Source organism: Pholis gunnellus (assembly GCF_910591455.1).
Source record: "Pholis gunnellus genome assembly, chromosome: 17".
NCBI lineage: Eukaryota > Metazoa > Chordata > Actinopteri > Perciformes > Pholidae > Pholis > Pholis gunnellus.
Window position 1 is genome coordinate 19,929,582 of NC_136544.1, and position 109,777 is coordinate 20,039,358.

Consider the following 109,777-nt stretch of genomic DNA (forward strand, 5'->3'; position numbering starts at 1 on the left):
CAAGGCGTCACGCCAGATTGAGCACCTATCCGTCGACCTTATGTGCGGCCCGGCACTCTGTTCGTTACGGTGGTAGAGTGCGGCCATTCATCAAGCCCACGCGACTCCTTAAATGAGGACGTATTGGCAGGCGCCCAAGCAGCACGAGGCGGGATGAGGGCTTCACGTCGGCTGCAACCCGAGAGGTGACATCTTCTCCGGTTTTTAATAAGGGAGAAGGAGCACGGAGGCTAAAAAACACAAAGTCGGTAAATGGTTGTTTGCAGAAATTGGCCTCCGCTGCAGTGTTGCAATGCTGCACGCTGAATGCATTTTAATTATATTGAGTCGACGTAGAGATACAAATGATACACAAGGACATGTAGAAATGTCATAGGCTGCCTGTTGAAATATGATAACAAGACATCTCTTCTCTATAAATCAATAACGTTTGCCTGTTATCAATTATAATTCTTTTTTTGCTAAGGATGCAGTATAGTGGCAGTCAGTACGTTATCGCCTGGGCCACATGATGAGAGATGGGACGAGCTCACGGATTAATTTATAACAAAAGAGTCAACAAAGGAAAGAGGATTGTTTGTCACCTCGTGCAGCACAGGGTCTAAATGATATTTGTTGAGATACAAACGTAGATGGATTACCTCTGTTCCCTGAGCAGTAAATTAAAATGCAGCATATTCACCTCAGCAGGCGCCTCCTCCTGCTGCAAGAAGGGTTTTTTTTGCTCTCTTTTCATTTATTTGCTTATTTATTTTCCTTCAAGCGGGCAGCAGGATGGAATAATAAATCGTTGTCTTTGGTGGTTGGTTAAGACTCATTAAAAATCTCTATAAAGCGCCAGAGCCAACCGAGACTGTGTTGCCGTGTGAATAGCCTGCTAAATAAATATTGTGCCTCGGCCATATTTTCTTTCAGGGATTTACATTAATAAGATAGCGGGTGTTGCAGTAATCAGCTAATGGCGAGCTCGGCCATGGAGGGCTAATAGCGTCGAGGTTGTGTTGCAATTAGCTGGCGATTGCAGGCGACAGCTGAGACATCGGAGGAGGAGCGTCGAGAGGCCATAATAAGAAACAATTTCCCAGGATTATTTAGTTTTCAATCTGTTTTCCCCAATTTGTAAGCAAAATGCAGCCACATGATAGTATTTGCAAATAGTACATCTGTGATTTCTGACATCTAGATATCTCCACATAAATAACTTTATCACGTTAGCAACAAGAAAACCGAGAGTCCTTCCTTTGCTCGTTTAGCAAATCTACATTCTCTGTGAAGGCAGCTCCCTCGTGGAATGCTCTGCCACCACTCATACGCGCACAAAACACGTACAAAACATTCAAACATAGCCTTGAGGAATGGCTTGTTGCCAATCAGGTATGCAAGCATTGACGTACTGTCTGTCCTGCCTGCTCGTTTCGCCTATATGTGCATTTGTCTTGTTCAGTGTTGGTATTGTTGTCATGTGTTTCAGGGTTATACTGTATATGTGCTTGTACTGTAGGAGTGTGTTTGTTCTGTCTGACGCATGCTGCAGCCTGTTATGTCTGCTCTACTCTAGTGTCGTACACTTTTCTTTTGCTGTGTATTGGTTTTGTCGATACTATTGCTGTCAGTTTGTCTAAGAATTTTAATTCCGTTGCCATTTGATATTTTGTTATTTCAGGCTGCCTTGAAACATCTGGCCGGGGGCTGCAGGTGGAAATGAGCCTCTCTGGCTCACTTACAGTTCTACTGTTGATTGGTGGGCATTGTTCCTGCAAAATAAATAAATAAATAAACAAACAAACAAAGACTGAACACCAAGTGCTCTATGATCTCCAGTTTGTGCAGTTTTGCGTATTTAGCCGTGAAGAAAAGGCTGTTCATCTCCAGCCCTGTCACATAACTCCAGCCCATCCAGCTCTTTTAATTCAGGAGTTAAACAAAGAGCCCGTCTGTGAGCAGAGGACCTGACCTCCATTCAAAGGGACATCATGTAAGCCCTTGCAATAGAACAGTGTGTATAAATAGCAGCCTCCCGGTCCTCCGAACTCATCTCACTTTGCTGCGTTTCTCCAACATTTAGAGTGATGGAGAAAAAGAAGAATCGACGCAGACCTGACCACATACCCCCGATGTTTAATGCACTGAATTGATGTTCAGATGCCAGTTGATCGGGTCAGTGGCCACCACTCAGCTCAGTCTTTTTCAAATCATCTTCACATGCAACAAAACTGCATCGTCAATTACATGTTTGAGGGAAACATCTCCCAGATATTTTTCGGCCGATCACAAATAAGTTTGTAATCATAGTCTGCAGAGGTCGGAGGCGGTTGGGGTGAACGGACGGGTCAACACAGGACTCAACCAGAGACTGCTGTTCGGGTCTCGTGTGAAACCAACATTTTTTAATTTATGTCTGTAACTTAAAGAGCGTAACTTATTTAAACCAAACCGTAAAGTGCGTTTTTGTTTTGTTTTGATTTAGTACGTATCACAAGTTTAAAACTGCCACCGTAATCCCAAAGAAAAGAAGTTTCCCATCGAAACGTAAGTGAGAATGCAGTTGAGTTGTACGGGAACGTAGTTTTGTAGAAGACGCGGCCGCGCTACTAGCTGTGAAGCCTTTGCAGAAATACCTCAAACACGTGAACCTACCGGACGTGTGAACGTGTCGGGATACGTTCCTGTCTTCAGAAATGTACTGATGTCACCGTCACAAAGAAAATATCAGATAATCTTATTTCAAAGTAATTCATAATGGCATCACGGGACTGTGGACGGCTTAAAGTTAGTCCACAACTGTGATTCAGAATCAATTATCTCTACAATTATTGGATGGATTACCATGAAGTTTAGTCCAGACAGTCGTGGTCCCCAGAGGATGAATTCTTGGACTTTTTGGTGATCCTCTGACTTTTCCTTTCACACCATCGGGTTGATAGTTTAGTTTGTATTAATGCAGATTAACCGGGGGAAAAGCACAGATTCATTAAAAAAACTAAACAAAACATGAGCAAGAAAGAAATAAGAATGCTTCTGTTTCCGTGGGATTTTCTTCCTTTTTGTCATTCAAAGATGTCTGCTACTTCCTGTCAGCAGGGAGGGAAACTGATTCCCATCCACTCAAACCTTCAACGTGGCTTTAAGAGACCTTTAAGAGACCTTTAAGACCTGACCTCCTCAGACCCCACATTAATGCTGATCGTGAAGATTGCTTAAAAACCTTTGTGGGTACATGGTCACGCTTTCAATTGAGTCATTAAATACAATGAATACATAAGAAGGTCTTAATGACAGTCTGAGCCAACAGAGTTATAGATTATACAAATGTAGAACCTGAGCATCTGCGTCACTTCGGCTCTGATTCTGTGATCTTTGTTCCCGGACGGAAATTGAGGGCAAGACAGTCATTTAACGCCAGGTCCGGGAGGGAATTACATGCATTAGCTTTGCATATATACATGATTAAATCTTGAATACACTTTTGTAATGTTTTCGTTTGCATTATGTATTTTGACGTGATACAGCTCGATAGTGAGAGTTGAGCAGCAGAGGTTTTGACTGCTCTGCTCCAGGTGATGAGGAGACACAGCAGGGTTAGGACCCACTGAGCTGAGCTTTGGCCTCTCCTGGAGAGCCGTCGAGGAACATTCAAAAGACTTTTGTTTTGTTTCCGTTGCTCGTTTCTCGACTGTGTATCGTTGTTTGTCTGCAGCCTCTCTGTATCTCCAGAGGGCCACACCGAGGTGGCAGAGGTACAAGCTGCATTAAAAGACCGAGAGAGACGTTTCCTCTCCTTCCCCCAGCCCCTTTATGGTGGATTAATGATTTATTGCTCTGGCTTCTCGCTCTTCTCATCTTACTTGGAGGGGGGCAGTTTAACAAGCGCGCTCATTTTCTCCTCCCGGCCTTCAGATAGTCCCTCACTCACAGAGAAATGTGCCACGGTGCCACTGTGTGCAGCACAGCTGTGACCCAGTTCAGAGACTTTATTTCACCAGAACAGCCTCAGCGGGGAGCAGAGAGATCCAGCAAGAAAAACCAAACCCGACGGGCACGGCTCGCTCTGCAAGCTGCTCCCAAACCTCCGTCCTGCTCCATATCGCTGGGCCATGGAAACAGCATGCTGATGCACACCTTGGGTGGACACAATAATGAAAACACTTCATGAAAAAGGACTTTGAAGTAACTTAATTGCACCGTAATGATACTCCATGATTTGGAGACGTAATGTTTTCTTATGCAAACTTCAGCATCAAGACTTTTCATACCTGTCTTCTAGCAGCAGGTTGCAACAGCGTCAAAATCCAAAAGTTTCCTCAATTCAGTGTTCTAGAAACAGCCATGAGAGATTTCAACTTGTGACCACTGTACTCGTTTGTCCATGCAGTTCAGTCTGTACTCCTATTATATATTATACACTCCATCGTTTCCAGAGCTGCAGTCTGGGATCTGGTCTTACTTGTATCAAGCTCAGTTGTTCATCACCTGTTTTTAAAGTCGAGATTAATGTAAAGTGAAATTCGAACACGTCTCTGGTCGTATTATACAACTATTTAACAAAATATGCAATTGTTTATTTTACAAAAATGTATTTCTTTGTATTTTTATGTCAAAATCCAATAATTTCTCTTCCTGTAAAACAAAATATGAAGTGTGCTTATGTAAGCTAGTACCAGCCAGTTTAATATGACATCCATCCATCAATCACTCGACAAGGGAGGTGTGTGTGTGTGTGTGTGTGTGTCTGTGTGTGTGTGTGTGTGTGTGTGTGTGTGTGTGTGTGTGTGTGTGTGTGTGTGTGTAACCACAGTCTTCTGTAGCTTCGTATCAGGCTACACTCTCAGCTCGCCCATTTCTAGCGGTCCAACCAAATGCAAAGGATTTGATTGAAATCGCTCAAATATTCAGTTTCTCTGGGACTTTAATGTCAATATGACTCGTATCAATGTGCCTCAAAACCTCGTTAAGTCGGCAAATGCTACTGATTTGGGGCAGGTAGCGCCACCATGTGGTCATTTAGAAAGCACTGTTTTATATCGGAACTCCTGAACAAGCAGAGAAGAAAACTTAAAGATTCTTCAGTCAAAATCATGTATCTCATCATAAAGGAATTGTTCTGCTCTGATTGGCTTGTGAGAGTGCATTTTTCATGTTATGTCCCCTTTAAATATTTTAAATATAATGTATATCTTATTTTGAATGCAAGAAACTCATTGAAACACATTTTGAACGTGATCTCTGACTCCTCGCGAGCTTACCTATATTTATAAGACATTTTACTTTTAATTTTTTTATGTTTACTACTCGGGAGAAAACTTCTCAAGAGTGCAGCCAGACTTCAGCAGCCATTGTATTAAAGCTGCAGTAACCTTCAGGATGGTCTCGGTGATTACGGGTGCTTTGGTGCTGCACCAACATCACAGCCGTCCCAGGGAAGAACATCCTCCCGGGTACTTTAGCTGGAGGCAATAACAAAACTCATCAATACAGTTTGAGTTTACACCACTTATTTGCCTGTCAGGCGCTCATAGAAGAAAAAGTATATATATATATATATATATATATATATATATATATATATATATATATATATATATATATATATATATATCTGTCTCGCCTTCGTCAAACGTGACATATTCACATAGAACTCTGCATGCGTGCCACTTATATTCCTGTCCGTCACCCCATCACTTGAATTACATGTAAGAGGCGGCAATCATCCGCAGAGCGACAGGCGTCTCTTCAAAAGATAATGAGACCGGAATAAAAACGACATGACCTTTACACGAATGCTTGAATAAAACAATATCTCTTTCTATTTTCATGCATGATCCACTCTGGTACAATAAACATCAATACTATTCCCGTCTACCCATTTATAACTTGACCAAACATTTTAAAATGCTGGAGGTGGACTTCATGGCGCCAGCAGATAGCCATCATAATCCTTCATATCATATGATCTAAATCAATTAGTTTTTACTTCTTTTTTAAAGCAGTATCCCGGGTATTCACTCTCTCACTCTCTCTTCAGGCATTCACATCACTTCTGATCTGCAGTGTCTTTGAAACAGCTGTGAAATGGCATTTTGTTAACTCGTTTTATTCACAGCTTTGTCTGTTCAACCTGCACAGCAACCTTCAGTCTTTTACGGAGAGAAATCACCAACGATCCAGTGAGCGCAACACACACGGCTAGAAGTGGCATCAGTCATCCAGTCTGTATTTAACCGTCTGATCTAAAGCTGTGGTTTCCAACCTGCATACATGGAAGCAGTGATGTAGTTTACCACAGTAAGATAATCAATAGAATCATGAATGATGTGAACGCTAGCACAAGTAAAATGACTGTTTTTGTCAGTGTAGTCTTGTGGCTTTGAAGACGGTGATATAGCGGCTGTGGACCGGAGCAGCAGTTCAGCTGGGTTTTAAAAAAAACATTCTGATCATCAGTGTTGGTTGCTGACAAATATAATGCTGATATCAGTGATGAAACCACGATGTTATCAAGAAAAATCTGTTGGAACTCATGGGAAAGGGTATTAATAGAACCCCCATTTCAAGGATGTTTTGCATGTTATGTCTGCGCTTTTTGCGTGTCTTTAACGCCCCGTTTTCATTCACAACTCTTCATTCATGGACGCGCGGTCGCAGTTTTAAACACGGTTGATGTTGTGAACTCAAACAAAAGGAAAACATCCTGGTGAAACGACATGCGATAGATGTGTATCAATGACACACAGAATGAAATTGGCGCATTATTCAACTGAGAAAACATGTTTAAAAGAAATGTGAGTTTTCCTTTAATGATGAAGAAGCATGGTGTTAGTCCACCCGGACGGTGAGCTCAGCTGAACCGTGCTGACAGACCTGCTTATGTGACTGTCACACGCAGAGAAGCCCACCCGGGAACGATGCCGTTGGCGTGGGATGTCCCGCTCAGGTTTCTTGTTCAATCACTGCTCTCGGCTGCCGGCGGTGTCGCCTGTGGCATTTTGATTGAATGTTTTCTATTCACACACAGAAGCTCCCTTTAATGGCCCTTTTCATGTGACAGTGATCTATATGCAGGTAATTACAATGGGCTATGATGGATAGCGCTGTCCGGTTTACCATGATTATCCTGAGATTAAACATGTTTCAGAAATCCCAAATGTCATAAACTATTACAAGGTCAGGGGAGGAGCTGGTTCTGTGGCTCTTTACATTGTAATGTATATGAAATATGACTGTGGCGCTAAACATGAGTATATGAATTTCTCTTTAATGTAAAATATTTAGAATATCGTTTTTAAGAAATGCTCCAACTGCCACGACATCTGACGGTATGTAAACTCGTGTGCCTCGTTTGTGATGACTGCATGTCTCAGCAGGGCTGTCACGCTGCAGAGTGTGAAAGCACACACGTTTGATGTTTAGACCGACAGGTTTCACGGGCCTGTCTGAGTGACTGAAGACTGCCAGAGCGCCCGACGGATGCTTTACAGGCGAGATGAGGAAGCCGGCGAGTCTTCTGTCAGTCTCTGCCAAGGAAACAAAATTGAGAAAAATGGACGAAGTATTGCAAAACTGTCATTTTCTATTATACTCTTGTTGGCTGTGTGTTGTTGTGTTTTAACCGAAGTTCCTTTTGGACCCTCAAGAGGCATTCATCTTTGTCATAGTGAGAAACAATCTCTTCTAATTTGACCTGCCTTGTTAAATAAAGGTTATGTGGAAAATAAAAACTGTAATATAAGTTGCTCAAGGTTGTTCTCTGAAAGCTTGGCTGGGCCTGCGCCAGAGAGTTTCCTGAAGTAAGAGGACATCTCGCCCGAAAGACAAGGCCTTAAAGTCTAATTGGTCTGATTAGAGGGACTCCTAAGCCAGCACTTCTGATTAAGTGGAGTGATGGAGGTGATAAAGGCCGACTGGCAGGTGGGGCTGGACCGTTAAGTGGGCAAAATGAAGCAGGATCTCCAGCCAGCCAGGTGTGAACTTTGTCTTATATTTCATCCTCCGTGAGCAGTGAGATGGGACCGTGTCAGCCATCATCTTCTACCGGCGCCGGCTCCGTGCGTCTTCCTGCTGCAGCCATTCATAGACTGACACATGCTCAAAAGTGTGAACAAAAGAACGAAAGGGCAGAGGAACATTTCTGCTTCGAGAGTTTTCACATTTTCGTCCTCAGCCGACGTTTTAAATCGTCTCGTTCTTTTTCATTCCTTTACGTGTTTTTATGCTACTGGACCCCAAAACATTCTCCCTGCACCTTCTGCAATATGCACAATTCAATATTTGTACTTATATTTATATGATAAGCAAATTAGATTTCATTTTCCTCTGGCGAAAGTTGAAATTTGGTTTAAAAACAATAACTGGGGAGAGGAGAAAGCCAGGACGCCCGTGTAGCTCTGCAGGGCGTGAGCTGTAACTCAGTTAACAAAGCTCACAGAGAGAAGTAGCTCTTCCTGTTTCTGTCGTGTGCTCGGTAGCTTTGACAGATGTGTGTCCCAGCGGGTTCAAAGTTCACTCACTTTTACAAGTCTCAACACTCGGCACTAAACACTAACTATGAATAAATAGAAGTGGACGTGCACGTTGGGCGAACACATTGGGCATTTCTTTATTTTTTGCCAAAAGCTCATGTCTGAGCAGTGTCAACCTTGCAGCGTCATTGATAAGGAATTAGGTTGTTTGCGCCGGGTAAGGAGGAGACATCGCATGCCTGGAAAAGAAAATATTATTCTCTGTTAATGCTAATCCTCACTGCATAAAAATGGATTCATCAGTGTGGACGAGTGGGAGTCGCAGCAGTCGATGCCACAACGAACATGTTGTAAAATCACAAATAAAAAGGACGTTCTCTCATCAAACCACCTCTTTTTGCATCGGTGTCAGTATCAGTAATGTTATAAAATACATGCATTGGAATTTAATGAATCAGCATTACCACTTAAACTTAGAGGAGAACTAGCAAATTTTCATTTTTGGGCAAAAAAAATTGTTTTATTTCTTGTCATTACTGCAATGCATAGAGCGAGTGCACCATCGAACAAAAAAGTGCAAACAAGCAAAGTTCGTGGTCTTGATCCGGCAGCATGTGTGTCCTTCTCAGCTGAGGTTTCTATACCAGATAGAGACTCAACTCATTACACTCAGATGAGGAGTTCACGTACCCGCTCAGGTTTGTCCGTGATGGACTAAACGTTCTGTATTAACGACCAACTGGTCGCTTGGTCAGTCGACTTGAAGTCTCTTTCTAACGCACCGGGTAGTTGTGAATTTAAACTGAAACACTTCCTTAGGTTTAGTTTCTAAAAAACATCATGGTGGGGCATCACTTACGTAAAATAACTCAACGACACTTTTTTTTTTACATGAACACCGGTCTCCTGGTTGAAAGTCCTGTGTTTGTTTGACACGACAGTCCGTCCGCCTCATACAGACCCTGAAGGTTTCCTTGTGCGTATTTTGACGAACTGGGAGTGAGTGATCTGAGGTCGCGGGTATGAGACTCACACTTCACTACTCGCCTGCATCTAGACGCTCATTGTGGCGAGACGATATCGCAGAAACCCAGCTACACAGCTCCACTGTTTTTGCAGCCTGGATACAAAACCTCTGAATGATCTGGTTTGGACTGAGCATCGGCCCTTCTTCTCTCTTTTTACAAACACTGTCCCCTAACCATGTGAGGAGGAAGAAGGCTTAAGAGATTCCTGTGCTCATAATACACGTCAAGTCCTTATTGCCTCTAGGTTATTAAAAGTAAAAGTTATATTGACATTTCAATCACTCGCCTTATTGCTTTCTCCACCGTGACAGCGAACGCTCGGATCTTGGAATACTTTCTTCGGACTTCTGTTTCGGTTTCAAAGCTTCCGTTGCCAGAGTTTCCAAAGGTCATCCATAGCCTTTCTGGTGTTTGACTTTGCTTTGCATAATTAGGTTTTTATGGTACCTTATAGGATTTACAGGATTTTCCATTTCCTATTTCCTCTGCAACGCACATCCAAGTGAAAGATGATAGTTTCATTGGAAATCTGTCTTTTTTTGTGCATGTTTACGAAACCTTCAGCATCTATTCCGTCCTTAATAAAGCACCGGTTCCTCTCAGTCTCTGCCCGGTGACAGTTTCCAAAGCTGTGACATTTATTTCCAAATGGTAATTGATTCAGAGGAAGCTGTTAGTATGCAGCTACAATTTAACAAGTGTCCTCTTGGGGTTTGGGGGAGGGATCAAACCCGGGGAAAGGAGAGACGGGGTTTATTTCGTTTTTGTTTGTTGTTGCTTTCTGTGTTTTAGGTAGCCCCCCCCCCCCCCCTCCCCCTCCCCATTCTTGCATTCTTGAGATAGGAGAAAAGATTGGAAGAAAAGAGGTGGCTTGTTTTCCACGTTTTGCTTCCTTGCTTCCCCCCCACACACACACAGCTTGTGCAGTGGGATGCTGCCGAGGCCATTATTGATTGGAAGCCACTGACAGAATGGACTTTGTCACAGGCAGTGCTCTCCACTCGGGCTGCAGGCTGTGTTTACTGGTGCGTCCTACCTGCGAGGTCCGGGCACCAACACCAGAGCGGACGACAACAACAATAACAACAGACAACAACATGAGGGACCGACAGGCAGCAGTAATCCTCCCCAGATACTCTCAGGCCCGGCTTGACAGAAAATAATGGCATCGCATCCAGCGTGCCGACCGCGTGAAGGCCTGCAGGAAAAAAAACATTGCCGGGGTTGTCACTCATGATTAGTGCTCGTGAGGACCGGCCACGGACCGTTACAATTATGACACACTTAAGGAGAACAAATGAAGCGATGATCGGCCACATATGGGGCGACCGTGTTCACTGGGTTGAGAGGGTCGTCCGGTAACCGCAAGGTTGGTCAAATGCAGAGAACAAATGTCCCCACTGGACTTGGGTTATGCTCTTAGATGCTTGTTTAAAAAAGGAGATGTAGTTCTCTTGAATACCGATGTTGAAGACACTTATTGTAAGTCGCTTTGGATAAAGGCGTCTGCTAAATGACTGTAATGTAATGTAATAAGGGATTTCAAATAAAAAAAATGTAATAAATAAAAACACTGTGACCCCCTAGCTGCTGCCATCAGGGGTTCATTGTGTGTCCTCACGGTGCATTTTTCCCTTCGGCAGTCGCTCACGCCGATGACGGTAATCACTTATCGTGAAAGCCGCTTTTAAGAAAACACGGAAAAAAGAGAGCAATGGCTGCGCCCAAGGATCGCTCCGTTCATTACAGCGATCCAAGGCTTCTCTGGAACACAAACAATCGCCCCGGCATGCAATTTTGAAGTTGGGGCCGGAGCAGGAGGTGAAATGAGTTTAGCACCACAATCTTAGACTAAACAAGACAAATGCACTCTTTTCTACAGTTTACACCCTTTAATCTAGCCCCCCCCCCCCCCCCCCCCACCCCAGATCATTAGAGTTGCCCAAGTGATGAAAAGGAGGAAATCAACAAGGATGCACGATCATGACAAGAAGTCTCTCCTTCACTGCAATAACCAGACTTTTTTGCTGTTATTTGATTTGACGTGTAGAGCAGAAATGTATCAGTGTGCTGCAGTGTCCCTCTAAACGAGTGTTCACTCTTTAAACAGCACTTCACCAACTCTGACAGCCAGATGTCTTCTCATAAATACACCACAAAACACCTGCGACGGGTGTGATGCACACACACACAAACACACACACAGTCCTCGGCTTCTGTTTTTATATTTACTTTTCAATCATTGATCTCCTCTGAGAAAATCTCAGCAATCTTTTTCCTCCTACCTCCTACCTATGTTCAGCTTTTATGCAACATCTCAAAAACAGACATTTAGACAAACAAAGGTGCAAACAGTTTTAATTTCCCCCGGCCCTCCTTTGCATTCTGAAGGAATTCATTACGCATTCTTTAAGGTGAGACTCATCCAGTCACTCAGGTCCAAATTAGGAGTGTATTTTTTAATTCCCTTCTATGCATCACAGAGCAGTGAGGTGTGTCAGACAGAACATAGGGTTCGACCGGTCTCTCTGGCCGCTCGGAGTTTGATGGAGAGAGTTTTCTTCTTATTTATCCGGTCTGAAGGCTGCTCCTGATCCCCTCAGACTGAACATCGTTAGAGATGTTCATTAAAACGTGGAGCTTTTATTCCTTTAATTAGGTTTGTCCACATCATAACAAAAGCATTAACCCACACACTGCAGGAAGTATTACAAGTACTGTGAAACTGAAAGGAGAATAAATCTATTGAAGATTAGACCCTTGTCATTTTGGTCAATGTGGTTATTTAGAATAAAGAATGCCCAATCTTAAAAATAACCCATAATGCATTGCACAATACGTGAGTAAAAAAACGTATGTATCACTCTGCAATGATCAAATGATCAGTGATATTTGTTTCATGGAACACTTCTGAAGTGGGATGGGTTTAAAAAGGCTTAAAAAATGCTCATCATTGCCAAAACGCTAAATCTTACCAAGTACAATTGTCTAATTACTCGTCAACATATCTAGTTACACTTAATATGAAACTCAATCGCCTAACAAGCATCATTTCAGTGAGATAAAGGAACTTGTTTTTCGACAATGCATCATGTTAAAATGTGAAAAAAATAATACTTTTGACAATTATAGGCTTATTATGGAAGGTGGAGTGGAAAGTCGGCCATCATGAGGGGGGGCAATTTTGTTTAAAAATGAGGGAAAAGGCGGACATTTTCGGAAAGTTTACCCTGTAAGACATTCATAGTGTTGCACTTGATTGTTCACACAAAGTTAAAGGAAAAGAAGTATGTTTTCAACGTACAATAAGTTTGTTACAAAACTGGCATTAGCTAAAGTTATTTCTATGTACTGTAATGAATCAAACACATGGCTCATGTTCATGTTCATATAGCATGTAGCTGCATTCAAGACTAGCAAGACAACTTCTCAAATTCACATATCCATCTGAGTGAGGAGCAGTCTCCATGAAAAAAAGGCAACAAATCTGAGTTTTACCTCATTTACATAATATTTGCTAAATAATTCATCAGACCATCATCTCTGCCATATGGGAATAAAAGTTGTGGTGACAGGTGAGTTGGTAGAGTTGAACGAGCTCAGTCAGAGTGCACTGGCACCCTGTTATCACTTTACATTTCATCTATTAACTGCAATATTTTGTTCTGCCTCAAGAGAGTCTTGTATTTAATAAATAACATTTTGCAAGTAAAATTGTCAATCAAAACCTTTTTTTCTCTCTCACAGCTGAATAAAAAGCTGTAACTCTTGAATATTTCATGGAGGAAGCATCACTGACATACAAATGTTTACACGGACCCTTTTTATGGAACCTCAAAGTGTAGAAAATATATTATGAAATAAATAAACATGTGGATAAATTGTGAATAGATGAACCAAAAATGTGTGAAACAATTGAACTAATTGAAACTCAAATCAATAGTGTTACGATGCGTCAGTTGAGTTATTGAAAATTCATAATGCCACTTGACTAATTTTATGTCTGGTGTTGTCCCAGCCCTCTTACCTTTCAGCCAATCACACGCCCTCATGACTGCTACCAAATTTAGCCAGTTAGCTCCCGTTAGCTAGTGCTAACTACATTGCTAACGTTGCTTTGAATGTACCAACTAGAGGCTGCTGCCGTAAATAAACACAGTACACAAACTCAGTTACTAAACTTGTTTAACTTTTAATCCTTAGCTTAACAATGCTACTGATGCTACCTACCTAACGTTAGCTGGCTAACTAGCTAGGCTAGTTTGTGAGTCTGTATTATTAGCATCAGCATCAGAGTGTAGCCAGTATTAGCAGGGTTAGCTAGCTCATTTTGGCTGGACTACAGAGAAAGAACATCATTAGAACCAAAACATGGGTAACTTTTAATTAACAACCTAATGTTAGCTGCTGCTGTCAATTCACTTTTTTAGCAACATTTACTTAATGATTTGTGTCACTCTGACCTTGATTTAGCTGAACACATTTCCGACTCCGACACAGCTTTTAATCATTTTTTACACAACTTTTCACAGCATATTCAATAAACTCAACATTAAAACACGTTTCTATCCGGTTCTCCATAACATATTGTAAGAGATGCAGCTTTGAAGACAGACAAGATCATCAATCATCTGACTGACTGGCAGAATTTCAAGCATCAACGGAATAACTGTCTAAAACTTATTATAAAAGCCAAATCTCATTTTTGCAAATAACTCATTGGAGTTTTGGAAAATTATCAAAACTCTGCCTCGAATATCAAACAATTCATGTGGGTGAAGGTTTTGATCATCATTTCATTTCTTCTGGCAATAAATTCACCAAACTGTTCATTACGACTACCTTCAGTGCTGGCTCACCATCTGCTGCTTCTTTACCAAATGTTTTCCACTCTGGCAATATTTTTTTCTTGATGAATTTACAGTCAACAAAACTAAGTTGGAGACAATTAATTAAGAGCACATGTTTTGCATTTTTAACGTATCATTTGCATCAGGAAAAATCTGAAAATCTGGAAGTCTACACAGGTTATACCGTCACGGTTTGGGTTTTTTTGTGTATTCATTTTTCTGTCATTACATGCTTTGAGAATTGTTATATCAGGAGACTTTTTTGTTTAATTTCTTGTTCCATGATTTATTTGGTATTAACTCTTTTGCACTCCATACCTTTTATGTTCCCAACTTTACCTCTCACTTAACATCCTCTTTATCCGTTGCTCATACCTTCAACAACACTACGCTTTATATGCTGATAACCTAAAGATCGTGGCTATGTCGGCTATGTCTTCAGGCCTGTGTGCTTGATGTAAAGTTAAGATTTAAATGGTACCACTTACAGTCAACGGGCCCAGTATGGAGCGTCAGACACCTACAAGGTCGATATGAGCAGCGTGGCCCCTTTAGGGATGCACATTCGTACCAAAATGGTGTTAAGATTCACTTTGCATCGAGTGTTGAGCTTTTGAAACACGTCGAGACTGCCTGGCTCATTAACAGAGGCGGCGGAGCGGACCCTTGAACAGGGCCGGTGTCAGAGGAGAGCAATTCCCCTCTGCACCAGAACTGGGGCAGACATTTTGGTTGGTGCTCTGAGCTAAGCCAAATCAAGACCCACATAAAATCCCTGATTGAAAGACAAAATATAGACCGACTAGATACTAGAGAGAGAATGTGGGGCAAATATCTGTGATGCTAATCAACCTGACAATTACAAGGCGAGTGCTTTCAAGAGCCTTCCCACAGCGAGTGTAAAGTGCTGTATTACTTTGCCTGTGTCATTGTTTTGTGCTGTTGGCGTGGAAAGCCACCGCCGAGCTCGAGATCTCTTAGCGTCATTCATTATTTCATTCTTCTGTCGAAATACAGTCTCATTATTCTCCAGCCAATGTCGACCCCGTCGTTACCTGTCAGTGCTTTTTTGCTGAGGCCAGCTTTGTGCACTCAGAGCTGTTAAACGCTAATGGACAATCGCTCTTCCCTTTGTGCTCAACATGCTATCTGATGTGCCATTTTGACTGGCAGAGGAATGGAGGGGCCAATTTGCAAATGCTGACTTCCAGAGCATCCAGTGTGGAAAGACATTCATCAAAAGCGTTGTGCCCTTTTTCATGTCTCCTTGTCATATTATCTGTGCAGCGCTGTCAGGGGCGTCGTGGAGTTGATCACACTTTATTTCTAAGGCCCGCTCGAGTAGGTCGCATGACTGGTGTAAAGTACGGCTGGGCAATTAAAGTCCACTTCCTCTTCTGTCTGGGATGTGAAATTACCAGCGAGAGATAAAGAACAAGTCGAGAAGGAAAAGTATAAATCCGCCCAGGATTCATTATTGGAATGACTTTTGAATCCACCTGTAATAATGAAAAGCGACCCAGTGGCCTCGTATGTTTCCGCAAACCAAGGATACGTTGAAGGACGACGTTTCTGAACCAAAACGAGGTTTCATGTCAGCCTCGTATCACGGTCGCAGAAACGCACAATGTCGCACGGTTAATGTTGTGAAACGACCGGTCAGGTTTCCTCAACAAAACGACGCTGTTAAGTTCAGAAATATCATGGTTCGTGTTCAAATAGTAACAAAACAATGGAACATAATGTACATAGTCACACCTGAACTGCATCTTTTTGGCACAACATTACGTTACAAAACGAAAGTGAGGATTAGACAAAGGAAAGACATCGGTGTTTGGGCTAAAAAATAGCCACACAGTTTAGGAAAAACACCACTAATGTCAGGTTAAGGTAACACAACCACACTTTGAGACACACGGTGTCAAACACCGATCTTGTGTTTGAAAGTCCTGTGTTCGTTGGACCCGTCCACCTTCCCTCCCTCCCATAATAAGTTGTCTTTTTGTTATTCTGTTCATCAAGTGGTATACCGGTTTTATTTTCTCATATAATATTAATGTTTCATATACAACAGCCCTCCGTGCAGGGAATCCATTGAGAGGGGACCAATTATTAACAGCGTATCCTTCTGAGTCATGGTTTTAACTTTTGTAATGCAACAACTCTTTAACGAGGAGTGTACATTTAAAAATGTAAACCTCCAAAACGACAGTATCTCTGACCGTTGCATTGTCCCGTGGATGCGTTTCATTCGTTAGTCCACCAAGAAAAAGGAGCACAGTTGACTTTCTATTGTTCTCATCCTGAGAGACACCAAAAATAAAGACGTTTTGTGTCCCTGTACTCGAAACCAATAGATTGCCTTTTGTGATTATTTCACAACTTGCCATGATAGAATGCAGATACTTGTACTATCATGTGTTTTCATGACATACTCGAATCTAAAATCCTTCCTACGTCTACAGTATTTTATCTACAGACATATTAGATATGAAAAAAAACAACAACTGCATGGAGCGGATTTCCTTTTTTTCTTCTTCCCTAATTTATTCATCATCTGTATGATTGATCGTTGTCGTCACTGCTGTCGTCAAGATTGTCGCCATTATCATCACCATCCTCATTGTCAGCCATCATCGCTAGTAAGATGCAGAATGATACTCTTTTTCTGAGCTTCTCACCACATCTCGTTCGCAAATGAAACCGGCCCATCTGTCATCGCGGTGTGGACCTTCAGTCATGTGATAACAGGTGGTCGTTAAAGGGGATCGAACACGGTCCTTGCCTTCAGATGTAATATCTATCTTTGAAGCAACAGGACACTCCTTTACAGACAACCCGCTTGAGGAAAAGCCAGTATGAACGTGTGCTGTGAATCTTAACATTATTCAGAATCATTGTGAAGATAGTAAAGCTTCCAAAAAACGCTTCGGAACACTTTTTCAGACCTTTTTTGGGGGGAAAAGTGTCTGAAACGATGCACAAGACATCAAGAACATGCCCAATGCTGGAAAGGTACAGCCATAAAAAAAACATGAAGTCTTGTATAAAAATCATGTAGCTTCAACAAGGAGCTGAAACAAGATGAAATGGAATATATTTGATACTTTCAGACAGCGGGGAAAAAGATGGTTTTAACGCCTGTAAAGCTACTGAAGGGGAAACTTTATGTACTCCAGTATATGATAAGGTGTCAAGCAGTGATGTCATTTCTTCTTTCAGCCGATCACATGCTCTCTGCCTCTTGCTCAACAGTTGTCATTGGGCTACTTTTTACGTAAATGTGTAGGTCAAAATTGTTTTGGGCTACATGTGATTATCTTTACATTCATCAGTAAAGATGAATGTAAAGATAACTTCAATGTAGTTAAATGTTACAGAGCACAGTGCGTATAATCACCTTGCCCTCTGGGGCGACATGAAACCCCTCTGCCATAAAAGTAATAACAGCAGACGTTGGTCAAACTGCATTCACCTTGATCAAATAGCACTCCGGCCGGCTAAGACAAATAAATCTTGGCAGTGGTTTTTAGTCTGGACACCAGATGGATGAGCTTTGACACGCCGGATACTAACTGAGTGAATGAGGACGGCGGAGTTGAGGCAATGACAGCAAAGTATTTGAAAGTCAATTTGATATGGTTTCCTTTCGCTGTCAAATTACCTGCCTGGGATGTTTTAATGTGGTCATTTTCACCATCTGGTACAACCAGATTTACCAGATTCAAACACATTTGTGAATACGATTAAACCTCCATCCAAAAATACTGGACCTTAATAATAACTGTGTCTCTCTTCTCCTTGTAATGCCTTTGTGGAGATGAAGATGGTTGATGTTGGATGAAACAAGAAGACGTGTCCGATTCTCAGTCTTTGGAGGAACGTGAAGGATAAAGGCTTGTTTTTGGTCAGATGTTTGAATTCTGCAATCAAACGCGAGATTTTGAGAATCAAGTGGAAGTTAAAGAATGAAGTTAAAGAACATTTTAGGTGTATGTCAGAATTCTGAAAATAAAATCTAAGGGTCAATAACATTTTACATACTTTTCTGAGACTAGAACTTTAGAGGATATTTGTATGTTAAAGTAAAATTCTGTTGGTAAAATGGGTTCATTACAGTTGATAATATTAAAGTCAAATTTCAGATCAAAGTCAGAATAAAGTCATGATTCACAGAGTTAAAGGTCCAGTGTAACATTTAGTGTGATCTATTGGCTGAAATGGAATATAATATTATTAATTATGATAATTAAAAATGATAATTATTATAATCATCTAAAAATAAGAGTCATGTTACGGTTATCCTAATGAGCTGTTTCAATCTACAGAGGGAGCCGGTCCTCTAAACAGAAGCCGCCGTATTTCTACAGTAGCCCAGAACGGACAAACCAAACACTGGCTCTAGATTGGGCCAATTCGAGTTTTTGAAATTTGACATTTGTAAATAAATGTTTCTATAAACATAAACTGTAAAAACAAGTCAATAGTAAAGGTGCTAAATTCGAAAGTCAGAGCATATTGCCTCCACATGGCTCTCAACATGGCGACGGCTGAAGAGTACACTTTAGCATTATCAGCTCTTTAAATACACAACAGCTATTTGCTGCTATAATAATGCTCTGGATATTGTGTAGAGAATCTTTAAAGTCAAATTTCAGGAAAAAACTAATTTCTGACAAAAGTCTGAATTTTGTGTTTTATATAACAACTTATAGCTCTTTACATACATCCAGTAATAACTCATTTTACTTTATTAAAAGTCAGAATGACAAAATTCCCATTTGGCATCAGACCTTTTTGAAGCAACTCAATCCTTTCCCCCTCCCCCTCAGCACTTGCATGCATGGCATTTGATTTATAATTCTAAAGTAAACCAGCTCGGGCAGGTTTTCACATTTCCCTGAACACACACACACACACACACACACACACACACACACACACACACACACACACACACACACACACCAGAGGACGTGATTGGTGACTTGTGAGTGGATCCAGCTTGTGTGCGCACTGATGCGTAAATGTACACCAACAGCAGCGCCTCGCCTCTTGCAGACAACTTCTACACTGTTATCTTTCTGTTTCTTTTTTTTTCTTCCTCCTCCGCGAGTTATCGAGCGAAGCATATGACCAAAAACAGGGGGAGGGAGGGGGGAGAGATGAGAAATGATGCCGATTGACAATTAACTGAGGTACCTGAATTGGTGACGTGTGTGGAAGGGTGACGAGAGAGAAAGAGAGAGAGAGAGAGGGAGGCGGGCCGGAGAGGAGAGAGAGGTCTTACCTCTTGTCTTGCTGAGGCTCTTTGATTCAGTGGCAGTGGCTGAGACAACCCCGTTACCGGCCACCGTTTACCCGGTAAGTACTGCTCATCTTCTGTCTTTTTTTTACGAGTTCATTTATTCTCAAACGAAAGAAATATAGAAGTTAAAGCTCCGTTTCCACAAGTCGGATAAAATAAAGTTCATGCGTAATATAGAGGCGAATGAGGCAAAGAAGAACGCTGCACGGTGGCATTTTTCCTTCTTGTGCCATTAAGGAACACGACTTGTGTCTGTTCTCGAGTTAAATAACCCGTGTTTGTGTTTGAAGAGAAATGAAAATCACAAAAAGATCGAACCTTTTTTACTTTTTGATGCTGAAGCGCTCCAAACATCCAAATGGAAACTTGGGCGCTGTCCGTGGTGCTGAAAGTGTTCGCAGGTCTAAAAATATCTAGTTTCACCCCAATTATCGATCCCAATCCGTCTTTCAAACCTGCGTATTGATAAGGTTTCTCAGGGATACTTGGCCATGACATGAAGTCATTTATTACCGACTAAATCCCTCTGTACATGCCTCTCTTCTCCACAGCGTAACTACGAGCTTCAATCATACGCATGGTGAAGGTTTCCGTGGAGGACATCGCGTCTTCATCTCGTCTCTGCAGACGAAATTAAAAAAAGCTGAACTTTTATAAGAAAACCCGATTCACGCTGGACGACAGCAAAGTCAGAAGATGCTTTGCGTGTCCGATGAGCGCAACATCTGCCAGTCAAAGTCCGTCAGTGAGAGCTTGGCACACAAAAAGGAGTAGCCTACCTGCGATGAAGAAACCCGCAAGAAGCTCCACGCGGTAAGAAGTGGAAGAGAGACACTGAGAGGGAAAGATCAGACGGAAGAGCGTGGCGGCCAAAGAACAAACACCAGCGCGTCCTCAAATGATGGGGATAAAGCATCTTCTGCTTCTTTTGATTTACTTAGACCCGCTGAATGTCCTGTGCGCCGCCGCCACCACCAACAAAAAGAGCAAAAACCCGCCGAGGAGGAACCCAAAGGTGAAGGAGGTCAACGGCAGCACCACCGCGGTCCCGCTGGCCGTTGCCGTCCCGGGGAAGATCACCCAGGTCCAGGCTCCCACGGTCCAGCACGACACCTGCCTGGGCTACTACGACGTGAGCGGGCAGTACGACAAGGAGTTCAGCTGCAACAACACCGACCACCGCTTCTGTTGCGGCAGCTGCTTCCTGCGCTTCTGCTGCGCGGACCGGGGAAAGCGGCTGGAGCAGAAGAGCTGCACCAACTACAACACACCGGACTGGATCAAGACCCAGCCGCCGTCGCCGGCGCCGACAGGTGACACGTACGACCCGGAACTGGACCAGACCAACACCACGGTGTACATCACCTGCGGGGTCGTGGCGCTCGTCATCGCCATTGGGATTTCTGTTAAAGTTGCCTATGATAAAGCCACAAAGCCCCCTCAGGAAATGAACGTGCACAGGTAAGTCTGTCCTTGTTTTTTTTTTCATAGATGATGAAAAATATGAAAAAGCATGACAACATGTCTATAGAGCATAGATTTCTGTATGTGAGCCTTAAAGGGACAGTTAGTATAGTTCCTACATGAAACTCACAACAAGGTTTGTGGAACCGGCTTATGATTTCTGGAAAGAGACATTGCTGTTGAGTTTTTCAAATACATATCTTTCAAGCCGAGTGTTAAGTAGTCCCATCATATTGAAGAGAAGGCAGACATCTATACGGCTGATATCTCCAACCAACTCAAAAGATTGATGAATAGCACTGCAGGTAAGAGCGAACATGCATCTATGATTATGGGGTGGACTCTGCCTTTAACGGGGATAAACCCACCTTGTATTCCTGGATCTTTGTGTGAAGTGGTCACTGCATTGCTTCTCATTTTAGCAAGAAAACATATTGAATTGATCTTCAGTTTTCCCAAAGTCAGACTGAACCGTAGAGAAATACTGTCACGTGACGCTGCAGGTGTTAAGCTAAACTCATTTTTCTGTGTAGAATTCTGACCGACACGACTCATCTGACTTACAGCGGCCTACTTAACTCGCAGGCTCAATATCACGAGATCAAACAAGCCCACGACCTTTAACACAGTGCCATTACACTCCTCCCGAGAGCTTCCCGTTCACAAAAAAAAGAAATCAAGATTTTATAGCTTTCTGTGGTACACATGCCATTCTGTGTCAATCTCAGGAGGGGGAGCGGCTGGTGTTCGGCGTCCGTTCAACCCCAGAGGGATAAAAGTAAATGCCACTGAAAGCCATTATGATCATGTTCATCCTGATGGGAGTGGTCTCTTCTACAATGACTGTATGTTTAAATCCTCAAGGCACCAGCAGTGCTCACTGAATTGCTCGATGAGCGTTAAGGCAACCCACATACCCATCCTATGGCAATATATATTATATATATATATATAAAAATATATATATATATATATATATCATAGAGCCTCGTCGGTTTTGAATGAAGTCTGTCTCAATAGATTTACACTAAATCTCCTCTGTGGCCCCAAAAAACAGATTTTGTGAAGCTTAGTTATATATCTGTCAAGTTATTGACAGTAACATATGCAAACAACTCCATAACTGATTTATGATCAGAATGTGGCTCCATTCTGATTGGTGCGCAGAAGTACGTGACATCATCCTTTTCCCACTGATCCCCACCCACTTTAAACTTAATGAACATAATGCATTAGGGGCCTTTAAAAGTGGACGAATCCTGTAACTACAGTCAGAACGATTCGACGATTAATTGGTCGCCAGAACATTTTTTTCAAAAACCATTTCGATGATTGATTAGTTGTCATTCTTTAACTCAAAAGGCCACACATCTGACCGTCCTCTCAAAAATGAAGACTTGATGCTTTTCCTTGTGTTTTTTTATTGTAAACTGAATATCTTTGTGTTTTTAGACGGCTGACCGGACAAAACAAGCAATTTAGAGATGTCAGCGTGAGCTGTGTAGGCGTCCTTTATGTGCAGCTTTCTTATAGACCAGGTGATTAAATCAATAATAAAAGAATAATCATTGGTTGCAGCTCAACTAGTTCAACGTCTGGCATAGACTTAAGGTTATAGTGTATTTTGTGGAAAAGGTTTTTAAACTCTGGTTTCCTCCCACAGTTCATTCAGTCTCTCTATGGCATAACAAGCTTTATACATGTCCAGGCTGCCTTTTATGTGATGCATGCTGGGATACTCTCCAGCCCCACTGAAGCAGGTGTTGAAAATCTATTAAAAAAAAAGGATAAATGGGTTTTTAATTGAGGTTGGATCTGACTACAATTGCATGTTTTCCACCCACTGATTTAGAAAAAAAAAAAAATCACTGAGTCATCGCTCTTATCCAAGAGTCACTTGAGTCACCTGCCATTAAGCAGAGGCCATTCTGGACGGAGCAGAGGAGGACGTATTGCGTTGACTGAACAATATGATATATATAAATATATATCATATATAATTAAGCATTGTTATATGAAACTTTGACACCTGCTGCTTTGAAAATGTCAAAGAGGATTACTCAGCTTTCTGAGAAACACAGTGAGAAGTTATTTTTGATAAAAAATAAATCAAAATTCCATCCCTGTCAACACAAAGGAGCTCTGTCATAGATTAAATTCAAGCTCCACTGATTGCTCTAAGTGTCGTCTGAAACGTTGGCACAGTCGGCTTTTTAATATCCAGATGGACTCGTGAGACTTTACAATACAGTATTTCATTTAAAACAACAAAAAAAGAACAAAACAAAGCTCATGACGCAGCACTTTTTCCATCTCTGCTCGGAGAAAACAAAGAGATGGTGAAGTTTGTGTCTCCGTACTGTGCTTCCATCCTCGCCGCGGGGCGTACTTTCAAGTGGATCTGCTTAATGCCACCACTCCAGTGTGAGCAGGAGCCATGAGAGTGGAGAGAGAGAGGTCGATTAAATGAGGAGGCATGGCTTGCTGGGTGCTCAATGGTGTTATTTTGTATTTTTTATGATTTGTTTATTTTCACCGACCATTTGGCACAGAGCTGCTGTCGTAATGATGTCTGCTGGAATAGAGCTCGGAGGCTGGCAGCAGACATTCACGACGACAGCCGTGACCAAAAAGAAGTAGTGGAACATGGGATTAGCTATATATTTGGCTCGGGCCTGCTGCTGAAAAGTGGATGCTTCTCTAATGCCGTTTCGTCTCTTACCTCTGCGACTGAAGGAGGACTGTGAGCAGAATACTGAGCTGTTGGCAGACCTTTGCCGTATGGTCTGTGACCTTCACCGAAACACAATAAATGCAGAGTGAGAGCTAAAGCCAGTGGTTTGAACAGGCTGTATTGATCACATTCTGCAGGCTAAACCGAGAGGCAATGCATGCCGGCGAGGTGGTGAGAATGAAAGACTGAGAAACTGAGTTGAAAGGAAAGACGACTGAATGGGAAAAAAAATAGCTGCAGGTGACTGAAAGTTCAATGCAAAAGGGACAGAAAAGCTCAACGTCTGTATGAGAAGTCTGTATGACTTTAGCTCAGATTGCAGAGCGATGGCGAAGATACGTTCTAGACGTCATTACATAGTTTGTCCACAAGAGAACGATGACATTTGTGTTTGTGCTTTTGAGTGGATGGATCACTCTGTTGGCCTCATCGTAAAATGACGATGCTGGTGGTCTTCTGTATTTGGGTACGATAAACAAATCCCACGGAAAGAACAAAACCAACAATGTGTGAGTGTGTCTCTCCCTCAGACTCAATCCCATAGGTTCCTACTGGAGATCTAAAGCGTTACAATTTGATTTTATGTTTAGCTTTTTCCTGAAATAATTAGGCACTGTTGTTTTTAGCTTAAACAAACAGGAAGAACAAGCGTTGTATGTGGCATTGAGTCAAAGGAACATGTCACCCAGTGCAACGGTGATGCTCATCGATACGTTTTTAATAGTGTTTGCACAACAATGGAGCTCTATGGCACCGAGGAAGAAGATGCATCCGACTTTGGAAACACTCAATACCTGTTAGAAGGGTCAACTCATTGCTGGCTTTGGTCTTTGTTGATAATGTGAAAACTGTTTCAGGTACTTTAGCACCGTTCTGTCCTTTAGCTCTCAGAGGACAGAACGTTATGTTGTCACAGCAGACTTCAGTTTCTCTGTAAATCAGTTCCATTGTGGCGTTCCCCAGGGGCCCGTTCTTGGCCCACTGCTGTTTTCAGCTTACATGCTTTTCGACAAAATCGGTTTTAGGATAAAAATGTGTAAAAACAGACAAAGATTGGCTGTATTGTTGACAGACGTTTTGAACTCCCGAATATCGATATTAGTATAAACCCCCAAAATGCAGTATTGACCATGCAGGCTCTGTTGGGATTATTAACAGTCACGGCGTGTCTGACAAATATGTCTGCAGTTTCCATGCAACTTGAAAACAATCAAAAGTGTCTTTTACTCTTTTGGTTTTGTTTCCCTGGCAAAATGTTTCTCATTAAAACACTCAAAGTCCGGCCTGTTCTGCAAACTGTTGTAGCTCCTGCTGCACACGACATAGCAGCCAACTGGGACAGTGCAAAATCAGGTCGCCTCTGTCTGCGAAAAAGAAAACGGCTAAAGTGTTCTCATCCTGGATGGGAAACGCTATTAATATACTTTATACCTCCCAAAGTCACCGAGTTATAGAAAAGTGGAATATGTGGTTGCTTTAGGTTGACATTGACACACTTAAATGGTCCTTTCATTTCCTTTTTAAGGAGAAACGCGGAGCCGGCGCTCCGTCTCACAGGCTGACACTCTTCCACCAAAAGTTGGAAATGGTGTTGGTGATATATTGCTTTTATTTCGTGACTTCAAAGAAGAGACACTGACTTCTAACTCCTCGTGTATATGTGCCTTGAGCTCGAGTCCGGCGAGCATAATAGCACCGGTCTGTACCTTGTGTTCAGCGCTATTGAAAATCTAACTCCCTTGTGGCTCTGGGTGTAATTAGGATTTCCTCTCTGCCTTGTCCCCCCGTACCTCTATGATTCAAATTGGAGCTGCAGCTAAATAAATTAGGAAGACCTTCAGGGGGATGACGAGGAGAAAAAGGAAAAAAAAAAGAAAAATGTTGGTAATTGCTCTTTTCTCATTTGTGTGATTTCTTTGCAGAGCCCTGGCAGACATTCTGAGGCAACAGGGACCAGTTCCAATATCTCAGTATGAACATGAAAACATTGCAGCGATTGATGGATCACCCAAAGACGAGACGCCGGTCAGAACCTCGAAGAACCATTACACGCCCGTTCACACCAAGGCATCAAACCACGGTGGGTGACACTGCTCTGCTTTTACACAGATCAATAGCTCCGACTCTGAGCTTCTTCCAGGCCAAATGATTTCTCTTATAGCTTCCACTACATGTCCATTTAAAAAGAATCCAGCTTTATGTTATTATGATGGGAAAGCTTAAGTATCGTAAAGAAAGACCCCGTTCGCTTTCCCTAATCTGCCACAACATTCTTTGATTGACACCCACTGAAATAGATGGACCTTGAATCTTAAGCTTTTCTGCCTCAATCTTCCTAAAGACGAAACACATAAGGAAACATACAGAGAATTAAATGCAAGGCCCTGGCTCCTTACGCTGCGGTTCCCATAAGCCTACTCAGCATTGGCTCAAAATTTGAGATGCAAATTATCATCTTCTCGCGGGAGACGCAAGCTTTTTGTCCGGAGATAATTCTGTCGTGCGACGCCGTTCCTCCTACTTTCATCCGGTCGGTCTCCAGATCCCTGCTCCAGGGATCAGCTCGTTAGCTAAGTGCCCTAGTATGGTGTCCCAGATTCAACAGTGTTGTGTTTCACTCTGGTGTCACGCTGCCTCCACCCTCCTCTCCACCGTCGCCGCCGCCACCACCACATGTGTCAGAAGAGACTGTACTCAACTGCAGGACGTGAGCAACGTTCCTGCAGCATTTTGAATATGTTCTTGTTCTACCAAAGACAAGTTGATTACTCCACGTTTGGTCACCGATCCGGTTTTAAATAATCTTCTGTTTGTATTATGTCTGCGATATTTAAAGTGTCATCTTTTTTATATAAATCAGGTCTGCTTCTCCGCTGAAAACCGCTGATGATTTTGAGAGTTTGCTTTTCAGCATTGTAACCAAACCCTTGAGTTTATTTTTAACAAACCACGATGTATTCATCAAGGTGAAAGGTCCGCTTTGCCCGAATCCATCACTCTGTCATACAATAGCAATTTAGCCTTCAATATACAGTATTAATGGGATTTATTAAGAAAGTCCAGGAATCGAGAAAGTCCCTGTTTGTTTGCAATAAACCGAAGAAGTAAAAGAAGAGTCGGTAGCAGAGAAGGAAACCCACCAAGGCTGAACATACAAAAGGAGCCACCATGAATGGATTATCCCAGACCTCCTGGTCCACCGATCACTTTAAGTCGGTGTTAATTTAAGTAATTGCAAATTTGTTTGATAATCCTGCATGCACCACTAAAGCACGTTATGAATTAAGATGATATGCAACACCTGCGGTAATACTTGCTGTAAAGGTCCCATCGTGTAGGTGAGTTTTGGGGTCGAAATGATTTTGAAAGCTGACACTGAGATGAAACTGTGCGTCTTAGTAAAAACATTGTGCTCAATCATCATATTCTACAGACTTAAGGAAACATCCTTGTTGGGTATAGATCAACGCAAAAATGATACGTCAATGCTCTTCAATGAAAATGAGAATAATGCCATAAATCATTCAATATCGCAGCTGCAAAATCAGTCACCATTGGGTATTTTTCAAGATCATTCAACCCGAGTCAGCATTTCTGGGAAAGGCAAATGCAGAAACATCAAAGCATTGAATGTTGAATCTAAATTCCATCCCCTCCGAATCATCCTCATCAAACCTTGTACTAAAGACATTTATTGCATTTCTCTGTCCAGTGTTGATTTACTGATACTGGCTCGTGTTTCTGAAGCGCTGTGTTATTTCTATCAGCAGTCTAAACTTCATATCTGAGCAGATATACAGAGACCAACGGGCTTTATTATTCAAACGTTTCACGTGGCCATTTAGATTTTTGTTAATAGTACATTGACCGTCTCGAATCGTATTCATTAAACGTGATGTATTGCTCATTGTAGGCTCCAGTGCCTTGAGCGTAAGCACATATCTGTGATTCACAAAGCCACGCGTTGTTTAGTATGAAGCGCCCACAGAAAAGATGTCTTGATGGTCCGACCTGTGTCATATCGGGCCCGCTGCTGTCTGCTGTGTGAGCGGGACGTGACACTGTGTTCGGCTGAGTGCTTTTGAAGGGAGGGGTGTCCGAGCAGAGATGGAGGCACTCCGGGGAAGACGTGACTCAGATTTATGACAAATTCACGACAGCGATGTGAATTTAAAACAGAAGATGGCTCCGTTGTTTTTTCAGTGTGGAAATGATCAAAGCTCATTATATTTTCATGGCGGATTGTGGATGTTGTTAAAGCCGTTGTTTTAGTAGATTTTAGTGTTACTACTGACATTCTCCAGGATGAACTCTTGAGCGCCAGAACATCCCGTCACCACTAAAGTGCAGTATGCAAATGTCAATACGCACTTGTAATCAGGTATGAAATATGTAAATCTGACTGCAAACATTAGTCAGTTTAACATGTTGTCAAGTTCTCACTTCTTTAAATGGCCGTTTGAGGGTTAAATATTGGGTTTAGGGTTAAAGTTAGACTCCAGTTTAAGGTTGTCAAAGCAACAATTATAAGGAGTTACAATATGCAGATGATGTGTCTGTTTATTGTAAAAGCAGAATATAAATGAGGCAGAAAGTCAGACTTTTTGTTTAAATGCATACTTTATTGTACAGTATCACAGCTTGATTTATACCTTTTTATTTGGTTTTCAGCTACATACATGACACGCTGCTGGCCACACTTAGTTTCCAGCACTGATTTATGGAGCTGGGCAAGTCTCTCCATTTATCACATCACTGCCCTACAAATACTTCAGAATAAAAGCCTTGTGTTAAATATTCAAAGGATTCTGTCCACATACAAATGGTAGACGGCTTCTGTTTGTCAAACGAAACTGTAAGTGATGAAATTAGTATTTTGTCTTTGACATATTCTACCGATGAAGACATTACAATTGCAATAATGTTGATGGTACGATGTCAATATTCTGTTAAAAGATCATGTTCAGTGGACTTTGTAGTACGGACTTGTTGTAACTGAAGACATGAAGGTTAATTCAAGATTTCACACCTTCAGTATTTACTTTCCCTTTTGAGGTTTTCAATGAATAGAAAGGTTCGGTAAGTAAAAGGGTTAAAAAGAAACACATTTCCAATCAATATTGCATGTTCAACCCATTTGTGAGTTCACCACACTGGAAACAGCGGAACGAGTTCTCCTTTCATGATGTTTCCCACTGAGTTGAGAAAATGTTTAATTCTACACATCTGGTTTCTAAGAAGTCCTTCTGAGGGAGGCCAGCAGCTCCAGAGACTCTGAGGTCTGAAACATCTCCTGAGTGAAGAGGATGATGGAGGGTTTGTTTTTAAGTAGCAGCATTAAGGAGGATAAATAATTGCTGTTGTCAGAAGTTGGCGTCCTGTATAGTGTGTAACTTATTCCCTCTTTTAAATCCTTATTACTGCTTTTATTTGCCCTCAGTGATAAAAAGGTGTCCTTAAAATAATAATTCAACAAAGACACTTTTATGGCATTTCCTCCAAATAGGAAAGTATTAACCTAGAGGGGGGGGGGGAGAATAAAGAGACGCTAATGACAATGCAATGGTGGATATCTGAAAACATCAGCGATATATGATGTGAACTTCTCCCGCTCGATGTTCCAGAAGAGTTATTACACCGAGACAAGATGCTGAGGAAGTCTGTGTCTGGATGGTACTTCAGGACTGTCCTTGAGTGGGCATTAGCACTTCAATGTCCCAGAGTTCTGTTCTCTCTTTTTGTTTTCTGCTCTAAAGTTTCTATGGTGCTGTAAAAAAAAAAAAAAAAATAGGCGACAAACGTCTTCCACACTTTGCAGACAGAGAATGGACTCATCTCCGGAGGACGCTCACAGCAGACGGGTTCATTTGGGGTTTTAAAACCCTGCAGAAGTTTGACTTCTGACACGAGACAAACTTCAGAATGATATTTGGAAAGAATGTCGTCGTGTTGCTGATGATAGTGAGTCCGGGTGCCTCAGTCTTCCTGTAAAGTCACGATTACAGACAAGTTATTAGGAGTTTATTAAAAGGTAGAAAAGTCGCTGTTTGAAATGTACCTCGGTTTTGGGGTCTCAGCAGAGACAATAATAATAATTAAACTAATAAAGTCATTTCTTTATGGACTTGGCTTCATACATGGATGCAGTTTTATATTGAAACAGGAAAGTAACTTCCCCAAGTAGGAAGACCACTTCGTCTCAAATATTATTGCTACTTTAGCATTAAAGAGAACAGTTTTACATTCTGTACAGGAGGATGCATTGCAAACATTTCTTCCCGTTGGTCGGAGCCAGGCTTGTTTTTTTTGAAAACCTATTCGTGATTTGTCAAAAACAAAATATGTGTAATTGGAAACGTAATTTCACAATGCAGTTTGGTTGTACGGACTGGATTTGTGCAAAAACAAATGATTTCAACAGTCTGGATGTTTTATACAACCATTCCGTCTTCCAATGAACACGAGGAAATGTGGTTGACAGCTGAGTTAGCAGACCTTAAGTTAACAGTAAAGTGATTGAGGATTAACCCACGTTACATGACCCCCTTTGACATGAACTGGTGTGCAGAAATGTGCACACTTGAGTCACTCATTTGAAAACTGTTAATTTTCCTCTAAAGGCCAAGTCAAATGTCAAAAAAGTGAAATTTACAAACTTGTAAATTTCACTTTTATCCAGAGATTTGAGTTTTTATCTCTGAAATAAAACACTTCGCCCTTCATTTATAAATGTGTGATGAAAACTTTAATAGAATGGTTAATTCCCCAACAGAAAAGGTTAGATCTGTCCTCATTATGCCGTGTCGATAAGGCAATTTTGTGGAACATTTCCGGAGATAATAAGGGGCTATAGTATAGGTTTGTATTATAGGTTTGTACTGCCACATGGGAGCAATTCATATATCACAGGCAGCGTCTCCAGCTTCCTGATTTCAGCTCCGCGGTGTCTCCTTGGAGCATATAGAGGTTATGAATCATCGGCATTTCCCCCTGGGAGACATCAGACACATGTATACACTACTGTATCATCGGCATAGACACAACAGTGTGCGGTTAAAAAATCACAAGATGCAGGGAAATATACGTTTATTCTTTTTCTTCTCATATTTGCAGGATTTCTTCCGAGGTCCCACATTAACACAGCGTGCGTCAGTAAACCAGTTAATATTCTTCCTCTGGGTTTGATGAAAAGAAACAAAACGAGCCGCGGCGCTCGGGCTCAAGTGCCAAACCTCGGTGTGATGAAGACCGGGCCTAAAGGTCCCCAGGTGTTTCTTTTCATTATGATAATTTGAAATGCTGTTCGATATCGGCTTCCCGAGGCCCAAAGGTCTGAGTGATGTTATTGGCTTTGAAGTGGTTCTCTTGGAGAAAGAGGCATTTAACTGTTCACCAGTTAATGTGGGGAGGGAGCGAGGATAGAGAGGGGAGGTTTGATAAACTACGTTTTTTTTGTCTGTATGTTTTCTGTTCTTTTTTGCTGTTTTCGTCGACACTACATTCTTTTATTTCTCCTCAAGACTTGTCTGGGATTGACAGGACAATTGAAAGTTGTCGGGGTGCTGGCAGGCACCTCGTCTTGCTGCTTTGTGTTCAGGCCAGACTCTCAATTACAGCACTGGTGCGAAGGAGAGTTAACAGTGATGTGGTACAAATTGCATTACGGAGTGGTCTTTTAACACAGGGGAAATCCAACAAGGGTGTATACCTGAGGTGTGTGCTATCCTCGGAGGAGGGTAAACATTAATCCCTTCTAAAATCAAGGTTATCCAACTCCCATCATCGTGCCTCTAAGAAGCCAAAAGCATTGCAGTTTCATTTTTCAATTAAATGTAATATTTCACTCAGTGTGGAGAAAGCCCCGAGCCCTGCAGCCTCCATCTTTAAGCAATATTGACAAGCTGGTGATCCGTCCCTAGAGTTGGTTTCATCAGTTATGCCATTTTAGCCCCGTTTAGTATTCCTGTCATCTACGGCTAGTCTGTTGTAAAATGGCAGATATTTCTGGGGAAATTGAATAGAGACACTCGTCAGCATTGAGACCCACGAAACGGCCCACGATCGATGGATCTGCTCGTGGGAACGACGTGCTGTGAAATCCATCTCATCACGACACAGTCGCTACAGTGAAACATTGGCATTGTACGTGTCTGCAAACCAAAGTACGCTTCATATAAAAGATTTCTGCACATTTGCATCAACGTTATAGTGTTTTAACAGCTTGTGGTGCATTAGCCATTCTTAAGCGTTGACCCACCGTTAAAGCGGCGCATGTCACAGCATTTTAAACTCAGTGACTGGATGTGTCTGATGTGCTGAAATGCACCTTGGGAGTTGTATTCAACATCTGGGAGTAAAACGGCCCACAACAGAGAAAATTCAAAGAATTTCAAAGCTTTCTGATGAACTAGCGCCGACATGTTTCTACTCCGTTGCTAGCTCGTTAGCTTTTAGCTCGCTAGCTAAAGTAGGTCAGTATCCAGCCCCTGCTGTTATTCTAGCAACACCTATTTCACAAGGATGGATTTCACTGCACCACATTCTGACGTGACCTTTGGGCAAAGAGAACACCAAGCCCCACTTTTTGCTGAAATATTAAATTTCCCACAATTGTTTATCCCACCAGGGCACTATGGGAAAGAGAACCTGCGCGGCGGAGGCCAAGACATGCACAACTTCATCTCTTCTGGGTTCGTGACACTCGGACGAGGCCACTTGAAAGGTAAAGTCCGTCCTCATTAAGTGGTTTTCTCTCTTCACGGGATCCTGAAGTTCAGAATAACAATCATTTCGCTCACAGAGCCACTGTGACATGCTGTCGTTCTCTTTCTGCCAAATAATAAAAGTGACTGTGACTTTTGTTTCGGCTCAGCGGAAGTTGGACATGACAATACATAATGGCTTGAAGTGACATCTTGCAAAAGTCCACACAAACATTTATTATCTGTGATTAAATCCACACTTCCACTGACAAACTAACACTTCCCGCCAGTGTGAACGCAGCATGGCACAGTAGTAGATTTCCCCGGCTATTGTCCTCCTTTGGAGTTTTAATGAATCCGAAGCAGTGTTGGAGCGAGGATGAGCTGTAAACAAGCGGCCCGTTGTTGTTGTGTTTGTTTGTTTTTTACAGCGCAGCACTCTATAGACGAGTCGGGGCAGATGTCCTGGCAGGGCGATATGGACATCCCTCTCTCCTACGGTACGTTCCACAAATGTTCCTCTTTCTGCCGGAGAACCGGCTCTCTGTTCACACCCGATAGGAAAAGTCACTCACACTTCAACACACACACACAGCGACCAGCCGAGTGCCCTTGGCTGATAAGCACAGAGCAGTCATTTGGTGCCAGAAGTCGTAATATATATTTTTTTATTTTTTCCTGTTGGTGGTTTTGTGAGCCAAAATGTTTCCGCTGGTGGTTGTTTGAATGAATGCCATACAGTTTATCTACATGGCTGTTATGAAGTAACCGTGTTAACCTTGACAGCTGATAAACTCTTCTTAGGTGTCTGCAAGGTAAGTGAATGTTTGATTTAAACACTCAACTTGAAGCACTTAGCTTGCCAGCATTTATTCATTTGTGGTGGTTTTGCTCTGTATCAACAACAGTATCAACTTGATGTATATTTCCTTGATGATATTTGAGCTTAAATCGTGTCTGCTCAGCCCCGTGTGACCGGGCAGTGCATGGTGTACCGTCTGTTGTAGGAGTCGTCACGGTTTGAAATCATTTTATTAAATCTGAATACATGAGCCGATTTATCCAAATGCTGGAGGTCCTGATTCACAGCTATTGGCTGTATATAGGAAGTGGACATAGTCAATGTGATGTCACCCATCGGTTTGTGGACTTCTGGTTTAGAAGCCTGGAGTTCTGCATTTCGGCTGTTGCCATCTTGGTTTTTGGGTGCCGCCATCTTGTTTTTTTGCAACCAGAAGAGACATGCAAGGGTGGAGCTAAGTACAACCGAACTCTAACAAGACATGTCTAGGCGGGCAAAGTGTTACGATTAACTTTCATGAAGTGAAAACGCACTGTGAAAGGGTTCAAGTCGATTAAACGAAAACACAGACAACTCCCACAACACCGTGGTAATGACCTGTCAATCACTGTGTAGCCCCGCCCCTAAAGCATCCCCTGCTTTATGGTCTGTGTGACTCTAAATGGACCATCATTTACTAAATGAACATCATGCTGTATTGAAGAAGACTTGAAACTAGAGATTGAGACCATAAACTCATGTTTACAATGTTTACTGAGGTAATAAATCAAGAGAGAAGTAGAGTCATTTTCTCATAGACTTCTATACAACCAGAGGAGTCGCCCCCTGGTGGACATTAGAGAGAATGCAGGTTTAAGACCCTTAAAACTGAAGGCTGCTGTCTGATCCCAACTCATACACTGATGAGCTTGTATTATCGTTATAATATGAATTAATGTTTTCAACAACATAAATGATCAGGACACGTTTTGATTCTTCACACACTTCATAAACCCGCCATCCACCTGCAATTGAAGTGATAAAAACAAATCTTTCTGACTGGTTTTGACTTCTCTCGGGTCTCTTATTGGTAAAAATAGATGCTTGTCATGTTTGTGTAGCTCCTCCATGGGTCTGTTTCAGATCAGGTCCAATAGTTTCTAAAGTTAATGTACTGTTGCGGCTGTAAGTGAAATATATATCCAGAGAATGCTGTGCCAAAAAGTGTTTCTCCTCAAGAGGAGTATTTTATTGAGCCGATGATTGTAACCCGACAGCTTTATTTTAGAGTCTCTGTGATTTACAGCGGCGATCGCTGCGAGGAGAAGTTTTGCAGTCGGAATGGGTTTGCTAGATCACAAAATATGTCTGGTGTTGCTGAAAAGGTAAAAAGCCTTTCTTCAACTTGCTCCGTGAGTTTTTATCCATCATGTAACTTCAGTAGTTTTACAGAAGCATCTCAAACTGACCAAACTCAGCTCTTCTTAAGATTCTCCGAAGCCTCTACTCCCCAACGTTTAGTTGCATTGACTCGTGTGTCGGCTTTGTTGCTATATTCTATATATTCTATAACCTTCTAACACACACAAACTGCATATGTCCACCTCAAGACACCAAATAAGTGTGTTCTTCATTAATTATTTGATGAAGACTTCTGAAAAATCTGCTTAAATTTGGATGAAATGAAAAGATTTTGACTCTAAGATTTATTTTGCTATTTTTCAATGTGATTGAAAGTTTATAACCAGTTTAATTGAGGACCAAACAAAACAAAACCATGCATCAAGAAGAGGAGGATGCATAATTAACTTTGTTTAATTACCTATTTCTCAAGCTGTTAAGTGGCCCTTTGAGACCGTTATTAGGCAAATCTGAGGACACCTATCTTCCTAAAAATACCCGCTTTGCTGATGATGAATTGACTGACATTTGCTGCTGGTGACATGTTAAAATGACTCAACCATGAAGATAAATGACTATCACACGCTGAAGAAAGGCAAAACTGTATTTCATCCCCCTGCACACAACATTTAAACTGAAAAAAACCCAGAAATACAGACAGAAACTCTTCTCGTACTCGCCGGATTAATCTCAAGAATTAAAATAAACAGAATTCCCCATTTTCAAAAGCAGCAAGGAAGACCAGTCGATGACTCGGCTGTGGTGAGATTTGGGTCACAACGCGTATCTTCGTGAGGACTGAATGGTGTTCAAACGGCCTCGAGCAAAGACAAATATTTCAAAAAGGCGCCCGAGGCAGCGACCCTCTTCCTCTGACTGTGCCCGTCAGCCTCTCGCTGCACCTATTAAGGGACACGCTTTAGCGGCCCGATGGAGACGGCTGTCACTTCAAAGCGGAGGTCCTGTTGGCCTCCGTCGTACGTGTCTTAGTTTAACAGCTGGCCCCCACACACACACACACACACACACACACACACACACCTCCTGTTAGGGTGGAAGCAGACTGACAGATGTGCACCGTGTCACCGCTGACTGAATCCAACGCTGCTGTACAGACGCCTCGCGTCTCCTGTGGATAACGTCTATATCTGCACAGGTCGTGTGACTCACCTGCACTCTCTCCAGGTCCGTCGCTCTGCTTTTATGTGAAGAGCAGGAAACTGGTTTAACTGCTGGATGATTGATTAAATGTCTTTCAGTACTAGACTAGTATTAGTACTTTGTTCCTTCTTTACTTATTTTTTTCTCTTCTGCTCTCCTGTTCTTCCTTCATTCCTTTCAAAATATTTCCCACTGACGACATTTATCTGACGGCCGACGACTTCTATTTCAGGCCGTTCCTTCTTTCTTGTTCCATCTTTCTTTGCTTCCTCCCCTCTTTCATTCATTTACTTCCTACCATCCTTTCCTTCCTTCGCGTCCTCTCCTTTCTTTGCTTCATCACCTTCTTGCACGGTTCCTTCTTTTTTTTCCTTACACACTTTCCTTATTTCGGCTATACATTCCATCCTTTTTCCTTCCTTCCTTACTCTCTATCTTCCCTTCATTTCATCCTTGATCCCTACTGGGGTTTTTTTTTTTACAGCAAAACCAGATTAAACTGTGAATAAATCAGCACTTTAATTTGGTGCAGAAGTGCATTTTACGTCTGACATTTGTTGATTAAATATTAGAATTCATGACCTGGATTTGTAAAAGGGTATTTCCATATTGTGGCACATGTACTTACATAAAAAGCTTTGAGTAGCAGCTTGTTCTGTCTGCTCCTATTTGCATTTCAGAGGTTCGGGCGCTTTAGACAAACAAAACGTTTGCAATAGTTCCTTTTAAAATCCAGTTTTCGAAGACAAAGCACGTCTGAGCGCGAGCGGCTCTGACCTCAAACTCAACTGCGTGTGTAACATTTCGTTGTTTGCGTGGGAGCGTCGTAGTGAAAGAGGAAAGAGCACAAACAGTACTGATTCAAACGCACGTCAGGAGGTAACAAGCCGCTAAGCAAAGCTCCAAGTAATGTCATTAATATTCATGCATCCGTGAGATAACACACGACACTGCGAGCTTTGCAAACACCGCTGTTCCACCTGCTACAGTGTGTGAGGCCTTGGCAGAGAATATATACGTCTGATACCGGTGAGTGTTGGGGGGACGGCGGTGCGTTCGCCGGCCCCGGCTGTCCCTCCATGTTTTCCCTGTGATGGATTGTCTGTCGTGACGCTCTGGACCACAGCGATGTATTCTGAAGGCGAGCGGCTGTCTCGCAGGAGACCTTCAAACGGAATGAGACTCCTAAAGCTGAATGAGAAAACTGATCCAAAGCGGCTTGAGATGCTTGAGATTCATATCTCGCCGACTGATTTGGGGAAGAAAGGAAGAACACAAACCTCTGCATGTTAAGCATCTTTTACCCGGGACCGAGATTTTATCCTTGAGGTCAACCAAGAGGTTTTAGAAACAGAGCCAAACCCTCATATGAACTTACAGGAACTAGTTTTTAAAAAGCATGTTTTACAGATAGACGATAAGAAGTGGACGTTTTCATAAGTCTCTGGTGTCGACCTGTCAATCACTGTAGCCCCGCCCAAAAACATCCCCTGCTTTATGGTCTGTGTGACTCTAAATGGACCATCATGTACTAAATGAACATCATGCTGTATTGAAGAAGACTTGAAACTAGAGATTGAGACCATAAACTCATGTTTACAATGTTTACTGAGGTAATAAATCAAGAGAGAAGTAGAGTCATTTTCTCATAGACTTCTATACGACCAGAGGAGTCGCCCCCTGGTGGACATTAGAGAGAATGCAGCTTTAAGACATGAAGCGTTGGCTTCACTCGGCAGGACCGAAGTTTGCTGGTTGGTATTACACCATTCCAGTCAACACGGTGACTGGAATGCATGTCTTTTTTTTATAAATGCTTAATTTAGAGAGAACTTACTTAACTTAACCTAACTAAGGGGCGAAGTGGAGAGCAGGGCCGTCCTGCAATCAGAGGATCTGCGGTTCGATCCCCGGCTCTGGCTCCGCTATAGTTGCATGTCCATGTGTCCTTGAGCAAGACACTTAACCCCAACAAATTAAAATCTAAAAACCTTAAAAAGGTGTTCAGACATAACGCAGAGGAAAGCCAACCCTCACATTTGAGAAGTTGATATTGTGATTTAGTTGATTAAGGAAAAGATTTTTTAACGTCCGAGGTTACACGATCCCGTTGTGTGCATTTAGCGAACATCTTCCCAGATAAGTTGTGCACAAACATCCTCAAGGCGTATTCATCTCCCCCTCGCCTTCTCCGCCTGTGGCATCCACTGATGTGCATCCTGCTTAATTACTTTTTCACGAGTTGCTCCCTGTTTTCGTCCTGAAGGAATTGGTTCCCCCCCCCCCCCTCATCCCAAATCACTTAAGGTGACCTTGCCTTTTTTGGGACGCGTTGCTGCAGTGCTCCCACCTCCCCGCGCTGTAATCCCTGCAGGCCGACAGTGCGTCTGTTCACGGCTGCGTAGCTGAGCGCGAGTGCAAATGGAGGGAGAGTCACTTATACGTCCTCATACGTCCTCCCGTCTTTAAAGCCAGTGGCTCTGAGCTCGAGCAGGGGGTAACTGAAAACTTTCAACTTGGAGGGTCGCAGATCGATAAACCAATGCAATGCGACGTCATCAGAACGCTGCACACTCATGTTTACCGACCAGACCGTGGCGCTTTCCATCGATTCAAAGACATCGAACAGCAGTGAATCAAGCCTTTTTCTCTGGATCGAGAGCTCGCTCACTGCTGCTGCACTCTAAAGTTTCAGCTTCATCACATGTGTGCCGACGCAGAAGCGTCTGGATACGCTAACGCGAGGCTCACTTCCTGTTGATAAGATGTAACTATTTCCAATATCTGTTCACGGTTCTTTCATTGTCTTGCTCAAATTGTAGTTAGTGTTTTGGTCTTTCTGTTGATGGGGTTGGCTGTGGCTCAGGAGGTAGATAGACACACTTTATTTCAGACTCAGGGTCCAGTAGAGCATGTAGTGCACTAATCTCTGGGTTTAAAGTTCGATCCCTGGCTCCTGGGCTGGACACCGATCCTTCAGAATCCCGATGGATGAGCAACCTGCCATCAGTGTGTGTGAAAAGGTTACAGACCATTTGTGATGTCTGTTAAGTATAGAAAAGCTCTAATAATGTGAGATTTTTTTGCTTGATTAAAAGCCGCTGAATGAGCACTGAGCACAGCTCAGGAGAAACAAGTCTTCAAGCCTCTCGATTCCAGGACAGGAAGTTGTGTGCGAACACTGCAGCTATCGGAGGACTTCTACAGTTGTGTGGAACTTGGCTGAATGAACGTAGACGAACTCGGCGACGCTGAGACCAAACCGGCTCATGAAGTCAGGAGATTGTTAGAGCGGTGTCCTATTTAACAGCCCATTGTCCTGAGTAAAAACATTGCTGTTCCTGTTCACATTACTGCTGCACCACATAAAACACCAAAGAAAAAGCAGCTTTGTGTCTCGAGTCGATCAAAGCGTCCACACATGGCTCTGAGACTCGAGGCGTCAGACTGAGTGAACCAGCAGTGAAAGCTTTTCCCCCTCAGCCTGCTGTCACCGAACTGTGAACTTTTCATCCCGGTGATCCGTGTGACAGGTGGAAGCTCGTCACGGCCCACGCTGGGCCCGGTGTGAAGCCAGACTCACATAAATCTAGTAAAAGCTGCGCATTTTGGCCAAACGGCATCACTTTCGACTCTCGGAGTGCAGAAAGATTTTCTCTCTAAAAATGCTGAAAAACAAGCAGGAGAGACTGAAATTGTCACATTCGTTCCTGAAGATTTAAGAGAAAAGGTGACTTCAAAGTTAAATGAACCACTTTTTGTGCCTCTGTACAAAGAAATCAATGTATATTTATTCCAAACACTACTTGGTGGATTTGCATAAAGTTTTTGGGCAATCATGGGATGACATTTACATAAAAGAAGCCATTAGAAGCTTTGGTCTCTAAACTAGCAGCATTGCCCCAAACCTCGCCAACATTTATCCAGAAACCGCTTAAACAGTGAATTAAGTTTCCTCTGACAAACAACTTCATGAATAAATGCATCCGTTCTTTTAAGTAATGAAATACAGGCCACAGTCATTCTCAGTGAATCAGGAATCAGAAGGTCGTGTTGATGCAGGACTTATCGATACTCCTGAAGAGCATCCTATATATTAATATGAATATTTGTACAAAAATAAATGTCAAAATATATGAAAGATTACATTTACAAAGAATGAGAATGATGTTCAGTCTTCTGGCAGCTGTTCTAGTCTCAGTTTTAAATAAATAGTCACATTTAAGTTACTTTTGTCCCACATGTAAAGTTTTAGTTGACGACTGAAAACGTTGTGGTCAAGATTTAGTCAACGAAAAGTTAATTACATTTTAGTCAAGTCTCCTAATCTTGTCAGCTATTTCTTACATAAGTCTTAGTCCGATGTGTCAAATGCTCTTTTTCATCAAGCCAAAACAATAATTTTGTCATTTGAATCAAACTTATTTCCATCAGATGTTATCTTATTACCTTCTGAAACAGGTTGAGTGATTAATTTATTCATTTTAGTCTTTATAACAGTAAGTGTTCAATGACATCTGTGCCGTATCAGGACATCAACACCTCTTTCTTCCACTTGTAAACACCTGTGCACACCTGCACAGGTGTTTTCAGTTGTTGTGGCTGATTGGAGGTCTTTTGGTTCACAAATAGTGGAAACAGCTGTGAGGGTGAACCGCCACTTTGCTTAAAAACACAACATTTACTGTACAGCAGCATGCTTTAAACATGGACATATCATCTCGTTGGGCTTCCACTTAAAATGTATATTCATATACTGAGAGACAAAGAAAAGTGTTTGTATAAACACAAGAACTGAGACAAACGAGGTTAAACACCTAAAAAAAGTTGGATTTCAACCACTTACATTATTTCCATCTATTTTTGAAGCTGATCACCTACAATCATTGTGGACACATTGATATGTTTTATGCTTTATCTATCAGAGGTTGAACATACATTAGTTTTTAGTTTGATATAAATAAAAAGTTCAACCCGATCTGTGAAAATCCATGAAAACGCAAACCCCTCGCTCTGTCGCCGGGCAGTTTCCAGGCAGCATCGAGCCTCTGATTGGTCTTTATCAGGTCATTTGAAGTCAGCGCAGCGTTCGCCCGGAGTGGGTAATTTCCGCTTCCCTTTTCAATGAGCGTGATTCGGAGCAGCGGGGAGACCGTCCTCTCGCGGCGCACGGATCCGCGGCCGCCAAATGCACAATATGAATTGATTCCTCTCCTTATCTCGCCTGTCCATTAAATAGGAGGCTAATGAACCTGATTGGGTTGGTTAGATGAAACTCACACTCTTGAGAATCCCACAAGCCTTCGTACCACACGGCCGAGAGTGAACACTGAGATTCATACATCGCGTCGTGACACAAACACACACACACACACACACGCACACACACACTTAACACCTCTTCTGATCCAGCCGCTCCTCATGCATTATGTAGTGCGTGTTTGTACACTGAAATCACATCTGAAGAGCTGACCGGACGGAACGTCAACCGGCGCTATCGCACATTAAAGCACCACTAGCCCTCACCAAACATTCTTTATCTCAAATTGGAAATAAATATCTCGTCCTCCTTCCATTTTCCTATCAAGGCTACCACATATAGTATCCCTATATATATATATATGTTTGTGTCAGGCATTTCAGAATACATTAGCATATTCCAGTGAATTCAAATATCAGCTTCGGTTGTTGGGGAATGTGATTTGAATCTTCGTAGAATGTGTATTTTCGAGATCACTCGTCGGTCTGGACGGTAGAGAAGCAAATTCATCGCGAAAGCATTTATTTAACATCCAAATGTTTGTATTTTGCACAAGCGGGTTGGTGTGGAGGAAAGGAAGCACGAAGGAGAACTGTTTGTGAGAGGGCGAGAGATGTTATGAACTGGCAGACCACAGGCTGGATGCAGAAGTGGACGTAGTGTTGACGTCACTCATCGGTTCATGGAAACCGTTTTGAGGACTCAAGTTGTTTTTTTGGAGCCAGAAGAGACCAGATAAGAGAGAATGCACTTATTAATTAAAAATCCATGCCTCCAGTTTGCCTCTAAATCTATTACGACTGTGATATTATATCTATACATCAATAAGCATTAGTTCACCTGCTCACCTCAGACAGTGTGAACGAGTCAGCCTCCACTTTCACATCCTTCCCTCTGAAGCCTGCGAGGCTGCGCCACCGTGAAACGCTATTAGCCGTATAACAAAACTTCCAAATTGAATGCGGCGGCGGCGGTGAGAAAGCCCTACACGACACGTGGAATCCTGTTAGGAGGCAGATTAGCTTTATCTGCGCCGCACCTGTCGACATCTATTATGAGAGGAGGGCGAGGACAGAGGCAGAGTCGGACACGGAAGTGCGTCCGTCAGCACAGTCGCCACAACCAAATACCAATACTTTAAAAGAGGACGGCTTGTATTGGTATGCAAAGGATTAGGTCCGATACAGTAAGCAGAGCGAGCCTGAGGCAGCGTTGTTTTATCACAGGGGAAAGGATTCTTTCTTTACAATGAGGACGGATTGCATTCAAACCACAAAGCTGCCAGGAGGAGAGAATAATTCCCGAAAAGAAGCTGACACCCAAGGACGAAAAGAAAAGAAAAGAAAAGAAAAGAAAAGAAAAGAAAAGAAAAGAAAAGGCCTTGGAGTGGCGAGAAGAGGCTGAGTGTTAATGGCTGCGTTGTGAAGGACAATCTCCTCATTTGGAAAACAAAGGAGAGCTCAATATCAGAACGCTTAGAGTCGCCTCGACGCAGAAGCATTTGATTCAGAGCAAATAAAAATAAAAAAAGTACAATATATATATATATATATATATATATATATAATTAGTTTTAGGAATGAAGGAACTGCTCACATCGTAAACCATTGCAATTGGCGACTTGTCACGTCTGTTATTTTGCGAAAACTCATAATTCAATAATTTCCAGTTTCCAAAAATCCACCATGTTGAAATCCAGAAGCAGCAACATACGAAAAACATTTGTGTAGTGACAGCGAGCTCCACCAATCAGAATCCTTGCTGTTTAAGGATTGTGAGTAGAAGAGTACTTCTCCATGACACTGTGAGTAAAACATGTAGGTTGATATCATACCGAGTTCTACGTAACACATACCGTCGTTTTACAATCTCATATCTCACGGTGACGACATTATGGCCGATAATCCAAATTCAGAATATGAATGGGATTTTCCCCTCGAGCTGTAGTTGACAAAATGTAACTTTTGTCGACTCTACACACACAAGGATAATGTTCTTATCTGGAGTGCCCTTACATCTGTAATCAGAACACACACTCCACATACTCGCACCACACAAAGAGCTCGGTGAAGACACAATGAGCTCATCAGAGAGACACAAACAAATCAGCGCCCAGTTGGGCAGAGATGTGATTTCTGTTCCACATCAAACCTCCCACTCCTCTCCACACAGCGCTGCTGCTGCCGCCGCCGCTGCTCGAGTGTCAAATTGCGAGCGGCGGCGAGCTCTCACTCCGGGCACAAGCGGCTGGTAATTGCGGGTAGAACGGCATCAGAAATTCCAAATTGCGACTCATCTGCAGGTCGGCGACACCGCCGGAGTCTCTCCCTCTAAATCCTTCGTTTAGTCACTGCCTCTGAATGTTTTCTGTGAATGGGAGAAGCCGAGCGCTCCAAACACCAGCCCGCCGCCCACCAGCTTCCTGTGACCCTTTGGGCTGACCTACAATCGCTGGAGTGATGCATCCCACACACACACACACACACACACACAAACCAGGCCTCATTCATAAGTCTTAACTCTTTAAAACGGAGCCCTCTCCTGCACCGCTAAAACATTCTGCATCTGTACAGCAGCACGCTGCGACAATAAGATCATTGATTTGCAGGCTCCACTGTGTGAATCTGTGGTGTAAGACACAGGTGTAAGAGCTCTGATTAGCACCTTCCCGTGTGTGTAGTCTTGGTAAAGCACCCAGCATGCACTGCCCTGCCTGACGGAGTGGCAAAGAGAGGCGAGCTGGTTGAATTGTGAGGTTTGGATATTCTTCTTTTTTTTGCACGCTGTAATGTGAAACATCTATCAGAGATGTTTCAACAAGCAGTGTGGCCACTTTTCTTCAGCGCTCATTAAGAGTCGACACCAGCTGAGTGCCTGCAGGAATGCATGATGGTTCATTATAATATTTACCCATTTTGCTCTCATTCATCACCGGGTATAATGTGGTTTGCAGAGCGCCATCAGCATTATTATAAGTGCGCGCCGCAGAGCAACTCTTGTGCCTCACGGTATTAAAAAAGGTTGTGGATGGGTAGCTGGCTTCTTTCTGGATTTCCTCTGGGTGCTTTCGTTTCCTTCCATAGGTGAGACTACATTCTGCTCATCACCCAAATGCATACATGCATGGGATTGGCTCCAATGTATAGACATGTAGATAATCAGTATAGACGGCAGAGGTTTAGAGGCCATCTCTGCATTTTTTTTCCCTCCTAGTTAGCAATAAAAAAAGGTTTGCAGATCAGAAGGTCACACTTGGAGTCTCAGGTCGTAGGCGTGCGGTAAAGAAGGTCGAAAGACGGAACGTTTATCATGCAAATCTTTTTTTTTTATTAGCTATTTTCACAAAAAGCTAGGCTTGTTAGCCGCGGTACAGTTAGGTTTAGGTTATGGAAGGTCGCTGTCAGGGTTCCAACAGGAAGTGATGCCCACACACAACTCCACTTTATGCCTCGCTACGATATTTCAGTATTTTTTTAATCGTCATGTTAGCAGCTAATCAGTGTCGGTAGCTAAACAGGTAGATTAGGGTCCGACCGGTCTCTATTTTACATTCGGCCTCCTTTCTCTCTCTTCTTTTGAGTACGAGTGATATGACGCAATGCAGACAGTGATTGCACTCGAAGTCCAAATGCATTTCAAAAGAGAAACTGGAAAACTCTGATTGTGCTCGTTCAAAGATGTCATTTCTTGCACTTTTCATAATGTTTTTTTGTGCCACATCCTGCCAGAGCACACGCTGCTACTACAAATCTGTGGCTCGTCAGGTTTGATGAGACTGAAGGGTCAGTATTGAGAAAAGGGCCGATGGGTTGATAGATATTGAGTTGAGGTTCTAGTGCTTCGTCACAGACCTTATAGAATATACCAGCAACCAGCCTCTGCCCGATGATAGAATGTCGAAGTAGTCTGACCTGAATATAAATTAAATCAAATTCAAAGCTCAAACAAGAACTAATCTGAATCTAAGTTAACTAGTGAAGAGTGGGACAGTATAAAAACGTGTGTTTGCATACAATGTTGCTGTGTTTAACTTAATAAAATGCACTTGTGATCCTTCTACAAAAAAAAAAAAAAAGGTGTCGAGTTAATTTAATCAGTCGTTGTAAGTCAGCGCCTCACCGACACACCTGCGGATGATTGCCTAATCAGAGGGTGACGCCGCTCCTGTGGCGTCTGCAGAAAAATACGACAGCGTATGAAAATCAAAATGGCAAACCGAGGCCAGAGTATTGACTTGTTTTCAGGGTTTGGGAGTGCTGCCATTCCAGTTTGTGTTTTAACACGTCTGAAATGTTCATATTGCAAGTTAGTGGGAGACTCAGCCGGAGTCCAGGGGAGGTTTTATAGATTTTATGTGGAGCTGGACTTTATTTCTTTCTTTATTTGCATTCAAGACAACGTCCGACTGATATGATCTGTCAATTAACTCAACTCTTTGGTGAATTCAGATTAATTGTTCAATCTTCCGTTGAACAAGATGGAAAAGAGATGTCTCTACGGAGCAGTAATGATGCATGCGGCCCGTCTCGTCTCTGCCTTATCGCCGTGATGTGAGCTTTAATATGCTGCAGAGCTGTGGCCCTATCAGATCAGATCTGGCTCCGGGCGATTGGAGCCTTTCATGGGTGGAGGGGGGGATGGAGGCGAGGAGGAGAAATAAAGGAGCGGCACCAGCTCGAGGGGCATCATATTCTTCCCATTTCTCTCCGGTTCCAGACAACAGGCTCCGGCGAAATGACTGTGGGTGCCGCCAACTGTGAAATTAATTGAACTTGTGATCCGCGGGGTACAGACCAGCATCCGGCCCCGAGGAGGTGAGTGTGTGCATCCGCGCTTACATTCGCTCGTGACAGAGGAACAGCAGAGCCCAGAGGCGCCGACTGGATCCGTGGTCAGTTTCCTCGACAAGATGTGTCCGGACGCGGCCGGGCGCCGCTCGACTTGTGGGACATTGCAGCAGAGTGTGCGAGACGTGCTGTCATGCTGCCGGCTCTTGTTAGAGGGCATTATTTTTGAAAAGATCCATCTTGTCAAGCTGATAGTCATTCTAGCGATAATGATGCAGTGTTCCGGAAAGGTTTGGTGGCCAGAGATTAAGGCCGGTCCGCCAAAATCCAGAGAGGGATTAAAAGGATTATGTCATTATTTTTCGATTTGGTACTTCAGGCCGTCATTTCTATCCGTAATGATACAATTGCAATTCAATGATGGCAAGAAACAGGAGCAATTAGACCAACGAGATCTCATGGGAAGGCGTTTAAATAGCACGCCAGTTTTAAAAGGACATTTGGCATCATGTCTTTGAATTTTAAGCTTTTTGCGTGCCAATTACGGCTCATTCTCGTTTCCATCTCACCACACATGGATGCACGGTTGTATTTTTGTGATTAGCGACGTGAATTCAAAACAAAACTACTTGGTAGGGGCCAGGTAAAAGATCATGGTTTTGGATTAAAATAAGGGTGTTTGTTATGTAAATGAAGTTGACTTTTGGTTTGTTTTACCCACCGGTCCTTAAACTACGTCACCTGACTTGCGGTGCACTTGCTCTAATCAAGAAATATGTAGCGACAACTAGGGAAAGGATTTAAGAAATTATACAGTTAGAAACCGTAAATGGAGATTACTATAGCGACACTGTAAAGACTACAGTATATTACTGGCAGGTTAGCTACAGGATTAACACGGAGCATCATACGCACCTGATGAAACACCGTTAACCTCACATTCTACTGGAGAATATCGTAACAAAATTAACGGTAATATACTGTTGAATTAAATTACGGAATAGACTCGAAAATAACAGTCGGATGATGGAGACCAGCCGTCAGTTTCAGATGTGCTCATTTATTGTTTTACCCCACAAAAAAACATTTAAATAATCTAGAAACTGAACTGTCGTTGACTTTTTTTATGAACCCAAAATAAAAAGTTCTCTTTCATCCTTTAAACCAGTAACTCATATTCCTCACGTGTGGTCTGTGTTAGTTTTTACGACCGCAGGATGCCTCGAAGCAAAGTGCTGAAACAGAATTGGCTTCGGAAGATTATTTTTGTAACTTACGTCTGAAACAGACAATCCATCACATCACACCAACTGTAACTGGCCAAGTGTGCCGAGGTGTGGAATTATGGGAGGGTATTAACTTCTCTCTCTCTCTCGAGCTCTCTTTTGTAATCCTGCACACGACGCCGGGATGGGCTTCGTGGACTCGACGAACGGGCCCGGTACGAACATGTTTGCCTTCATACAAGTCTGGAGCACGCTAAAGGCCTCTTCGCAGGCAGGTTTAACCTCAGATTACTGCTGAGTCATCGTGGGTTATTTTAATGAAGACGTTTAAAGAAACACCTCCAGGCAGACGAGTGCACTGGCAGCAGCTGAAAGCACCTGCAGACACCAGACCAGTCTCCACACATTCACAGTCAACGTAGTGGAGATCATTGCTACTCCTGGGAGCGCTCACTTGCATTAAAGCGTACTACTTTCTTGCTCATTATGTTGAGGTAGTGTTCTTTTTACTCCTCTAATTCCACCAAGTGATGAACCTTTTGTGATCCCCACTCAGCTCATACCAGCAGCCTCGGGGCCAGAGCCGTGTGCCGGTATTCTCACTAACGAGGACGAACACCGGTGGAGGGAATGAATCTCGTTGAACTTACTTCAGCGCTCCAGAGTCGAGAAATAGCAAATACTAAGGTCACTTTTTTTCCTATTTAAGCGTAATTTAATTTGTCAAAGAGGGTAAAGGAACTGTGACAAATATGCATTTTAAAACAACATCTGCCTTCATGCTCCACACTGAGTCTATCTGATGAAATGTAATCAATAGGGAGTAAACGAATCAATTACTTTTCTCTCATTTTTCCTTTTGGCCTGTGACCAGAGGCAGAGCCGAAACAGACCGGAGGCTCTCAGAGTGAGGAGAGTAGGCCATCTCTATCTGCTTTAAAGCAGATCGTGTCCCTGAAGTTTCCCAGCTATGCGCTCCCCGGCCCCGTGGATACAACGCTATCTGCGCTGCCCCAAATTAGATAAGTATCCCTCCAGCTCTCATCCAGGTCACATCGCACCGCAGAGTGCAGCGGGGCTTCCAAGTCTCTGCTGCTGCTCAGGTGCAGGAATCGCTGCGTACGTGACAAAGAGCCTTTTGGTCGAAGTGTTTCAGGTCAGCTCCGTTACACAAGATCTCAGTCCACTGGCTTGTTCACAAATGTCTTGAATTAAGTCTGGCTAGATGTTCACCTCTGATGGGATGAAGGTTTCATCCCATCCCCCAGCATCTGCAATACAATTTAGCTTTTTCTTCAATTTTGCAAAGCTGAAAACCATCTGAACACTGAAGCTTTTAAAACGTCCAGAATCAGTATCGTGTGAAACCAGGTCAAAGTAAAGCCAAGTCTCAAGTCCTTGAAGAAAGTCACAAATCATGTCTATTGAAGTCAGAGAAGTCCTGTCTTACAAAGTCCAAATCAAGTCTCAAATCCTTGGAAACAAGTCACACGTCTTGTCCAGACAAGTCTCAAGTTATGTCCAACAAAGTCAGAAGTAGGTTCCAATCAAGTCAAAGGTCCTTTTCAAAGAACAAATCAAGTCTCAAGTCTAACAAAGCCAAAGTTCTCGAGGACAAGTCACAAGCCATGTCCAATCGAGTCTCAAGTCCTTGAGGAGGACCAGTCGCATGTCCAAGTCAAGTCCATAAATGACACATTTGAACATTTTGCTTGTAAAGCTTTGCAAACATTGTCCATTCTAAACGTATGCTTAATATATATATATATATATATATATATATATATAAAATACAAGCTGAGTCCCTGAAGACCTTCGCGCTGACTCAAGTCTGACTCGTCCGCTCTGCAGCTCAGAAATCCCCGCGATCGAAAAGCAGAACGCATCTCGAGTATTTTTCCAAAACATTGTCAAAACCCTCAGCATGACGTTCATTTATTTATAGAAGTCAAAGTATCTCGATATTTAATTAGAACTCTTTGTCGTTCAGATATCACAACCTTTTAAAAAAAACAGCCTCCTTTGATACAAAGCGTAATGGCTGCCTGCTCCTCTTAATCAATTAGACGCGTAAGCTTTTAAGCTCATTCCTCTTGATATCTGTGATATGCATAATAATTACCTCATTACTGGAGGCGTCGCGCATTGTGTTGGGGAGATTGGATGCAAACAGTTTGTTTTTTTAAATATTATTTTTAATTTATTCTTCAGAGGAGGCTGAGGAGGAAAATAAACAAATGGTGAGAGCAGAGAAACCAGATGCAACGCTGAAGTCATTCCAGGCTCGAGCACACGTCCGACCATGTGTGGCATCTGTGCCGTCTGCACCACGGTCGACTGCAAAGGTGTATGAAAAGTCATCTTTTTCTCCTCCATATAAAACATGTCACTGACAAAGCCAGCTGCCAAAGGGAAGAGAAAGGATGACCTTTGTTCAATGGAGATCAGGCCTTGGACGTGTTCTCTTTCAACTGGACCCGTTTCCAGAGACGTCAGAGAGAGACCTTGTTTCGGTGGAAGGTTTATCTGGTAAAAAGGACAATATTCCCGTTTTAGATTTGGTGAGTGAATGGCTCTCTGTCCTGAGCAGAGCCGTCAACAGAGCAGGCTTTAATTTTATTCTTTTTCTCAGAAATACATCCACATTTCAGCACAATGATTCAAAGAAAAGAATATGAGTAGTTTCATTACACAATGAGCTCCCTGTGTCATGAAATAATTACTTATGAAATCTATAGAGAGGGGGGGGGGGGGCCTCGCATTCAGAGGCATTTCGTAGATAAATAATTCATGATTTTTGTTATTTTTCTCATGCCAACAGACCGTCTGAATGTCAAACAGGGGTGTGAAAAGCACTGAGAACAGAGTGGATGGGAAGAAGAAAAATAACTCTGCTCTTTATTCAGTCCAGTATTCTGTCATCATGAAGAGACTTCAGTCCCTTAAAAACACATTTTCACCGACACGGTAACGTCCTGGATGTATTTGATTACATTGATGTTGTAATGTTGTGTCTCACTGGAGAAACACGGATTATTTAGATTGAATTTAAGAGCAACACACATTGTAACGTCAACTGCTTTCATGTGATCCAACCCAGCCTTCAGTACCAGCAGGTGGTCTCATAACGAGGACCAGCTCAGGTGTTTGAGCACGTTTATTTATACGACCCAATAAAGCCTTCAGCCCCAGAGGGTTCGTGACAACTGCTGTCATTTGACTCCTTGATACAAACATTCATCACGTCAAAGATTCTCTGGACGTCGAGTAGAGATTCAAATTACAATGCAGCGAAACAGAAAGGCATCACAGGGCTCTATGGATACTCAACAGAAATACACACATGTATTCCACAAAGAAGTGCAGAAGGAAGAGAAGTGGGAGCTTCTCTATGTTCCCCCGGCTAAATATCCTCTTATTGGCACATTAACGAGACCTCTCAAAGGACTTTATGTTATGTTTTATTTTAGTTTTTTTATGTCTCCCTGGGTCAATATGTTGAAATCACCAACGGCTTCCAGCCTTCTGATGCGATACTCCTCGAAAAATACGCCCTCAATATTGCTGCCAAAGACGGTTCTTCTTGTGCGTTAATATGTCCACGAAGGCTGAATGGATTCTCACCGTTCTAACTGCATTTGAAGGGTCCGTGGCCCTTCGTTCGCTTGCTATTTGAACAGTGAGGATAGCGCGTCGTCAATCTCTTACAATAGTAGTTTGTAAATGTGGAATATTTGTAATTTTGTACAGGGTCCTCTTTAGATGCAGCACGTTTGAAGATTCTCTCCTCCGGCTTGTGACCCGGAAATCCATCTCAGACGTCCGTATTTTAGTCACGTCTCAGTCCCGTTCGATACGTCTTTACCTTTTCTCTGCATAACTCGAGGCACAAAACCAGCTGCTCACATATTTATGGAACTATAAATTGTCATCACGCATTTTCTGCACGTTTTAGAAAGAAACCACATTATTAGTGCGGGACAACACGATCAATCCTGAAACCATTTCTGACAGATTTCTGATGTTTTTGGCTGTGAAACTTTTTAATCTGTCCAGCAGCACATGACATCAGTCACATTATTCCACAGCATGAATTACATCTTATCTCCTGCAGGACTTTCTCAGGTTTTGTAAATGTCTTCGATGTCGTGGGAACTGTTTTGTTTTCGTCACGACTTGAGTTCTGCACAGAGCATCGGGTTCAAAGCCTGAGCGTGAGTCTACACTTCTGATACGTTAACCATGTCTTCCCACCACTGTGACCTCTTGTCGTTGGTAAAGACTCTAAATGTCCCGAGGACCTGAACGCAGCAGAAGTCCCGACGGGCTCGACTGCTGAGCACAGATGCTGTTTCCCTCTCTGTGACTCATCGGGGATCCTTGTTCGCTTAAAAAACAAAACAAGTCATAAACACGAGTTCCACCTGCTCGTTGTGCTGCAGCCAGACAGGTTGGAGGCAGATGAACACACAGACAATACATTAACCTCAAGTTGTGGGGGGGGTACTGAAGCATGACGTGAAGTCGGACTATTGCCAACTTTTCCCTGCTGACCTCAAATTACTGGAATATTCGTTGTGCTGCTGTTGAATGTTGAGGGCTGAAAACAAAAGTGTTTTTTAAAAAATCTATTGAAAAGCGAGGATATTTTTCATGTTTTGAAGATAAGATTCTTGGACTCGACAGACGAAGATGTTTTTATTTATTTGTTCTTTACATTTGGGGTTAGATTATAAGTGTTTGGAACAAGTTTTGGAAGACTTTTCGTTCCAAAAAGAGCTTTTAAGCCGAAAGCTTTTACAGACTAGAAGCCTCCGAGTCGCTCTTATCGTCCTCATTTCATCCCGTGGAGTAAAACATTATTGTTTCCAGTAAAGCAATAAATTAGATTATTAGAAAAGTGTCACAATAATGCATTGAGGGTTTGATTCTCAGCATCTTTAAAGTGTGATTACTTTCTGCAGCTGAATTACAAAAAGCTTCTCTCCAGGAGAGGTTTTGTTCCCAGCAGCCACATGAACACAAGATTCTGCTCTTAACTGCTGCACCCGGATGTATTTGTGGTTATTACACTCAATCCATCTTGTTTTCTTCTTTTCTGTAGTTGTAGTGAAGCATCTACAATGTTTGCTTGTTTCTTTAGGTTTAAGATTGAAGCCTCATCTTAAATTACAGTAACTGAGGGAACAATAGTATATCACTTTCTGTAAAAAAGTACCTCAAAACTGTACAGTACTTGTGTAAATGTACTTTGTTACTTTCCACAAAGTTTCATCCATGTTAAAGTGTTTATTTCTCACTACCGTAGTCTGGGTTTTGTGTTTCTTTGTAGCTGTTTTATGTCTTTTTTTGTGTCTCTTTGTGGTTGTTTTATATCTTTTTTTTCATTGTTTTGTGTGTTGTCGTAGTTGTTTTTCCTTTTTTCTGGGTTTTGTGTTTCTTTGTAGTTGTTTTATGTATATTTTAGTCTTATATTGTCATTTATTGGTTGTTTGTGTCCCTTGGCGGTCTCTTTGCATCTCTTCCTGGTTGGCACGTGTCTCTTCGGGTGATATTTTGCAGGTGAAGGCCGTGGGGGGGGGGGGGGGGGGGGCCCCTCGCACTCTTGGCCCCTGATGCCGGTGCCGGGCGTCCCGTTTTTAGTAATCCGGCCATGATCTCGCCAGATTTCAATGAAGTGTAAATCATCACTCTTTGTGATCACAGTATTTCTCAATACTTGAGTCGTAAAACACACGCGTCACTCCGGGAGATTTAGTCTTTTTGTAGGAGACGTGTTTTCACGGAGGGAAATGCAATTAGCCGAGCAGTCAGCGGGGATCTCGAATGAAAAGACATTTTTTTGATGAGTTCATTAGATTTCGGGGGGAAAGCACCGCGGCATCGGGAGGAACCCTTCGACAAACAACCGGCGTACATGCAGCTCGACAAAACCAAACTGGCTTTGAGTGATTAAAATGTATTGGAAGAGGGATTAGAGAAGGTCAACAGATGCTCCGCTGGCTTTTACAAGATCTGCCACACACTTTGTTTTAAGAGACTCACGCGTCAGCGGCTGTCAGACAGAAACATGTCCTCAGCCTTTAATTGGCTTTTACTGTTTGAGGATAAAACCTCTGCTGCTGTAATGTCACTATTCATTCATATTTAGTCTGCAAATGACTTTGATGTCATTGCGTCACGGTTAAAATGAGTTGTGCTGTTGCACTGGCAATATATTTCAGCTATTGTGGCAATTAAAGTGTCACAGAAAGAAGCTTGAGGACACAGAGAGGCAGTGCGATGCAGATCAGATCTGAGGGAGACGAAGGAAATGAAACTCAGTCTGACGGGCGACGTATTTAACACTTGACCTCCTTGACATTAAGGAGAGTGAGCACAGAGGTGCGTCTCTGCTTTGCCGGCCTTTACACTGACTGTGTTCATTTCAGAAAATTACATGATCCTTGCTCGGGATTCATGGCCTACTTACTGCTCTAATATTAACGCTGTCGAGATCAGGTATTGAATTAATAACTCACACTGATTACATTGCTGCTCTCCGCTTCCTCCTATATTAGATGTTTTCTTTTCCAGCATCATATAAGATTGTTTCCAAACAAAGAGTCTCGTTCAACACTATAAACTTCTAACTAGTTCTAGTTGAAATATCTTTAATTCATTACACGGAAACTAAGCTAAGAGAAAACGGTTTTCAATACAAAAATTAGGATTTTAAATGAAAAGGTTTTCAATCTAAGACTTGAATGTTTTGTAATAGCAAAATGTTTACAGTGTGACATCACAACCTGTTTTTACTCCTTAACTCAAACTTAATCTATGTCGTCTGATACCGACATAGGACCATCATTTACTAAATGAACATCGTGCTGTATTGAAGAAGACTTGAAACTAGAGATTGAGACCATAAACTCATGTTTACAATGTTTACTGAGGTAATAAATCAAGAGAGAAGTAGAGTCATTTTCTCATAGACTTCTATACAACCAGAGGAGTCGCCCCCTGGTGGTCATTAAACTAACTCCTCCCTAACTAACTCTTGCTCAGAGCACCATCTAGTGGGCTGCAGTGGTTCTGTCTATTATTATTATTTTTAATTCTAAATTTCCGTCAAATTTAAAGACGGGTGTTTGGTTTAAATATCTACACGTTAATCCCGACGTCATCCGCTAGAAACCAGCGCGTGTTTCAACACTTCGCTAACGTTCCCTCGGATGCGACGACATAAAATGAAATCGATTTTTTTAAATGGAAAAAGTCAAAATCAAAAGACAACCCTGCGTCAGTACAAGTGGGGAAATATGACCCTGAATATATTAAATATGGATTCAGATTTTATTTTTTGGCATTATAGCTGATGGAGGCGTAACACATTCTGAGTACGCAGCTCTCAAACCTCACGAAGAGAAAGGTTGGCATACCGGGGGTGGTGATGCGGTAACCATGGCAACACGGCTTTTTGTAAACAGAGTGGCCTGAAGGGAGGTCAGATATGATGTACACACACGTGTGTGTGTGGACATAAGCCTCGTAATACTTCCCCGTGCATGTTAATGTCCGGGCCGCCCGGCTGGAGACGCCCGAGCGGCCCCGAGGCGTTCTCCTTCAGTCTGTCAGATCCTCACGAAGGAGAATAAACAGAAACACGGCGGGGAGGTGAGGACGGTGCCCTCAACACTGCTGGAGAAATATAAATCCTTCACGGTCAGATAGTTTTAGGTGGTTTGGTGGCTGGATATACCTGGTCAAGGGGAGGGGGGGGGGGGGAAGAAATCAAAGCTTGAAGTGTGAATCGCTGAGCAAGCTGTTGTCCTCTTGAGGAGAGTCCAGCTGGCTGAAGCGTTCTCATTACATCTGGGTTAAAGGGGCATTAAATGATCATGACTTTTAAGACCCAAGTACATTTGATTCAGTACAGCTCTGAATCGAGCACTTGGTGGCCAGGCTGGTGATAAATGACCCAATCTGACCCAATCTGAGCTGATCCGTATCTGGATGATAAAACTGGCCCCAAACCTGGTCTGAGTGCTGCTGGCTGGAGCTGCTTTTTGGAGCCTGAAGTGACCCGAGGTCTGCGTCCTCAATGACGGCATTGGCCCACCTCCTTACACATGTCTGCGCTCTGGCAGCGGTGCATCGTCAGCATTACGTGATGCAAAACTAATTACAAAATTGAAGGTCAGTTTTAGAGGATAGACATGCCAAAGATGTCATCTTCCCAAACGTGCACTTTAGCGGAGATCGCAATGTTTCTGAATAAAACAAAATGTCAGGCTGCATGTCGGGCAAATGGTTTTTAAAATGTTGCATGAGACGTCTAGAATAGCTGTGGGCTATAATCCTTTTTTGGCCTCTATTTGTTTTTTTAAATTTGGGGAACTGGCACCTTTTTAAAAGTATGCCGAATTAGCCATTAGCGGTTCCTGTTTGCAGCGTCCTTATGGATGTACAGACTGCTGTCACCAGATTGCTTTTATATTGAGGAAAAGTCAAAAGAACGGCTGATTCTCAGGGAAGTTCAGGAGCTGGAGGGACGTTCTCCTCACTCGGAGAACCGAGGTTACAATGTAACCAAACGTCCTCTAAATTTAACGACAATTTACCGGGGAACATAACGAGCAAATCAAGAGTTTAAGAAGTTAATTGAAGACGGAGCTAATAGACATAAACATCATTTGTTTTCCACTGGCTGAACAAGGCTGCGGGTTTTGGCAGCGATTCAGTAGCCGGGCGAGAACAATTCCATTTAAAGTCTCCAGTTAGTTGAATTGATTCCACGTTAAGCTCGCTCACCAGAGACAATCAGCACAAACAGGAAAGGAGGAGATTGCGTCTGTAAAAATATTTAGCTCATTCATGCCTCACAATGAACTTAAAGTTCAGCGATTACTAAGAACTGAATGGCTCCAATGATGTTTTTTTGTTGTCGTATTCTTTTCTCAAGCTTTGCATTTTTATCATAAAAATAATATTGCGTCAAACAGAAGAGCATTAAGGTGAAGTGATGGAGAATAGCTGGCGTTGCATTGTATAATGCGGACCATTACAGGAGCCGCAGAGACTATCATGACTCACATTAGATTAGACCGGGCTTCTCTCATTGTCCCCAGGGCCACATTCATCTTGTGGCAGTCACCAAATATTGACTGTAATGGTGACAAATGTGGTCTGCATAGTACAACACTTTATAGCTTATATTGTGCTCTCCTGTATAAGGCCAGTTCATTACTGGAATTCATTATATGTGCAGGACAGACTGGGGGTGATGCCGCGAGAATTGAAAGGCACCAATTTACTTTTAACAATATGCAAGGCTCCCCTAATCCCTCGTCGTAGACCTCATCAGTGGAACGGATGGCCGCGAATATGCAGGCCATGAATCTTTAACCACCGCCGCTCCGTTTCGGGTTGTTTTTAAAAACACCCCAGTTGTAGAAGTTGCTTTCGCTGGCAGTGCTGAAATTCAAAGTGTTCAACGCTCCGGAGTCCAGAGTGCGGCGGCTGATCAATCCTGATCAACGTCGCAGGCCCTCGCCACGCCTGTTTGACATTTTATTACCAGAAGCCTTTAGTTAGCGGGGATCCCGCGGTGTCACGTGTTGGTTTATGTAACTCGTGGACGGGGTTCGTCGTGCAGCGTGCTACACCCCGAGCCTGGTGTGCTGGCCTAGTTAAAGGGGTATTTTAAGAGTTCCCACACGGGTACATTTGCCCTCGTCTCCTTCTCCAGTTCAGCCTTTTTTCCTTCTAAAGCATCATTTTTAGTGTCGGAGAGGATGAGAGGAGCAGCCCGAGACAATTGTTACACCGTTGTCCTGTTGCAGAATGACAACTCTCATCCATCTTTTGGCTCATATCGTTGTTAAAACAGCAGGAATTGTACTTTCACTGGATTACATTGGTGATGTCGTCCAACAGCACCAGAGCAGCCAAGTCTATGCGCGACCTTTACGTTTGGGTTTTTAAATTCTCATTTACCTGAGCGATGCAGTAAATTAATTGTTATGGGAGGAGAATCACTTCTTATTATAGAACTCATATTAAAACGGACAAAGTGCTTCACAATGAAAGATAAAAATGAGCATCATGGCATTACTCTGCAAATGATGAGGTAAAATGCCAAAAGCGTAATAGATTAAAAGTATATTACAATTAAGCCCAGAATTGCCAATAAGACATTTACTTGACTGCGCTCGTTTGACAATCGTAATTGAAATGGCTGGAAGCACATCTGGACTCTGACCGTTTAGACTGAACCATATCACACGGAGAGAACTGTGGCTCCACATGGTCTGAAGCCAACTGTGGTCCAAAGCCACGAGGAGACCACCTGCTGGCTGCTCATTCTTTATTCTTTTTTATAGGTTTAGGGGACATTTCATGCGTTTCATGCAAGGACAACTCAGTGACGTTCGGCGCCAAAAGCACCGAGGCACCTTTTTAGCATCTGTATGAGACACGCAGGGCTTTGGACTAACTCCAATGTAAACCCATCAACGTCTTTATTAGACGATCAGAGCGACTGACTGAGGAGGTGGAGTTGGACGGACGGGTCAAACAAACACAGGACTTTCACTCAGGAGGCCGCTGGTCGACGTTGACTCATTTTATCTTACTTTACTTACGTACCAACAAGGAACTTTTATTTTCTGTTGATTCTGTCGTGTCTCTGAGCACCAGAGTCTCTTTTAGAAAACCTCATTTTCCTGCAGCGGGGTCTGACAGTCTGCTCCTCTCAGTGCTGGTTCTGGTTCTCCCGTGCCCGAAGTTTCTGGTGAACCTGCATGATTTCATCTGGTTTCATCAGAATCCGACCCGGTGGCTCCGATGACGAGCGTCAAGAATAACTCTATAGAAACAGACCATCTTCTCTCTGATGGTCTCGTTTACCGATAGAGGTCTTATAGAGGATCAGGACTAAACTGAGACTGGTTCAGAACCAGTTAAATGTTCCTCACAGTAGCTTGAACTAACTCCAGAGGGGAACCTAGAGCGTCACGGTTTGAAGCGACCGAGCGTCGATATTCAACGAGTTGAGAGTGAGAAACGTTTCCGACTTGGAGGCTTAGAGGAGACCTCGTGGCTCACATCCTGTAGATCTGGTTTACGCTGTTCTCTGGAACAACTGTGTCTGTGATTATGTGAAGTTGTGTTTGAAGACTTTATGAATAGGCACACAAACAGCATCCGTGTAAAAAGTGCTACATTCAGTTGTGCGGAGGAGAGCAGCGACGCATTGATTTAATGACGCGACCCAGCGGCGGCTCGCAGTGAATGTTTTCAGCGATTTTTATCTTCTGATGTGATTCAGATGAATGCAATTTCAATAACGCTCCCATCAAACAGCACCGGAGTCATTTTAATGACTTTTGGAGACATTTAATTAGGAGGATATTATTTGAAAGAGTCTTTTCCCGCTGCGTCCTGTTATTTCTGCTTCTCTCTGTGACCCGATGTAACGACGTATATACGCTACTTTTTTTGGTTTTTGTTCCAGTCTGGCTTCATTCACCGCGCTGGAGATGAATGATGCATTTGAAATGTTTGTGGTGGATTGTTTTAATCTGCCGCGGTGACGACAGGGTTCTGACCGTGTCAGCAGTAAAGGAGGTACAGTTCACAGACTCCTCATCAGCGTTTCTGGGGAGGTTGGTGGAGACCTTTTTTTGTAATTACATTTTAAATCTCCTTTCAATTATTTGAAGAGCTTCGATCTTGATGATTTGTCAACCAGATAATTTTAAAAGTTAATCTATGACCTCCATCAACCTCTACAATACTAATTACAACAGAGCAAACGGATGTGAATATTTTACCAGCGTGGAAGACTGAAAGATCCAAAAAATATTAAACTATGAACTTATAATATTTTTTACAATAAATTAAATAAAAATATATGAATTTAAGTTTTAATATTTGTTTGCGACATGAGATCATTCCTCACCTGAACACCACAAGTGCAACTTTACTAGTTTATCTGCAACTTGAGCGCGACAGTCATTTGTGGACACTTCTACCGTTTTACAATCTGCCTTCTTTGAATGTATACTTTTGGTGATATAGTTTATCTTTATAGCTGAAATAAAGCCCCGTGCTGCTCACTCATACAGCGCATGCCCTTCATCACGGAGCAGCCCGAAATTGCAAACCGTTGGCGGGGATTCATTAGGAACAGAGACACTTATTTACGGTCTATATATTTTGTTCTGTGAAGCAGCTCATTGGTGCCTCCTGTCCAGTGAGCTCATCTTCAGATTGCTCTCTGCAATCCTCGAAAAAAAAAAGCTCCTGTTTCGACATCACGTTTCCCGTGTCGGGAGCAACAGCAGACGCCAGACAGCCGCTCGCATCGCTACATGGATTCCAATCATGCAGTGCCCACTAGGATTTCATCTCCAAGCAGTCGTGACCCCCGCGAACCCGCAGACAGATGTGTCTGGCACCCAAAATGAGCAGACACGGCGGGAGGTGGGAAAACGCGCCGGCTCTGAGGGCTTGTTAGTGCATCACTCCGTCTTGTGCGAAGTGCCTGGATGTTGTTTGCTCCAGCAGATCGCAGAGGTGTGTTTTTTTTAGGTTTTTTTCTACACTCCCTTGCACACCGATTCCTCCGGCATTTTCATCTCCCACTTTTGGCTCAGGCTCAGCTTTTATTTAGTTTTCATCTATCAGATCCCAAGAAGTGCAATTTCCTGGGGGTTTTTTCTTCAATATATATATATATATATATATATATATATATATATATATATATAAAGTGCTGTCTGTGTGACCGACCACAGTGCATCAGCCACGGGGCTCATATTCGCAGTAGATCCACTGCAAAATCTTGCTTCGGTTAATGTAAAATCTCTCACATTGAATAATGTATTGTAGGTAAAAAAAAAAGCGAACATGAGAAGTGATGCAGCCTCTTCCTGGGTCCAATTAAAAGTGAGCTGTTTGGTTACAGGGGGAGGAGAGAGTGAGAGACATGAAAGCAAACATCCAAATGTGACCGGTGGAGGCTGACTGTCAGCAGGAGTCTTCAAGAGGAGCAGGAACTTCATTCCCTCCACCGCGTGACACACAACGCATCTCTGAACCAATCAATCCCGCAAATTGTGGTTTGATTTCTCCTCTTCAACCCCGACGGTAAATGAACGCCCCGAGGTCTCCCAGTGTTCATCATCTACATATAGAGGAGTGCGGAGCACAAGGAGCTGTTTCATTCTCTCTTCTGTGATTCCTGCAGGACGCCTGATCCCGTGCAGCGAGAGCTGCAGCTATCAGGAGGTGTTGTTTTGGGCTTTTCAGGGCTGAAACGATGCCATTGAATCCACACATCAGGTGCTTAAACAGGAGAAAGAAAGCAGCTTTTTTCTCTGAGGCGAGAGGAGTGGAGGTAGCAGGAGTTGCTAATGGTGTTACAAATGTCATCACAGCAGGAGGTGCAAATGTTGCTCCAGGAAAAACTAGCCTTCACAGGGAGGTTTTGGTGTGCGATCGATTGCACAACGTTGCAGCCGCTAAAAATGGAAATGGAATAGAGACGAGTTGAAGGGAGCCACAGTTTGGGGTTTCATGTATTTATCTACTTTTAAGGAACAAATAGAATCAGTCTGCATCATGAAATGGTTCCATCTGAAGTAAATACGTCGAGTTTTAAGGGAGAACTGATCAGTTTATCAACCGAACATGTCATTTGGATTATCTATTAATATAAAATCATTCATCGACAAACAACACGAAACATTTATTTCTCTGGGCCTTACAACTTTTAACTAGTTGCTGATTTTCCTTTTATATATTTGTGAATTAAATATCTTTGAGTTTGTACAAAACATATTTATATAAAGATATTGAATAATAATCGTTGGGTATGAACGCTGACTCCTGACCTTGACAATGGTTTGAATGCGTATTCGTTAATGAGAAGAATGAAAGAAAGACGCGGCTACTCATCCAAAATGAGACGTAGCTTCTTAAAACATCTGGTTATTCATAAACTAAGATCTGATCTTTGAGAAGAGGTTTTTGTTTCCCTCTTCATCATCATCATCATCACCTCTTTGATGTTGCTTAGGTCAGAAAATATCTTAGTTTTTTGTGCATCCGTCCTCTGCTCGTCGCCTGTTTCTCGCTCTCTTTGTTTGGCAGTGAGGGATTTCTCCGTATGACAGACCACCTATTCCACCTTATCTCTGCACCGACCTCTCCTTTTGTTCACACCAGACGGCTCTTCAAAAAGCTCCCACACAAAAGCCCGACAATCATTTTCACTGTTTCATACACATTCTCCTTCAGTCCTCTTTGATCTGCAGCCTCTCACCTGCTCCTTATCTCCTCTTGTTTCCTTTGAATCAGAAAGCTTTAGATGCGACAGGAAGCAGTGATTCAGATTTTGGTGGGAAAGTTTTTTTTATTCTTTATGTATTCAGGAATGTCCACAAAACATTTTCTCACTTGCTGTGACCGAAATCCTTTTCTTCCTGTCGTGGTAATCTGATCGCACATCAGTTCTTTGCCGGCAGGCTACGGGAAACAACATCAGATCATTTATTTCATATCTTCAACACACACCTGCCGTAAGTCAATATCATGTTTCAAGCAGAAGATTGTGTTTTGAGAAAAAAGACGACGGAAAGAAGCGCTTTTTGATTATTTGAATCGACCGATAATTAGTGGTCAGTCCTGCAGGACCGTGATGGGGGACGAGAGTACATAGAGACCTCCCTGACAGACAGGTCAATTAACTCTCTTCCTACTCAGACCGCTGCATAGCTTCCTGTCACTATGAAGGTAGTTATTCTTACCTTTAGTAGCGGGAACATTACTGGTTAGAAGGCATGAAGGTCCTTGTGTAACGGCATCGTAATGAGAGCCACCTTTTATATGTGGCTGTCCAATCAGTGTTGGTGGTAAAGGTGCTCATTAGAGGTCATTAATTCCTCAGTGTGTAACCATGTTGACAGAGAAAGCTGAGTTCTCCTGCTCGTGGAGCCGTGCCGGTGGTACGTTTACCCAGGATGCATTGCACGTGAGCTTCCGATGCGTCCCCACCGGACATATCCTCTTGCACTGGATGATGCAGCCGCAGCCTCAACCTCTCTCTGCTGCATTCACTTCTGTCGGTGCATTTGGAAATGTAGCTAGTTTTTGCAATACAAGAGGAGAGAATGAGGAAGTTCTGTTTTTGAGCTGGCATCTCGAGCCCGGCTGCCCCGAGGGAGAGACTACGAATCCCAGCCGAAACTAGCAGCTTGTAGTTTTTCCTTTTTATCCGACTACGTCTCTGTCACATAGTGACGCTGCCGGAGCGACTGTGGCGAAGTGGAGAGCAGGACCGCCCTTCAATCAGAGGATCAGGCGGTTCGATCCCCGGCTCAGGCTCCACTAGTTGCATGTTGATGGGTCCTTGAGCAAGAAACTTAACCCCAAAATTGCTCCTGTAGCTGTGCATACGGTGTAGAATTGTGATAGAATCTGAATTGTTTGTCGCTTTGGATAAAAGCATCTGCTAAAGTAAAGTAATGTAACGTAATGAAGAACGACGGATTTTGCAGCTGCTAAGTTGTCTTTCTCGGTCGGACATCTTTAGAACAAAACATGCTCGTACATTTACGAAGTTTATCAGAACTTTATTGATTAAATACTTCACAGTAAGACATGCAGTTGGTTAACGGAGACTTATTGCTGAAGAGTCCATGTTTTTAAAACGGTATAAATAGACCGTCTTCCATCGCACATTTCTGTGATTATGCTTATAGGGGGGGGGCTTGATACACTGTAGGTCCGCTGAGCTCAGCGACAGCGTCTTTTGTTTTTCAGATGTTTATTCCTAAGTCATGCCGCTGCAGTCACGATTTCAGCTTTGTTTTAAAACCTTCAAATATTTATTTCTTTAAGTCGTGCAATCCTGTCACATCTTTGAGAACAATCCGGGTCGACGCTGACGTTTGTCCCCGTGAGACATGCAGCATCAGGGAAAGTGTGTCGGGGTTATTCCAGCGTGTCAAAGGAGACGCGAAGGCTCAGCGTGACCCCCGCGGTCAAAACCTCCAACCACGCACCTTTTCGGCCAACTCTTTGCACCTGCAGCCCAACCGGCAAGCTGCGGGCACGTCGCAGGTTCAAAGAGAACCCGGAGGCTCTTTGGGCTGGAAGCCAACGTTTTTAATAAGCAGCACGACTGTGTACCTGTTGAGGCGCAAACCTGACTGGAGGGCATGTTTTGACACGAGGCTACACAATGTTCTTAAGATCCTCACCCGGGGGCTTCAGGCACGGCCGATTAGAAATTAAAAAAGCACAGCGGGGTAGACGGAACAAACAACTTGATTGTATTCTGAATTTCTGAATACACAATGAAGACATTGTTGTTGTTGTTTCGTCTTGACATTTGCAAAAGTCCCACTGCGCTCAGATTTTAACGAGTGCCAGCGTTGTCACCGGAGTAGTTCATTTGAGATTCTTATGAGGGCGGTGGATATTGTGGATGACAGCATCTAATCAATTAGATCCGTTCCTGCTACTGTGAGAAACAGATCTTACTCTGTGTCTTTATGAAGCAGTATTAATCTTAAGTCTCCTAACAAACACCATTAGGCGTCTCAACACGGAGCGCCTCTCAGTGTTCAAGCCATCGTTAATTAGCGTCATCATCCCCCGATTGTTTACTCGTGGCGAATGATCATTTAATTAGGTAACTTCAGATGGAGGATCCAAATATTATGGATGGATCATAACGAGATCAGTAGCAAGCGGCTCCTGCAGCGGCTTAAAGGAAGCTTAACTCCGTAGGACAAGTATCAATCACATTTATATGTAAATAGATGTAATTATCTGTTCTAATCATCACACATTACTCATGAGGCAGAAGGGAGAGAAGGGGGCTCGTTGCTTTGATTCTGTGAAAGTGGCAGAAGTGTGAAGGAGACAAAGCCACTCAAAGACGTTCAGCGCTGAGCCAAGAAATGTTCCAAACAGGCTGTAAAATAACACCCACTTATTAGAAATCCTCCTGAGAAAAAGAGTCACTAAATGGAGAGACACTGATGCCGCTTATTTCTTCTTTTTCCTCGAGGAACACCAAGGTTAGTCTGTCGTTTTTTTTAAATAAGAAAGTAATCAATCGGCAGAGAAAGTCTCCTGCTAGGATTTCATGAGTCACAGACTGATATTGTGTTTCCAGTATTTTTCCCACTCATGTAACCAATCTTCATGCGCTGCAAACACGTCGCCTCATTGAGTCTTTGCATCGTAATGTGAGGCCTTTTATTTTTTTTTAAAGGTGCAGTGATTTGGTTTTGGCGGCATTTAGTGGCGAGGTTGCAGATTGCAACCAACTGAAATTCCTCCCGTGTGTCAAACATGTAGAGAACTACGATGGCCGACGCTAGGACGTGAAAATATGTCCGTATCTATAGCCAGTGTTGTTGTGTCCCTTCAGGGCTACGGTAGAAACATGGCGGCCAGCTCCGTGACGAGGACGAAAACACAATGATGTTTAGTAGCAGCTGATTAAACCTACGTGTTGATGATTTCTGCCAATGCTTTCCCGTAATGCTACACACTTTCACTTGTTAAAGACAAAAAAATATATAAAAAAGGTACAAAGTACAACGTTTAAATGAGTTGATTTCTGTTGGAAACGATTTGAAATATTCTTACATCAATGAAATTATAAGACTCAATTATCACAAGTCAAAAGGTCACAAGTCTACCCAACAAACCTGGCAGAAAACTTTCTCCATAAGTTTTAAATGCTGCTCCAAACTGCCAGGAATGAAAGGCTGGCGGGCGGAAATTAAAACTATTTTTATTTTGTTGACCTAAAACGAAGGATTCTTCTTACGGCTGCTGCACCGGCACAAATGAGACAAAAGGAAACGCGTTATTCTCAAAGCAGATTGTGTTACTCCTTTGCTATTTTCATCTATTTAAATGTGGTAACATGCAGACATTTGGCACAAAAAATGGACTCCTTCCCATGCAAATGAGCCTCACTGCAAAAAGCCAGTCCAACTCCCAAACGATGAGCGCTGTCACACTCGGTGACAGCGAGATTATTAGTGTCTTCAGAGAGTCGGTGGGAACTGAAGCCGGGAGAGAAGACGTCGTCATGCTCCGCTAAAGTTCATTTAGTTTGTGGATTCAGTGGCAGGATGCAAAAAAAAGTTGAAAAATGAATGAATAAAGCTCCCCTGTCTAATTAATAGAAAAATAAGCTTATTAAACCAACAAATAAACTAATTAATTCTTCCCCCTGCAAGAATCTTCTGGCCGTGTTTGCGCCGTGATATCATCAGTGCAATATCTTCTGTGAATAAGACCTTGAGACGGGGCAGTTAGCGAGTCCCCGCAAGTGCTTAACTGGAGGATCAAATCTCCCCCAGGCCACTAAAACGCACAAAAATACAAAAGGAACATGAGCTGGTGGCTCCAGCGCTGGATAAAAATGGGAGATTTTTCAGTGCGTATTTAAAAAAAGACATCCTGGCTTTCTCTCTCTCCTCCTTCTGTGGCCGGCAGCTCAAGAGTTTGTCTGCAGGAATCTGAAGTCACAAGGTCAGCCTGAAGGGGGGAGGAGGAGAGGGAGGACTGTGCCTCCTTTTGACAGGAATAAAAAAACATGTCAGGAGAGCATGCTGCACTCAGGGAGCAGCGACACACAATCCCCAATCAATAAAGTAGAAACGAAGATCCTCGGCCTCGAGGGGCCCTCGAGTGGGAAGTCGTCGTGCCGAGCCGCCGGCTCTCTGTTCTCTCTGGGAGAGGAGGGACGTCTGTCTGAACCGCACAGACACTCACTGATCTGTCAGAATTATAGAAGAGGGACTGAAAGGACGGCACAGAAATGGTCGACGACAGACTCTCAAGTAGGAGCCGCCTCCTCCTCGCTCCTCCGGGCTCTGGAGGGTTTCACATCGGAAACACAAGTGTTCTTCGCTCACTTGTTCAGGGTGACTTTCCAGTTCACTCCCGAGTAGTTCACGGCGCGTGACGGCGCGATCGCGTCTGATCAAAAAGCGTGAACTCAAAAATTCGTCGCGTCTCGTCTGAAACGCTCCCGTAGATTGAAGTGAGAGATGTAAACGTTTAGATTTAGCATTCCGTATACAGTCGGTTACATGCCGGCAAGCAGCCGCTTCATAATTGCAAAAGTCATTAAAAAGATCTCCGTTGAAATATTCCAGTTTGTGTCTTCACAAAGTCTGCCTTCATTGAATCATTTCATCAGTTGCTTTGTGCCAAAACTACAAACGTAATCACGGTGAAAACATGGAGCGTAATTATGGAAATTCATTTTTTCTTTTAAAAACCTGATAAGAAAGTCTTCACTCAATGACTTCTGACATATATGATTGTCTTGTGTTTGTGTCAGGAGCTCCACTCTGTGGATGTTCTCTCAGTACAGATGCCAGCGGACACTAAGCTATACGGTCTCCATTACTTCAAGAAGCACTGAAACGTTGGCTGTTTTTTATGTCACGTAGTTTCAATGAGGTGGGACATTTTGTTCAGTGTTTTGCAGCCAAAAGTATGCGGACACTCAAAAAATACAGTTTGTTTTACTTCCACATGAATTCATCTGCAGGTTGAAGGTTGAAGGCTCTGTTTTAACAGAACATTCTGAACATCAAAGACTTCTACGCACCAATTTATGACGGAAATGTCTTCCTGCATTATATCCCGTTATATTTTGAAGTCTCCTGCAGATCAACTTCTCATTTTCATGTTGCTGAGGCCACACACACACACACACACACACACACACACACACACACACACACACACACACACACACAAGTAGCCACGGCTCACTTTCAACTCCTCTTTTTGTTTTGATTAAATATGCATGTGGCAGCTATTCACGTCAATACATTCATTTTAATTAATTTATAAACCCCCGGACTTTAACAGGTCATGTTTACGCAATAATGTCTGTAATTTAGTTTCTGCACATTTGAAACATTTCACACACACACCGAGTTCTTTTGAGAAGTCGAGGATATGACGTCGTTATTGGCGTAGTTTTTATATATTTTTCAAGATCATAATATTTCAAGAATAAAGATGTATTTTAATAAGAACAATCGTAATATTCTGAAGATAAATGTTGAAATAATTAGAGAATAAAATCACAATTTAATGAGAAAAAAGTCATATTCTGAGAGGAAAAGTCCTAATATTAAGATTATAAATTTGAATCATTTAATGGGAATAAAGTCTTAATATTTTGAGTAATGAATATATAGATATCACTGAACCGTTGCATGAGAATAAAGAAAAAATGGACAAATGCAGACAAACCTCAACATGAATGCTGTTCCAGTTCATCGTGAGGTGTTTGATGGGGTTGATGTCAAGTTGTTACTGGTAAAACTATTCACCCGTTCATGTTGTAGCATGAGCATCCATACTTTCGGCCATATGTTGTTGTTGTTTTCATGTTTTAGAATGTGCAGCTTTTTCTCTCCAGACCAGACATCTCTCCAGCATCAGCCGTCAACGTGGATCCTTCAGTTTTTTTAAATTTTTTTCCGGGCCTCTTACTTCACGGAGTCCCCTGTTCCACAGCGAGGATAACGGCAGCTTTGTATGATGTTACTTCTGACATATCGGAGAAGACATCAGATAAATCTGTGCTTATCCTTGTTAGTAATTCACAGACTCCCCCCGAGACGCCGTCGGTCCAGCTCTGTGAGGGTGAGACCCGACGCTTCCTGTTTTCCACGGCTGATACAGTGCAGTGAGACAGGCAGTCGCTGTCTGTGTCACATGCTGCAGCTCGTGAGACGGAAAATGAGCCGATTCGTCGTCTGCAAAGGATGACACCGGGAAAAACAGAAGCCTCGTCTTCAGAAGATGATTTCAGAAAGTTCATTTCTAGACGGAATTAAGATTCATTCAAGTGCAAAATGCTGTTTTCATTGAGGACAAGAAGGCAGATGTGGTGTCCACAAGATACCGACGTGTCGTTAAAGACGAGTAGAATAAAGCATCCACTGCATGCATGACATACATTTACTTCTCTTCTGGTTTTGCTTGAGCAGTGGAGCTCCGTCATCAACAGTATCCACAAACAACACAAATCCACTGAGGTTTTTTATGCAGAAATTGAAAATCTGCATTAAGCATCAGTGGAAATGCCAAATAATTCTGTAAACCAAGAGGAGACTGTAACCTTCCTCACATCAAACAAACAGAAATGCAGTGTTGAATTTACATTCTGTACATCGTTGTTATTTGTGCGTCCCGTCGCGTCGTCTTCCTCTGCAACGGTCGGATGGAGCCACAGACTGATTGACTCCTCACGCTCTCATCATGGCAGCTGGTGGGAGTGCAGTGACTCACATGCTCTATTGCAGATTATCTGGAAATTTAGCTCAACTTGCTTTAGAAACCTGGCTGTAGATTGAAAGTTTGTGTCCAACTTCACTCTCTAATGCTGATAATCACACAGTTACCGTTTGTTTCATTTCATTCATTCAGACATTAAAGACAAGTCTGTTTCTGTCAACTCACAACCACCCTTACAGCTGCAAACATCTCATCAGTACTCGTCTCTTTGTGGCCAGTTTTCACATGTTATTCTGCCTGAGAGAGGTCAATAATACAACATTACTAAAAAAAAAAAAAAAACAGCGATATCTCAGGAACGCCCGGAGGGAATTTATTCAAATTTGACACAAACTTTGACGGGGGATGGACCCAAACACAGGCAGCAGAAGGTTTACCAACTGTGACTGGAATAAAGAAAACGTGCAGAACAAAACTTACATGGCAGGTTAGTCCAGAAACGGGCAAAAAGACGAACTAACCGGATCAGGTAAAAAAAAGACTATAAATACACAAGTAACTAATCAGATAACAAGACACATGAGCAGACTCGAGGGCAGGCTGGAAGAAACACAAGGGGGTCTTTCTCATTTCCTGATGTTGTGCCTCCTCGCTCGTCCGACTTGTGTCCTTGAAATTGGTCTCAGCGCTCCATCTTGATGGACATCCTAATTCCTAAAATGCATCGCGTGGCTCTAGGAGGCCTGCTGGAGGAGCTATGAGCGAGGAAATAAGAGGCCTGACACACGGCTGTAATGATCTCAAACCCGACTGGACACTATGTAACAGTTCCTTCTTGTATTGTATGAATTGTATGACAATGGTCGGCTGTGCCACGCACCATATTTAATTGACGTCACTTTAATAAAGCGACGGTCCGAGGGAGAGGATTTCTCATTTGTTAAAGGGCCTGTTGCCTCGACTCCTCTCGTCTCTTCCTCGCCTCCTCCGCTCGCACCTCGTACGGGCGGGACTAAGACGCGAGGCGAGGAAAGGAGTCAAGGAGGCACAAAATCAGGAATTGGAGAAAGATCCACGGGAACAGAAGCAAGGCTTCAGATGTAAAGGTTAAAGTCCTGAGAAGTTGGAAGGTGAACTCTCTCTCTCTCTCTCTTCGCGCACACATAATATGCACAAGGGCAAAACGAGGTGATCCATCCCAGCAGGTCCACATGGCGCTTCACCCTCTGCCAGCATAAAGACAGAGCGATGGGGGCTTTCTCTCTCTCTCTCTCTCTCCCCGGAGCCTGCGTCTGTCCATCAGCTTCCCCCCAGAGCGAGCCGTTTAAAATGGATCTGGGTCACAGCGGGATCCCCCCTCTGTCCACCCGCTGGAACCTGGAAGCGTTCGACTCATTTGTGACAAGAGCCGCCGGCGTTACTACGGCCAAATCCATGTGACACGCTCCACTCGGCAGTGAGAGCTGCTGCATTATGTATTAAATCTACGTTCTCCTCCTCTACACACCTCTGCACAGCGCCGAGCTCTGTTCGGACACGTCTACGCCTCAGTGTGAATGATGAAACCGATGTCTCGAGGAGGAGGAATCACATTTGCTCCACTTTTCTCGGGACAGTTGTGGCTTTTTACTGCGGCAGCACTCTGGAAAGAAAACGAGGGACTCGTTACATGCAGTGTGGTGACAGTGTTTCGCTCATTATTGGCATTATTTAAAGACGGCTGGCAACATTCTTATTGCACTTGGATATTTAAAACTGACAAAAGACTTCAATAATTATTGTCAACAAATCCCGTGAGAAGACCAAACACCATTGTTGTCGAAGAACAATTAAAAACACATCAGTGAAGCCGCAGTGTTGTTCCTTCATCCCCATGAACACACACACACTGTAGTTAATTTTAACTTAATCCCACACACACACACACACGTTCTGCTGCCACTAATACTCACTACAAATGTGGATTAATCGAGTCAGCGTATCATATCTTAAAGCTACAGCATACGATGTTATTCTGACCACAGTTGGCTTCAAACTTGGTGGCAAATAGTTGACAAAGTTTCTGTGCACGAAGCCAGGTCCACAGAGATATAGTTTCCTCTGGTTGCTGCATGTCAAACCACCAAATAACGGTGAAAATACCCCCAAGAAAACACTCTCCAATCTGTGAAAAATACATGTTTTTCCAGCTCTGAAATTGCCTGGCCTGCACAGAGTCCTGAGCTCAACCCCGACCAACACCTCTGATGAGCTGTGAGCTGGACCCGATCACCCGACATCAGTGCTGGACCTCACTGACGCTCTCTTGGCTGAATGGGAGCAAATCCCTGCAGCCCGGTTCAAACATCTGGTGGAAAACAATGAAACCAACAAAGCAGCAGATTAACACCTTTTTTGTTTTTGGAAGGGCACGTTCAATAATGTCTGTTTCTTTCCATATCTACACCGTTTAAATGTCACGTATTTGTAGAAAAGTGCAAATGGAGAGTGACACACAACGGGAAGAGACTCCATCCGTTGGGGCTGTTGCAGCAGTCTGCAGCTTATTGCAGCAGCGGTGGACTCAAGTTCATTGAATAACTGAGTCATTTCTGGTGGAAGACGTCTGAACAAATCACATTGTGGTGCCAGTGACTTTAGGTTCCAACCCTGTTATTGTCTTTCGTTGTACGTCTCCTGTCTCGGCGGTTATAATCCTGATCCTTTGCCGTTTTAGTTTGCATTTTCAAAACACCCCCAACCTCGGAGATAAACGTCGTCTGAAAAACTGCAGCAAGATGCCTAAAAAAAAAAAAGCAGAAATAACTGCGTCTGCTATGAATGTGTTCCATCCGACTGCTTTTGTGTCTTGTGATTGTTCACTTCATCCATCGGCTGCTGGGACCAGACTTTACCGTGAAATTGGTCCCTCCCTCGCAAACAAAATAACATAATGTGTGCTCAGTTTTCGAGGCAGAGTTGCTGCACAATAGCAGCAATAACAGTCAGACGCCTCACATAAAGGGGATAATTGGATCACACACGTGTAAAAGCCTCGGCCGGAGATTATCTAAAAATCCTTGCAGGGGTGATAAACTTTTGAACCTTGGTTAAACACTCGCTGTACATTTTACTGTGTGGAATTTATGTGTCCAGTTTCTCAGCTGTGGAAAAAAAAATAGAAAAGAAAAGGAGTTTCTGCAATTACACAGATAGTAAAAGGTTGTTATTTATTTGGTGCAAAAAAACTGCTTTCATTTCATAGCAGAGTAATTTAGCTGAGCTTTCTTTAGCCGCTATAATTGGTCCCTTGATCAAACCTGTGTGATTGGAGAGCACAGCTGCTGGGAGAACGGACCAAAAGCCTTGTTTTATAATCATGGTACACAGCTACTTAAATCCATTTAACCCAAGTCTTTACATTCCTCCCGTTTCCTAAACTGAATATCAATTTCAGTCGAGATTAGCACAAACGCCACATTAAACACTGTAAGATGTATCTTTACACTGGCTTTAGATCTCAGCAAAAGTCAAATAACATACGTCAGAAATGTCACGTCCACCCGCCGGGGGGAAGCTTTATCATTGAAACACAGGCACTGATCTTTAACACAAGCAGAACACAAGCCCCCTGCAGTCAGTTGAAAGCTTTCTAAAGAGCTCATATGTGCAGGTTTAAGCTATCAGAGACGTGTTTTTATCATCTTTACCTCTCTCATAGGATGATAAATGATCATATTTAAATGCAAATAAGGCACAACTATCACATATCCGTGTTTTGTTTGCTCCGCTGTTCAGAAACACAAAGAGTAATTGAATAAAGGCAATATTTTCCCTCTCTGAAATTATTCAAACTCCCATAGCTGGCTCAGTGATGGAGGTCTCGGATGATGTTGCTTTGTTCTTTAACCACTCCAACAACACGTAACGATATCAGCGCAGCGTCAAATGACTCACTTACAGCCAAAGATGGATCACCATGAGGAGCAGCTGCCTCCGTGTTACCGGATAAAGAGGCTGTGATCAATCATTTGGGGGCGAAGCAGCAGCGGTACTCTGTGGATTCTGTCAAATGAAGAAACACTCGCAGTCCCATAACTGAGCCGTGACGGTTTACCACTCACTCGAGACGCTCTCAACAAATCAAAGCGCTCATATCTGGGGGGGGGGGGGGGAGCAAACACTGACCGAACATGGACGGAAAAGCCGACTGGCGCTCTGTCGAACGGGAGGGCAACATTTGTCAGACTGCTTGTTGACTAGATTCTTACTTAAAAAGGGTTCTATACAGACCCAGAGAAGGTCTTTTCATCATGGCATAAACGCACTTAATGCACCACCCAGCAACTGTGGCTCACGTCTCCGCTAATCCACGTCGACGTGTCCTCGACCGAGACACTTGACCCCAAATGGCTCCCGTCGGCCGTGCCATCGGTGTTTGAATGGGTGTGAATGACATGCGTGGTTAGAGACTGTTGACTGTTTCCTTGAATGAATTAAACCTCGGTCACATTGCTTTCCTTTCTCTCTCCTCATATTGCTGTCAGCTTCTACGACCCACAAACATGGATATATATATATATATATATATATATATATATATATATGAACGGTGGGCCGAGCTGGTCGCCCAAAGTCTCATTTAATTAATTTTCTTTTAAAATGCCTCCGACTGCAGGAAGATTCAAACATTTCTCTTCGTTTCACAGAAGAGAAAAGAGTGATTTGATGTAAAAACACTGATAATTTCTTTTTACATCACTTTGGCAAATAAAAAGAGATACATGAACGATTAACACAGGATTACAAGTGGGACTTGACATTGATGTTGGCTGAACGTCTCGTCTGCCTGGCTGAGTTGAAGAGGCTACGACGACTATTAGTTTAACACACTTCACTACTTTTTGACCTTCAGAGTTCCTGCATTAGATTGTAGTCGACACTGTGAAGCATCTACAGACTGCAGACATGAGGTTAAACAAGCAAAGGTATACTGCAGGATTGTAAGGGGCCTTTCTCATGTTCCAGTTTGTACATCCTCGATTCCTTTCCTCGCAAAACAAGGAGGTGAGGAAGAGGCGCAAGGAAAGAGGAGTCGAGGCAACAAGCCTCTCTTTTACATCACAGGTGGCCTCCTTACTCCTTGAGATGCATTTCTTTCGAAAATGGGACGTCCTTTAAGATGAAGCGCTAAAGTCTTTTATTCTGCAGACACATGATACGCTACCACAAGAGGTCAAGAAGGAGAATATATATATTTTCTTAAGTTGCTTGAACTGACCCTTAAACATCAACCATAGTGTGATGAAACGTCTGATTTTCTTCTTGTCACCTGAACCTCGCGTTCTGAAATGAAGTGTTGACTCTCTTGTTCTTCTTACAATAGGAAACCATCACCATGAGTATCAGCACAGCCACCTGGACCTGACCGCGCTCACACCTAAACTGGGTAAGAACACACAGTGAAGCAGTACGCTCGTTAGCTGGAGAGGCGACTTAAACATGTCACTGAAACCTGAAATAACAACGATAAATGTGGGAGGCATGCAGAAAAGTAAAGGATAAAAACCTCACCGTGCTGCAGCTTTTAAAGTAAAGTTCAAGGCTGCTCTTACTTTAAGTGGTGGTGATTGACCCGACTTGACTTTCCCCAAATGATCTGCCTCATTATCCGTCTCAAAAATAAAAGTGAGCCAAACAGTTCTTGTGATTGACTTTTTTTTTTTCAATTTCAAGGACAAAAGTATATCTTTCACGGGGAAATTAAAATCTGAGGAGCTGATAAAGAAGTCCTCGAGGTGGGGGGGGGGGGGGGAGGGAATGAAAAGCTAAACGTGTTTGATAAGCAAAGGATCTTCTGCGCGATTTGCTGCAGTTATTGAAAACTCAATTACTGTTATTGCATCCCATCTATTTCTCTAAATGTGATTTTCTGTGAAGGGAGATCAGCCTTTAGTCTGGAGTTAGTGCTCCCGCATCTAAACGGGCGATGAGATGAAACACTGTGGAATAAAAGAGGGAATCTGGCCTGACTTCTTATATATATATTTAAAAAGATCTTCCTCTATGATATTCTAAAAACCGCAGAGGCCGCAGTGTCGTTGAGTTCCCCCCCGTTAATGGTCCACATTCTGCACGCGCTCGTCTGCCTCTTAAACAGCACGGACCCTTTTTCACAGAGAAAATGGGTTTCAAAAGCACTTACAGCACCAAATAAAACTCTTCAAACAGCGCTTTTGAAGTCTATTTAGCTCCTGATGAGGGGATAGTAGCTGATGTGCATAATTCCACACTTTGCATAGTTCTGGACTTTGTGTTATTAACCCCACGTGGCAACGTTCTTGCAATATGGTGCTTTGAACCTCCGGCGCGGGAGGTTTGGTTGAAACATTCTGTGCAGAGTTGATTGTTATTGATCCTTTCTTTCTCACTTGGATTCGTTAGCCCACAGACAAATGAGACACGGTAAGTCATACACATACACACGGTGTTTATGTGTAGTTTTTTATTCCACATATATCATGCAGAGATCAAACATTCTTAACCTGCACACTGGGGGTCTTTTTTCTTTTGAGTGCTTGTGTGTATATATATTTTTTTTGTTGCTGTCACAACAATTCACGCTGCAGCATTACAGTCCATGACCTTTTAGTCCGATGTCAAAACTCTTCTTCACACATTATTTTTTACTCTTTCACTCCACCTAACCGGCTCTGTCTTCCCTACAAACCCCACGCTCAGTGGATGTCTCCCCTCTGCACCATATGTTCCTCGGTGTTGTGTGTGTGTCCCTGTCCTCCTTTCTGCAGTATAGTCACCCTAGTCCTATTTTTAAATCCAGCACCAGAGTCCCGTCCACACCCGCTGCGCCTCCTGACCCACGATGACTGGGCGTCTCAAATAGTGAAGCCGCGGGAGCTCCGCGCAGTGCAGGGATCACTGACGTCCAAACAGAACTGGTATAAAGCACAACGAGCCGACATTGAGCTGCTTAGACGCAGTTAACGGATGTAGTTTCCAGCTCAGAATGTGTGACGGCAAAGATTAGTAGATTTTATTGATGCTACAACTCGGCCACATTCAGTGAACAATAACCCTGAAATGCTCAAAGGACAAAAATCAAGGGGTTTAGTTTTCCTCGCTAGAAGAAACACTATAGAGTTTCTAAAATGTGGGAATATAGAAAATTCACAATTGACCCTTCGTTAAGTCCCGCCCCTTAAAACGAAGGCCAATCACAGCGTAGCATCGGTCATCTCCGACCGTCTGACGACTAACATTAATCACGCAAAAACTAATCCGACCACGAATGTAACGCTGATGCTAAAGTTAGCTGTTGTGGCTAGCCCTGTCGCGCGACCAACATGTAATCTCAGCTACATTACCACCTTCGTCTGAAGACATATTTTGTCTTTTATTTGGTTGAGTTGGTCATCGTGGTGTTTGTTCCACATTATTGGTTGTTGAAAAGGCGACTGCCCATTGTTCGGAAGGCACATTACAAAGTACCTGGCTAAATATTATGCAGAATGACTGCGGTGTTTTATGACATGATATTTGGGCAGTATAGCTTTTCTCTACTCTTAATAGTTTTTCCTCTGTGGAAAAATGTTTAGCATTTATTATTACGGTTGTGCAGGAATTCATAAAAGAAATGTTTTCCAAAATTTCCAAATTTCTGAGCAAATCTTTCAGATGAAAATCCAAATTTGGTGTGAAACTCCTTCAAGGTAGGGAGGAACAAAGGACAGCATCCGCAGCACAGTAACAGAAATAAACCAAGATTCCCTTATTTTTTAAGTATTTAAATGAGTCATAGAACATAATGTACAGTCAACCAGCGTCTATTGTGTCAGTGCATTGTTTGTACCAAATAAACACAATAGTGCAAGAAAGTTCTCATAAAGTGAAACAAAACTTCACGATATGAAGTTGGCTCCCGACCTGCAGCCGTAGCTTTAATAACTCAACGCTCTGTTACTGATTCTGGAGCAAATGGGTCGAAAATCGAAGCCGTTGTTTCCCAAAAAAGCCAAAAGCCCTCCGGCACGAGTCTCTCCCAATCCACACTTCTTTCCCCTACATCACACCTCGCTCTCGGCCTCCCCTTTCCTCTCCTCCAGTAGAGAACTCCCATGTGTGTGACCCATCTCTCTGACTGACTGTGCTCTGACTGCACCGCACCGCTTCCTCCCCCCTGTCCCCCCTCCCCCCCTGTAGAGAGACCCCAGCGGATGAACAACATCCTGACCTCGGCCACGGAGCCCTACGACCTGTCCCTGTCCAGATCCTTCCAGAACCTCAGCCATCTGCCGCCCTCCTACGAGCTGGCCCTAACGTCTGACTTAAGTAAATACTCCTCCTCTCTACACAGATTAAGTAGGTGGTCCTTCATTCGTCCTTCGTCGCATTGTTTTTGCCTGATGCACACACAAAAAAAAAAGAGAGAGAGACGGGGAATGACGTCACCTTCATGCCCCTGCGCATTAAAGGGTCGCCACATTCTCCGTGTCTGGCCTGATGAAAAACATCTGAATGTCCATTACAGAGACATGCATCATGATAAGCATCTCCAGATGTTTGGCGGCTCGTCATGCAGATCATCTTCTCACCTTTTTATGGAAATGAACTTCTTAAAATGCATGACGGCGCGCCGGAGCCTCCACTCTCATTCCCATCGACTCATCTATCGGCCCATCGACTGCCATCTAATTGCCGTGTAATTTGGCTCCATCTGCAGCCCATGTCATGTTGCTAATGTCTCCTAATGACATATTAACAGCCGAATAGCTTCTATTCGCCAACAAGATGGCGCTTTAATGTTTCAGCGATGCTACAGTTCATTATCTTCGCTGTGACATTTTCGGCTGGATGATGACGCGGATGCAGCGTCGGAGCATGCCCAGTGTTCTGCACATTGGTTGCATGTTGTTGATCTAGATTTTCTTATTACCGACTCATCTTTGATCAAACCAGGGAGTCTGTTGAGATACATTTCCTCTTTCACACTGTTTTCAATGTGGCGTATTGACTGATAGGTTGGACTTTTTCCAATTCAAGTTGATGGTGATCAGTGATGAAAATAACTAACGTTTGGTTTGAAAGCCGTCAAATGAACTTTGGGGATTCAGAAACTTTTGCATGTTTTTTTTTCTGGTTTGTTAAAAAGTGAGTGAAACGTAGCGAACACAGTAACTGTCAAACGTAAATATTGTAGAATATTTGTATGAAGTATCTCATTTTTGTCATGCTCCTTTTGCGCAGAATGTGGTTTAGAAGGTTGTAAATTAGTTTATTTGGGGCATTTAGGATTCAATTTAAAATGATATGTGAAGTTTGTAGATCGGTATCAGATGCAGTCGGCCTGATGTCCTGTTGTATGCCGGTTAACTTCAGTATAATGGAGTTAAACATGTAATGCAGATCGTGTAACTCATTTATTTAATCTGAATGTTCTCTTAGATGATACTGAGGTTTATAAAAAGCAGAATTGTGGGTGTATTTATCTCTTCTGCTTCAAACTGATGCAGAGCTCTAGAGGGTTTCACAAACGTGGTTCAAAACGAGCCTTTTAAAGCACCGGGCACAAACATATTTCATAAACTACTATTTTTAGTTGACTACTCGCACTTCAGATCCTCCGCTGGAGACCTCGTATTTCTCATGCGTCCACGTTTTTGAGATGACGTTGCGTTTGCGGCTGAACTCGTCTCTTCTCACAGCTTTTTACCTTCAGACTTCTTTTTTAAAACTCTCACGTAAACAGACGTCGAATACGTGCCGCTGAAGGTGCCGTCATTTGTCAGGCGTTTGGACTCCAGCACGACCGTGGAAACACGCTGCATGCTTTCTGGTGTGTTGTGTCGTGAGTTATCACATCCAACTGATTTGTTGACAGAAAATCTTTTCCCAAAAAAAAAACACATTTCCGTTTTCGCCTCAAGAAGCCGTTCTGTGTTTACGGTGATTCGTCAGTGAAAAACCCTGCAGGGTTTTTTTTCACAGCGTACGTTTTCCTTCAAAGCGTGATTTGCAGGAATGAATTCGATGCATAGCAGATTTTCAAATTGCTCCGCAGTTGAACGTAGCACGCGTGAATGCACCATTCACTGTCCTTGAATCCTACGAGACGTTACAGGCTGAAAGAAAGCCATTTAAATGTGTCTTTGGTTGTGCGATAGAAAAACATGCTTCGGTGCAATCTCCCCTCAGCGCGTTCAACATTCGTCTTTTATACGTTTGCCTTCTCTCTCTCTCTCTCTCTCTTTCCCCCTTATCAACTCTGGGCTTTGCTCTTATCTCGTTGGAGCCTTGTACACACACAGAAAAACCACAGAGATGAATCAACGCTGAACTACAAAGAAGCTTTTCGAATTTTGAGACAGGAGCCCTGCAGAATTTGTCAAACGAGCAAGCGAAGTCGTCCCTTGAACAAAGCACTTCCACTGGGGAAAAGAAAAAATGTGTGGGGGGGGGGGTTAAGCATGAGTGAAGTCTTTGGAAACAGGCCTAAAAGCAATATAATTAGTTAATATTTTAATTAAACCATCTAGGGAGATGGTGATGGCTAAATTAAATTAGTGTGGTTTGTTTCAAACTATGTGTGTGTGTGTGTGTGTGTGTGTGTGTGTGTGTGTGTGTGTGTGTGTGTGTGTGTGTGTGTGCCTGCTCTTCCATCCCGCCCGTCCTTCAGCGATGTCAACGAGGCTGCGATCGAGGACGTTGCTCTGAAGCAACGCGCTTCATCTCCTCCAAGGAGGCTGCACAAAATCTTGCCCGTCTCCGTCGTCTTTCATCTTAATCACCCTAAAAGGGATTAAAACACCTTTTTACCAACAAACAAGCCACCTTTAATCCTCCCAAAAAGAAAAACAATTAAATGAAATTGATGCGTTTTCCCCCTTTTTTTTATTTCGCCGCTTGAAACCTCTCTAAAGATCACTTTATAATTGATGTTCCACCAGTTTCACGAGTGTTCGTGCATTACATGATTACAGTCTTCTGTGATCAATAGCTGACACATAAATATACTGTTTATATTGAATGTAATCTAGCAGAGTGGGAGCTGGGGTTTAATTAGCCACCGTGAGCCGTTTCCTGTGTTTGCAGCACCGCCTCACGCTCGGGACCTTTTGGGCCTCTCGCAATCATGTTAATTGTAAAGTGCTGCATTTTATCGGCGCCACAGATGAGATGGAGCATTATGCGTCGCCCCTCCTAAATCTTTTCAGTCACTTAAAGTGTAAACGGTGTAACATGTGTACACTCGTAAAAAGAGCTGGTCTTAAATCAAGTGGCGGAAAAAGGCAGTTATAGAGGAAGTGTGTTTGGAGCTGTGTCTCTTCGAGGGAGCAGAAAAAAGCTTTTTGTCCTCAAATAGTGGCCGAAGTCCTTATTTAGAGAGGCCTGATTTCTCCTGATTGAATTCGATTGATTGATTTTTTTGCTTTCGTGTCATGCATACAACATGCCGAACCCTCGTGGGTTTATAAGACTCCAGATATACGTAGAGCTGCAGTGGTCAAACATTTCATTCATTTACCAAATGACATGTTATTTCACCGCTTGGCCTTGAACTAAATATTCTTCTCTTCTCTCCGAGGCTCGGCAAATAAAATCTGCTACAGCAAAAGGTTCCTTTCATGAACTCGACTTTTTTATAATCATCCAGACAAAAAGAAATCAACATAATTGGAGGTCATCCCTTATGTCCTCGTAGATAGGACAGCGAACGGCTAATGGTTGTGTTCCAGTGCACATTGTTTAAGTTATACTTCACATTAAGTTCTGCACTGTACTTATTCTTTATGAGAATACACCTTTTGTTTACATCATATATAAGTTTAATTTATTTGAGTACATAAAATCACCACTGCCTCTGTGTTGACAAAGTAAATGTAGAAAATGGTACGTTTACACATCAGCTCTGATTCTAACAAACAGTCACGTCCTACTCACCACAACACTGATCAGTGACGCTTCAAACTGTGACACTCTATGTTGTCCTTGCATGCAGTTCCTTTTCAAAATAAACTTCCATGTTCACAGGAAACGTACAGTTTCATCACTTTAGGTTTATTTACACAACGAAACTCTTAAAAGATTGCAGATTGGGTTCAAAAACGTTTCTCATGTAGAATAATTATGTTACAGAAGTTATTTAATAAAACTTAAGGTTTAAATAACGTTACATTTTAGTTTCATACGGGACATGAACAGACAGTCCTGTGTCTGTTTGACCCCTCCATCCTCCGCTCCCCCGACGCAGACTTTCTTGCTCTTTATACTACATCAGCTGCTCTGACGGTCTAATAATGACGTGGAGTCGTACAGATGTACGGCCCCATACAGATGCTAAAGGGAGTCTCGGTTTGTTGAGTTTCTCCGTTTAAAAGAAATGCCTTTTCATTCACTAATTATTTCCAGGTGCTTCTGTTTTGCGGTTGCTGGAAAGTTGCCATTAAGGGCAGCGAACGCTATTAGCACAGAATTCTTTACATTAAAAGTTTTCCAGGAAATCAATAAGCATATTCCCTCCTGTTCCTGGTCAACTTTCTACATATTTTTGGTCCTTTTTTGACCTGAAACAGAACACAACTTAAGCGTTGATCAGCACACGATCCACCCTCTAAACGTTTGTTTGGGAAATATATCAGAATATGGAAGCGACAGTATTTCAGTTATAAAGAGTCAGAGCTGCAGGCGACCAGTGTGACGTGACCCACCTCCCGGTTGTTTGATTTGTTTGTTTCTTCTTATCTGAGTCTTGTTTTTTTATTTGAGATGTTAGGTGTCTTTCCGTATCATAGCAGGACATGATACAGTACATTCCTACCACGTCAACATTTGAGTGTATAATCGCCACCGATCTCTCCCACTGACTGGCGTTTGACCTATCGACGGCGCTATGGGCCACGGCGTCTCGATTGTCTGTATACTTGTAGCCTCTGGTTGAGTTTCGTTGACATTTTCTGCCATAATGTCACATCTAAACCGAGCCCTCGGGGGACAAACGCTGGAGCACATCGCCACGGCACAAAAAATGGGCCTTCTTCATTAGGAATGCACAGAGCAGTGGACATGAAACCCCTCATGGACGGACAATAAGGTGACCTTCTGCATCCAGACACGACATCTCTCCCAGAGAGCCAAGCATCCGTGACGCGGCGCGCACCTAAAAACCATCCATTCGACCTCTGTGTTCTGCAATAATTAACTACTGCAGAGGTAACAACCCCTCAGCCGCAACAGTTCATCACAGAGCTTCTGTGGTAGCGTCCCCCTGTGTGCTAGCGCTGCCAAAAAAGCAGGTAGATAAAAGTCTGCTGAGAGCTGATTGCCGCCTGTGGTTAATACAGCCGTAAATGACTTAACAATTAGGAGTGGAGCCCAGTGGAGAGACCGACCTGCTTTCTGGCAGAGGAAATAAACAACTGGTTGACCGTTGAGGCACAACATGAAGTGTTGAGTCCTCTTGACGCTGAAGGACAACTACACAGATGAGAGTCTGCTGCTGTTCGGTTTTTTTTTCAGAGATAACTATAACGAGAACTATTCAAAACAGTTTGAATCACCTCATCCCCTGCAACAGCAGCCAGAAAGTGCAGCACAGATATAACGGGAACCTGTCAAATATTTCCTCCCTTATGCTTTTCAATCCCTCGTGGCCCTTGTGGTCCGAAGGGCCCGTTTCACTAAAGGGATTTGTGAGCACTGCTTACGAGCAGATTTCAAATTGTGGCGGTGTCATAAATTATGGGAGCTTGTTAATTGCAGTTAGCTTTTGCAAGTCCTGCGGGGCTCTTGCATGCTTATGCATGGGTTGCAATAATTATTAGAGTGCCCACGATACCAGTATTGTAAATGCCTCCGATGCAGCCTAAACTGTTAGATCAGTCTATGCGGCAATCTTTGAACACGTTATCATATCATTTTAGCAGCTCATTTACGCTACACAGGAACAACACGTGTCACTCGCTACTCGATCCGTACATCCTGCCTGATCGGTTCTGCACATGTGCAAACTCTTACTACACACCAGTGGTTAAACAATCTTTTGCACTCGTATTTTTTCCTTGATAGTGCTGGAGAAGAGCTAGTTAATGTTAGCTGTTAGCTCCATTCTTCACTGTGCTGCCCACCGGCTGCTAACAGCTAACGTATACGGAGGTTGCATTCTGATGCGTTCAAGCTTCGTTCCGTAAAGATTTGTATTGGGGTGAAGGTAAATCATTCCTTTATCATACATATTCAAAACTAATATACATGTATTTGGTTTTAACACACTGGTATGGTATCAGTACTCCACATCAGCCGATCAGGAAGGAAAAAATGGTATCTCTAATAATAATGTGTTGATTTTTGAAATGTGTCAAAAATATGCAGGAGAGGGAATTATCTCCATGCTGCAAATTGCAACTTGCATGTTGTGAAAGTTGAAATGGGCCCCAGGTGCTGTTTCATGACTCAAATATGTTGTGGTCTTAATGCCCCACTATGACAAAAAGACTTCCCCAAGTGTGTACTATACTAAAAAGTATAGATTTGTCTGGAATGCAGCAGGGTTGTGAGTGTTCTTGGACGGCCTTCTAGGAAATGTAGGACTCAGTAGAGTAGTCCACGAGTGTATTTAGTCATATTAAGGCCGTCAATCTTGATACGGCAGTCGTCTCCCTCTGATAACCTTTGTCTTCTTGCTCCTCAGGTGATAAGGATGTAGATGAGTACTACATGAGGAAGCATCACCATCCTGACTTTGGCGGCCGTGGTCCGACCCACATGGTGAAGCTGAATGCAGATCCCCAGCAGCATCAGCAGCATCAGCACCAGCAGCATCAGCAGCAGCATCAGCAGCAGCATCAGCAGCAGCGGCAGCGTCCCCGCCGAGTCCAGAGGGCCATGTCCCAGGACCACGTCCTGTCCCCTCCCAGGACGCCACGCCGCGGGGACTACGGCTTGTCTTCGTACGGCGTCATGGCGGCTGCCGCGTACAGCAGCAGCCGCCACCTCTCGGAGGAGCAGCTGCTGTCGGCGGACCGCCTCCACTCCCAGGATCCCCTGCTGTCCCCGGCGATGAGGCGCGACAAGTTTCGGGAGAAGGCGATGGCGCGGGCGATGTCGCACGCCGACATGCTGATGCCCGTCACGCCGGTCATGGACCGCCACAAGATGACCAAGATGCACTCTCAACCCACTGCCTCTAACGACTCCTACAACACGCTGACGGTCAACCACCAAGCGCCCACGTCTAAGAGGCAGGCGTTTGCCTCCCGACGAACACACACGGTGGACCACCTACAGTACATTCCCGGCCATCACCACACATACCGCACTGCCAGTAAGAACGAGGTAACTGTTTAACTGCCGAGTGGTTGGCTGAAGGATTCCTGAGACACACCAAGGACGTCAAGGGAAATCTCCTGAGCAGATATACGTTCTGTCTTCGTATGACAACAACCTCCTACATTAAAAAAAATGTCCTGCTTTTTAGCACAAGCTTCCTGTGTCATCCAGAATCGACCCCGGCAAAGACTTCTCTCTCTTAGAGCATCATAAGGGCTTTGCTCGTTGACACAAAGACGGATCCTTCATGTCACACGTTTGACAGCCTGAAGAAAATATTTTTTAAACTCGACATGGGACTGGCAGGGAATTGTATCAACTTTATAAATATATAAATATATTATATTTACTATTTGTATTTTCAGTCCTTGTTATAGCTTTAGAGATTGACTGATGTAAGCACTTCAAAGAGGTGCCCCTTAAAATTGCCCCATTTCAGCGATGAAGTGGATTTGTGGGTTAAAAAGCACAATTAATGAATTCCCTTTGGTTTATTTTACTCTTCTTCTTTGGTAAATAGCCAGAACATATCAGCTTATTAGTAAAAACAGAGATTACTTCTGTTGCATACAATAGAAGATTGTAAATAGGCTAAATTAGCGGCATTAAAACAAGAAAAACTGGCCTTTTTTGATAATATCGTTTTGTTTTCTCCCACCTGGAATCTATCCTGGATTCCCAATTAATAATTTTCTCATTTTAGATAAGGCAAAAATCGACTATTTCCACAGATGTCTGCAAAATATGTGGATGTTATATGTATATGGGGAGTATTTTTTTCTGTTTTACCTCTGCTTGTAGCAGAATAGAGTAGGAGTAGAACGGACATTAAGACGTTTTCCGAGGTAATTTGTCAAGTGCAAAGGAAAATGGTGATTGTTGTTACACGTATCCGTGAAGTGTTGCTCGCCGGGAAGAGAGCGGACGAAGCTCTGGAGACAGATGGCTGGCTAGTTAGCTAGTTAGCTCGTCCTTCTCCAGAGCACCGGAGAGAGAGAGGCAGAGGGAACATTGGACCCAGCGCTTGCTGCTTGGCACCAATCCGCTGTTGGGCTCATTTTCTATTATGTGTAAAGTGTAGCATTAAAGCATGGTGGAATTAGCATGCTAGCTAACTAGCCAGCTTAGAGTTAGCTTAATTTCACCATGCTTTAATGCTACCCTGGTTACAGAAAATAAGCTGATCAAATTTGCCAATCATCTGGAGATAGATATGTGCTTTCCTACTCTGTGACAAGAGTGTGTGGATGAAGCATTAAGTTGTAAAATTGTACGCATTTATTCTATAAGCTTTGTTACTTTACTTCTTACTGTAAAACATCACCTCAGTGAGACCGCGACTTCCCTTAAGTCGGTTTAGTTTATACAGAAGTGGTTAGCAATGGCAATGATACACATAAAAATGGCCGCCGCCCAATCCTGCTACGTTTGTTTTGCATGGGAATGTCTGTTCTACTCTATTCTATTTCTATGGAAACAACCTTTTACCACTGCCGACTGGCAGCTTCAGTCTGCAAACATAACTCCACATGTGAAATTAGAGCCCAAAAATTGATGAATTTCTGTTCACACATTTCCTTTACTTCATCATCCATGAGGATGTCACGCCCACTCTTCTCGGTTTGTGATTGGCCAGCTGCTTCCATCTCTACAGATCAGGTACCCGTTATGTCGGAGCTCATAGCTCGTAGTTTTGACGCTGTGTTGACTGAAACAATCAAAAGGACGTCATAAACACTAGTCAGTCAAGCATTAATTAAAACTGTGAACTGTTCGTCCAGATGTTTTCATTAAAGCAATGCCTTATTGTATGGAATCTCATGTGCTCTTAATTGAACAATCATGCTTTTATCGCTTGTCTTGTTGTCTTAGCTTTTTGTTCAATATTATGGATTATAGTTTACCAGCAGAACCAGCAGTAAAAGCCCTGGACAGTGATGGATGATGCAGTACATATACCTCAAAAACACTAAATTCAATTAAAGGACTCTCAAACTTTAAGAGGAAAACAATCAATACGTACTAGAGGGTATTTCTATTCGAAATGTGTCACATTAATCACATTAACTGAATCAGCTTTGTTGTAGGTTTATGGTGCTTTTTGTTTTCAGCAGTTTGGTCAGTTCAGGTCGGATTAGGGCCTCTGGTCTGTTTAAAATGACTAATACCTGAGTGGATCCAAATGGACTCTCTATCGGCTCTGATCCAACGGTGGCTCATGATCACTGCAGGAGAATAACTTTTATTTTTAACGCCGATGGATTGTGTGAGGTGCATGAAAGAGTATCATGCGACTGTTTAGACAGACAAAAGTACGTCTATAAATCCACATGGATTCCACCATGGTGGAATTATAACTTCCTGGTCGGTCACGTAAAGCCATTGGGCCCAAAAACATTCATACACATACAAGACATCTGTAAATCAGTGGATACATTTTTTGGAAGTAAATAATTTTCCTGATACAAACGCTTGAATAGGTCCTAAAATTTGTAAAATTAACAAATAGCTGAATCCAGAGTTACTCTCCCTTCGAGAACAAGACTAAACCGTGGGCTGGGAGGTGGGGCTAAAGGAAATTCTAGTGAGCGTGCTCTATGGGCCCGATAATGTGGAAGATCAGGACAATTTTATTACTGGAAGTTAAACTTTTTTTGCTTAATGCGCCACTGAACAACTTTTATAGCAATGAACGTGGCCACGCCTCCAATGCTGTATCTGTATACGTCTGCTGCGTTGATTCTTTCGCTAGAATTAGCAACAGTTGGAGCAAGTGCTGCTAGCTACTTTTATCGGAAAATAATTATCAACACTGGGCTGGATTTTCAGCTGGATAATGTTTAAAATCTAGCTTAAGTTTCACCAATGTTACCTACCCAAGCTTTTAAGTCCCAAATCAAGATGGTGAGTCCAGAATGCGGACCCATGAAGACCTCTACTAAAGAGTCCAAAGGCCTTGACAATATGCTTGTTTTTTTACCCTCAAACTGTTTGACAATAAACAATCTTTCAGTATGAAAATCTTTGTATTTCCTAGACTTGCACTGTCCATTCCCTAAAATGTCAAGAACAATTATGAAATCCTTAGAGATCAACATTCATCAGATGAAAACCTTAATGTACCAGTAAAACAACAGGAACATTGTTGATCAGATATTTAAGTTGTACGCTACTGTATATAAAGAATACGATGTATGTCTCATTACACATAAATCCATGGGTATGTTGCAATGGGTCTCGTTGCACATTTTTTCTTCATCTGTCTATGTTGTGTTTTTAATAATCGATGACCTTGTAGGGATGTGGAAAGTTGGCCAAATGAATTACACAAATTCATTTTCTTTAATTTATCGTAACTTTGATGTGCTGATTTCCTTTCTTTTTATGCCAGGACTGTATGAAATGATGTCAATTAGAGATTGTTTTTTTCCCCCCAAATTACTGTCTTTGTACATATAATGTGTGATTTGTTTTTTGGAGGTAATGAAGTTCATTTGATAGCTATCGGTGAGAGAGGGTGTTATTTCTTCAGTAGACTGCTTCAGAGGGATATCTGTACCCTTCCACCTCGCTCAACTAATCTAATCAAACTTCTTGTCACTTAATTAATAATGATGTCATCCCAAGAGCCTTTTTATCTATGTGCAATATTTGCTCGTCGTGCAGCATAACTATAGCCACTTCTAAAATGTTGTGAGGTTCATTCGCTGCCATAAAGGCGTTGTTGTCCTTTTTCCATTTAGAGCTGTTGTCTTTAATAGTCAAAGAGGAGGTTTGTTTTGTAATAGACCCAAATGTGGTGTGAATGAAACAGGTGTCTGTGTAATTGCACAAATAACTGGAAGGTTAAAGGCTTCAAAACAACAAAATACGACTGTTCTTGTGCATTTTCTGTTTGTTTACAAACTATTAAAGCACATCATGTGTGTTGTATACATCGATTTAATCCCTGACATATTCATGGTTAGTGGCATCACACAGGACTTCCCCACATTGTGTGAAAAATAATGCAGATGTAAAAATGTTACGGTCCAGTTTTGAGTCATAAATCCTGGAGGTGAGCTGGTATTTTTACTGTCGGCTCTGTCGACCAAATTAATTACATTTCGGACGGGAGTTTGGTTAAAAGTTTTAAAGTGAGGACATTTCTCCAGTAAGACGAAACAGGCTAGAGCTATTAGTATTCAAGCCCTTGCACAATGATGATTCTACTGTTGACTGAACTTGATTCTTTTTGTACTTTTAAATAATCTAAATTAGCTGTCAGCACTATAGAGAGCTAAAGTTATGGCTTTCTGTTCCACCAGCTTAGGAAACTCACTGCAGAATTAGAACTTCTTTCATTTATATAAGACAATTCTACATCCACTGCAGCAGTAAATAAAACCGTTATGATTTTAACAAAGTTAAACAACGATTACCTTGTGAGTACAGAAACAACTTGCACCAAAAGGCTGTATTCTTTTAGTTATTAGAGCTGTTATGAGAGTAACCAGACCTTAGCATTGAAAGCAAATCACATCCATACACGGTTAGTAATATACAGTAGTTAAAAAAAAGAATAATACATATACCATTTTTTGTTTTTAACGCACTGGTATCGGATCGTTATCGGTAAGGATAAAATGTTATCGGAACATTTATAGTTTCTACAATTGTCAATAGGATTTTGAATGAGGATTTCCTACCTCTGGAACAGAACGTTGACGTTTGTTTATCTAGGTTATCTCTAATTTGTTCATTATACTTAACATTTAACATTTGTTTTGTTGGTGTTGTAACTCCTTTAGCTTATGTACGTTTATCCATAAAGGTAAGACTTGGGTGCCCAGTCATTCTTACTCTTCCTGTTGCTTTGCCTCCTCCATCACAGGGTTGTTTTTGCATTTCATCAAAGAGAGCACAGATCTTCAACAGTTCAACGGCGGTGCAACCGTAAACGTAATTGAATGTGGCACTTGAGAAGTGATGCTTTTCAGTTCTCACACTATCAAAAGACTAACGGAGTTAAAGCAATCTCAGGACGTGATTGAACAACCATTTACTTAGAGGCGGTCTTTGTAAGGTTTTATCTCCAATCCCTTTATCTTGTAGTAGGTTAAAAGACGTGGTCAAAAGGCGACTTCTATTTTCTTTTGCGTTGTTGTTCACGACACACAGCTCCATCTGTGATCATTATGTCCAAGAATGCAAGTTGATACTAGTGACCTTGTGGACAAAGTCTTTCCCCCCCCAAGTGTCTTTGGAGACAAAGCTGTTTGTAGAGAACAACTTTCTAGACCGATAAAAACTGATATGTGTTTGACATTGTGCACAATCAATAAAGACACAATGGAACTGCTCCCAAAGGATGCATCATCCGTGTAGTGAATATTGAGACTTACCTACCATTTTTGAGATTGTTGTTTTGTTTTTAATTTAATTTTCTTGATTGCTTTGTGTTGTTGTTTTATTTTAGGGGGGCGGTTATGTGCGTTCGGAGAGGATTTTATTTTGCATGTTTCACATGCAAACCTTAACCTTCGAAGAAAACCCAAGAGAATAGCCAGGAAACATGTTTAAAAACTTCTGAACAGGCTTCTGCTGCGTACCTTGGTTAGTGGAAAAAATAATGATAAAAAAAGTCACCGACGCATGCAAAAAACACAAGAATATTTTTCAAAACTGCGCAAAAACAAACACTAGAAAGACAGTAGTTAAGTGTCCGTTGGGAGCCATCTATTGCTTGGCTCCAGTTATTGCTGCTTACAGTGTTGTCTGGGGTCGTTCCCATTCGTTGCACGTTTGGAACGTGTGCAACGAACGGGAACGCACAGCTGTAAAAATGAACTGAAATCAATAACCGCGGGCTGTAAAGCCCCCCTGCTGCTACACAGAATGCCGTTCGCTAACTTAGTTACAGTTTATTAATATTGGAGTGTGTCCAAATTGCACCAAATCCGACATAGCACTCTATGGGATCCCCATTAAAACACCCACCAAGTGTGACGTAGATCGGGCAGATGGTCCTCAAGGTATGCGAAGGACACACAGACAGACAGACATCCCTTGTTTTATCATTAGATATCCCAACCTCCTTTTCGCCTCACAAGCTAAAAACTTTTCTTGTACTTCTGGTCACTGACACCATCAACAAAAAAGCATTGAGACTCCTATTTCATCTATGACACATGTAATATTACCCACTGTTCCCCATCACATCCTGGGCCGTCTGAAACCTCCTTGAAATTCATAGAGGACTGAGCGGCCAATGCATTTCCCACAATACGAGACCAAAAAAAAAAATGTATGGTTGCAACAGTGCACAGAGACAAATGGGCATTTAGCAAATGGAGGTTGTTTCAATTTCCTTCAACACCCGTCCATTTGCATTTAGATGGAAAAAAAAGGAGCAAGGTTATTTGGACAAATGTGGCCCAAATGGAGGAGCAACGGTCAAATGTTTGGCCATTAAAGAATTTAGTCATTGTACTTATCATGTGAATTATGTCACTCTGCTGCTTCAATGATCCTGAGTATCAGAAACGACTATTCTTTATCTATTACTATCCAAAAAGGTGCTCTTGTGTGTATTATAACATGCGCTCTTATTATCAGTATTTTAACCATCAGAGGGGTTCGTCTGTGCCTCTTGGAAAAATACTGTCTATTCAAACTAAATGCCACTGCTAACAATGAAAAATATCCACATTTGTCCATAAATCTTCCCGTTCAGTCATTGTGTGTTACTGAAGTCTTGCTCTGATGGGATGACCTTTCCATTTTGTATGGAAGAAAACACATGCAGAGCTCAGGGATGAAGTCTGAACTTTACGCCTTTATTTCACGTTAGTCTATTATTCTTGAAATTTGTTGGCCGAGTTGACTGGCAGAGTGAAGGATTAAAAAAAAAAAAAATAGGCTGCAGTTTACCTTATATATCACTGCCGACCTGATCCGATCAGAAGCGGCAAAACGGCGAGGGATAAGTTCTGCTCCGAGAGATTGATGTGCCAAACAAAGGACAGTGGGACCGGAGGAAGCCAGGTGGAACAGAGCCGGTTCAACACAAACAAACAGTCTGACCAACGGGATGAAGCTGCATGAACCAATATTGTTACGTTAAAGTTACTACAATGAACTTTTAACTGGTTATGAAACAATCTAAATGTCATACTGATGCCACTCTTTAATCAAGACTGGCTATTTCTTTATAGTTATATAGATAAAACTATTTGAGACTTTTAAGGATCACCAGAACCTGCGTCAGCTCAGACTCCAGCAGGGCCCAGACTCCGATCTGGCTTCTCGCCTCGCTGATTGTCCAGTCCACGCTGGTCCAGATTGGACCAGCCAAAGACAAGGTGGTGGTTGGGAGGATCTTTCACACGGTCCTGAACATTGACTTTGGTGGAAAGTTCCACTGCGTATGCCGGCGGCTGGCAAACGGAGCAAAGCTGCATCAGAGCAGCAGGGTCCGTCTGCAGCTGAAGGACCAGGAGCTCACCGCCTGCTTCCTGGGAGCCACCACAGACTCCACGCTGCTGGAGACCCAGGTCGTATTGCTGGGCCCACAGAAGGGAAGGGAGGCACGGGAGAGCTAGGACCAGGACTGAGAGGGGAAGACTGTCAGAGGCCTGCTGCAGTAAAGTGAGAGGTTTTCTAAAGGGACTCTGGTCCTTGTGAAACAGTACCACTTTCGTCCACAAGGTCCGCCAAAATCAACACAATGTTAAATGTTACTCAAAATTTTAAAGTTCCTATTTTCAAATTTGTGTCAATATGCTAATTTCAATACTCTCTTTCAATCACACAAAATTGATAATGGCCGACTTTTGTTTGATTTTAGAGAATGGTCCCAAGAGACTTATTTTCAAGTCTACATGTGATACAATGTAGCGTCCCCTAGTGGCTGAATGGAAGGCACTAGGGGACGGGTGAGGGTATGTTATGAGATCCGATGTGGACATATGCTGCACATTTCGTGATGATATTCCAAATGTTTTTTTAAGTTGTGTGTATTGATGCACAAAGCCCCGCCCCATGAAGCTTATTGGTCCATATCTTTTAAAAGCAATGCAATATCAACAAGTTTTTGATGACATTGATCCAATAATGACACACCAAAAATTTGGTAGCAATCGGATCCAGCGTATAGGAGGAGTTTGCAAAAGTGTGTTTTTCACAAAATTAAAAATGGCGGAAAAGTTGGAGAGGCGGAGTTAAGGGGTCTAATTTACTTTTTTGTTGAGCAGATGGAACTGAACATGTGTGTGTCAATCGGACATATGGGGTGAGGGGTGTGGCCTTGCAAAGTTAAAATTAACTCTAGGAGGCGCTATAGAGACATTTTTTCATACCCAAATGCGACACCCCTAAAATATCAAATGTTTCACCAGTCCTGATATGTATGCCACAATTGGTGAGTTTTTGAGCATGATAAAGCTCCCAAAAAGCCAATTAACTTGGTAGAAGAAGAAGAAACGCTACAGTTTCAACAGGGCCTATGCTGGCCGACGTCGGTGCTCGGGCCCGAACAATGCATGATATGCTACTGTAAACTGATCCCAGGAATGTAAAATAAAAAGTGTCTAGTACCTCTACCTATACTATGGACTGAAAAGTAGAACATTGTCTGCATTAAAAGGGAAATTTTCAAATAATAAATGTACTTGTTTACTCTCCACTGCTGATCAAACACCTGGGCAGAAATAGAAACCATTAACTGAGTTGCAATTAAACCAAACAGCATCCAACCCGAGCAGAAATTGACCAGCTCCTGTTAGTTATGGTCCACAGCTCGAGCTCCTCGCCTCCGGGGAGAGAAAACCAGTGGATGTGTGCATCATGTAAATGCAGGGAGTTAATAGTACGTAAACAGCGGGGCATTCACTGGTGACCGTGCATGCCACCCGGGAGTGTGATGATGAATGCAGCTAACATGCCGAGGCAGCTCTCTACGCAAACACATGCACACACATACGTGGTGCTCACAGGCGGCTGGTATCGACCGACCCCCCCCCGACACACCGCTTCACCACTGCTTAAATGAGAGCAGTCAATAGCAGAGCTGTCTGTGAGACGGCCCCGAGTGTCTCTGCAGTGGAATGGATAGTTGTTGAATGAGGAAGGAAAGATTTGTCAAAACTACAGCCTAAAGAGGAAAAATCCACAAAAATCGATGTCTTTTCAGACAATCTGAATGTCCGTTTTTTTGGGGGGAGATTGTTTTTCGAACTTTATATGAGTGTTTTAAATGGAAGACATTGACCTTCTTGATCGAGTTTGTTTCAGGTAATAGATTTCTTTATCACTGGCAAAAGGAAAATATCTAAACCATTTCTCCAGAATAAATCAGACGTGTTCTTTTGACATTGAGAAATCAGTCTCCTCCCCAATATCGATTGTAAAAAGTGGAAATTGTAGTATGGCTTTATTTCTTTTCTTGTTGTCTGTCTTGATGATCCAGATCTGTACTTCATTCCAACTGGAAACATTGAACTCATCATCTCCAAAGGGATTTCTTACCAGTGAATCGTCCACCAGATGCTGGAGGTTTGGGACTATGAATACTTTCAATTTGTACTCCTTATGAAATGGCTGATTGCAGAGGCCGTGTCCTCACATTAACAGTGAGCTCTCTCCTTATTTTTATAACCCAGATCTTTTACAAATGAAGATGTTAATGACTATGAAGACGCTACCTGCAGGTGTGATCCATGACTTGGACATGATTTGAGCGGTTTCCTAATGAGGCTTGGCAAAGCACGTTTTCCCCCCGAATGTGCTCGGGCTTCATCAGCTCGGTGGGTTTTACCCAGCGAGGGAAGTTACCGGCCCGCTGAGCCAACAAAGCCTCGGGGACGAGGACTCTGACCGCAAAGTAATGATGATGATTAGCGGCATAGTTGCAATCACAACAATTATGGGATTCATCATAAAATCCCTCCTCAAATATCAAGAAAATATCCTCAACAGGGAACACTGCATTCAGAAAGTAGCGTGTTTACTCCACACTAGGTTTTATATTAAAACGTCCACTTTTGGTAAACTCAACTGAATGCTCTTCTTCATCTCCAGAAGACATGAAACATGGCGTATACCAGACCGTTGTTAGTGTCCCAATGTGTTGTTGATTTATTTAGAAGTTACGTTAGTGATGTTTGTGACGTGTTTTCCATTCATTTGTTACGTTGTTGGTGTTTCACTTAGATAACGTACTTATTTTAAGCATAAAAACAGCTGAAGACCATGTGATATGATAGAAAGCTGCCCAAATGGACCTTGAGGTGAGATTTTTATGTAAAATATAGTTAACTATGCTACATTATGACATTGAACACAACTCTCCGCTTTGTTTCTATATAAAGTCCTATTTCTACGTGCTCCACATCCGGAGAAAACATTCTTCAATTATAGCCAGAGCCTCCTGCCAGACTGATGAATTAATATCCCGCCTACTTCGTCTTATTGACAAGCACCTTCATTAATCACAGAAGATGCACACAATTCAGTCTCCATCTGCTGCCAAGATAACAATGGCAGTGGTTTGTTAAATTCTCCACACACCGGTTTCTCACTCCTCTCTTGTCATTCTCCACCTCCTTCCTTCCTTCCTTCCTCTCTTCACCTTGAGTTTTTTTTTATTATTTATTATTATTTTCATCTTCCGGTCAATGTCACTTTGAGTTTTTTTTTCATTATCTCTCCCCAGTCTGGACTTGAAGTCATGAAGCCGAGCAGAGATCCCAGACTTCAGACGAGTCCGGGCCACAGAGCGGATCAATGTGCAGCACGCCAGAGATCAGGCCCCTCTCCAGAGGCTGAGACCGACTCGTATATATAACTCATATGTCCATTTGATCAAATGCCAGCAGAATATATAAATATATATATAGCAATCTGAGCGAACACCTTGTGACAAAATGAAAGAGCTCAGGGGTTTATCAACTGCTCACAGTTTACTGGCTGTAAAAACATGAGCTCTATGTTGAACAGACAACCTGCCTCTCAGTTTAAACCAGCAACTTGTTGAATTTTCACTCAAACTTTTCCGATGACGGATTGCTGCAAAAGTTGTGAGGTGAAATATAACAGAATAAAAGTTGGTCACGACTTATTATCACCAAATCTGCAGCTCGTTAGTTTGGATTTTACAGCATTACTGTTCGGTTCCGTGTCAGCGCTTAAAACACAGATTCCAGACGCAGCAGGCAGCTGTTTTCAGCAAAACAAGCTCTGATAAACTCCACTCTGTGTGTTTACTTGCCTCGGCAGCAGACGGACAGTTAGAGACTAGCAGGGGAAGAAAGTGGCAGCTGAAGAGCCAGATATTTTCTAGGCGCTGGTGGAGAAAGCAGAGCTTAAAGGAGATGATAATGTTGGCCATCACAACCTTTGCCCACTGGTTTGTGGACTTGTCATTTTGAAACCTTGAGTTTGGTGATTTGGTCGTTGCCATCTTGGATTACGGACGTCACCGTCGTTGCTTTTTACAATTATCTCTTGTTCACTCTGTAAAGCTGAAGTTGTATTTTCTGCGTCCACGGGTACAAAAGTGGTACAGAGTGGACGAGAGATAATTGTCAAATAATCCCTTCACTTGGATTAAATTTGGATTCATAATGGCGGTCAGTGATGCTGAGACGACTGTGTGTTAAACCATCGAAGCTCCAGAGACATTTGAACACAAAGCAACCGTGTTGGGAAGCCAAAACAAAATCTGCTGTAAGGAAAAGAGACAACATTAACAACTCAGTCAAAACCACTTTGAATCTTGCTTTTTTTCCACATTTATTTGGGAAAGGGGTGCAATTTTTTTAACAATAAGAATTGAGCCTTAAGTTACAAAAGGTTGAGAACCCTTGGTATGATATTTAAAGATTCACTGCCGACTCAAAGCAGAAGACGGGACATGTTTACATCTTCAATATTTAATCAAAAACAAGATAATTCTCTGGATTAACTCAATTAAAAGCCAAAACCAGTGTGCGAAATATGGGGGGTCCGAGACCCCTTGATAGCCTCATTTGCAAAATGTCTGACAAAATCATGTGTCACTTGCAATTGTTACTAAAATGGCTTTCAAAAGCGTACTAATGCCCAGGATTATTATTCAAACATCCCAAATATGAATAGTGGAAAACAATTTTTCCGCCGTAAATATCAGTCAGAAACGCAACAAGTTGTGCCAAGCGAGCCTGTCTTCACATCTGTTTTTGGACCTAAACGGACCTCCTTTGGACAAATTTGATCCTGTGCCTTTGGTGGGAGACCTAAACATGATTCAGGACCCAAACCAGAGTCCTGTACATTGTTCACCAGGTGTGGTACAAGAACGCAGACCTCCAGGACTTGAAAAACCAAAAAAAGCAGATATGAACCCAATGGAAGTATTTAATGTTACGTATATAATATAACCTCATGGCACACTTTCTGTTTGTTTGAGTACATGCTTACATTTGACTACTTATACTGGTCTGGTTTCTGGTTTCTGGTGCTAACACAGGAACATGATGAGGCACCTCCTGTTTCCTCTGTGTGGGGGGGGGGGGGGGGGCTGAGGTGAGGTGTGATGGTGTGAGGCTTCCTACTGTTTGAACATGATGAAACGAGGATGTTCGCGTCGAGATGCTGCTGATCAGACGGCGTCCTGCTGAGAACTATCTGACAGAGGGAGCCACCAACCGAGACCAGCGCTTGTTTGTGTGAGTTCTCCGCACTCATTTGTCTCTATAAGTGTGTCAAGGTCTGTTTTTCACGCTATAATTACTATACTTCAAGTGTTGGATGTATGAGACTTTGTAAGTGAGGGGTTTAAAACATCGTCACCTCAACATTTTTTACATTTATTTGCAGTGAGGCTAACTCACTATTCTACTTCACTAAAGGTTGCAGGGCGGCTCAATCCGACCACTTACAGGCAGATATGTTTAATCTGGGCAACTAGGCTGAAGTCTCTCAGAGGGATTTCCTGAGGGCCACAGAGTAAGCACACAAAAGAAAAGAAAATACTCACCACGGCCCATAAATTTCTCAGCCAGTAAACAGCTCTGAGAGGCCTCCAGCAGGTTGGCTGTTCACATCATAAATTCATCAATCAACAGCACGGAGGCTGCAGAACTGCGCACCGTGATGCCCGGTGGATCACCGGGTCCGGTTGTGGATTTGACATGAGTACAAAGGATTCAGGTGAGTATTTATACAGCTGTGCAATAAACCCTGCGCGACTCCTTTTTGCGATTGTGGCGCCGTTTTGTTCGCTTCGACCATCGCTCTGCCACCCTAATGTGAGATGGATGAACAGCTTGTCTCATGAGGAGAGCTGTCCTAGATTTAAAAAGACACTGTGTGACCTTGATTTCTCCAGGAGAGAAACCTACAGAGCACCGCTTTATTTCCTTAAGCCTCAAGGAAAAGCTGCACCTTGTGTTTGAGCGGTGTGATGGGTTGCAGCCTACTTTAGTGTGGAGGCTGCGGAGGGAGGATGAGATTTTGAACGTGGAATAACACTAACTTTTACATGCATCAAATATTCCATTGAAAAAGACAATATTCCTACTGAGCTGTTTACATGGCTAATGAAAATGATTAATCCACTAATATTCTCGTTTACATGCAGCTGTGCATATTACGGTTAATGTAAAACGACCCCATGCAGCATCCTCATAACCGGGGCCAGTGACGCCATTCTCTTCTGTGTTTGACGTGTCGTTTATCACATCAAAATATGGAGATGCTTGTGCCATTTTGCCTCTTTGCATTAAATATGTTGGACCGTGTGATGGACAGCCTCCCCCTTTCATTCCTTCAAGCAACTGAAAACTGATTGAAAAGGTCGAGGGTTGCGATATTTGTTCATATTCAAAAGCCAGTTGATATCCAAGTCCTTCATAACAGTTAAAAGTAGGTGTGTTGCTCCTGATTTTCTTTTGGGCATGCATCTGTTCTCCAGCTTTGAAAACGGTTGCATTGTTGGTTAGCGTTCGATGCACACAACCCAACAGGAAAGGTCGTAAACAGGAAAGAGGCCTGTGTCGCAAACTGCCGTAAAACTCCCATTGTGGCGTCTGAATGAGCTGTACGGATGTCCAAAGAATGCTCTTAAAACCTGAATAACATCAGCATACCACACGTCTCAATTCGTAAAAGATGCTACATTCGGAATACGGCCATATTAAGAATATCCAAACCGAAAATGTTTTTTATATGAGCCATATCAAATTCAGAATATTGTCATTTTCGTACAGAATAGTTTCTTTGCCATCTTCTTTTTATCGTGGTCCACGTTGTTGGAACTGTTTTCATACAACAACTGAGGATACATAAGTAAAGTTGAGTCTCAACCCTCCTGTGGTGCCACTGGGAGCCCATTAAAATCTCTGCAATTGGGGTCATCGGGATTTTGCGACCTAAAAAAACGGGGTCACACGCCATAAGAGCTGTGTTCAATCAATGACTTCATGAAATGCAAAATGAAAAGTGCCACATTCGATTCCTGGGATGTGGGAAACCAGGCTAACTGCTAACCTAATTAACGTGTCTTCCCTCCTGTGATTTGGCAAATCAGAGAGTGCTAATTTCACCCAGTGCTGCACAAGCTACCTAAAGCCGAGAGGAAAGTGTGAGTCTTCGTCTGTTATCAGGTAACTGCTGTGTGTTTATTGATGTGCTCCGGTGATGCACAATGCTTTCGGCTGAAAAGAAGCAAGACGGAGATAAGAGCTCCATTTTATGGGAGTAAAGTTATATTCTTTTAATCCGATGACAGAGCACATAAAGCTGCTTTCAAAGGCTGTTTCACAGTCACAAGTTATCCCGTTCAGGGAGGTTTCATTGTGTTTGTTGGACACAATAACAGACAATAACACCTGTATACTCACGTTTGAGGTTGTAGTTTTTGTTGCTTTTACAGTTTCAACGAAGTAATGTTTTTATTGAATCAATACAAACAATACAAGACTGTGTCAGACACGTTCTTCTCATGCACGCATCATGCAACAGATTTCATTTTGATCATTGCAGCTGTCTGCAGGGGCTCCGTGCAGCTCACTGTTACACTACATGTTGACTATTCAACGCTTCCTAAAGAGAAACTGTCTACTGCAACTATGTTGATACGGTGTTGAAAGAGATTGTATCACAAAACATTGTGATGTAGTTCATTTGTCCCACCGTATATTACATTACAAGTATCAAGTCTATAAAAGCTCTTTGTTGTGTTTTTCAGGTTTTACTTCTTCTGCTTCATTCGTTTGTTGCGTTGTCAGCTTTTCTCTTATATCTGCAGAAAATAAAACCCTGGAAGCTCCACCACTCACCTCCACTATCTTCTCTAATTCACTGAGTGCGGGCCGGCTCCAGGCTCTCTATACCCGATCCTATCTGAAGTTTGAGTCTCTGGTTTCTGGCTTTTCGTTCACAGTCACATGTATTGATTTTGAGCGTACGAGAGTGCAGGAATCAAATCGAGAAATTGCTAAATGTGGATTTATGGGCCGGCTCTCACTAAGCCTGATAAAGAAAAAACAAACTGTTGGCCTTAAATGGTTTGAACTCTCTGGTGAGAGAAAGAAACAGTGAGAAGATGAGGCTGTTTTTTTTTTGTTTTCATTCACTTTATCTGGCCTTTCAACTGTCCTGCCAACCACTGCGAGTAATCTGCTAAAGCAAAATAAAGAAACTTATAAATGTTTTGATCTCAAATGGCAAAAAGATTGCCCCGTTAAGGTCAAACCTCTTTGTGTTTCCTCCAGAAGTCTGTGAAGGCAGCGGAATAATTAAAACGCAGCATGACAGTTTGGAGCAAACAAAAATAACAAACAGATTCGAGAGAAAAAGAGTATACGCTCATGAATAATTCAAAACGCTAGTCTTTCAGCAAACACCACTTTATAATGAACTGTGAGTGTAAGAAAGTGAAGCTGCCAAGAACGTGTTGATACTGACAATGTTTGAGTCAATTACAAAACGCAAGCGCAAACGTGCAGAAAGGAGGTGACAAATACAATCAGATATACAGTTTGAGGAACTTTGCATGAAAAACATTTTCAACCGGTTTGTTTTGGATCTTCAGACGCGGAGAAGTTGCTGTAATTACATGCCTGTTCCTCTTTTGAAATGAAGCGAGTGGAAAAAAACAAAAACCCCAGAAAGACAAATCGATGTTTGTCTCGATAGAGAGATGAAAATGAAGGAGAGGAAAAAATCAATTGTTTTCGACGTAATCTGAGGGAGTTGGTGTTCCTCCGCTTGTTCGTCGGGAGAAGCGCTGAACAAAATCTTTAAACCTGAATGAAATATTCTGAAGCTCAAACAGCACAGGGGGAAGTGAGACTTGCATCATCACAGAGGAATTTCATCAATAAATTGCATCATCAGCTGGAGCGGCTCATTGATAAAATAGTCTCAGCGATGTCAGCGTCCAACTTTAAAAGGCCCCCGACCTCACGCTCCACTCCGTTCAGAAATGGACAAAAGTCAATTGAGGCTTTCTTGTTAAAACATTTAAACACCAGGACACAAGTGTTAAAGGAAGAACTTTCGACCAAACACTTTAACACCTGTATAGTTTACATATTTATTTAGTTAACTTTTCTTTCTTATTGTTTCATCTATTGTAATATTTTATCAGTGTTGAAATGTTACCTTAGTTTGTCTTGCCTTTGTTGGACCTCTCTGTTGGTCTATCAGTTGTTATGTTGCTTTGCTTTGTAAATTTGTAAATTTTTTATTATTATTAAAAAAGAAATTAGAAACGCTTGACATCATGTCGTGCAAATGATTTATTTGAAATGTTTCTGTTGCCACAGAATCATTTGTGAAGGTTTAGGAAGTAAATAATCTCTCACACACACACACACACACACAGCTGTTCTCACTTCCCTCACCTGCTCTGCAGCAGGCCGGCCTTCCTCACCTGCATCTCGTTCCCTCATCATCCTCTCGGTTCACATATACCGGTCCAGTTCCATTTGTTCCCTGCTGGAAGTTGCTTTGTTCCTTCGTACCGTTGCGTTTGTGTCTCTGGAACCTGTCTGTAAAGCTAGAGATACCTTCACTTTGGCCACTTTGAACTGTCGTGCATATCAATCATTTCCTGAGTCGTTGCAAAAATATGAGCTCAGTTCACGCACTAGATTTCTATCAGCGCGTTCAGCTTTATTAAATAAAAAAAAGGTTCCTAAAGTATTATTTATTTTCCTCTAATAAGTCTGGATAAAATATTGAAGTCACTCTAAGTGACACTTCAGTTGAGTTTTTTTTCATCAAACTGTTATTTGTAAGGCCGACATTCAGACGTCGTCATAGCGTTACATCCATGAAGCAATGCTCTGCTCACATTCATCTCATAAATGCATGCTTTTATGAGCTCATGATGGGTATTATAATTCTTTTGCAACCTATTTGTGATTACGATCATGCACGATGCCGGACTCAAAGTGACTGAATTTCTCTTTGCTTTGACTAAACACTACCCTGCATAACAAGCCACGCAAAAAATACACAACACAATCATCAAAAGAGCATAAAATCAATGCGTGTTTTCCTCGGACTGACACATAAATGGAGCGAGTTGAACAGGAGGTCTTACTTCATCCAACAATGTGCCGTCTCCACGCTGAGGGGGAAATTAATGGGATGACCTCATGAAGGCACCAAGAGGCCGGGGCAGCTCGTCACGCTGAGTGTTTGTGAGTGCTGGTTCTCTGTGTTCACACCAACACACGTGATCCCTGATATGTGAGATGAACCCAAAACAGCAACGCTATCTTTTCACAGTGATATTCTGTAAAACACGAGTCCTTTTAAGATGCTGTTCCTCTGGCCATCGTGGGTCCTGAGATGCTTTTAAAAACTACACCAGGCTTTCATGTGAATTGTGTTAAAAGGTTACAGCTTTTATCTGCTGGACTCAAAAACAGTTTCTACCATGTAAATCACAGACGAGTAGTATTTGGCATCCAGCTTATAAAGGAATGTGCAACCTTTTTATTTCACTCGTCCTTTCAAATATAAACGCTGTAAACAAACCCTTAACAGAAGACTGTAACGTCACAATAAGTGTATTTCATATTGATTTGGAAAGATGGCTAATTTATTATGCAGAATGACATCACTAGACCTTCCCGGTTGCAATGTTTTCATATCCTATTCTGGCGAAAGCATGACCCGTCCTACTCTGCCTCTGATTGGCTAACCCTGATACCGAACTTTCTTATTCTAACCGCTCTCGTTCTTCATGCCTTAAATGAACCGACCCAACCAACAAAGACAACAAGTACTAGCCGGCCTGTTATCGGATGTTGTTGGCGCGTTATCTCATCAAGACTTTAACACGGGCCACGGAAAACATTAAGAATACACAATAATAAATCCTGGATACCAACAATTGTTCCATATAAATTGGAGTATATGTTGTTGAATCACCTCCTAAACGCTCTTCTGAATTTTTGAGGAGCTTTTAAGCTGAAGCTGCAGAATAAGGGAACAGTCGAGGGGGAAACTTGCTAATTGCCATCTGCAGCGAGAGTCCCGAACTGTTTCCTCGGAGTAATCTAAAGTCTGCCAGGCCTCTGCGCTCCACAGGGAGCTGCAGGTATTGCTCAGTGGGACCGCCGTATTGACTTGTACAGCATGCAACAAAAGGCTCCCATTTATCTTGATTAGGCCCCCGAACGTCTGCACAGCCTCGGGGCCATCAAAGCGCCATTGAACGTTACTCCTGGTGAGTCTTCCTTTTTGCGTACGCACGGAAATACGGAAGAAGGTAAAATACTCATCCATATGACTGCGGGATCCTCTTCTTTCAGGCAGATGGGCACGTGGATCAATATATGAATCGATTGGTCGCCGCTGCTTCTGGGGGGGAATTAGCATTTCCAAAATGAACTCCAGCTACGACAGTGAAGCGACATCGACCGGGAGGGTTTCTCCGTCAAAAGGCGAGACGTGTCAACGCCCCGACCTGTGAACTCTGTGCCTCAGCAAAGACCGACTGGACCAAAAGCACTGCAGCTTTGGTCACCGTGGAGTCTCCGTCATGAACGCAGGCAGGGATACCTGCACCGCCTTTCATCCCTTTGACCCCGGCTAGATTGCTCTTATTTCCCATGGTTCAGGAAGCCGGGGCCCTCTTGATATCTGAAATTAGATGTCAGAGTCTCTCTTGTGAAGCAGAGTCATAACTCGCGGTTATATTGCTTCGCCGTGGTTTGTAACCCCAACCGAAAGCTCTCGACTCCGTTTCGCCGGCCGACACTATTCAGAGTTTTATTGCTTCCGAGAGGATCGCGCTGACAACTTTTTTTATTTGGGCAACAGACGGTGTTTATCAGTGTTTAGACTTTTTGTTTGAGAGCTTTTTCTCTCACTTTCTTTGTGTTTAGTCACTCAACTTCTGTTTTAAATAACATCATCCTTCCTCATTGACGGAAAGCGAGCTTTCACATCGATAACAACTCTCGTGATCCTCGGTGACATCTTTAAAAATGTGATATTCGCAGCACAGGTTTACTTGTCGGCTGACATTCCCTTTTTATTTCTGACAAACCAATCCAGAGTCTTCTATACATACTAGAAAATCACTTTTAGTTCACAGAGGTCACATGTCAATCGATTAACGTCCAGGCCTGTGACATCACCCTCCTTGGACTTCCTCTCGGGGACGTTTGACTTGATGTGGGCGGAGCTTCAAGCTACATCTCTACCTAAGGCCGATACATAACGTCTGACTGTTCTTTTTGAGTACTTTTTTCCACAACGAGGCCGATATTTCTGAGCTTTCGCACCGTGAATAAAGGCATCAACCAATTGCTCGAAATCGGTCGCGTCCACATTTATAAATCAATCACCATGAAGTCCAGACCAAGATTGCAAACTTGAATTCCTCCTTTCAACTTTGAAAAATAGCAGCACAGACCAGAACCGCTCAACTTACAATAAAAGCCTGAGACAAATAATATTCACAGGCGAGTATTTCGCACTTTCGTGTCGTCAATTCGTCATGTGTAATAACTTTCATATTCCAAAAAACAATCAACATTAATGACATTTCTTGCCCTCGACCCCAATGTCAAGTTTAGCTATATTTAGAAATAAAATAAGAGTAAGAATGAAATAAACAGGCTCAGTTAAACTATCAATAACTGATGTTTTTGGAGAGCAGAAACAGTTTAAACACTATAATATAATCACTTTTTAACTTCTTAGCAAACATGTAATAGTTACGGAGCAACATCATCGTTCATTAAGAGTCTTTGTGTTTCCTGATGAATATAAGCCCAATATTCTCTCTTTAGCTCTGTTTTTGGTCTCCACCACCTCCTGAGGGAAATATCTGTTTCTTTAGCTTCCACTATGTTCACCAGCTGGTCTCTTAACACTGTCTGCTGTTTGCTGCTGAGCAGGTGGAGTACAGTGAGGTACTTTACAGCTTTTTTCCCCACTTGCTGCGACATCAACACCTGAGACTGAACCAAAACTTCAAAGCAGCCGGCCGTGAGATCTTCTATACTTTTAGGTACATTCGTGTCACTTAGTGCACATGATTGCACATTTTAAAGTGTTTCCTTAATTAATGCGGATAATTCTGAGACTTGGAATTTCAAGTGAGATTCTTATACATATATTCCAGTATGGCCGTTTTTTAAGCCTTCATACAGAGCACCAACACAATTTATACCACCCTTGTACTCTCTTAGACATTGTTCAGGCCGTATATATTAACAGGAGGACCGGAGAAACCCTTTCACACAGCCCTTATTCACCTTAAGTGCACCGTGCTCCACACAGTCTTTTGTATATTTCTGACTAGCACTCTAAGTATGCGGTACGTGCTGGTCCTCCAAACATAGAACACCTCTGATGCTCTTTGATGAAAGTTGTATGAAAGTTCAATATGAAAGTCTGAATAGAGATGGAAGCTATTATTCTTAGAAAGTTTTTTGATCTGTTGGCTACAGTTCTAATGTGTAGAAATCAAACTGACCAACATCAACAATAAAAATACAAAAAGGTATTTGGTTCCCGCTCAAAATCCTGAACTATACATGCCTTCAATAAAAAACCTCCAAAAACCTTTACTAATTAACACGAACATCTTTAATCTGTTGTGGTTTTACAGGGATTTTATATTTCCTGGCTGAGGGAGTAACTTCTGGAAGTTAAATTGCCCGAAACCACGATGACGACAAGACTCCAGGAAGTGACGTGACAAGAAATTATTTTATTTTTGTCATAAACGTGGACAATCTGAATCTGCATGATAATGATAAACTCGCCACCCTCTTCCGGAAATTTGGGAAACAAAACTCCTCTAAAACATATTAAGATGTTATACCAGGTGAGCAGCACCAGCCATAAATCATTGTGTAGAAATCAATCTGGCCAACATCAAAAATGAAAATGCTAAAAGGTTTTTGGATCCCACTCAAGTACACGTTGGTTGAGTCAAGGTTTTCCTCTCTGCTGCGTTTCTGTCTGCTGCTTTTTTTCTCATTTAAAATGGGCCAAAAAACGTGACTCATCACAGACTCTTTATTAGATAACGTTTCAGAAAAACCATCAAATTATTCATTTCATGTGTGAAAATCGCCCTTTTGAGTGTATTCTTCCGGCCAGCGTGGTTCAGCCACTGAGGCTCTGAGGCTCTGTCTTCACAGTGAATTCTGGCTGATCCGTCACCTAAAAGCACGGCGTTCATGCAGACTGGCAGTGACACCTCCAGGTCTCCACATCTTACTTTTAAAGAGGCCATTTGAAAATGACTGTGATTTTCTCAAATGTATTCTTTGAAGCTTCCTCTTTGTGGTTTGCATTAGGATTCATGTCTCGCTGCCGTATTAAGAAACAAAACAGTCCAGTGGCTCAGATATGGAGGAAAATGTTAATGCACTTTGTTTAAAAGCTGCCCTGCATTGTTGCACCTTAGAGGCCACAGAGGTGATTTATGTGTTTCACAAGATTCTAAAGAATCGTGTCGTAAGGCCTCGAGATACTGCTTCAGCTTTAAGAGAAATAAGCTTTCTCAGAAAAATATAAATCCTTTTAATTTGGGAGAAAAAGAAGCAACTATGTGGTTTCTCTGTAACAAAATGTGTGTTTTTAAGATAATAAATGTGTGTATTTATCTGGTTTATTGCACATATGAGGTATTGTTTTAGTGACAATACGTGAGAACTCAGCTGAACGGTTAAGCATCACATTTATCAAGTGACCAGACTGTGTGAGAGAAGAGCGGTGGAGGGAAATACGTTCCCCATCCAATATAGTCGGGGCAGCATTTGTCGAAAACCCTTGCCTGTGTGTCCCCTGGTCAGGTTCAGTCCATCGTCCCCACCTTGACAAAAGTACAGCAGTGAGCCCAGACGATCCATCAGATCAACAGGAGTGTGGCACACTTTGTTATTTGCCCAATTATCAGACCGGGGGGAAGCAAATCTGTCAGAAGTGAGACGTGGCTGAGCTATTGATCTGTTTATACAACCCACATCTTTTCCTCTGCAGCAGCATCTATTAGCACTGCCTTCCTCCGTCCGACGCGCCGGAGCAGGGGTGGAGCAGAGCGGGCCGTTGACGTCACGAAAGCATTGCCCATCATCAGCATTTACCCCTAATGCAGCATGTTTTATATGCTCTATTTTCATTCCAGTGTGGCCATGTATGCTAATATATGATCTTCAAAGCAGGGAAATGCACGAGCCGTCGGTTTTGCTCCCTGAAAAAAAAGAAAATTAACAGCTTGAACACATATTTGATTCATGTGGAGAAAAACATTCCCTCACTCGGTCAAATCAAAGACCTATATACGTTAAAACCAACATTTCTATTGCGTCATGATGGGCTCATTATCACGCAACACTATTCATTACAAAGATGTGTAGTGTGCACAGTGTTAATACTCTGCCTCCGTACTTTGTAGTTACATTGGGCAACGTTTACTTAAATGTGTAAGCAGTAGAAGATGCCTTAAGTCTTAAATGTATAATCTTCCTCTGTCTCACTGTTGAATTAACAGACAGGGTGCTAATATTTATAAGTTTCAGCAACAAGGAAAATGACATAATTTGTAAGCCGACTTGTTATGTTTCCGGTTCAGAACCTCTTCTTCTTCAGAGTTTATTCGCTCTAAACCAGTCGATGGAAACGCACATAATTCCCTGGCCTGAGTGATCAGATCTCAATGTGTCTTGTGTGCGTTCACACCTGTACTTAAAGCTGCCCACTTGTGATCAGATCACCAAAACTCATGTGAGAACAGGGCCTTAGGAGCTTATTTTAACTTTGCCAAGTCCACGAGGGTTAAAGTCTGGGCCGCTGCAGGAACAATAATAGCATGACGGAAACTTACAACTGATGTCGTTGGCAGGCTGGAAGGTCACATCAGAAATGTGTTGGTGTGTGAATTGCTAGATGACGTTCAGCACTGTGTGCAAAATCTGAGCTATAATTAGCATATTGTTGCAGAGGTTTTTTTGGAAATGAATTGACATCCTGCCAGACAGACAGTGGCAAGACACTGTAGGCTGGTTTGAGATGAGCACAGTCCCGCGTCACTCACCCCACCATGCATGCCGGTTAGATTTGTGCCCGACTTGCTCTGACGTCGTGCACACGTGGTCAACGGTGACCTCACGAGATCGAGGCGGCCACAGATTTTAGAGCCAGGCGCCAGAGTATAGCTCTCCACCGACTGCATGACCCCAGGGCATGATGGGAAACGCCCGGCTGTCTCCAGATCAAAGAGCTGATTGGCTCTTAGATTTGACAACAAACACCACGTTTTGTAGACATTTTTTTAGAAAATCTGTGTAATTGTATTATTTAACGCTATTTGGTGGCTATTAGTCTCATGTTGTGCAGTGAAGGGTTAATCTAAAAACATACTTTGTGTGGTTGATAATAACACTTATCAACAGATCGGATCTAACAGGAAACAACTATTTCTTTGATTTCCTGTTTATTCTTTGAAGGCAGCTGAAAACTGTCAGACTTTGTTGTTGATTGTTTGACTGTATATTTGTTGTACATGCCCTCTTTGAATTTTACTAAATGATCAGCAAATCAGGGGAAAACAGTCAATTGCTTAGAAAAGCGACGAACTAAAAGCATGACGGAGCAATGATATCAAGAGTAGAAGTATGTTTTCCTCTTTAGAGCTTGATGGCTGGAAGAGAACTATGAATTTCACACCTCTCTGTGTTTCCATGGGTGAAAGAACCTTTATGCTGCAGTTGTTTGCGCGCCTCCTCTCCTGGGATTACTCAACAAAAAGCTGTAAATATGCAAAGCAGATTAATTAGTTTCCCAAGGTCACCTGTACAGAAGAGGGCTCCAATGCGTTAATATGAGATTTTCGTCTGCGGACGAGTGGATAGCTGCAGATGAGCTGCTGCACGGATTGCAATGATATTTGCTCAGGAGTTAACGAGGCTCATGTGTGAGGCTCCATTTGGCCAAAAAGTATTTCTGTTTAATCCGCAGCCTCGGAAAAAAAACGCAAGGGTTGGAGTTGTTAGAGCATCTTAGTTCTGGTGGCTTTAACCGGAGGGTGAGCGCGCTGCACCTCAAAGTCCACAGTTCATTTGAATCCAGTCCTAAACCCGACGAACTCGGCGTGCTGACTCAAGACGAGGCTTATTAGCTCTAATCCCCGGCAACCCCTCTGTGTTAGTATTATCCAATAGGATTAGACGGATACCTGTATGTGGGTTTACCGATATATTGGCTCAACTTTTTAACTTGGTAACACCAACAAGTCAAATAATCCTGTGATACGACGGGTTCTCTTTGACTAACGTACATCTGAGAAACACACCACTGTGTTTTAATTGAACATCGTTTTGACTTTTTTTTTTAAGTTATTTTAAAATACATTGTTTTCTTCTTCGTCCTTACTTATTTAAAATGATTCCTGACCATTTAGTAGTTAATAATAGTTGATTAACTAAATGAATGATTTCAGTGCTTTATAAACTACTACTAACCAAAAATTAGCAAGTGTGGCCACAAGCCACGGAGATGCCCTTCCCAAGGTCCTAGAACCTCGGGGATGGTACCGATCGATTGGGCTTGAATTAGTGGGGGTAGAGCCTACCTGGAAGTCCTTGGGACATTCACAGAAAAAGTTATTCAAGAAGGATCCAGATGTGGTTTTCGTCCCCTATCCTAACACTAAACATGTTATTTTGTACTAAACTTAACCATGTTGAGACTCTTTGGTTCTAGAAGCCCCTATGCCCACGTCAAGGCAGTCTATGTGGAGGTTTAATTTTTTTTTTTTTGGAACAACAATGACAAATAAATAGTTCCTCATCTTCTGGATCACACAATAATAACACAAACTAAAACAAAAGAGAACAGCAAAATGAAAGGACGTCCGTCTGTCCTCAAAGCCTCTCGGGGTCCTGATAGGAATGCCACTTTCTTGGCAGCCTTGAATGTAGCGTTGCTAAGCCTGAGCAAGTTTGACACTTGGATCAATGTCCACGAGTGACAACTCCTGTGAAGACCAGATTTTGTTTTGTGGTCACAGGCAGGCATGTGGAACGAGTACGTATGACCCTCTGTTGGCCGTCCTCATCCTGGAAAACCCTGAATGTCTTCAAAATGCTGCTCTATCTCCTGATCCTCCCGCTTTGCCTGGGTGGTGGGAGCAGCTCCCTTTGGCAGTGGTCTACTGGCCTCAGTAGATGGTTCTTTGCCGCTTGAATGCACCTCCTGGAAGTCTTTGAAGTTCCAAGTTACTCTTTTGGTATTGCGGACATTCTCTGTACTTAATTGCTGGGAAGTACCGTAATTTCAGCTCAACAAACCCAGCGACAAGGCGTTCAGCCACGTCCTGCTCCCGAGACCAATTGGAGGTGAACGGGGGCTGGGAACACATCCCCGGTGGCTAAGTTGTTGGAAAAACCTTCGATAGTCACCGAGCCTTTCAGTGTGGCTGTTGACTTTGTGCCCTGCATCTCTGCCAGAGGGATCCGATCGTTGATATAGATCACACAGAAGGAGGCGCTGCAGTGGCACTCCGATGAC

The 109,777-nt window shown here is 42.7% G+C and overlaps 1 protein-coding gene across 1 annotated transcript; it reads left to right on the plus strand.

Annotated features, from left to right (window-relative positions):
• Positions 1 to 20,540: 20,540 nt before the first annotated feature.
• Positions 20,541 to 83,782, plus strand: LOC306709334 (shisa family member 6; the record flags this gene model as incomplete). Its single annotated transcript, XM_079177417.1, has 8 exons — positions 20,541 to 21,103; positions 25,763 to 25,920; positions 32,467 to 32,562; positions 32,974 to 33,042; positions 73,809 to 73,871; positions 74,867 to 74,887; positions 76,643 to 76,771; positions 83,127 to 83,782. 8 exons carry the CDS (start codon positions 20,541 to 20,543, stop codon positions 83,780 to 83,782), a joined length of 1,755 nt encoding a protein of 584 aa, XP_079033543.1.
• Positions 83,783 to 109,777: the final 25,995 nt, after the last annotated feature.